The 144,179-nt window shown below is 41.1% G+C and overlaps 2 protein-coding genes and 2 pseudogenes across 2 annotated transcripts; 2 read left to right on the plus strand and 2 right to left on the minus strand.

Annotated features, from left to right (window-relative positions):
- Positions 1–2,830: 2,830 nt before the first annotated feature.
- On the minus strand, positions 2,831–5,957 carry LOC135273006 (acyl-protein thioesterase 1-like; annotated as a pseudogene).
- Positions 5,387–9,677, plus strand: LOC135273012 (melanoma inhibitory activity protein 2-like; annotated as a pseudogene).
- Positions 9,678–23,797: 14,120 nt separating this feature from the next.
- Positions 23,798–64,309, plus strand: LOC135273008 (two pore channel protein 2-like). Its single transcript, XM_064371814.1, has 19 exons — positions 23,798–23,951; positions 33,683–33,765; positions 34,884–34,998; positions 37,971–38,099; positions 40,324–40,440; positions 40,530–40,648; positions 40,849–40,950; positions 42,312–42,438; positions 44,199–44,400; positions 49,022–49,166; positions 50,116–50,301; positions 53,190–53,254; positions 53,716–53,803; positions 54,739–54,808; positions 57,146–57,365; positions 57,512–57,602; positions 59,844–59,957; positions 60,188–60,312; positions 62,313–64,309. The coding sequence occupies exons 1-19, from the start codon at positions 23,877–23,879 to the stop codon at positions 62,405–62,407; spliced, it is 2,268 nt and encodes a 755-aa protein (XP_064227884.1). The 5' UTR covers positions 23,798–23,876; the 3' UTR covers positions 62,408–64,309.
- Positions 64,310–66,583: 2,274 nt separating this feature from the next.
- LOC105708054 (mitotic checkpoint serine/threonine-protein kinase BUB1) lies at positions 66,584–107,820 on the minus strand. The gene is given in 26 exon segments (XM_064371813.1): positions 66,584–66,902; positions 68,477–68,583; positions 69,732–69,903; positions 70,002–70,159; positions 70,333–70,494; positions 70,804–70,919; positions 78,125–78,268; positions 79,430–79,668; positions 82,320–82,407; positions 84,601–84,775; positions 87,097–87,178; positions 88,093–88,144; positions 88,147–88,185; positions 88,956–89,066; positions 89,159–89,287; positions 90,516–90,574; positions 91,801–92,060; positions 96,685–96,836; positions 97,940–98,124; positions 98,216–98,268; positions 99,919–100,019; positions 100,975–101,018; positions 103,416–103,612; positions 104,804–104,942; positions 105,020–105,079; positions 107,729–107,820. Coding segments are annotated over 26 exon segments (3,246 nt in total). The 5' UTR covers positions 107,755–107,820; the 3' UTR covers positions 66,584–66,706.
- Positions 107,821–144,179: the final 36,359 nt, after the last annotated feature.

Raw genomic sequence — 144,179 nt, forward strand, 5'->3', positions numbered from 1 at the left:
ATCCTTTTGCCATTACGTAATGTCATTCCTCGCCTCTTTTGATCTTTGTTGCTTTAAAGTCTACTTTATCAGAGGCGAGAATTGCATCTCCTGCTTTTTGTTTATTAGTTTATTTTTACTCTCTGTTTGATTGGTAAATCTTCGTCCTTCTCTCTGAGTCTTTGTGTATTGTTGCATGTAAGATGGGCCCGGATGCAGCATACTGATGGGTTTTGGCTTTTTATCCAATTAAAATATATATAAGTTTAATACCAGCATTTGATGCTAGCTGGCTGTTTTGCCCATTAGTTGATGCAAATTTTTTATTGTGTTAAAGTTCTTTGCTTTTTGATATATTTTTGGAAAGGCTAATATTGGTTGTTCCTTTATATGTATAGTGCTTCTTTCAGAAGCTCTTGTAAAGCAGGCCTGGTGGTGGTGAAGTCTCTAAGTACTTGTTTGTTCGCAAAAGATTTAGTTTTTCCTTCGCTCATAAAGCTTAGTTTGGCTGGATAGGAAATTCTGGGCTGAAAGTTCTTTTCTTTAAGGATGTTAAATATTGGTCCCCACTCTTTTCTGGCTTGTAGGGTTTCTGCTGAGAGATCTGCTGTAAGTCTGATAGATTTCCCTTTATGGGTAACCCGACCTTTCTCTCTGGCTGCCCTTAGTATTTTCTCCTTCATTTCAACCCTAATAAATCTGGCGATTATGTGCCTTGGGGTTGGTCTTCTTGAAGAATATCTTTGTGGTGTTCTCTGTATTACCTGGAGTTGAATATTACCCTGCCTTGCCAGGTTGGGAAAATTTTCCTGAATGATATCCTGAAGAGTATTTTCCAACTTGGATTCATTCTCTTCATCACATTCAGGTACACCTATCAAATGTAAATTAGGTCTTTTCACATAGTCCCATATTTCCTGGAGACTTTGCTCATTCCTTTTCATCCTTTTTTCTGCATTCTTGTCTTCTCGTTTCATTTCACTGAGCTGGTCCTCGACTTCTGATATCCTTCCTTCTGCTTGATCAATTCAACTGTTTAAACTTGTGCATGCTTCGCGAAGTTCTCGTGTTGTGTTTTTCAGCTCCATCAATTCACTTATATTCTTCTCTAAATTGTCCATTCTCGTTAACATTTCGTCAAACCTTTTTTCAAGGTTCTTAGTTTCTTTGCATTGGGTTAGAACAAGTTCTTTTAATTCACAGAAGTTTCTTATCACCCACGTTTTGAAACCTGCTGCTGTTATTGGAACACACGTGTAATCTATTAAGCCTTGTTCCGTTACTGATGAGGAATTGCAATCCCCTGTAGAGGGAGAGGCATTCTGATTTTGAGTATTCTGTACCTTTTTACGCTGGTTTCTTCCCTTCATTATATATTTGTCCGTCTGTCGTCTTTATAATTACCGACTTTCTAACTGGGTCTCTGACGTCCAACTTGTTGATTCCCTGCGCCGAAATCTGAGCAATCCACTGAGCCGGCCAAAACAGCGGAGTTAAGATTGATGGTGCTTTTCTGCCCGGAATCTCCGGACTCTGCACCAAGAACTGGCGTGCTAAGGCACCAGCAAAACCGCCACGCCGGCCACAAGAGTCGCCCTGGCGACCCGTGGAGCTCCTCCACTGGGAATCTCCTGGTCCGTGAGCAACTAATATGCGTCTGAAAGTGTGGCGTCCTCTCGTTCTTTGCGCTTTCACTGGGAGGTACGTGCCCGAGCTGCTAATCATCAGCCATCTTGGATCTCTCTCCAAGTATAGTTCTAAAATAGTTTTTTCTATTTCTGTGAAGCAAGTCAATGGTACCTTGATGGGGATAGCATTGAATCTATAAATTACTTTGGGCATTATGCCCATTTTCACGATATTGATTCTTCCTATCTATGAGAATGAAATGTTTTTCCATTTGTTTGTGTCTTCTTTTATTTTCTTGAAGAGTGGTTTGTATTTCTCCATGAAGAGGTCCTTCATGTTGCTTGTAAGCTGTATTCTTAGGTATTTTATTCCCTTTGCAGCAGTTGTGAATGGGAGTTCATTTATGATTTGGCTCTCTGCTTGTCTATTATTGGTGTATAGAAATGCTTGTGATCTTTACACATTGATTTTGTATCCTGAAACTTTGCTGAAGTTGCTTATCAGTTTAAAAAGTTTTTGGGCTGAGAAAATGGGGTTTACCATATATAGAATCATGCCATCTGCAAACAGCGACAATTTGTCTTCTTCTCTTCCTATTTGAATACCCTTTATTCCTTTCTCTTGCCTGACTGCCCTGGCCAGAACTTCCAATACTATGTTGAATAAGAGTGGTGAGAGACAGCATCTTTGTCTTGTGCCAGTTTTCAAAGGGAACACTTCCAGCTTTTGCCCATTCAGTATAATATTGGCTATGGGTTTGTCATACATAATTCTTAATATTCTGAGACATGTTCCATCAACCCTAATTTATTGAGTTTTTAACCTGAAGGGATGTTGAATTTTATCAAAGGCCTATTCTATATCTATTGAGATAATCACGTGGTTTTTGTCATTGGTTCTGTTTATGTGATGGGTTATGTTTATTGATTTGCATATGTTGACCCAGCCTTGCATCCCAGGGATGAAGCCAACTTGCTTGCAGTGGATAAGCTTTTTAATGTGCTGCTGGATTCAGTTTGCTAGTATTTTATTGAGGATTTTCGCATCAATATTCATCAGGGATACTGGCCTGAAGTTTTCTTTTTTGTTGTGTCTCTGCCAGGTTTTGGTATCAGGATGATGCTGGCCTCATAAAATGAGTTAGGGAATAGTCCCTCCTTTTCAATTGTTTGGGATAGTTTCAGAAGAAATGGTACCAGCTCCTCTTTGTATGTCCGGTAAAATTTGGCTGTGAATCCGCCTGGTCCTAGGCTTTTTTTGGTTGGTAGGCTATTAATTACTGCCTGAACTTCAGAACTTGTTATTGGTCTATTTAGCGATTCAACTTCTTCCTGGATTAGTCTAGGGAGGATGTATGTTTCCAGGAATTTATTAATTTCTTCTAGATTTTCTAGTTTTTTTGTGTAGAGGTGTCTATAGTATTCTCTGATAGTAGTTTGTATTTCTGTGGGATCAATGGTGATATCTCCTTATTATTTTTTATTATGTCTATTTGATTCTTCTCTCTTTTATTCTTGATTAGTGTAGCTAGCAGTCTATCTATTTTGTTAATTTTATCAAAAAACAGCTCCCGGATTCATTGTTTTCTTGAAGGGGTTTTCATGGTCACTATATGGTGACATTTTAGCAATTTTAGAATAAATCCATAGACTCACAGCATGCATAAATCATTTATATCTTAATGGCTCATGTAATCATTTTATTTTATTTTATCTTTTTTAGAGATAGGGTCTTGCTCTGTTGCCCAGGTTGAAAGGCGGTGTCAATCATAGCTCACTATAGCCCTGGACTCCTGGGCGCAAGTGATTCTTCTGCCTCAGCCTCTTGGGTAGTCAAGACTACAGGCGTGCACCATCACACCCTAATAAATTTTTAACTTTTTGTAAAGACAAGGTCATACTGTGTTGCCCAGGCTGGTCTTAAACTCCTGACCTCAAGTGATCCTCTCACCTCTCAAAGCACTGGAATTACAGGCTTTAGCCACCATGCCTGGCCTTAACTGCACATTTAAACCTGAACAAACGTTCATTAAGCATATTAGTAATTTTTTTTTTTTTTTTTTTGAGATGGAGTCTCGCTCTGTCACCCAGGCTGGAGGGCAGTGGCGCAATCTCAGCTCACTGCAACCTCTGCCTTCCAGGTTCAAGCAATTCTCCTGCCTCAGCCTCCTGAGTAGTTGGGATTACAGGTGCGCACCACCACTCCCAGCTAATTTTTGTATTTTTTGGTAGAGATGGGTTTTCACCACGTTGGCCAGGAAGGTCTCGAACTCCTTACCTCAAGTGATCTGCCCGCCTTGGCCTCCCAAAGTACTGGGATTACAGGCTGTAAGCCACTACACCCAGCTGCATACTAATAATGTTCAAGTGATGTAATTAAAAAATTTGGTTGCAGTGTTTTATTATGCTGCACAATTACATTTGAGAAAAGGAGGCTAGCTTTTATTATTAATTATTAAAATTAGTGAAATAGCTTCATTTATTTTAATGCTGATATATTCTACCATATATTTGTGTATAGAAAATATAGAAACTTACAAGATCCTAATTGGTTAGTTCATGCCATTTGCATGTATTTGAAAAACATTTTAACATGCAAACATAAGCAGTTTCAAGACCTGGCTGGGGGAAAGGTTTATACTCTACTACAATGATGCTGGTGTATTTCTACAGAAGGCCTTTTTAGTGAAATCAGTCAACAGGAGGTAGGAGTTTATCAATGAATTGCTTGATAGCCATCATTTCCTGGTGACAAGCTGTGCATCATGCCTATGAAGGTTTTGAAGTTTACACTGGCTGGATTTACCAATGCTGTAAGATTTTCAACAGTAAGTAAATCAAACATGAGTGAAACTAAAGGGTCACAATCTCTACAGCAGTGGAGAATAGAAATATCTTTGTTTGTGCCACAATGGGACCCTGTAGAAATGGATCGCAAAGTGGAAGCCAGCAACTGAGTGCAGTGACATGGTGCCGGGTTCTGCTGTGTGGTAAGAGAAGTATATAAAGACAAGAGCTCCTCCTGGAGAAAATCCTCCTAAAACAGTTCTGTTAGAAGAAATGCTGTTCTTCACCTCTTGATTTATCAAAGCTTTTACATTTTTTACTGCCTGTTTAATTCCAGGTTCACCCTTCCATGAATCCAGCAAAAGCCGTAAAATATCAAACTAAGAGTCCACAGCCAGGCTCATATTTAATGTAGTAGGCATAACTGTTACATAACTGGAGCATGCAAGCAGATATGTTAATATGTGAACTTATACTTGTAAAGGTTTCTATCCATCCATGCTTTGTGTCTCCCAATCTATGAAGGCAAATCATCTTAATTTAAGACCCTCCCCACTGATGCCCATCCCTCTAATCTGGGACTGGGCAGCTGGAGGTCCAGAGGGTCCCATCGGCCACATTCTGTCCCCAAGTGCAGGGGGCCCTAAGAAAAGGAAGGCTGTGATGCCCACACCTTCCCCACACAGCACAGGCCCAGTCTACTGGACCATCCATAGCCTACCCCGGGCAGGGCAGAGCTTCAATTTTTCAATAGTAAGTATGATTTTAGGCCTGGGAATTTTACAGATGCAGTTTAACAAATACTGCATGTTCTCACTTGTAAGTGGGCGCTAAATGATGAGAACACATGGACACGTAGAAGAGAACAACACACACTGGGGCCTATTGGAGGGTGGAGGGTTGGAGTTGGGAGAGGATCAGGAAAAACAACTAATGGATACTAGGCTTAATACCTGGGTGATGAAATAATCTGTACAACAAATCCCCACGACATGCATTTACTTATGTAACAAGCCTGCACATCCTGCACATGTACCTTGGAACTTAAAAGTTTAAAAATAAATTAAAAACAAAATTTTTTAATGCAGATTAAGAAAGTTTTCTTTTATCCTTAGTTTTCTGAGAGTGTTTACCCTAAAAGGAGGTTACATTTGGTACATGCTTTTAGCATTTATTCAGATGATCATATGAATTTTCTCCTTTAGTCTATAGATATCATGAATTACACTGATTCAATTTCAAATGTTGAATCAAACTTAAATTCCTGGGATAAATTGCACTTTGTCATTATGCATTATGCTTTCTTTTATTGTTTCCTTTATTACTGTTATCTGTGGTCAATTTTATTGATTTCTGCTTTTTAAAAATTTATTTGAGACAGAGTCTTGCTCTGTTGCCCAGGCTGGAGTGATCTCGGCTCACTGCAACATCCTCCTCCTGGGTTCAAGCAATTCTCCTGCCTTAGCCTCCTGAGTAGCTGGGAATATAGGCGTGTACCAACATGCTCGGCTGATTTCTGCTTTTATCTTTGGTATTTTTTTCTTTCTACTTGCTTTAATTTGCTCTTTTTTTCCCCCTAGTTTCCTAAGGTGGAAGCTTAGATTATTAATTCAAGTACTTTCTGTTTTATAATATATTTAATGCTACACATTTCCCCTAATGACTAATTTAACTACATACTGCAAATTTTGATATCCTGTGTTTTTATTTTCATTCAATTAGTAATATTTTCCATTTTTCCTCGTAGATTTCTTTTCAAACCACAGGTCATTTATAACTATGTGATTTAACTTTCAAATATTTGGAAATTTTCCAGATTTTTTTGCTTTATGCATTTGAAACTATGTTGTTAGAATCATGCTAACTTAGAAGTTACATCTTCCTGGTTGATTAATTCTATCATTACAAAATATCCCTCTAGTTCTGGTGGTTCTTATTTTACACTATATTATTTCTTATATTAATGAAGCTAAAATGTCTGTCTTTTGGTTTTCATTTATACAGGATATTTTTCCATCCTTTTACTTTCAACCTCCTTATATTTATGATGTTTCTCTTGTAAGCAACAAATAATTGTAGTTGTCTGCTAATCCAGTCTGAAAACATAATTGAGATGTTTTGCCTATTTTTACTGTTAACTATTGATATATTTGGCTTTAAATCTATCATCTTACTGTTTGTTTTTCATTCATTCCATCTCTTCTATCTTCCTTTTGCTTCTTATTCTTTCATTTGAAATGAATATTTTTATTATTCTATTTACTCTATTAGCTTATTAATTATATGTTTATCTACTTTTAGTATTTTCTTTTTTTCAAGACAAGGTCTCACTTTGTCACCCAGGCTGGAGTGCAGTGGTGCAATCTCAGTTCACTGTAGCCTCGACCTCCCAGGTTCAAACAATCCTTCTGCCTCAACCTCCAAATAGCTGGGACTACAGGTGCACAGCACCATGCCCAGCTAGTTTTTTCATTTTTTGTAGAGATGGGATTTCACCATGTTCCCCAGGCTGGTCTCAAACTTTTGAGCTCAAGTGATCTGCCTACCTCAGCCTCCCAAAGTGCTAGGATTACAGGTATGAGTCACTGCTCCCAGCCAACTTTTACTATTTTTTTCTAAAGGCTATAACAATCACCTTTAACTTAAAGAATGGCATGTATAAATTCTTCGATCACCTTCCAGATAATGCAAGAACTTTGGAATACAAATATAAAAAAACTTAATCCCTCCCACCTTTTGTGCCTCCATTGTCCATTTAAATTATATAGGGGTGTGTGTGTGTATACACACACATATATGTATATACACAAAACTGTTTTTATATAAGTTTAATTCCACAAATCATTATCGATGTAACTTTACGCAGCCAATCTTCATCAAGATTTACCCTCAAATTTGCCTTTTCATGCCTCCTTCTATCTTTTCTTTGCTTCCAAGTAGAATCATTTTGCATCTGCCTAAAAATTCCATTCAGTATTTTCTTTGGTGCAAATATGTTGCTAAAAAACCTCTCAGCTATAATTTGTGTAAACATATCTTTATTTTGCTTTTACTTTTTAAGGATCATTTGCAAGGCACAGAATTCTAGAATGGCAGTTATTTTCTTTCAATATTCTTTTGGCTTCTCTAGTGCTTCTGCTGAGAAGTCAGCCAAAGTGTACTTTGGCTTCTTTCATAGTAATATGCCTTTTTGTTTTTCTTTTGGCTGCTATTAGGATTTTCTCCTTTACTTTGTCTGTCATTTTATGTGCTATACCTAGGTGAGTTTCTATTTGTATCGATCCATCTTGGGTTCATAGAGCCTCTCAAATCTGTGATTTGATGTGTTTTTATCAGGTTTGGAAAACTATTGGCTATTATATTTTTAAATATTGCTTTTGTCCCATTATTTTTCTCATCTACTTTTCAGGCCTCAATATGTTAGATACTTTTAGTGTTTTATACATACTTTTTGCTCATTTCAGACTTTTCTTTTTATCTCTTTATGTTTTAGTCTGGGCATTTCATTCTGGTCTATCTTCCTGTTCATTTATGCCTACTCCGTTGTGAAACCCATTCATTGACTTATTAAATTCATTTGTTTTATTTTAAAATTCTAGAATTTCCATATGTTTCATTTTTATGCTTTCTGGCCAGGGGTGGGTGGCAAGGACAGGGTGGCTCACAGGCTTGTGTGGGTTGGGCTTGGCCCTGTGCTGCCTCAGGATGTAAAGTGTAACAAGGGGGCCGGGATGGGCAGAGTGCACCTGTAGGTGCCTGCGTCCCCCAGCTCCCCCCGCAGCTGGCTCCACAGTGGTCCACGCCGGTTGCCAAGTTCGGGTTCCAGACCAAAGACTGCGTATTCTTCACTGCTTATTGTGGTCCAGACACTGCCAGGTTTACTGCACCCGCCAGAGCAGCCTTGGCCCTGTGGAGGAGCTGGGGACTGCCCCTCAGCCATACTTGCAGCTGTTCCTGGAGGAGCTACCCGGGGTTGTGGCAGCACTGCCAGATGGTATGAAACCAGATCCTAATCCTTATGATTTTCTAGGGGAATTGGTGATATCTGCAGCTATTGTTGGAGTTTTTGCTATTCTCTTTTTGTGGAGAAGTTTTAGATCGGTTAGGAGTCTTGTTTATATGAGAAGAGAGAAAAAACTTGCTGTAACACTTTCTGGGCTAATTGAAGAAAAATGTAAACTACTTGAAAAATTTTGCCTTGTTCAAAGAGAGTATGAAGGCTATGAAGTAGAGTCATCTTTAAAGGATGCCAGCTACGAGAAGGAGGCAATAGAAGCATAAAGTTTGGAGGAAGCTGTGAAAAGCTGACAGGTCTAATTCTAAACTTGAGGATAAAATACTCTGTCTAGTAAAAGAGTTAAAAGAAAAGAAATCTAAACATTCTGAACAAGATGAGTTGATGGCAGATATTTCAAAAAGGATACAGTCTCTAGAAGATGAGTCAAAATCCCTCAAATCACGAGTAGCTGAAGCCAAAATGAGTTTCAAGATATTTCAAATGAATGAAAAATGACTGAAGATAGCAACGAATAGCTTTGAATGAAAATTTGCATCTTCGGGAAAGCCAGAAACAGCTTTTGCAAGAAGCTGAAGTATGTAAAGAACAAGTGAGTGAATTTAATAAACAGAAAATAAACTTGAAGACTTCAAAGTACATGCAGAATAAATTATAAATGATAAAGAAAATTACATCAAGACTCTGAACACTTGCTAAAGATGAAAGATCGGGCTACTATGCTTGGAGAAAATATAATGGATGATAATAACTTGGAATTAGAAATGAACAATGAATCAGAAAATGGTGTTTACTTAAGTAATCCTCTAAAAGGAGTTTTGAAGAAACTCATTCATGCTGCCAAGTTAATTGCTTCTTTCAAAATCTTAAAAGGAGAAAGAAACCAAATTTAGATTCAGTTATCATAAATTGATAAAACAAAGGAAGAGCTTAGAGAACATATTACAAATCTTCAGACCGAACAAGCATCATTGCAGTCAGAAAACGCACATTTTGAAAATATGAATCAGAAGCTTCAACAGAAACTTAAAGCAATGACTGAATTATATCAAGAAAATGCAATGAAACTTTACAGGAAATTTTCAGTAGAGGAAAATTATCAGTTACAGAAAGAAGAGAAACTTTCTAAAGTAGACGAAAAGATCAGCCACGCCACTGAAGAGCTGGAGACATATAGAAAGTGAGCCAAAGATCTTGAAGAAGAATTGCCACTTTCATACAGCTTCAACACTGATCAACTCATGGTCAACCATGTTCCATTTGTATGCCTCCTCACACCTCATCATTTGTTGCATAACATCTCTAAAAAGATATGTTCATCTCTAAAAAGTAAAAATTCTTCATAAAATGTAACACCACCACCATTATCACATCTAAAAAAGGTAATAATCCTTTAGAATTATCAAATATCCAGTTAGTTCAATTTTCTCTGTCACATAATTTGTGTTTTTTTTTTTTACAATTTTTTTTTTTGTTCAAACTAATATCCAAATTGAAATTGGTCAGTATGTCTTTTAAATCTCTTGAGGCTGGCTCATGCTTGTAATCCAAGCCCTTTGGGAGGTTGAGGCAGGAGAATTACTTGAGGCCAGGAATTCAAGACCAGCCTGGGCAACACAGTGAAACCCCATCCCTACAAAAAATTAAAATATTATCCATGTGTGGTGGCACATGCCTGTAGTCCCATCTACTCTGGAGGCTGAGGCAGGAGGATGGCTTGAGCCTAGGAGTTTGAGGTTGCAGTGAGCTATGACTGCACTACTTCACTCCAGCCTAGGCAACAGAGTGAAACCCTGTCTCAAAACAATTTTCTTTATATTTCTTTAGATCTACAGATTTCTCTCCACTCCCCTCTGTTTTTTCATTTGTTGAAGAAAATAAATAGGTGGTTTGTCAGCTAGAGTTTTCCACAATCTGGATTTTATTAATTGCATACCTCTGGTATCATTTAGCATGTTCCTTGGTCCCCTGTATTCCTCAAAACTCATCATTAGAGTTGGCGACCTGGACAGATTCGATTTCTAATTTTTGGCAAAAGTGTGGCTTGGGTATTAGTGTGTTCTTGCATTGGAAGAAAAAGACATTTTTCTTTTTTGTGTGATGTTAGTAGTCATTGATGGTCATGGCCCATATCCACTAACTCATCAGGGACTGCATGGGGTTATATTTTAATTGTACATTTCTTTTTCATTTCTCAGCTGGAATACTTCAATAAAGAGGTTTCCATCATCCAAAGTTTGGTTACCCTGAATATAGTTTGATTGAGAAAAGCAGTATCCCACCTTTCAAGATGCTTGAATCTTCCCCTATGCTTACTAGTTTTCTAAACGAGTTGGTTTTCTAAGCATTCTCTAACTATATGTCTGTATCATTGGAAATGCACAGACTTTTAGCATATTTAATATGTTTCAATGTTTTGTCATTATTATCCTTATTGGTGTAGAAATGGTCTTATTTCTGGCCAGCAGAAGCTCTTTAAGTTGGACCCTGAGCCCTTCTGGCATGCTGCTAGCAGTTTCAGACAACATCCTTGGTTCCTGATATGACAAGACGTTTTAGGTTTATTTGTGTATTTCCTTCTCCAGACCTGGAGTCATCCATTTCTCCAAGGATTGCTGGTTCTTCTTGTAAAATAGGCTATTTAGGGACTATAATCTGAGCATTAAGGGTGATTTCTTTTCCTCATTCTTGCAAATATAACTTCAAAAAAAGTTTTTAGTATGTCCTTCGTTTTTTTAAATATAAGCAAATATGTTTATATATTCATATCCTCCCTTAGATGAATAGCAATATGCTATAAATACTTTCCTCTACCTTGCTTTTTAACTTAATATATCCTGGTCATCACTTCATAGCATCCAGAGACAGACTCCATTCCTTTTTACAGCTGAACAGTACCCCATTATGTGAAGGTACCACTTTTTCCCACCAGTCCTCTCTTAATGGTCATTTGGGTTATTTCTATCCTTTTCTACACAAACAGTAAGAGCAGTGAATTTTCTAGAAGAAAAGAAAGGTAAGTCCAAGTGTGTAGCAAGGGAATAAGCTTACACAAAGAATAGTCTACTCTTTGCCTTCAGCAATTGGGAGGTGATCCAGGGAGGCACCTGCAGTGCCCTGCCTTATAGGAGTATCTCTGTTTGTCTGGGGGATTTGGGCCACACAGTATTAGTTTTGACTTCCAGAGGAACTGAAACCTAAAGGTATTAGCCAGACCTCTGAGAGAGGCTGGAGATGAAAAGCCAGTCACATAGACAGTATGTGATCAAGCCCTAATACAAACTCTGGACATCAAAAGCTTGGATAAACTTCCTTGGTTGGCAATAACCTGTGCTTATTCCACAAGTCATGGCTGGGAGGAGGTCACACTGTCCAGGACTCCACAGGGAGTGTGGATGATAGAAACTCCACATTTAGACCCCTCCTGCGTTCTGTCTGATGCACTTCTTCTTCTCTTAGTGAATTTTAAGATGCATCCTTTCACTATAACGAACCATAAACATGAGGATAATAGCTTTCAATAAGTTTTGTGATTCTAGCAAATTATCAAACCTAAACATGGTTTTGGAAGCCCCCCAGATCTTCAGTTGGTGTCAAAAGAGAGGGCAGCCTTGTGGAGACTCTTCCCCAGACTTTGCAGTTTGGTTAACTTCTCTGAAAAAGAAACTTAAGTATTTTAAGATAATTGTTTTTTTTTTTCCAAAAGTACAGACTTTAGACAAGAAAAATTGCTCAAATGAAATAGAACTCTAAGCAGCTTGTTATATGAGAAAAACCACAGTAATGTTTTATTTTACTTAGTATTTTAGTTCTGGGCCTCAAATTTGTTTATAAAATTCTCAAATTGTAAGAATCAGCATTTTAGACTGTGAACTTTATTTTTGGAATCTCACATGGCTTCAAAGGATAGTTAGGTGACAGTTACAGCTGTGGCAACAGCCCTTCTGCTGTGCCCACAAGTGACCAACTCCCATCAGACGACAGGCAAGATGTAAAATGGATCTCCAGGCCTCCCACAGGGCACAGGGAAAGGAAGTAGCAAAGCTTGAGGAAATAGAGTTCTCTTGTAGCCTGAAGCCAGTTCAGCTTCATACATTCTCTTTCCTGTGGTTGATTGCAAGGTTTTGATGGAAACCATTCCACACCACTTCCAGAAAGTCTCACCCAACAAATAGTTTTTGAAAACCTTCCATTTTCTGGACACTATTTCAGATGTTTGGGAAATACCTGTGCACAGAATAAAGATCTCCACCCTTGTGGAGATTGTGTTCTATCAGGAGTACACAGATAGTAAAGAATAAATGGAAGATACGAAGAATCATATTGTGTGGCAGAAGGTGATAAGGGCAATGCAAGGAAGTAAAAGATCAAGGAGGAGGGGAGCAGGAGGGCAGGGGTGGGCTGAAGAGTTTAGTAGGATGGGGATCAGGGTCTGCCTCCCTGAAAAGGTGCAATCTAAGCAAACACTTGGGTGTCTGGGGAATGCATCATCCAGGCTAAGGGAATAGCTGGAGCAAAGGTCCTGGGGAATGTTTGAGGAGCATAAAGGAAGCCATTAAGGCTGGAGTGGAATGAGTGAGGGGAAGGGGAAGGAGATGGGGCAAAGACTGAGCAGGGCTCCTGAGTGCCCTGCCTTGTGAAGGCGTTTGAGAAGGTTTGCCCCCTATTTTCAACCACCACAGTTGATTTTGCCCCTACTTCTTGATTGCCACATTGCACTATTTTAAAAGGAATTCCACAAAATCCTGTGTAATCTAGGGGATAATTTGCAAATAAAATTGGGTGGAATTCTCAGGTTGAATATAGACTTTGTTCATTTTATCAGTTGAAACTACCTAGTAGCTACAGAGTAGAGTGGAGATACCTCTGTTCTAGTAGGTCTGGGTTTGCAATCCCAGTGCTGCCATTTTCAAGCTGTGTAACCGGGGTCAGGCTGATGCTCCTCTCTGAGCCTGCATTTCCTTAGCTCTAATGTGGGTGTTGTAATCAGTACTTGTTATGGGCTGAATTGTATAATTGTACCTGCTTAAAATTCATATGTAGAAGTCCTAACCCCCAGTATCACAAAAAGTGATAGGGTCTTTAAAGAGGTAATCCAAATAAAATGAGGTCCTTAGGGTAGGCCCTGATCCAATATGACTGTTCTTATTAGAAGAGGAAACTTGGACACAGATACACATAGAGAGAGCACCGTGTGAAGACACAGAGAGGAGATGGCCAGCTACCAGCCACCTCCTTACCATAAACCAGCCATCTCCTTACCTTATGGTAGGAGAGGCCTTACCATAAACCAACCCTGCCAGCATATTGATCTCAGAATTTTGGCTTCCAGAACTGTAAGGAAACACATTTCTATTGTTGAAGGCACCTGGCTGGGGGTACTTTGTTATGGCAGCCCAAGTAGACTAAATCAGCACCTCAAAGGGTTGTTATAGGATATGCTTAGTGGTAACTGGTTCCTAAAGGCCATGCTTTCTAAGGCTGACTCCTCACCCTGCAGGGGTGCATTCTCCCCACTGGTGGAGATGCAAACAGGAATAGGCATTATCAGGCTTTATTCCCAGAGTTTTAATTTTTTCCATTGCATTAAATATTTGTTCATGAAAATGATGAAATTGCTATTAGATTCTATCACCACATCTCTGTTGATTTTTACTAGCTACAAACATATAAAAGTAGTATAGGCACACAGTTAAAAATGAAAGCTTATAGACAAGTACAAAATGAGAAGAAAAAGTCCCTTTCCCTTCATGCCTCTACTTCCTGTCGCGTTTTCAAAGGTAAGCACTGATTACAGTTTACTTACGGATCTTTCCAGGAAAATAATTTATGCATTTCACAGAAAATATAAATATATGCACCCTCTAAAATTCTGCATAAATGGACCGGGAGTGGTAGCTTATGCCTGTAACCCAGCACTTTGGGAGGTTGAGGCAGGAGGACCACCTGAGGTCAGCAGTTTGAGGCCAGCCTGGCCAAAAGGGAGAAACCCTGTCTCTACTAAAAATACAGAAAAAAAAAAAATAGCCAGGTATGGTGGTGGGAGGCTGTAATCCCAGCTACTGTGGTGGCTGAGGCAGAAGAATCACTTGAACCCAGTGGGCAGAGTTTGCAGTGAGCCAAGATCGTGCCACTGGACTCCAGTCTGGGTGACAGAGCGAGACCCCATCTCAAAAAAGAAAAAAAAATCTGCATAAATCAAACTCTGCAGGGTACTACCTTCCCCCACTCATTTGATATTTTGCACATCTTTTCCTATTGGCTGTACAGATCACCTCATTCTCTCTCCTGGCCCATACAATATATCTCACGTAATTCTAAGTCTGAAGCTCAGTCTAAATTGTTTCAGGGATGCAGGTACCAAAAAGTAGTCTCTTAAAGAGGCCATCAGAGACCTAGCTGTATCTCCCTGCTCTGCCATCAACAGTGTCATCTTCACCCCAGGTGGCTGGAGTAGCTGTTAGGAATATGCGGTTTTTAAAAACTTACATTCGTAGAAAAAGGGGAGGGAAGAGAGAGAAGAAACCCTCTCCCCCTAAGCCCATGGCTTCTTTTTAGTCAGGCTGAGCCAAATAAAGTCATGTACTTCCCTTAGATAGATAACTGTTGCCAAGATTGCCAATCTTGTGTGGATTGGCCTGGACTAAGCAGGATCCTCTTCTACAGCGAGAGAGGGGATGAATGCCCGACCCAAGTCAGGGATCCTGGGTGGGAGGGGTGTGGATAGTAGGTCAGAAATCAGCCATGTCTACAGTGTAGGATGTAATCCCATCTGCACAGAGCTGCATACATGCGTGTTTAAGTGTGTGCAAGTAAAGAGAGCTACGGAGAAGGATGTTTACCAACATGTGCTAACAGTGATTACCTTTGATTAGTAGTTTCATCTCTTTACAATGAGCACATTTATATTTTTTAAAAAATAAAGCTATTTGCCATAAAACAGTCATTCCGTAAGTCACCACTTAGGATACACCTAGAATATTTGTCCTTTCTCAAGAGCACCAGAGAGTTGTATGGTAATCCACACAATAAACAATTATAATGGGTAATTGTTGAGATCAGGGGAAGATGGCAGATAGAAGACAGTGCTAATGTGTAGCTCCCACACGGATGGACAGAACAGCATGTGAAGACTCACACTGTGATCTTGTGCTCCAAGAACTACCACAGGAACCTACTGGGAAAACCAAAAGAATTCACAGATCCTTTGAAACAAGAGGCACACCACTGTAAATTCCGTGGAACAGTAGAAAAACTGTGAGTTCCCAAAGTGTGAGAAGGGGAAAACCTACCTCTGAACACACATCCCCACTGGAAATCTGAAAACCCAGATCATGGGAGAAGGATGTAACCTTAACTAGAGATGAAATGGGTTTAGGGAGTTGCAAGAAATATGAAAGTATGAGTAGTAGTGGGAAGTGCATTGAATGCACTCCCAGTCTCTAGCTTGAGCCCTGGGAAACCATCCCTGACTATATCTCACAGAGGCCCTCAGGGAAGGCAGCCAGTGGAACCGGGGAGGGATTGCAGGGCAAAAGAAGCTCCCAACTGAAACTGGTAGTGGTTTTGACTGGGCACAAACTGTCTTGAATGGAGCCTGGAGGATGAGTGGAGTCGGGAGGATGAGTGGGAGCTGCTGTGGATACAAGTGAGCAACTGCAGGAGTGCAGGAGCTGCTGCTGACAGAGTGGGCAGGCAGGGAGGGGTGAGGGCCTTAAGCCCTGCTTGCTTTCTCAGTAGGGTAGCTTATGGCCTGGGGCAAGGTCTGAGCAGGGGCACTGAGGGAGTGAGACTGGGCTCGCCAACTGCTTGGGAACTGGGTTTGTGGTCTCTCATTAATAGCTATCCACCACTTTGCTGGCAAACTATATAACACAGCAGAGGTGGCCAAGATCCACTCTAGAATATCATAACCCCATCGGCCTAAGAACTACTCCTTCATCCCCACAGTGGCTCCTGCAAGCCCTGTTCAAGGAGAGTCTGAGCCCAGACCCACCTAACCCTGCCCCAACTTGATGGTATTTCCCTAGCCACCCTGGTAGCCAAACACAAAACACAGAACTTTTTGGGAGCTTTATGGCCATGCCCATCACCTGAGAAACCAAAATACTTACCCTGGCCATCTTAGGGCAAGCTTAGAGCCCCCTACTACTACTGCAGCTGGTGCTTTCTTGAAAGTGCCACCTCATCGCTGGAGGCCAACTAACTCAAGCAATTATCGCAACTCATAACACAATAATGGTGATCTAAGGTAGGAGAAGACAACACCTAATTCTACTGCATGCAACATTCTGGCTAAACAGAGGTCCTGAAGATGTCCGCGTGACAACTTCACTGCTACCACAGCCAGCATTCAAGAAAGCCAGCACACTAAACCTATCTACAACCAAGGACTCTCAAAGAGTTACTTCACTTCTCTGCCACTTCTACCAGAGCAGGTGCTGGCATCCATGGTTTGGAGACCTGAAGACAGATCACATCACAGGACTCTTTGCAGACATTCCCCAGCACCAGTCCAGAGCCTGGTAGCCTCACTGGGTGGCTAGACCCAAAAGAGCAATAGCAATCACTACATCCAGCTCTCAGGAAGCCCAGGGGGAGAGCACCACATCAAGGTGTTACCTCATGGGACAAGAGAATCTGAACAGCAGGCCTTGACTTTCAGACCTCTCCACTGTGTTAGTCTATCCAATTGAGAAGGAAGAAAAGTAATTCTCGTAATATGACAAAACAGTGTTCTAGAATACCCTCAAAAGATCATACTGGCTCTCCAGCAATGGATCCAAACCAAGAAGAAATCTCTAAATTGCCAGATAAAGAATCCAGAAGGCCAATTATTAAGCTACTCAAAGAGACATTAGAGAAAGGTGAAAACCAACTTAAAGAAATTTAAAGAACATTACAGGATGTGAATGAAAATTTATCCAGAGAAATAGATATCATAAAGAAAAAACAATCACAATTTCTGGAAATGAAAGATACACCTAGAGAAACATGAAATGGGAAAGTTTCAACTATAGACTAGAACAAGTATAAAAAAGAACATCAGAGCTCAAAGACAAAGCTTTCAAATTAACTCAATCAGACAAAGACAAAGGAAAAATAATTTTGAAAAATGAACAAAGCCTCCAAGAAACTTGGGATTATATTAAACAGCCAAACCTAAAAACAAATGGTGTTCCTGAGGAAGAAGAGAACTCTAAAAGTTTTAAAAACTATTTGAGAGAATAATTGAGGAAAAATTCCCTGGCCTTGACAGAGATCTAGACATTCACACAATGGAATAAAACTGGAAACTAACACCAAAAGGCACCCCCCAAAACTATACAAATATATGGAAATTAAATAATTTGCCCTTGAATGATGTTTGGGTCAACAATGAAATCAAGATGGAAATTAAAAAATTCTTTCAGCTGAATAATGTTATTGAAACAACTTACCAAAATCCCTGGGATACAGCAAAAGTGGTGCTAAGAGGAAAGTTCATAGCATTAAATGCCTACATCAAGAAGTCTGAAAGAGTACAAATAGACGATCTAACATCAAACCTCAAGGAACTAGAGAGACAAGAACAAAGCAAATCCAAACTCAGCAGAAAAAAAGAAACAACAAAGATCAGAGCACAAGTAAATGAAATTAAAACAAAAAAATACAAAAATAAATGAAACAAAAAGTAGTTTCTTTAAAAAGATCAAACACAATTAATAGATCATTAGTGAGATTAACCAAGAAGAGAGAAAATCCAAATAAACTCAATTAGAAATGAAACCTATACCACAGAAATATAAAAGATCATTGAAGGCTACTATGAACACCTTTAGGCACATAAACTAGAAAATCTAAAGCAGCTGGATAAATTCCTGGAAATATACAACCCTCCCATATAAATCAGGAAAAAATAGAAACTCTGAAAAGACCAATAAGTACTAAGACTGAACAATAATTTTAAAAATTGCCAACAAAAAAAGGTCCAGGACCAGATGGATTAACAGCTGAATTCTATTAGACATTCAAAGAAGAATTGGTACCAATCTTACTGAAACTATTCCAAAAGATGGAAAAAGAGGGACTCCTCCATAAATCATTCTATGAAGCAAATATCACCCTAGTTCCACAACTGGGAAAGGACACAACAATAAAAGAAAACTACAGACCAAGATCCCTGATGAACATAGATGCAAAAATCCTGAACAAAATACTAGCTAACTGAATCTAAAAGGTAATACAACAGGATCAGATGGGTTTCATACCAGAAATGCAATGATGGTTTAATACTCACATGTCAATAAATGTGACATATCACATAAACAGCATTAAAAACAAAAACCATATAAGCATCTCAATCAATGCAGAAAAAGCGTTTGATAATGCAGCAAAATTGGTATACAAGGGACATAACCTCAAGGTAATAAAAGCCATCTCTGACAAACCCACAGCCAACATGATACTGAACAGGGAAAAGTTAAAAGCTTTCTCCCTGAGAACTGGAACAAGACAAAGATGCCCATTTTCACCATTTTTATTCAATGTAGTTCTGGAAGTTCTAGCCAGAGCAATCAGACAAGAGAAAGAAATAAAGGGCATCTAACTTAGTAAAGAGAAGTCAAACTGTTGCTATTCACTGGTGATATAATTATATGCCTAGAAAACCCTAAAGACTCGCCCAGACAGGGTGTGGTGGCTCACGCCTGTAATCGCAGCACTTTCAGAGGCCGAGGTGGGCGGATCACAAGGTCAGGAGTTCTAGACCAGCCTGGCCAACATGGTGAAATCCCATCTCTACTAACAATACAAAAATAAGCCGGGCATGGTGGTGCACACCTGTAGTCCCAGTTACTTGGAAGACTGAGGCAAGAGAATCGCTTGAAGCCAGGAGGCGGAGGTTGCAGTGAGCCGAGATCACACCACTGCACTCCAGCCTGGGTGACAGAGTGAGACTCCATCTCAAAAAAAGAAAAAAAAAGACTTACCCAAAAAGCTCATAGATCTGATAGATGAATTCAGTAAAGTTTTAGGATACAAAATCAATGTACACAAATCAGTAGCACTGCAGTACACCAACAACAAAGCTGAGAAACAAATCAAGAACTCAATCCCTTTTCCAACAGCTGCAAAAAATAAAATAAAATAAAATACGTTGAAATATACTGAACCAAGAAGGTGAAAGATCTCTTCAAGGAAAACTGCAAGACACTGCTGAAATAAATCACTGAGAATGCAAACAAATGGAAGCACATTCCATGCTCATAGATGGGTAGAATCAATACTGTGAAAATGATCATACTGCCAAGAGCAGTCTATGGATTCAATGCAATTCCCATCCAAATATCATCAGCATTTTTTATGGAGCGAGAAAAAGTAATCCTAAAATTTAAATGGAACAAAAAAAGACCCAGCATAGTCAAAGCAAGACTAAGCAAAAAGAACAAATCTGGAGGCATCACATTACTTCACTTTACACTATAAGGCTATAGTTACCAAAACAGTATGGTACTGGTATAAAAATAGGCAAGTAGACCAATGGAACAAAATAGAGAACCCAGAAATAAAACCAAGTACTTATAGTCCACTGATCTTTGACAAAGCAAACAAAAACATAAAGTGCGAAAAAGACACCCTATTCAACAAATGGTGCAGGGATAACTGGCAAGCCACATATAGAAGAGTAAACTGAATTCTCATCTCTCAACTTATACAAAAATCAACTCAAGATGGATCAAAGACTTGAATCTGGGCTGGGCATGGGGGCTCAGAACTATAGTCCCAGCACTTTTGGGGGCCAAGGTGGCCGGATCACTTGAGGTCAGGAGTTCAAGACCAGCCTGGCCAACATGGTGAAACCCTGTCTCTACTACAAATAGAAAAAATTAGCCAGGTGTGGTGGTGGGTGCCTGTAATCCTAGCTACTGAGGAGGCTGAGGCACGAGAACCTAGCAGGTGAAAGTTGCAGTGAGAGAAGACTGTGCTACTGCACTGTAGCCTGGGTGACAAAGCAAGATTCCGTTGAAAGAGAGAGAGAGAGAGAGAGATAGCGAGAGAGAGAGAGAGAGAGAGAAAGAAAGGAAGGAAGGAAGGAAGGAAGAAAAGAGGGAAGGAAGGAAGGAAAGAGGGAAGGCAGGCAGGCAGGCTTAAATCTAAAACCCCAAACTATAAAAATTCCAGAAGATAACATCAGTAAAACTCTCCTAGACATTGGTTTAGGCAAAGAGTTCATTACCTACCAAGAACCCAAAAGCAAATGCAACATAAACAAAAATAAATAGATGGGACCTAATTAAACGAAAAGGCTTCTGCACAGCAAAAGAAATAATCAGCAGAGTAAATAGACAACCCACAAAGTGGGAGAAAATATTCTTAAACTATACATCTGATAAAGGACTAATATCTAGAATCTACAAGGAACTCAAATCACCAAGAAAAAAAAAAAACATTAAAAGTGGCCAAAGGAAATGAATACACAATTCTCAAAAGAAGATATGCTAATGGCCAACAAACATATGAAAAAATGCTCATCATCACTCTCAGGAAAGTGCAAATTATAACCACAGTGAGATACCACCTACTCTTGCAAGAATGGCCATAATTTAAAAACAACAAAAAAAAATAGATGTTGGTATGGATGTGGTGGAAAGAAAACACTTTTACACTGCTGGTGGAAATATAAACTAGTACAACCACTATGGAAAACAATATGGAGATTTTTTAAAGAACTAAAAGTACAACTACCATTTGACCCAGCGATCCCACTACTGGGTATCTATCCAGAGAAAAGAAGTCGTTATACGAAAAAGATACTTGCGTACGCATGTTTATAGCAGCACAACTCACGATTGCAACAATAGGGAACCAACCTAAATGCCCATCAATCAACGAATGGATAAAGAAAATGTGGTATATATATATACACTATGGAATACTACTCAGCCATAAGAAGGAATGAAATAATGACATTCACAGCAACCTCATGGAGCTGGAAAACATTATTCTAAGTGAAGTAGCTCAGGAATGGAAAACCAAATATCATATATTCTCACTTCTAAGTGGAAGCTAAACTATGAGGACTCAAAGGCATAAGAATGATATAATGGACTTTGAGGACACTGGAGAAAGCGGGGAAGGGTGGTGAAGGATAAAAGACTACACATTGGGTACAATGTACACTGCTTGGGTAATGTGTGCACCAAAATCTCAGCTATCACCACTAAAGAAGCCATCCATGTAACAAAAACCACCAGTTCCCCCAAAACTATTGAATTTCCTCTTTTAACAAGGTAATTAGATGCCTTGTAGAAAAGGACCATTGATTACATGCTCGTAGAAATTTCGCTTTACCATTTCAGCCACCATATGCCTGCTGTGTGCCCAGAACTTGGGATTCAAAGACAAAGGTTTCCAGTTCCCTTCCTCCAACAGGTGCTTGTGGCCTGGTGGGGAGCAGACAGTGTGTGCACATAGATGAACTGAAGCACCAAGCACCAAGCTCATTCAAGTTATTGGCATGAAGAGTGTGATGAGCAGGGAGAGGAAGCCATCCTTTGGCCTGGAGAAGTTGAAGAGGGCTCTCAGGGGATGTTAGAACTGAGTGGTAACAGTCAGAGGAGAGGGGTGCAAGTGTCACACCTGGCATGCCTGCCGAGGAACTGTGACCACACGCAGTTCTCATTGCAGGCCAGCCTCCAGTGAGAACACAATTCTGGTGTTGCAATGCAGGTCGGTGTCCTGTATTCGTTTTCTATGCTGCATAACACATTGCCGCTAATTTAGGGGCTTGAAACCACATCTGTTCATTATCTCACAGTTCATATGCCAGAAGTCCAGCAAGGTATGGCTGGATTCTCTGCTCCCTGTCTCACAAGGTGAGAATAAAGGTGTCAGCAAATTGTGTTCCTTTCTGGAAAGGCCTGAGGAAGAATTAACTTTCAAGCTCATTCGAGTGGTTGGCAGAACTTAGTTCCTTATAGTTCCCTTCATCTTCAAGGCAGCAGTGCCCCATCCAGGTACACTGAGTCTTTCATAAGCTTCAAATCTCTCCTCTCCCTTCTGCCTTCATCTTTAACTTTTAAGGGCTCATCCACTGGGTAATTTCATTGGGCCAACCCAGATAATCCAGTATAACCTCCATATTGTAAAGTCGACTCATTAGAAACCTGTCCACAAGGCTCTTTTGCCTTGTAAAGTAACGGATAGTCCCAGAAGTCAGGGTGTGAGTTCTCTTGGAGGACTGTAATTCTGCCTGCCAGTCTCCCACCTGGATTTTGCCAGAAATCAGTACCTAGCACCAAGTCTTTATTTAATTTTTATTTTTAGAGAAAGGTATTGCTCTGTTGCCCAGGCTGGATTGCAGTGGTGCAATCACAGCTCATTGCAGCTTCAACCTCCTAAGCTCAAGCCATCCTTCACCTCTGCTTAGAGTAGCCAACTATAGGTGTGCCACCATGCCTGATGATTTATTATTATTATTTAAGCGATCTGGTATCGCTATGTTGCCTAGGCTGGTCTCAAACTGCTGGGCTCAAGCGATCCTCCAGCCTTGGCCTCCCAAATTGCTCGGATTACAGGCACAAGCCACTGGCCTGGCCTAGAACCAAGTCTTGACGAACTACCCAGAGGGACATCACACCTCCTGCCAGGTGACAGAGACAGTCACAGCTCCTCCAGGCCTCTCCCTTCTCTGGCAAGAGTCGGTGAAGTTGGTTGGCACAGGAGCCCAGGACTACCTCCTCTGCTTGCCAGGGCTTAACTGACAGTTGGCCCGCAAGTACTTATCATTATTATTGTTTTAACTTCATGATCAACGTTTTAAAAAATCAGGAGGGATCCCATTAAAACTGATTTCCGCTTTCTCTTGAAAATTCAGCAGCTCTGGCAACCCTGAGTTTCAGGTCGGGCTGGAACTTGGAGCGCCCCATGGGAAGAGGGGCGGGCCCGCGCCACCTCTCAGGAGGTTTCTGCCCCAAAGGGCCCCACTAGGAGCCCGCACTGTGCTCTCCTGGGGCTTCCCCTAGGACCGGGAGGAAACTAAAAGTTACTGCCGCGGCTCCTACATTACCTGATTTAATTCTCCAAACTTGGGAGGAAGGCATTCTTCTATTCTCCTGATCAGAAAGCTAAGAACTCTCCCATTGCCAGGCTACACAGTTGGTGCCATTTGCCGAGGTGACCTCTAACTCACGTGGCCGCCAGTCCAAGCTCTTCCCCGCGCGGCCCCTAGCGCGTCCCGCTCCCCCCAGCCCGCGGGATCCGCTTTCCCTGCCCTGGGTCCAGCGCGCCGCAGGGGAAGGGGCCGGAGTCGAGGAGCCCGCCCCGCCGTCGCCCGTCCTCCGCCCTCAGGCCCACCCGCCGCGGTCACGTGAAGGATCGAGCGCCGCGCGCCCAGGCCGGGCCTCCCGCCGGCCCGAGGAGGGCAGAGTCAGCCGCGGCTGCCGCCCCGACGTCCGCACATCCCCTCTCGCTGCGCAGCTGCCGCGATGCCCTGGGCTGGTCGAGCCGCAAGGGTGAGCCGCCTGCGCCCGCAGCCCCCCGAGGATCTTCCGACCCGAGAGGTAAGGAGGACTTTCAGGCTGCTCCCGGAGGGCGCTCCGACGGCAGCGCCTCCCGCCCCGCTATTGCCCTCCTGGCGCCAGGCGCCTCCGGGGCTCCCAGGGAGAAAGCGAACCCGCTAGAAGCCACATTCGGCTGCAGGGAATGAGGGCCCGTGGGCACAAGAGGGACTAGGAACCCCTCTGCTTTGGGTCTTCCTCGGTCCCCTGCGCCCCGGGAGCGGCGGCACTGGGCTGCTAATCCGGAAGGCGCACGGCCGCTGGAGCGCAGCTCGCACATTGGAGTCAGTTGGGGAGCTGTCAAGGCCAAGCGGCTAGACGGGCCACCCACTCTCCGTTGCTGAGCTGGGATCCGCGCCGGGGCTCCAGGTTGGGGGCCTTTTTCACTCAGTGAAGCGCGCACCCTTGTCTCAGAGACCAGTGCGCGCCCCGACGTAGCTCCAAAGCAACAGGAAAACAACCAAAGGTCCTGCTGCAGGGAAACGCCCGGAAAGAAGTCTGCAGGATGTGGGCCGCGGGAGTGCTGATGCAGCCCCGGCTCTTCCGATGCCTGCGGGACACAGCAGATGGTCTGCGCAGCTGCCCAGCTGCTCAGGGACAGTTTCGCTGAGACAGCCTGAGCTTCTTTGAGAGTTGGAGCTTCCAAGGGACCCTCGTTGAGTTCTTGCACTGGACAAGAACTAAGACAGTGGAGAGAAAGGCGAGAACTTCAATGGCAGGAGCCCCTGCTCTGATTCAGAAAATCTGAGTCCTGAATTACACTATGATGGGCCGGCAAAAGTCATGAAGACCGTGGGTGACAACGTCGGTCAGGCCCTGGCACAGTGACTGGCACACAGTCATGACAGCCAATCTTTAGACCCCTCAGGGTCCATGCTGTATCTCCTTTGCATTGTGCAAGTGTGTGGAAGGTGGAGAGTGTTTTGGTTCATTCTTCCTCTCAGTCTTGAACTGGCCCCCTTCGACTCTGGGCTGTGGCATTATCACCACTGCCGCTCCCCACTGGGCTCTTGAAGCCTGATGGAGAGGGTCCACAGGGCAGGCTTGTGTGTGGGGTTGAAAAGCTCTGCCAGGCAGGCGAGGTGGCTCAAGCCTGTAATCCTAGCTACTCCACAGACTGAGGAGGGAAGATTGCTTGAGGCAGGAGGTTGAGGTTGCAGTGAGCTATGATTGTGCCACTGTACTCCAGCCTGGGCAACAGAGCAAGACCTCACCTAAAAAAAAACAAAACTCTGGTGCATTGGCCTCCCTCTTTGGCTTGCTGGTCTCCCAAAGGGGCTTGACCACATCCAACAGATGCATTCTACCATGTCTTCTAAATCTCAAGGGAGCAGGTAAAGGAGAAGGAAGGGGAAGTTCCTTTGTCCATAGCTTTGGCCTTGCTCTTGCCATCTAAGATAATAGCATTGATTGTGTCATGAAATCAGAGATAGCGTCTAGATCTTCTTCCCTCCCCAGGTTCTGACCTTGGGCACTCCGTGGCCAGTATAACTGGGCTAACGTTATTTAAGAATTAGTTTGGATTCATGTAACTAGAACCTGCCTAGTCACCTGAAATGCATTAACACCCTCTCCTTCCAAGTAGTTTTTTTAGGACTCTTCTGATTGGAGTTTCCTTTTTTGGCTACTAAGATGGCAATCTACTTCTTTGGGGGAATTCACCAGCACTTTCAACTTTGAAATGAAATAACCCAGTGCTAGTGATTCTCAATTTTGCCATTGGTTAGCATTAGCTAGGGAGCTTTTAGGATTGTAACCAGTTCAGGCTCTACCCCTGAGACTCTGATGTAATTGATGTGGACATGTCCTGGGCAATAGTAACTTTCAGGCTACTTAGTGATTCAAAAGTACCACCATGGCTGAGAGTCTGTGTCTTATGCCGTTTCTTTGTGACAGTTGTATATGGTGGCCTCTTGATACTTTATGTGCTTCTTTTTTTTTTTTTGAGACAGAGTCTCACTCTGTCAGCAGGCACCAGGCTGGAGTGCAGTGGCGTGATCTCAGCTCACTGCAACCTCTGCCTCCCAGGTTCAAGCAATTCTCCTGCCTCAGCCTCCTGAGTAGCTGGGACTACAGGCGCACACCACCACGCCCAGCTAATTTTTGTTTTTTTTTAGTAGAAACGGGGTTTCACCATGTTGGCCAGGATGGTCTCTATCTCTTGACCTCGTGATCTGCCTGCCTCGGCTTCCCAAAGTGCTGGGATTACAGGCGTGAGACACCGCACCCAGCCTTTTTGAATGTTCTTATTCTTAAATCTGTTCATGCAGATCTTGCATTACCCCGTTTTGGGGTCTTAGTCCCTTGGTGCTCCTTCTTAGCAATTTGCAGAGCTGTTGCTTGCAGTAACCAGGAGGGTTTGAGAAAGTGTTCTACTCAGGTGGTCCAAGGAGCAACATAAAGCCAGTGAGCTAGCTAGGAATGATTCAGTGAGGGAGAGGAGTGGGGCTTCCGATGACCTGGATGGCATGTCCCCTCCCCCAAGAATACCAGAGCTACCCACCTCCAGTTGACCGTGGCTATCATGATTGCAAAAATGGCCAAAAAGTCTTCCCATCCCTGAATACATACTCTCTTTGCAATGTGCCTTTGCAACTTCTTATATCAAGAGGTGGGATCTGTTTCTCCAGGCCTTTAATCTGGGCTTGGCCATGAGACATGCTTTGGCCAATGGGATATTAGCAGTTGGGCTACAGGCAGCGGTGTGAAAAGCACTCGAACATTGGTGCTTGCTCTCCTGATGTCCGTGGGAAACTTTGACCACCACCTGTGGAAGAGCCCTGGTAGCCTGCTGCAGGATGCACATGGCCAAGACATGTGAGCAAGACTATTCTAGACCATCCAGCCCCTGATGACCACAGATACCAGCTAAGTTGGCCCAGACCAGGACTGCCCAGCTGACCCACAGAATTAGGGAAAATAATAAGTGTTTATTCAAGTGACCAAGAATCAGGGTGGGTAGCAAGAACTTGTTGAAATACAGTGTAGCATAGCCAAATGTTATAATCTTTTAAAGAGAAGCCAGAAGTTCAAATTTTTGTGTAAGCTCCAGTTTTTAAAAAATTTGAATGAGTAGCCAGCATTTAAAAACACTCTCTGGGCCAAACAAAACACAACTTTAGGCTGCATTTGGCCTATCCATTGTTGGTTTGCTACTTTCTTTATAGAGGGACATAAGGTTTTTATCCCAACACCTCACTGCCACTTACTCTCTCACCCTTCTCCCACAGCTGCTGTGCCCTGTCCTATCCCTGGCAGCTGTTTCTTTGTATAAAATGTCCACAATGTACGTCAAGACCCCAGCTCCTCCAGGCAGTCTTTCTGTGTGGAAATAGAAGCTGCTGGGATTGCCAGTCCTCATGGAAAAAGTGAAATTTGAAACAGGTTTCCAATGAAGGAAACTGGGAAAGCTACTCCTGGTTTTAAGTGAGCATGAGATCAGGCATGGAGGTGAGTCCATAGAGGGACAATGGACAAGTCCACCAATTTTGGCTAGAGAAGAGTGTTCCTATAGGAAAAGTGAGGGAGATTAAATTGGAGAGGAGAGGAGAGGAGAGGAGACATTTAGAAGCCCCTAAATGCTAAGCCAAGGGTTTTGCACTTGATTGGACAGAGAAATCACTTGATGCTTTGGAATGGGGGTGTCTCATGGGGAAAGCAGCACTACTTTATTGTATCAGTGTGCAGGAAGAGCTTGTAGGAGGCTGGGGGTACTGAGGGAGACAGAAGGTACAGTAGCCTTACTTATCCATGGTTTTTGGTTTTGCCTTCTGTGGTTCCAGTTCCTCTAGGTCAACTTCAGTCCAAAAATATCCAATAAAAATTTCCAGAAATAAACAATTCATAAGTTTTTAATTGTCCACTGTTCTGAGTAGCATGGTAAAGTCTCCAGATGTCTCGCTCTGTTCCGCCTGGGATGTGAATCATCACTTTGTCCCACATTTCCATGCTGTAGACACTACCTGCCTGCTAGTCACTTAGTAGCCATTGGGTTATCAGATCAAAAAGACATAGTATATACAGGGTTTGGTTACCATGCTCAGTTTCAGGAACCAACTGGGCGTCTTGGGACGTATTCTTCTCAGATAACGGGGGGACTAGTGTGTAGTGTTTTTAGTAAGGAAAGGAACATTGGAATTGGAAAGAAAAATGGAGATGTGGAAGAATTTAACTTCAAATTTATGGGAACTTCTCTTTACCTTAAGTTATAGTTAATTATGTTAATTTTCTTACCTATATAAACAAGACATATTGGTTGATTTCAAAGCACTTCTATCAACAACTTTGCATTTTGCCTAGGTTCTCGTTGAATGACTTAAAGGTATTTGGGAGCTTACAGTGGTTTATTCTGACTGCAGTTAATACTGAAGAAGGCATTTGCTGGGTACATAGAGAAGGAGCTTTCTTGCTCTCTCCACTGAGAGCCTCTGGAATCTATCTTTCCCTCCTTACTGCGTTCTTTTCACCCTTTAAGGGATTACAAGTGATTCGTCTTCCCCAGAGTTGTAGGGTGGGGTTGGGAGAGAAAACACAAAATTCTTAACAACATTTTTAAGTCTTGAGAGGAGGAAAAGAAATATCACAGCTCTGAGAAGAAGAGAAAGAAAAAAATCAAGAGAAGGCAATTATTGTCATGGTGCAATTCAAACAGAAAACAGGCAGGTGCAGTGGTTGTTACCTGTGATCTCAACACTTTGGAAGGCCAAAGTGGACAGATTGCTTGAGCCCAGGAAATTGAGACCAGCCTGGGCAATGTGGCAAAACCTGTCTCTACAAAAAAATACAGTAATTAGCTGGGCATGGTGGCACACACTCTGTAGCCCCAGGTACTCAGGAAGCTGAGGCAGGAGGATCACTTGAGTTTGGGAAGTTGAGGCTGCCAGCGAGCCATGATCACACCACTGCACTTTAGCCTGGGCAACAGAGCAAGGTCCTGCCTCAAAAATAAATAAATAAATAAATAAATAAAAAATAAGAAAGAAAGAAAAGAATAAAGAAAAATGGAAAAAATACAAGAAATAGCAGGAAAATGGCCATATTTACATCAGTGGTTTTCAGTCTGGACTGCACATTCAAATCACTTGTGAACTTTAAAAGATTAATCCTGGGTTCCACCTCCCAGAGGTTCTGATGCAATCTGAGTCTGCATGTGACTTGGACTTTGATAGGGTCTTTAAAAGCTGTTAAGGTGATTGTCATAAGCTGTGGGAATTAAGAATCACCACCCCTACAGTTACCAATGCCTCCCATAGTTGGGGTGCTGTTTTGAGGTTTGCAGCCACATTTTAGCTTCATCTGAAGAAACATCTGCTGTTTGGTCTTTGCTATTTTCATGGTAGATGTGGACAATGGTTCCCACGTAAACTTGAAAAGTATATGCAGTTTTGGAATGGGAGGTCTAACATAATCCACATTATTGGATTGGATAAAAACAGTTTGTTTTAAGGGAAAATACAAATGGCCTTAGTTCAAATAAACAAGCTGATTATAGTAAAGCCTGTCTTCTAAGAGTACCACTTTCCACGGAAAACAAACACAGGACACTTAGAAGTTGCACACAAATGGGAGGGAGGAGGAGAGGGAAGACAATTAGAACCAAAACATAAAGTAGATGAGATTTTAAAAGGCGATAGATGTCAGAAATATAATACTAGGTTAAAAATGGGAAAGCTTTGAAACGTTAGTGTAGAGGTGGAGTGGCTAATATGAAAGAATCAGCAGATTTTAAAACAGCAGTGATGAGTTCAGATGGCAGTTGGTGGGGGTGATGTGGTACTTGTCATTCAATGTCTGGGGTCTATCTCATGGAGATGACCCCCAGAGCCTGACTGGCTGAGGCATTGCTGGTGAGTGTTTTTTGCCATTCTCTACCTGGAAGGCATATGAAGGATGCATCTCAAATCCACGAGTGCTGAACTGCTTATGTTTGTGGACAAATTGCCTCACTGGGACTATAAAGATGTTCGCAGCATCATCTTTTTAAATTGGGGACAACAGTGGCCTTAAAAGATTTTGCCGTAAATATTTTTTAAAAAGCCTCAATATCGTCCGGGCACAGTGGCTCATGCCTGTAATCCCAGCACTTTGGCAGGTGGGCGGATCACGAGGTCAGGAGTTCAAGACCAGACTGGCCAACATGGTGAAACCCTGCCTCTACAAAAAAATACAAAAATCAACTGGGCATGGTGGCTCGTGCCTATAATCCCAGCTACTTGGGAGGCTGAGGTAGGAGAATTGCTTGAACTAGGACCCGGGAGGCGGAGGTTGCCGTGAGCCGAGATTGCACCACTGCACTCCAGCCTGGGCTACAGAGCAAGACTCTATCTAAAAAAAAAAACCTTCAATATCAGAATTCTCTGAGTATGATCTTTTTGAGGCTTAAGGGAATTTTCTTAACGCTGGTGTGTGTTCATTAAAAAAAAGCCAACTCTTGTTGATGTGAGGCATTTTCTACCAAAAATATGTTTCTAAGCATATCCTGGGAACTGTACTCTTTCTCAATGTTAAAGATGTTCAATGAAAAAAAATTGATATTAATAGTTTTCCTACTAGAATTTTTTTTTAAATATGTAAAAGAAAAATGTTTGGCTGGGTGCTGTGGCTCATGCCTGTAATCCTAGCACTTTGGGAGGCCAAGATGGGCAAATCACTTGAGGTTAGGAGTTCGAGACCAGACTAGCCAACAACCAAAAATACAAAAATTATCAGGGTGTGGTGGTGAGTGCCCATAATCCCAGTTACTTGGGTGGCTGAGGTAGGAGAATCGCTTGAATCCATGAGGTGGAGGTTGCAGTGGGCCAAGATTGTGCCACTGCACTCCAGCCTGGGCGACAAAGTGAAGCTTCATTTCAAAAAGAAAAAAAAAGAAATGAAAAATGTGTTATAAGTGTTAAACACATTTATATGGTACTTCTCAGATTTTAACAAGCTGCCTCTAAGAATTGCAATACCAGCTCTAAACATACCTGTTGCTCAAAAAGCAATTGACTCTTATAGCAGTTAATTCATCTATGAGATGATTGTTCCATATCAATTTTTTAATCCAACTATTTGTCTTTCTTTTTGAGCATTTTAACAGCTTTTTTAGACTATATTAGGTATACACTAAACTACATTTATTTGAAGTATGCAGCTTGATGAGTTTTAATATATAAATACCCTTGTGATAGTTAGGCCGTGATTAGAATCGTGAACATATTAATTGCCCACTAAATGTTTTCTTATGCCTATTTTTAATCTCTCTCTCTTAGTTATCTCTTTGTTTGTTTGTTTGTTTGAGATGGAGTCACTCTCTGTCACCCAGGCTGGAGTATAGTGGCACGATCTCGGCTCACTGCAACCTCCGCCCCCCATGTTCAAGCTATTCTCCTGCCTCAGCCTCCTGAGTAGCTGGATTAGAGGTGTACGCCACCATGCCCATGTAGTTTTTGTATTTTTAGTAGAGATAGGGTTGCACCATGTTGTCCAGGCTAGTCTCAAACTCCTGACCTCAAGTGATCGGCCCGCCTTGGCCTCCCAAACTGTTGGGATTACAGGCATGAGCCACCGTGCCCAGCCTGCTCCTGTCTTTCTCCCCCTGCCCACACATAACCACTGATCCGGTTTCTGTCAGTGTAGGTTAGTTTTATTTTCTAGAGTTTTATGCAGATGAAGTCATACAGTGAATACTCTTTTAGGGAGGTGGTTGGCTTCTTTCACTCCGCACAATTATTTTGAGATTCATCCATTTCGTTGCATCTATTAGTTGCTCATTCCTTTTTATTGCTGGATAGTATTCCATTGTAGAGATACCGTACATTCTGTTTATTCACTCACCTGTCCATGGACATTTTGGTGGCTTCTAGTTTTGGGCTGTTAAGCTGGATGAACATATGTATATATGTGCAGCTTTGGGATGAGGTGTCTGACATGAGCCACATACTTGCGTTGGATGTACTAGTCTTTATGTGGACATACGCTGTCTTTTCTTTTGGTAAACACTTAGGAGTAGCATGGCTGGGTCATACTTTTTAATATTTTAAGAAACTACCAAACTGTCTTCCAAAGTAAACATGCCATTTTCTGTTCCTACCAGCAATGTATGAGAGTTCCAGTTGCTCAACATCAAACTTGCAAATATAAAAGGAATTTTGTATTTTGTGTTTATATGTATATAAATGTATAACATAGTATAAATATGTAGTATATAATTTTGTGTTATGGATTTGTTTGTATGTATATGTATATATACAGTAGTGTATCACTTAACAACAGGGATAAGATCTGAGAAATAGACCATTAGGGGATTGCATCATTGTGCAAATATCATAGAATGTACTTACACCAACCTAGATGGCATTACTTACTAGACGCCTAGGCTGTAGCATATTTTTCTAGGCTACAAACCTGTACAGCATATTACTGTACTGAATACAGCAGATAACTGTAAAACAATGGTGTATTCACGTATCTCAACATAGAAAAGTTACAGTAAAAATACGGTATAAGAGGTAAAAAATGAATAGGGCACTTCCCATGAATGGAGCTTGCAGGACTGGAAGTTGCCCTGGGTGAGTCAGTGAGTGAGTGGTGAGAGCCTGTGAGGGCCTTGGACATTACTGTACACTACTGTAGATTTTAGAAACACAGCACAGTTAGACTATATTAAATTTGTACAAAATATTTTTCTTTCTTCAATAACAGATTAACCTTAGCTTACTATAAATTTTCTACTGTATAAACTTTTTGATTCTTTTGCAATAGCAGCTTAAAACACATTGCATAGCTAACAAAACATTTTCTTTCTTTATATCCTTATTCTATAGCTTTTAATATTTTTAAACTTAAAAAAATTTTAACTTTTTAAACTCTTTATTAAAAACTAAGACACAAACACATGCATTAGCCTAGGCCTACTCAGGGTCAGGAGCCTTTGTCTTCCATCTCCACATCTCATCCCACTGGAAGGTCTTCAGGGGCCGTAACACTCATGGAGCTGTCATCTCCTGGGATAACAATGTCTTCTTCTGGAATCTTCCTGAAGGACTTGCCTGAGGCTGTTTTACAGTTAACTTTTTTAATAAGTAGAAGGAGCGCACTCTAAAATAACCATAAAAAGTATACTAAATACATAAACCAGTAATATAATTATTTACTGTCATTATCAAATTTAATATATCACACATAATTGTATGTGCTAGAGTTTTATACCACTGCCATGCAGGTTTGTAGACACCAGCATCACCACAATCGTGTATTTTATTGTGCTATGATGTTATGACAACTATGAACTCATTAGATGGTAGGAATTTTTCAGCTCATTATAATCTTATGGGTCCCTTGTTTCGTATGTGGTTCACTGTTGACCAAAATGTTATGGGGCACATGACTGTATATGTATTTGAATATACATGTGTACTTAATCATATCTTAATATATGTATGTATGAATATACCATTTAGGTACAAGTATATGCTCTAGTCAATGTTTATTTTCATTTCCTCTGAGAGTCTGTATTTGAATTCAAGAAAGTGGAGAGTGTCTGGGCCCAGCCCCACTGCAGGATTCTCAGTGCTCAGGGAGACATTGGAGATGTGCAGGCAATGCTGTTCAGATGTTGACCACCTCTGGGAGAGTGGGTCTGGGGAGAGGCAAAGGGAAGCTTCTTTTATACTTGCTGCACACTTACAAAGGAAAAAGAAAAGTATCCTCTCCTGCTCTGACTTGGTCTCCCTTACTCTCTCTATGGGGAACAGGACCTTCTCCTGGCGGCTGCCTATGTTTTGGATGCCCAGTACAACAGAAATATTCCATTCGAAACATCACCTCAGGCCATCAGGTAACTGACATGTTACAACATCATGTAGAACCACCTATCCTTCAGCACTTGATACTCTTGAAGTTGAACCCAAACCAAAGGCATTGTTTACACAATTTTGAGAAGTATATAGGGCACAGCACATAGATTTGGACATAATCTAATACTTTCTTTTTGAGGCAGGGTCTTGCTTTGTTGCCTGGGCTAAAGTTTAGTGGTATGATCACAGCTCATTGCAGCTTGAACTACTGGGCGCAAGCGATCCTTCCACCACAGCCTGGGATTACATATGTGAGCCACCATACCTGGCTGAATACTTTTTTGAGTTGTAAGAGCATGGCCTGACACTTAGGGAAGCATTCAATAAACAGATTAAGATCAGATAGATGAGTAAGTGAGCAATACCCAGGATAGAAGCTAGGGTGCTCAAGGGAGGAACATGCCATTGTCTTTTCCTTTGATTGTCGTCCTCTTAGAGTTGACAAGTGAAAAGCCTTTTTCTTTTCCCTGTCCATTGTCTTCTGATGCAATCCATGTGTCTGCTGTTCTTATGGGAATTCAGCTTTTACTCTATCACCCCTATAGGTCTCAGCCTGTCTATCACTAGGGCTCAGCATCAGGGCCTCCCAAGGCAGCTGATGCCTTATCCCCATAGGTTGCCAAGCATGTTTGGGGTGCCATCCCCACTTAGGGAGAGACTAGCATGACCTCTTGCCAGATCTCTTCTGAGTCTATCATGTTAAGATGGGCTGATGTACATTTTAAAATCGGGTTAGGCCACCATGCCACATCAGAATAGTCCACTTTAACTGAGAGTTTAATCTGTGTCCATCACTGTTCAAGGTCCTCTGTGGGTATTCCCTTATTGCCATCACAACAACCCCATGGGGAAGGTATAATCTTAGCTGAGACTGTTAAGAAAATGTGCTTTGAGATATGATCATATTCCTGATTTTTCTGTGTTAGTGTTTGTAGTATGCGATCATTAAATACTGCCTCCTACTTTCTAGAATTTGAAGGAAATATGACTGAGAAATAACTTTCTTATTTTATCCACCATTAGTTCTTTAAAGAGATGTTTGGGTGCTGAGTAGCTCCTGTTCCTTGTTTATAACCACCTTTGTCTTTTTCCTCTGCAGACTTTACTATTTTTATAACCACTGGACAACACAGGTTGCCACGTATTTCTTCATTTGTGTAGACCTCGCTCTTGCCCTGTTTGAAGAGCCTGCGTTGTTTCCTCTGCCGTTCTTGGTAAGCATGCCACAGCAGATGGCTAGCCAGATTCGGTCATAGATGAGTTGGGCCTTGTGCCTCTTCCTTATTTTCTTCAAATTTCCACAAATATGAATTAGATGTTATTATCTTTCTGGGAGTTAGAGGAGTTCTGTCTACTCACCAAGCAGATGCTTCCTTCATAAGGCATTTTAAGTGCAATGGGACATTTTGGCCTTCTGTGCAAGCAGACACAAAATCAGAGATGGTTCAATGATATTTTCAAAGCCAATTTACTTACTGCTAAGCAGATGATGTTCTCATATAGTATAATATGCAATTTGTACATACCACATTTTCAACTTTTTTCATAGTCATATCATTAGAGTATTTATTGGTGCTTAGGAGCTGATCACATTTGATTTTGAGTAATGTATCAAATTCACCAGCCAATCCAGAGAGGTCTAAATAGTAGACCAATGCCTTGCCCATGTTGATTTCTGATTCGTCATTGCTCTCACCTCTGTCTTAATAGTTATCATCTGCTCCCTGCTTGCTATCTGCTGGGTGCTCTCAGTGCTTTCTCTGTATTCTCCTTAAGCCTTACAGGAACTCCATGAGATGTGCCTGCTGTTATCATACTCATTTAACAGACAAGGAAGCTGAGCCTCGAAAGGTTGTGTAACTTGTCCAAGGTCACTAGGCAACAAAGACAGAACTAGGCTTCAATCCTAAGCCTGTCTGATTTCAAAGCTTTTGCTTTTTAACAACCACACACAGACCCTTTTTTATTCTTCCTTGTTTCAGTTATCAGTTGCACGAACATATTTACAAACCACCCTAAAACTCAAACACTCGAACACTCAAAACAAGGGTCAGGAAGCCATAGACCGGGGGCCAAATTCAGCTGCTGCTTATTTTTGTACAGCCTATGAGCTAAGAATGTTGCTAAAAACGGAATGTTTGTGTCTTCCCAAAATTCGTATTTTGAAACCTAGCCCCCAGTGTGGAGGTATTTGGAGGTGATCATGGGGGTAGAGCCCATCTCATGAATGGTATTAGTCCCCTCATAGAAGATGCTTCAAGGAGCTCCCTTGCCCCTTCTGCCATATGAGAATGCCACAAAAAGATGGCTGTCTGTGAACCAGAAAGTGGGCCCTCGTCAGACACCAAATTTGCCAGTGCTTTGATCTTGGACTTCCCAGGATCCAGAACTGTGAGAAATAAATTTCTGTTGTTATAAGCCACCCAGCCTATGGTGTTCTGTTATAGCATCCTGATCAGACTAAGACAAATGGTTTTTACATTTTAAAATGACTCGGAAATAAAAGACACAGAAGAATAATATTTTGTGACACATGGAAATGATATGAAATTCAAATTTTGCTGTCTGCAAATAATGTTTTATTGGAACATAGCCACACTTATTCATTTATGTGTTGTCTCTGGCTGCTTTGGAGCTGCATCAACAGAGTTTAGTGGTTGTGACAGAGACTGTAAGACTTACAAAGCCTCACGTATTTACTTTAATGGAAAGAGTTCACTGACCCCTAGCTTTAGAGAACAACAGCTAGCTTTTATTATCTCCCATGACTCTGTGGGAGATTGGCTTGGGTGGTGGGGCTGGGGTGTAGATGTCTGGAAGCTCTTAGATCTCTGGAGCCTAGAACATCCAAGGTGGCTCTCTCACATGGCTGCCAGGCTCTGCTGGCTGTAGCTGTGGCCCCAGGTTCCCTGGCTCTCTTCTATGTGGCTGCTCCACATGGCTTAGGCTTCTCCCAGTGGGTGGCTGGGTCCAGGAAGAAGAATCCTACTGTGCTGCACCATCACACCTCTGCTTGCATCACACCTGCCGATGTCCTATTGTCCAATGCCAATCATGCCGAAACTCTGAGTCAACGTGGGAGGGCACTGCAAAGGGGGTGAAAACTGAAAGTATGGCTCACTGGGGCTGCCAAAGTGACAGCCACCAACTTTCCTGCAATAAAGATCCTCCAATTAATAATTCTCTGGATAGAAGCCGTTTATTCCAATAACTGTCAACACAAACACAAAGTCTGAAGAAGCAGAGCTGTGCATTCACAAACCCGGACAGAGTCCACTCCGGCCAAAGCAGGAGTCCCACGGAGTGGTCTTCTCAGCCATTTGCCTCTTTTCCTGAGTCCTCACTCACTGTCTGTTATTGGTCATGTATAACTTTGGGTTGTGTACCCTGCTGCTTTCAGGCCCAGAGCCAGCCCCTTCCTCCCTGTCTCTGGCTCTCACTCAAGACCTTTCCCTCTTTTTAGCTCAAGTTAAGTTGTCCTTTTCTCCACCACTTCCTATGTTCCACCCATTTCTCCCTATTGATGGGGGAACATGCCCTTGTTAGGGAGCTGTTGCTGAATCTCAACAGCCTCAGGCAAACCCTGCACTGCAGTCACCGGCTGCAAGGCTAGCAGGTGCAGGAGTCTGGAGTTGGCTCCCATAATCTACAGAGGGAGACCCATCAGGACTTCAGTCTTGACCTCAGTGGGCTCCATTCTCATCTCTAACCAGCCTCATATAGGCAGCAGGACTGCAGTGGCAGTGATGTTTACAGAAGGGCCCATTATTCCCACATCTTCGGGGAATTACCTTACTGTTAGAGAATTGGGACTTTTAGGTGTCTGGAATTTGAACATGGGGAATCTGAGAGCATAGACGATGCCTGCCTCTGACCTCTCCATTTTCTGGGGAAATATGTTCTTGGTCCTCAGCTTACTGGTGCAGCTTCTTCCAGGGATCCCTGCCAGTGTGGGTCATGGAAATTGCAACTCAGTGGCAGGTTTCCTTTTTGGAGAAAGAAACAATTCTAACTGACAGAAAATTTTGCTGCAATTTTCAGTAAAATTAAGGGACATGGCAAATTCTCAGAGGGTGCCAAGCAGGAAAGGTAGGGTAGTGGCCGGGGCTGGGGGTTGTACGAGATAACTAAAGCTGAGCCTCCCCATGGCAAGTTCTCCTGCTCAGCCTCTGTTTTCTCCTGGCAGGCCACCTCAATAGCAGAAATACTCTGCCTGACTGCATTCTTTGGGAGACTGATACATTTTGCAAAAATCACTCCTCAAATGATTTTCTGGAAGGATACAAAAAACATCTGCATCATGGTAACCATAGTGGTGAGTGTTCATTGTAGTACCTATAAGAGTTTATGACTAGAGGCAGGAGCCATGAAGAAAAAAGACTCAATAGATTTGCCTTTGATAAAGCAACACTTCCATTCAGTGAACACCATAAGCACAACTGCAAGCAAACCACTAACTGAAGAACAAATATGGCAAAATGTGGCAGTGCAGACATTTCAACATATCAAGAGCACTTCTAATTAAAGGGAAAAAAAGATATCCCAGTAGGTAATTTTGCTGAAGATAAGTGAAAGCAACTCATGAAGAAAACACACGTAAAATGACTGCTAGAAAAGATGTTTTACTTCACTAATTAAAAATCGTAGAATAAAACAATAAAATACCATGTGTTGGCCTATAAATCAATGTTAGCAAGATTGAAAACAAGCCTTTTTTTGGAATTTCAATTTTCATTTTAGATTCAGGTGGTACATGGACAGATTTGTTATACAGGTATATTTTGTGATGGTGAGATTAGGGTACGATTGATCCCATCACCCAGGTAGTGAGCATAGAACCCAGCAGGTAGTTTTTCAACCTTTTTCCTCCCTCTGCCCCCTCACCCCTCGAGGAGTCCCCAGTGTCTACTGTTGCCATTTTTGTGTTCATGAGTACCCAGTGTTTAGCTCCCACTTATAAGTGACAATATGCAGTATCTGGTTTTCTGTTCCATTATTAATTCACTTAGGATGATGGCCTCTGGCTGTATCCATATTACTGCAAAGGACATAATTTCATTCTTTTTAAATGACTACATAGTATTCCATGCTGTATATGTACCACATTTTCTTTGCCCAACCTACCCCTGATGAGCACCTAGGTTGATTCCATGTCTTTGCCATGAAACAAATGTTCTTACAGCCTACTGGAGAGAGGAATAAAGCTATATTTCTGGAAGGCTGTTTGGCAGTTCCTTTCAAAAGCCTTGAAGGTGAATATACTTGCACCCTTGACTTCCATTCCTTATCTGTAGGTAAGAAAGATGCATTCTGAGATTTAGCCAGAAAATTGGTGGTGACTGACTGCTTATATTGACAAATTGGAAACAACCTTATTTCCTAACAAAATACACAAGAAATATGTTGTAAGTAGAATGTGATATATTCATGCAGCCTCCTGGGCTCTCCTCTCACTCCTTTGCCCTGTCTGTTATTTGAAAGGCCCTGGGAATGAGACCTGCCTTTTTAGCCTGGCCTGCAAAGCCACCTTCCATGGGTCCTTGTCACTTTCTGCTGCTTCCCTCTGCCCCTACTCCCAGGATTCTCTGCTTCCCAAACATGCCAGCCTAGTATTTCCTCAACAGTCATTTTATTGTATTTTCTTGTCTAGCTCTTGACCTTCCTGATGTTTTTTTCTTTTTAAAGCTCTGCTGTGCTGTAGGTTACATCAAAGAGTGCCTCGTCCATGAAGCCCCTCACATATCGTAACCCTTGGTGATCCACCCGTCCCCACTCCCCTGGGACAGCCACACTGGTTCCCTCCAGTGCAGTGGTTGTGAACCAGCCTCATTTCTTGGCTGTCTCCCCACCTCATGCAGAGTGCCCTTTGAGGGGAAGGAGTTCACCAGATGCTCTGTCCTTACCACCAAAGGGGCTGAATTCACATTTTTGGATAATGGTAGATTGTTCTTTTTTACTTATATTTTTCTAAAATACACTAGGTTCTTCTTTTGACCGTCTTCACATTAATCTCTTGCCCATAAACCTGACGTTAATGAAGATTAATAAGGGGTTTCTATAGTCTAGATATCCTCATCTCTGTTACTAGGCTATACTTCCTTTCTTTCACATGTCAAATTGAAGAAAAGGTCAATAGGGTGTAATGGGGAAGGATCTCGTAGTGTGATTAATAACAAGGACTCAGCCCTCAGACTGCCTGGGTTCCAGTCCCAGCTCTGCCCTCGGCTAGCTGTGTGACCAGGAGCTATGTGCTTACCCTATTTGTGCCTCAAGCTCCTCCTCCTCCAGGAATAGTGCCCACCTAATCGGTGTGGTGAGTCTAAAATAAAACAATCTACAAGAGGTGCTTGTTATACTACATGGAACATGGTAAAATGTCAAACATCAGCTATTATTAATATCATATTACAAAAGTAGAACTATGCTGTCTATGAAACTTGCTTTTTCACATAACATTGTGCCTCTCCTGGGTCGGTACACATGCGTCCACTGTCCTTGGACAGTGTAGTACTGACATCTCTGTCCTGTGTCTCTCATAGCTGACCTTGATCGATCTGATTATCTATGGGTCACTGGAATCTATTAACGTCCGCAGCATCAGATGGTCAAGGGCTTTAAGACCAGTCTTCCTCATTAACTTCCCTGAAAGTTGTCAGGTAAGCATATGATTTAGGATACGTGACGGTTTGTTTTTGCAGAAAGTTAGCTGGTTTCTTGTAAATAAAATAACATTTTGTCTCCATAGATCCGAAGGGCTTTCCGAAGCCTCCGGAACACTCTGCCTGATATCCTCTACGTCTTCCTCTTGTTCATGTTCAGTGTGTTGATGTTCTCCCTGATGGCTTTGAGGCTTTTTGGGGATCGGTGAGCACACTTTTCTGGAAGTTTCTGCCTGGGAATTCTCCCATATTTAGGTTGAGTCTGTTGGTGGCACAATCTGTCACCAAACATAATCTTCCATGTTCAAACACTGCAGAGTGCTCTTGCAAGGGGAAAAGTGTATCAGAAACCACAGCTTAATTTATGTGTGTGGTTTTTACTTTGTGTTTTTGGTTCCTCTTTAGGGGTCTGAAAACAGCAGAGGGATCGCCTTACTTTGAAAACATTCTGGAGATAGCATTTGAGCTCTACGTGCTGGTCACTACAGCGAACAGCCCTGACATCATGTACGTGCATCCTCGATCCATGATCATGAGCATCTGTTTCCAAAACAGAATTCACATGATTCAAAGCTGCTGTCTCCTGACTCTAGCAGGGCTGAGAGAGAAGAAAGAGCGATTTTTCTGTTTAGTCCTATTCACTGTACATGTTTTGAAGAATATAAAATTTTACACCACTAATATCCTATCCTCTCTACTTAAAACTAAATTTAAATGAATTCTTTCAAAATAGGAAGGAACAGGAGACGTATCTTGAGATACAGTTCTTAATATTTGAGCCCATGTTCTGTTCTGGGATCCTCTTTAAGTCTTGAGTTTAAAGACTTGAGCCATCTTTGTAAAGGATTCATGGCTGGTTCTCCTAAGCATTGACGCAGTGTTTTGGCTACATCAAACAGGAAATAAATGTAAACATCAGTAATTGCTGCCTTCCTTGCAAAATGCTAATTCTCCACACATGTGAAAGTTACTTAGGAGAAGAACTTCATGGTTTTTTCTAATGTCTTCTTGTTACGGATTTACCTCATGCGTATGGGTAAAGTTATTAAGGGGTGCTGCATAGAGTAGCTAGCTCTCTAACTCTAGAGAGTGGGCAACTCTCTAGTGAGAGAGCCTCACTGCAAATGTCAGGCCACGTCTGCTCCCATAGCGACCTCAGAGAGGCAGAGTTTCTGTCGTCTTCTGATGCATAGTATCATCAGTTCAACTGTTCTTAGTTTTTCCTCATGCTTAGGCCTGGCCCTGGCCCCTCTTATGTTCTCTCGCATCTTTCCTCAGACCCCTGGCTGACAGCCTAGCCAGAACCTTGTCATGACCCCTCCTGTAGGAAATCCAGTTCCATTAAAGGTAGAGTGAGCACCTGTCACAACTTGCCCTGCCCCGATTATCACTGGGCATCTTTGCTGTATTGTCCCTGGGTGGTTAGAATATGATCTGGCCCCCAGCCAAGGCAGTTGGGTGTCCCACAGAGCCCTGACTTTGCACTGCACAGCCCTCTTCCCAGCCACACTTCTGATTCTCTTTTTAATTCCTAGCAAGTCACTGTCCTTTCTAGGCTACAATTTTCTCATTGTGAAAGGAGAAAACCAAATTGGGAGATCATTAAGGTCCTACCACTGTGAAAACTGGTGCCTCTGTAAGGTGCTAGGAATTTCAGAAAGGCAGGTGTGAAGCAAGCTGTTCAGCATTAGGGATGGTGATGGCTCTGCGGCCCCCATCGCACCCTATAGGGGAGAGAGAGTGTTAGAGGGGCTTTCTGGTTCCTCGTGCACATGGACTGTGTATGTGGGATCTTGCCTAAGGTCAGCCTTATATGCATTGTGGAACTAGGGTATGGAAAACCATGAAACACGATTCTTTTCTTCTAGGATGCCTGCCTATGACTTCAATTGGTGGTATTCTTTGTACTTTATAATCTACATTATCATCAATACCTACATTTTCATGTCTGTCTTTCTGGCCGTGGTGTACAACAATTACAGGAAGCACTTAAAGGTAACAGGCGTGAGCTGAGGGCTGGGGTGGGGTGTGTGGGGTGCGGGTGGGTGCAGTGACTGGGAGGCCAGTGAATGCATTTGTTAAATATTTGAGAGTGTCTTTGATCTGTTTACTTTGATGGACCCAAAAACCTGATGCCTTGCTTCCTTCTTCTGAGTGGGGCGGCTCTTCCATCTTCTTGATGGTTGTGACAGTGTGTCTCGGGAGATCCACAGGACAGAGGACCTGGCCTGGGCACTGGCCCCTTCATGGGGAATGTTGGGTGCTACTTTGCTCCTTGCTCTTAATGCATCAAATAGCTCATGGCTGCTAGATACAATCTGAGTGGGATTCGGGATGAGGATATTCTCTAAGCTTCCAGCTCCTTTCTCCCTTCAAACAGAAGAAACTTCTTAAAGCCACAGTTCCTGCCCTGGTTCCTGCCTGCTTAACTGATGTCTGGAAAATTCCTGGAAACATTGAGTGGGTGCTTGGGGTAGAAGGAGGTTTGATTTGCACCCAGGAATCCTCCCAGGACACCTCAGCCATCTCATCCACCCTCTGTCTACTGCCACTCACCAGCACAGACCTTTGGGTGTCTGTTTCCTTTACTGTAAAACTCATTGCAAAGAGAAGTCTTCCTTCTGAGGATGATTTTCCCTAAGGAAAGACAAACCTTAGGGCTTTTGGCCTTCTGGTTCTGTTTTGAATGTTTCCTTGCTAATGGAGTTTCCACTTGGGGTCAAGCAAGAAGTCAGGCAAACTTCAATGCAGTTCAAGAGAAGGGGATGGTGGGGCAAGTCTGAGATTGGGTCAGTCTGGCCTTTGAAGGTGTCTGGCTCTATCCAGGTCCCAAGGAGTCTCTGTGCAGAAGGAACCTCAGCTCCTCCTCACCCCAAAGCCAGGCCTCCTCTGACCTCTTCCTCTCTCTGGCAGGAGAGGCCATTCCAGAGAGTCTGGTGCGCCTCTTCTCTCCTTCACTGGGAACACAACTGTTACTATGCCCCTCCCAAACCCAAGGAACACCCCTTGGAAATTTTTTGCAACTTGCCTCAGTCAGCAAATATATTTTAGACATGCTGCATGCACCAGACACCATGCAAGGTCCTGAGGAACCACAATGATGGTGAGGACCCAGCCCTTCCCTTTAGGAATTTACAGTCTATCTATGTCAGCAGTGAAGCCATGATAGTGGGCAAGAGACTAACAGGGGCAGTGGAGATGGGCATGGTAGCTGGACAGCCCTGAGGAGGGCTGCAGAGCCTCCCCCCTTCCACAGGATTCCCCGTGGCCAGGCCAGATGGCAGCTCCAGGCAGGCTCTTCCGGCCCCAAACCACATCTGGCCTAGTTTCACTTCCCTGAATTTTCTCCTTTTCATCCTCTTTCTCGATGGACTGCATGGTGTATCTCTCTTTACCTTCTAGCTGGGTTTCTCTCTCTCTCCTCTCAACAGCACATCCGATTTCCTTCCTTTCTGGAATCTCCCCTCCTTCTGGGCAGGGTGGAGCTGGGAACTGGCTGCCTCCTGCCACTCTATTTCTCACTGTGCAGACTTTCCTTCCCGGGATCCCTCATTTCAGCTTGGTAAGATGAGTTCTGTCGATGCAGAGTGGGGTTAGCTAAATACTCCTGAAGCCGGGAGGTGTCATTTACCTTGGTATCAGCCCACCTATCAGTGACGTCTCTTCAGCTTTTTGAATACCTTAAGATATTGGAGTAAGAAAGTGATGCCCTCTTGAATCTTTCTCTTAAAAACACACAATTCTGTTTTTTTAAGAATGAAATTTGCAAACTGGCATACCTGAAACGTCACAAAATGATAGCAGCTTTCAACATTCTGAAAGTCAAGGTGGGCACTGAGTTTGTGGTCGAGGAGGCTCAGTGGAGGCGGCTGGCACAGGTGGTGGCACCAGACATGAGCAGCGCCCACCTGGAGCTTCTCCTGAGGATCTCTGACGAGGGACAGAAGGGGCATGTGGGTAAGAAGCCTTCGCCTCTGACTGTCCTCTTCCCTATGTGCTCTGAAACTGGGCTTCACAAAATGATGGGTAAAGCAATAGCATGTTTTAAAATGTATTTAGCTTAGCACATAAAAATATGCACCTGTGGCAAGAATGCCATGGAGTTAGCAACCTCAGGCTGTGCTCTGACTGCCCTGTCCTAGTGTACATGGCCACAAGCAGGTGTCAGCAGGCCATGCCATCCCAGAGCCCTTACCTGGTGACACGGTCCTTCCAGTTCTGCAGTTCTGCTTTAGGGAAGTATTCTGAAATATGGAAAAGAGATACATACATAGATGTTCAGTTTGCATTTTGCATTTGAAAGTGAAAAGTTGAAGATGGCGTACATGTTCATGGTTGATAGCCATTATTAAGATGCTTCGTATTGGTGGCGTGCTTGTCATGTGTGAGGCATTGTGACAGTTGTTCTCCATGCATTGTGCTTGTGTAATCTTCCCCCAAGCACACTGAAGTGTTTTTGTTATCTTCATTTGTCAATATGGAAACACACTCAAAGAGGTTCAATCATTTGTCCAAGGCCACACAGCTGCAAAGTGACAGAGGCCATCTGGCTCCAAGACTTGTGCTTTTTATCCTTGTGCTCGACTGCTCCAAATTGTGACGGTCATTTAATAGGAAAATTTGATAGCATTAAAAATGACCATGAAGATGAGGTAGCAATGCAGGAAAGGTGAGGTGTTAATATGCCCCAACTGCAGAGCACTCCCATTTCACCAGTTTTAAGAAAGTCGAGATCGGAACACACTCAAATGGAGTGGCGGGTTTGATAGGATGGCGAGATTATAAGCAACTGTTCACTTAAGGGAGACAAGGACTCTCAAACTAGTCCCACGGAGTTGTTGGCCTTATTACATCTCCATGCATGTGTGTGAAGATGGCAAAGGTTCTCTGGGACTTACTTGAATCTGGCGTTCAGAAGAAAAGAGACATGCACAGCAAGACACTATAACATGGGCGGTGCCAGCATCTTCCAGTAAGAGCTTTGGATCTAGGATGGAAGAAGGCCTTTTTAAAAAATATATTTTTAAATTATTTTAAAATATTGTTTGTGGATACATACTAGGTGTATATATTTACAGGGTACATAAGATGTTTTGATACAGGCATGCAACGTGAAATAAGTGCATCATGGAGGATGGGGTACCCATCCCCTCAAGCATTTATCCTTTGAGTTACAAACAATCCAATTACATTCTTTAAGTTATTTTAAAATATAAAATTAAGTTATTATTGACTACAGTCACTCTGTTGAGCTATCAAATAGTAGGTCTTAGTCATTCTCTCTATTCTCTTTGTACCCATGGAAGAAGGTCTTTGCAGGAGCCCAAGCAGCGTCTCCTCAGCCACATGGTTCAATGTTGCAGTGCAGAGTGTCTGCTCAGATGGTCAGCCTTCTCAGACCCTGAGCAGATTCCTTTGTGCCACCCGCTGCTAGGGACAGGCAGTGACTCCTGCTAGGGACAGCTGCCATGGAGTGTGTGATTGCTCTGCTGATGGCGGGGAAGGGAGAGGAAGGGTGCCTCATCAGACAACCCTGGAGCACAGCACTTTTCAAACTGTATGCTGAAGCTTTTCCATTTCCAATCTGTCATTGACAGAGACTTTAATAAAACACAATAAGTCAGTAACACATACAAGTCTCGGGTTTTCATGATTAGATCCAGCAGGCATGAAATTTTCCTGTCGATTGCTCTACAAGGTCCTAAATTTTAGTACTTATGTTACGGAGTCTGGGGAGCACTAGGATTGACCAGTACCATTTCAGCAGTGACCCTTTGAGGAGTGCTTGCTCTAGGACATCAGAGAAGGCAGGTGCCCCCTGAGACACACAACTCCCCATGACGATTACCATGACCTCCAGTTGCTAGTTCATGATTGGAGTCATCAAGGTAGCCGGGTCCTCAGCCCTTAGCCCTGCTTAGTTTTGTTACCTGAGTTGTGGTCCTATTTGTAAATTAAATGAGAACAAAATTCATCTAGTTTGAATAAAGGAATCTACCAGAGTCATAGATTTTATTGAAGCTCCATAAATGTGGTAAGAAAAAAGTTCAGTGAGACGATGGTTTAACCCATTTCTCTAGTACCTTACCTTCTAAAAAATAGCAGTGTCCATTTAAATATTATTACCAGGCAAACATGTTTTTAAGAAAGACAGGCTGGGTGTGGTGGCTCACGCCTGTAATCTTAGGACTTTGAGAGACCTAGGTAGGAGGATCACCTGAGCCCAGGAGATCGAGACCAGTCTGGGCAACATGGTCTATCTCTACAAAAAATACGAAACTGCTGGGCGTGGTGTCACGAACCTCTAATCTCAGCTACTCAGGAGGCTGTGATGGGGGAATCGATTGAGCCCAAGGGGTCAGCCTGGTGACAGAGGAAGATTCTATCTGAAAGAAAAAAGAAAAAAAAGAAAGAGAAAAACAGCCAGTCAGATTGGTTGGCTTTGGTAAATCCTAGATTATATTTCACAGAACATAGTGATTCCTGCTGTCTGGAATGCCCCAAGAGATTTCTTTGCTCAAGTAACACTTGCAAAGATCAGCCTTAGTAACAGAAAGCCAAACGGGAAAACAGAATTGTATACTTCACAATGGTCTCAACACTGTGCAGACATTTGTGAACATTCCCACTTTTCCCCTTGATCAGCAGTTGCAAGGACTTGTAGTCACCAAAGTACCGATAGTTCACCAACCCTGAAATTCTGATAGTACTGAAAGTGTTAAATCTAGTGTTAACTGAGAAATATAAAACTTACAAGTACAGAAAGAAAAGGACTGAATAGAACTATTAACAAAGAGAATATGAGGCAGATAATGTGGTATTTACAACAAGGGTTGGCAGATTATGGTCCACAGGCCCAATATGGTCTACTGCTCATTTTTAAATTGAGTTTTATTGGAATAGACCCATGCTTGTTCCTTTGCATATAGTCTCTGGCTGCTTTCATGTATAATGGCAGAGTTGAGCAGTTGTGACAGAGACTCTGTGGCCTGCGAAGCTTAAAACATTTACTCTCGGGCCCTTTATAGAAAGAGTTACAAAGCAAAGTTGCAGATGGGTACAAATTCTTTCTTAACACAAAATTACTATGGTTTTGAATTTCTTTCATCTTTCTTGCTCTACTGAATCTTCTGGATTAAAAGAGGTGACTCCAGTGACGTCGGTGGGTTCCCCCTTGTTGATTGAGGTTGTTTAGTGGTGAGGGTTTGGGCTGGATTCCTCGTCAGTGACCTCGCCAGTTCACCCTGAATCCTAGTTATGGTTGTCATCTCAGCATCTCCATAAGCTCTGATGGTGGAGCTTCAGGTAGCCCAGGTCCCTGGATCCAGGTTATGCACTTCATCTAATTCCCCGAGGCTACACTTCTCCCTGAATGGGCTTTAAATATCTTTGGTCGTTAAGTGTGTGGTTCAGAAGCCCTTGCAAGTAGCTCAGCCTAGGAAGTAGGTAAATACTCTAAAGATCTGGAAACTTGACAGATGCTAAGATACCTAAGGATGTTTTTCATCCAACTTGATGGATGCATGTGCTTTCATGTTCTTAGCACTATATGGCATTGAGGGAAACAGCAACATGAGTGTTTAATGTGTGCCATCTATGGAACGATGATTCTTTTTACTTCTGAAAACTGAGGTGGAGACCTGGGTATCTGCCAGGCATGCTCCAATTTCTAGGTTTTTAAAACTCTTGCCCCAGTCTTTCACTGTGCTCTCGGCTACACCTGATTTGCACTTGCAATTTATTTCAGCAACTTCCTTCAGAGGTTCCAAAGCATTCAACTTAGTTTTCGAAGAAGCAGAAACACTCTGCACATACTGATTTCATCCACTGAAGTACTATTTAAGCTGTACATAATTACCAGAAGTTCATGCATAAACAGCTGGGAAGCAGCCCAGTGACCCTACTAGTGAGAGAGAGGTACATGGGGTAGTCGAGCATAGCCTTTTGGCCCCGGGCATTCAGCAGGTGTGGTGAGAGCATCAGTTCATCAGTCGGCTGGGTCTAAGTCAGTCAAGAAAGCAACCATTGTGCTTTGGCCTGGGGTGGTGAGTGAGCTCACCTTGGAAGCTATGGGTTTCAGTGAATCCCTGAGAAGAGGGCAGGGAGGGAGGGTGTGCAGAATAGAAGGGAGGGGCTCAAATTCAAGGGATCGCACATACTTTGGAAACTACATGGAGAGAAAGGGAAAGTGGAGTTGAGGGCTAGAATGGTAGGTCAGGGCAGACACTGAAAGCAGTGATGGTCCATGGGAAGAGAAATGCAGAGTGGAAGGCAGGGTGTGAGGTGTGGCTTCTGCAAATGAGCACAGTCACTTTCGGCTACTTGGGATTGGCAGAGGGGTCTGAGGAAGGGCAGGCAGGAGGACCGGGGGATTGCAGACTGGCAGTGCCGCTCACTGGCTCTGCCTCTCTCCATGTCTCTGCCTCTTGCCGGCTCCTTGGCCTTGAGCCTTCACCCTTTAGGGCTTCAGATCTTTACCTGTGAAATGTGGATCCAAGAGTCTGTGCTGACTTGGCTCTACCCTTTGGACCTTCATGTTACAGAGGCCATGGATATTGGGGTCATTTTTCCATTACAGACAAAACGAACTTTCTACGACTGGCTGACCTCCTCAACATTCAGGTGGTCACCATCAACATCAAGAGACATCCGCTGGAAGCCTGGGTGCCGCGAGTGTACCAGTCATCTGCAAGCCTCTTGGTCCAGAATATGGTTCGGCACAGGCAAGTGAGATGGGGGCAGTTTTCTCTCAAGCTGCTTTAAAAACAGAGGAATCTGCTATGCCAATTCTACAGAATGTACTTTCTTTGAATTTAATGTTTCACAAAAGTGTGTGGTTCAGAAGCCCTTGCATATAGCTCAGCCTAGGAAGTAGGTGAATACTCCTTTTAGCTGACCATATCTTCTCTTTGTCAAAGCCCTACATGGAGAGGCTCTCTTCTGTCAATCCCACTGTTGAACTCCAACATTGATCTATCAATGTGCTTCACATGGTGGAGGTTGGCTTGTCCATGTGCAGCCTGAAGTGTTTGGCTCTGGAGTAGAGGCATCACAGAAAACACTGGGCTAGTCCCTCCTCAGTCTTCCCAGAGGCACGCCCAGCTTACCCAGCATTCCCTGAGCCACTGCTCTGCTGGCCTTGGAGGTGAAAAGCTGAGTTGAGCCCAGCTGTCATACGTTTTTCACCCATTTTCCCTCTGAACTTGGTGAGGAAGATGAACATGCCAGTCTCCCGGAAGGCCTGTGTATGTTAAGGATAAAGAGGTTTTCAGAAGCTTTCTTAGTTAAGGATGTTAAGTTTCCAGGGGCGAGTAGTAGGGGTGTGACGATCCTGCACTGAACCCTAAACCTCCTCCCTGTTGCCTGATTCTGCCTAAGCTTTCATCGGATCCAGATGCTCTGTTCCCAAAAGGATACCTTGGAAAACCATGGCTTTATTGTCTCACCTCACTCTGTCTTCATTTTCTTCTTGGAGAGAAGGCCTGCATCAGGGGCAGCAGGAGGCGGGTGCATGTGAGGGCCCAGCCCCACTGGAAACTTCCATAGATGAGGAGTGTGTGTGGTGCCAGGAAACAGAATAGCCCCCATGAACAGCCTCATGTTCCTCTCACTGAAATGCGGCATGACGTGATCTCTCTCTTCTTGTTCTTTTGTTTTTTTTTCTCATGCCAGGATTTTTGTCTGGGTTTTTGATGTCATCATTCTAATAAATGCCATATTCATTGCTCTGGATGAGAAAAACCCCCTCATTTCCTATGCAGAATGGCTTTTCCTGTCTCTCTACATCATTGAGATCCTCCTGAAGCTGTACACATATGAGCCCAGAGCCTATTTTGAAAGGAAGCAGTTCTGGAACTGGTGAGATTGTGTTCTGGGGAGGGGAGAGGTGGCGTGGGGGTGAAAGGGAATTTCCTGCCACATTTTTGGAAATATGGCTGCCCTTCGCCAAGCTCCATCTGCCCAGTTTGGAGGCATCTTATAAGATCCTGAACCTCTGGTTCAGTAAAAACTGTTATTCGTGAGGTCAGTTTTAACTGGCTTTAGCTAAAATTAGAATCATAGATCATGGCATCTTGAATTTGGAAAGGATCTTTTAAAAAAAGGAAAGTTAGGGAAAATATGCACATACACACCATGGAATACTATGCAGCCATAAAAAACTATGAGTTCGTGTCCTTTGTAGGGACATGGATGAACCTGGAAACCATCATTCTCAGCAAACTGACACAAGAACAGAAAACCAAACGCCACATGTTCTCACTCATAGGTGGGTGTTGAACAATGAGAACACATAGACACAGGGAGGGAAGCATCACACACTGAGGTCTGTGGGGGAGAACTAGGGGAAGGACAGCAGAGGGTGTGGTATTGCAGAGGGGTAACATGGAGAGAAATGCCAGATATAGGTGATAGGGAGGAAGGCAGCAAAGCACATTGCCACGCATGTACTTATGCAACAATCCTGCATGTTCTTCACATGTACCCCAGAACCTAAAAAGCAATAAAATAAAATTAAAAAAAGAAAAAAGCAAAACGTCCTCTTCTACTCTTTCACAGTATTTATGACACCAAATGTGTGCATTTTCTTCCTCACACACACCAATTGCCCAACTCTATGGACACCAAGTGTGTCCTACAAGTTAATCCAATTCCGACACTACCTATCTGGAGTTGCTGTCAGATCCCATAGGTTGAGGCTCAGGCCCACAGGCCACCTGCACTTCAGAGGCCAGGCACAAGCCAGCACTTCTGACTGAACAGCTGTAAATCCGAGGTTCCCATTGTCTTCTTCTTGGGTTTGATAATTTGCTAAACAGCTCACAAAATTCAGGAACACAGTTTGCTTACTGGATTTCTGGTTTATTGCAAAAGGATACAACTCAGGCATAGCTAATAGAAGAGATTACAGGGGCAAGGTATGGGGGAGGGATGCGGATCTTCCATGCCCTCTCCCTGCACACCACCTTCTCAGCACCTCCACGTGTTCACCAACCCAGAAGTTCTCCCAACACCATCCTTGGGGGTTTTTATAGAGGTTTCATAATGTATGCATGATTGATTCTATCTCTGGCCATTGACAATCACCTCAACCTTCAGTTCCTCCCCTTCCATAAAGATTGGGAGTTGGGGAAGGGATGGAGCTGAAAGTCCTAACTGTCTAATCACATGGTAGTTCCCCTGGCAACAAACCCCACCCCTAAGGGCTTTCCAAAGGTACTTCATTAATCTAAACTCAGGTGGAGCTGAAAGGTGCTTGTTATGAATTACAAGATTCTCCTTTCACCTTTATGACTTTTTTATGTCTTTTGAGAAAGGGTCTTACTGGGTCACCCAGGCTGGAGTGTAGTGGTGTGATCTCAGCTCACTGCAGCCTCGACCTCCCAGGCTCGAGCACTCCTCCCACCTTGGCCTCCCGAGTAGCTGGAACCACAGGCACATGCCACCATGCCTGGCTAATTTTTCTATTTTTTGTAGAGACAGGTTTCACCGTGTTGCCCAGGGTGGTCTTGAACTCTTCAACTCAAGTGATCCTCCCACCTCATCCTCCTAAAGTGCTGGGATTACAGGCATGAGCCACTGCACCCAGCCTACTTTTTTTTAAAATTTCAACTTTTATTTTAGATACTGGGGTACATGTGCAGGTTTGTTACATGGGTATAGTGCACTCAGGTAGTGAGCATGGTACCCAATAGGTAGTTTTTCAACCCACACCCTGCTCCGTGGTTGTCCATGGAGTCTGTTGCTCCCATGTTTATGTCCATGTGTGCTCAATGTTTAGCTCCCACTTGTAAGTAAGAACATGCAGTATTTAGCTATCTATTCCTGTATTAGTTCACTCAGGATTATGGCCTCCAGCTCCATCCATGTTGCTGCAAAGGACATGATTTCATCCTTCTTTATGACTGCATAAAAGTTGATGGTATACTCTTATGACTTGGAAAATTACAAGGATTTTCAAGCTCTGACCAGGAATTAAGTATACTGGTGAAGACTAAATATATATTTCTTATTATTACAATCTTGGAACATCACGCCCAACAAGGCAGTTCCTTCCATTGCTCCCTTGGCCCACTTACAATGAGCACTGTTAGTAAGCTCTTCTCTGGGTGGGGGATGTATTTCCCTGTGGGCTATTTCTTTCCCAGACTGCCTACCCCCAGTCTGGAACCATCTTGCACATGCTGCAAATTGCCTGACTGTGTGTCAGGCCCTGTGGGACACAGAGACACAAATGCAGGCCTGACACTACTCTAAGGGCCAGGAAACTATTATGGTGTGCATATGGCCAAAGGGGAATGGGTTAATATTGTCTAATATTTTGTTGTCCTTTGGCACAGTTGTTAGACAGAAGAGTAACAAGGTGATGAATTTCCTTTTCAATTAAAAAGTTACAATGTGTTTGGTAAAATTAATGCCAAGAAAGATTGTACTGTGTATTCTGAAAATGTGTCAAAGTATTCTCACAGATTAGACTATTTTGGAAGACGATTACTATGATATGAATTAGCTGATTTCCACAGATGCCCATGGGTGGTTCTGGAGCAGTCAAGGGATGCTTGTTAGGTTCCTCAAACAGTGTTTCTTGCTTCATATCCACCATCCTAAAAATGATGGAAATCAGTTTCATGGCTGAATCATTGCATTGCATACGATACCGGATTGGAGGTTTTCTCAGAATTCATCATGTCCTAAACCTGACAGGCCTTTCTCTTGATTCATAACCAACTTTGCTTTTGCACTGTTAGGTTTGACACATTGATCATCATTGCTGCCCTGGTGGCCACTGTGGCCAACGCCACCATTCAGTCAGGTCAGTGCCACCGGCTGTCAGCTTCACTACCTCCTGGGATGGGAATCCTGCATTCAATCTATTGAACATTTCATCAGTCTGTTGAACACCCACTGTGTACTGTTAAGATGTCTGGAGAGAGGAAAAGGGGACATAGGATAATTATTTAAAATGTTGCATGTTCTTTGGACAATGGTGGCTTCCTTTGTGTTTAGCTGTATTTTAGAGATTTTGTTTGTAAGCATCCATCACACCAAATGCTCACATGGTCATCTCTTTAAAGCCGGCCCCTGGCTTTGATGACAGAAGTAGTTAGGGTGTCCAGGCGGCACTTCCTTCTTCATTGCTCACAGCCATTGTCTATCCTTGAAGTGAAGCTGCATCTTCCCTGGCACCCACAGAGCCACAGACCTCGCTGCATAAAAGGAACAAGCCAAGGCTCTGAGAAAATGGAATGTTAAACAATTGTGTTCCTTTTCCAGCCAGAGAATATAACAGTCAGCAGATACTGGATATTGTCTTGATATTGAGAATACTCCGGCTCCTCAGGGTCATTGTCAGCATTCAGAGGTAAAGTGGAAGTGGTGAGCAATGGCTGCACTTGAGGGGGTCCCACATTGGGCCTGGTGGAAAGCACTCTAGTCTGCTTACTATAAATGTGCCCAATTATGAATCCAGGATGTAACTTGTTGGGGTTCTCTGGGGTGCGTGGTTGTGGGGAGGGAAGCCAATGAAGATGGATAAGGAGCACCTGAGGGCAGGGATTGTGACGGTCACTGTCATCCTTGTGACTGGCCTGAACTGTGCCTGCCTGCACAGTGACTAAATAAGAGTTATCATGATGCAGCTAGTGCTAACTCAAGCGTGCTAACCGTTGTCTTATTGAATCCTACCTACGACCCCTGATATCTCTAGTTTTATTATCCTAGTTTACAGGTGATGTCACAAGCTCAGAGAGGTTAAGCAACTCTCCCCGTAATACACAGCTAGAAAGAGGCAGATCAGGATGCAAACCCAGGAGTCTGACCCCAAAGCCCAGGTAAACCCTGCCCTCGGTGTTCAATAGGCCACAGTTCTTCCAGGGAGTGCTAGGGAGATGGCTGCCTCCAAGGACAGGCATACTCCTCCAGAAGGTGTTCAACTGTCAACATAAACCTCCGGGACAGCCTTAAAACAGGCTGGATCTGGATGGAGGAAAAGGTGAGGGAGGAAAACAGATGAGGCTAAATCCTTTTCCTGCCTCAACACTGTGTCTTCCTGGTGAGTTTCTCTGGGACTACTTTTCTTGCTTTGGTCCAGCCTGCCTTGCTTTGCTTCAGGAGAAGCTGCCAATTAGCTTGGTGGGTGGACCAATGCTGACACGGCTACAAAGGCAAATTCCTGATGACATCTAAAGACCAGATTCAGGCCTGGGGAAAGGTGTGGAGGGGAACACGCCGGTGGGGTGTGAGTTTTACCTCCCACCTTCCCTTTTGCCTTGTGTTGGTGACTTTGTTTTGCCCTAGATTCCGGGTTATAGTGACCACGCTAATCAACATCGGGCCCGCGATGCTGACGTTTGGTGGACTTGTCTTTGTAAGTACCTGCTCTCGTTGCTATCCGACGTGACAAAAGTGGTAAGATGTTTATTCGTGGCAACTCTCAGTAAGCCTTATTTTAAGGGAGAGGAAGAAAGGGAAAATAAGTAAATGCAATGTATTGTTTCCAGTAGCCATTCTTAAGCAATGTGAAGTTTCTAGAAACGTTGGGCGTATGCCAGTTAGGTACACCGCCTGCTGCAGTGAACACCAACAACCCAGTGGGCTGACCCACTCGTAGTTTCTTTCTCAACCACAGTCCAGGTGGGTATTCCTGGCTAGCAGGTAAGCATGTAGGTTCTTAAGGATGTAGGTTTGAGAGCCAGCTTCCTTTCAGGGAGTGCCAGTGAGAGTCTTCCTCGCCCCGGTGTGGAGAGGGCCCACCTGCTCCTCGAGGTCCCCAGTGGTGACAATGAGGCACTAAAAGGCTTCCACAGGGACCAGGGGCCTCCCGCTCTGGGGCGGTTCCATGTGGATGCGGCGGAGGCTGCAACAGGGCACTTATTGTTCTTTTTATTGATAATGGTAAAAAAAAATTCCTTTGGCATAGAAGAATGAAAAGTCGATTGTAAATTACCCATGCCCACCCCCAACATGACTCTTTCCCAGAGGCAACCATTATTAGGTGTTTCTTATTACCCTTCCTGAATATTTCAGTATATATGAGTCTATTCCATGCATGCCTGTAGGTATCCAGTTTATCCTTAGTCAAGTGGGATAATGCATTTGAAATATTGTTGTATGACTTTCTTCTACTGAATACTTTCGTCCTGTGTTCTGGGAGGCGAGTGCCTGCAGGTAAGCTCTGCCATGATTAAATGTGTTCCACTGAGGGAAGAATGTGTCTGCCCAGCCCCACTGCTGATAGGCTACTGAAGGGTCTCACCTTCTTGCCATCACAAATGACGTAGTAAGGACTATCCTAGTGCATGCATCTTTGTGGGCTTATACGAGTATATCTGTTGGATACATTCCCAGAAGTGGAACTGCTAGCCAAAGGTTAAATGGGTTCAAAATTTAGGTCTATAATGGCAACCTGCCTTCCAAAAGACAAGCTCTCATTTGCATTCCAGCCACAGTATACCACAGCATCTGTTTCTTTGCACCCCTCACCACTGGGGGTTATTAAACGTTTCCGTTTTTTTTTTCCAGTCTGATCGGTGATGAAGCAGCATCGTATCATTTTTTACTGCATTTGTTTAGTTATTCATGAGGCTGAGCATCTTTTCCATGTTCTTTTTGCCATTTATGCTTATTTTTCAGTAAACAGCCTGCTCTCATCCTTGTTCTGTTCTTCTGTTTAATTTTCAATACAATATGCCTTAGGCCTATTAAGGAAATAGGCCCTTGGTAGGCTGTAAGAGCAATTACTTTTCCTTTTTCCTTGTCTGCCACCTTTTTTTACTTTTTGACATAAAGGCTTTTTGCTTTGGTTTGGTTTTTGGGTATATAAAAGTTTAGATTTATCATATATATCCTACTTGTCAATCTTTATAGTTTCTAGGTTTTAAATCATGCTCAATAAGGTCTTTTTCTTTGTTTTTTTTTTTTTTTTTATGAGACTGAGTCTTGCTCTGTCGCCCAGGCTGCAGTGAAACGGCGTGATCTCCACTCACCACAACCACCGCCTCCTGGATTCAAGCGATTCTCCTGCCTCAGCCTCGAGACTAGCTGGGATTACAGGCGTGCACCACCACGCCTGGCTAAGTTTTTGTATTTTTAGTAGAGACAGGGTTTCAGCATGTTGGCCAGGCTGGTCTCTCCTGACTTCATGATCTGCCTGCCTTGGCCTCCCAAAGTGCTGGGATTACAGGCGTGAGCCACTGGGCCTGGCCTGGTCTTTTTCTACTCAATTTTTTTTTATAATACATGTATGGGGTTTTTGGTGTGTTTACATCTAACTCTTTGGTTACTTATTTTGAAATTTATTTTAGTATAGAGAACAAAGTAAAGATTGACCTTTATTACTTTTTTTTTCCTAGAGGACTATTACTTTTTGAATGTTTGACCCACTAACTTGCTAGGAGCTTCATTTTTGACTTTGTAAATGAACCCTGGGGAGGTCAAGGTGTGGCCCAGCTGGCCATGTCCTCTGTCCCTCTGCAAATGGCTCAGGCTTCCTAGCAGACTGGCCGAGTAGCCAACCCCTGCCCACCCCCTTCCGGCTGCTTGGAACTCCTGACTGGGGAGGGTGACCCTCCCTGGGAATACACCAGCAGTGCCCTTTCTGCCAGCCCCTGGAGCATGACTGGCTGGGCCTGCAGTTCTTCCCATTGCTTCTGCCCGCTCCTCTGCAGCCTTGAGGGCCTGCTGGTGACCCGGTGTCTCCCCCCAGGTGGTCTACTATGTCTTTGCCATCGTCGGGATGGAAGTGTTCCATGGCAAAGTTCGGTTCTTTGATCCGAATTTCACTGCTCCTGACGCCCTGGTGTGTGGGAACCCAGCCTTACGGGGCTCTGCATTTGCCCGAGGCAGATACTGCAAGAACAACTTCAATGACTTGGCCTCTGCGTTCACTGTGCTGATGGAGCTCACAGTGGTTAACCAGTGGCACGATATCCTTTCTGAGAAGGTGGAGATCCGTGGGGCAGTCTGCATCCTGCGGTGAGGTGGGTTACCGCAGAAGAGGATTACCTCTTGGCCTCTTGGAGCTCAGGGGACCCGCGGAGTTTCTCAAAGCTCTGGTTCCTTAACTTTCTACTCCTTGCAAACGGCTTTGCCCTGGTGACTCACCAGGCTGCAAAGCTATACTTCATCTTGTTCCACATAGTGGTCGTCATCCTCATTGTTAAGTGAGTTTCCTCCAGCCACATTGGGAATTTCGCATCTCCTTTTTCAGCACGGCTAAGGGACCATCCTCTTCTCCTGTCCCACCCTGGTTAGGTTGGGTGGGCTGCATCTTCCCAATGGGTGCTAAGCTGTTGGAGGAAAGGGTCTTCCTTTTGTTCATCTCTGTGTTCCTCACGGTGTCACCAGCGTGTCGCACATCTGCATGGAACAGACATCTCAGAGCCTCCCAAGTAGTGTGGGCCAGAAGGAAACTGAGGCCTGGCTAGTCTACCTACCCTTCCCCACTAAGATCGATTCATCTCTGGAACATGCCCCCTGAGTTGCCGTCCAGCCTCCACTGAAATCCAGCCAACCACTGGGACTCTGGAGAGCCAAAGGAGTCAGTTCCCTTGTCATCCTGCTCTGGTACTTAGCACACCCACAGGTAGAGGGAAAATATGCCCCGCAGTGAGTTCCAGTAGAAGGGACCCCAGGCGAGTTTTAGTGGAAGGGAAATACGTCCCCAGGTGAATTCTAGAGGAAGGGATATTTGCCCCCTGGTAAATTCTAGAAGGGAAATGTGTCGCCTGCTGAATTCTAGAAGGGATCCCTGGTTAACTCTAGTGGAAGGGAAACGTGTCCCCTGGTGAATTCTTGTTGTTGTTTTGTTTTTTTTGAGATAGGGTCTCACTCTGTTGCCCAGGCTGGAGTGCATTGGCATGTTCTCTGCTCACTGCAACCTCCCCTACCTGGGTTCAAGCAATTCTCCTGCCTCAGCCTCCCAAGTAGCTGGGATTACAGGTGCTCACCACCACACCTGGCTAATTTTTGTATTTTTGGTAGAAACAGGCTGGTCTGGAACTCCTGACCTCAGGTGATCTGCCTGCCTCGGCCTCCCAAAGTGCTGGGATTACAGGCATGAGCCACCACGCTTGGCCTCCCCTGGTGAATTCTAGTGGAAGGGAAATGTGCCCCCAGGTAGATTTTACTCATTGGTCCCAGTTCTGTCCTTACCCATTTTCCGTGGGAAACTCGGTAAGCATTTGAAAGCTGCTATGACATGTTCCCTTTCAAAAGGGCTCTGCTTTCTGTTATAATCTGTGACTCCAGAGGCCTGCATTTGAGTACCTGTGATCATTGTGATTCTTTTGCATGGGTGTTTTCTGGTCATCAGGATCCCCTCAAAGCTGGCTGGAGTTCTTAAAAAGGCTGTTTGGAATTTTTCTTTTCTTTTTAAATTTGTTTTTATAGAGATGAGGTGTCGCTATGTTGCCCGGGCTAGTCTCAAACTCCTGGGCTTAAGCAAGCATCCCCACTCTGCCTCCCAAAGTGCTGGAATTAGAGGTGTGAGCCATTGCACCTGGCCAGATATTTTTGACTGCCCTCCAAAAAACCTGTGAGTGCTGCGACAGCCCTGGGCTACGTCATCATTACTGTCAAGTCAGGAATGTGAAGGCTCTGAGATTTACTGGCAAGCTAAAAGGTTCATTTGCCATGCACTTTCTAACAGAAAACACCAGATCTTGGGTCAGAGACAAAGCTGGTCTGTAATTCATGGCAGGAGGAGCAGCCCAAGCAGCACTCTGTATCAGTTTCCTGGACCCTAATTCCACAGGCCAGTGCGGTGAGGACCAGATGGAGTGGCTGGGGTGCAGCAGGGGACTCCAGACTTAGGAAACTGATCTCATGTAGGGCTGCTGGTGACCTGCCCATCCTCCTTGCTGAGGCGAGAGAAAGAGGAGGAGAAGGAGCAAGAGAGAGAGAAACTGACTTTATCTTTACTTCTCCTGGGAGAGAAAGTATGATCTTTATCTTTGCTGCCTTGGACTGTCCGTGGGGAGGGAGCCCTCTCTCTGCATTACTCTCCTGAAACATCTCCATAGGGACACATTTCTAAACTGGCTCTAGAGGTCTTTGGGCAGAGGATCCAGTATCCACAGACACCTGAGACATTCATGGAGAATTGTCTCCCAACAATTATTTGGCCTAACATTTCCCTTCAAATAAAAGGTATTTTCCTCCTGATATTTATTGTTTAAATAGGATGTAAAGGAAGAACGAGCCTCTGGATGAATGCAAGTTGTGTCTAGTCCTTGGGAGATGCTTTGTTGCTTGTCATTTCTCCCTCCTGCCATGCATTTTATCTGCTGCAGTAGGCTGCCCTTGTACTTGGGCTCAAGTGCTCTTTGGAACCAGGATTCCTTGTCACCTAGACCATGGCTGTTCAACCTAACCCCCTCTTACCTCTTCCTCCTCCTCCTCAGTATTTTCATAGCATTTGTCTTGGAGGCATTCTTTGTGGCATATTCATTAGAAAAAAGTGAAGTGGAAACTGCTATTGAGAAGAAGATTCAAGAGCTTGGAGTGGGAATCCGAGAGTAAGTAGCACGTCTCCTTGGGTGACCCTCAGACTTAGAGGTGGGCCGCACTCAAAGACCTGCCATGTTTAACCTCCGGTGCCTGGTGGCACCAGCCTGGTCCCATGGGCCTCTCTAGATGAGTGCCCTGGGTGTACCTGGACACAGACCACCAGGCCATGCCTGGGAGACACGTGAGGAACTTGGCTGAGGGACCTGACCACATTTCTGTTGCCTCTTCCTCCTTGAAGGGAAGAACTTCAAGATGGGAAGCTCACTGATCACGTGGACACCAAGGACCGTGGCCTTCATGGGGATGACGGAGACAACAAAACGAAAGCCTTGAAAGGACTGTACTGCAGAATTGCATCAAAAAGTAAGTTTCAATCTGATGCAAAAATACAATTGATCTTCCCCCAATCTGTCCTCACAGCAGCCAGTGTGGTGTTTCTACAATGCAGATCTGACCCTCAGTGGCTTCCTAATCTTCAAGGATAAAGATGAGGCCCCTCGCCATGGTCATCCCCGCACCTGGCTTCTCTCAGTATCCCAGCCTCTCTCCCTTCCCACCAGCCCGCCACACATGCTGCTCCTCAGCCCTGCGGGCCTTTCAGCCCCTCAGCTCCCCTGCTCCATCCTGCCCCCAGGGCCTCTGCAGCTGCCTCTTTCTCCTCGAGTTCACTCTTACCTCACTTTGAGGAGTTGAGGTCCCTCATCCTTCAGGCCTCTGCTCAGGCAGCCCTTCCTCAAGGAAGCCCCCTGGTGTTTCCGAGAAAGTCAGGTGCTCTGTGGTCCCCAGCTCTTCTTCCCTCCTCTCTGCACATGCCAGCAGGTCACACATTGCTGAGTGACTGTTTTGATCACCATCTGTCTTCCTTGTAGACTCCACATGGGTAGAAAGCCCCATGTGGGTGGGGTCATGTCTTTTGATTCTTCATGGTATCTTCCAGGGCCTAACCACGGCCCTGGGACAGAGAGGCCTTTAACAACCGTTCATTTACTTGCTTCATTAATTCTCAATGAATAAAATTGGTTGAGTAAACCAAAGCCAGTCTGCATCTCAGTTTGGGTCTAGAAGGCAAATGTACCCCCGATGGGTTCCAGTGGGAGGGAAATTCCCTTCCTGGTGGGTTCCGGTGGGAGGGAAATTCCCTTCCTGGTGGGTTCCGGTGGGAGGGAAATTCCCTTCCTGGTGGGTTCCGGTGGGAGGGAAATGTGCCCCCAGGTAAATTTTACTCATTGGTCCCAGTTCTATCCTGAACTTTTTTTCATGAGAAAACTCAGTAAGCATTTAAAAGCTGCTATGAAGTCTTACCTCTCAAAATGGGTCTCATTCCAGTAGAATATGTGACTCCAGCACCCTGGCTCCTCATGTGGCTTGCATTTGAGTATCTGTGATGACTGTGATTCTCTTGCGTGGATGTTTTCTGGTCATCAGGACTCCTCTGAGAGCTGGGGCTGGGGTTCTTAAAAAGGCTGTCAGGAGTTTTTCTTTTCTTTTTAAGATTTTTTGTAGAGGCTGGTCTGAGTGCAGTGGCGTTTACAACTAATTGATCACAACCAGCTACAGATTTCTTTGTTCCTTCTCCACTCCCACTGCTTCACTTGACTAGCCTTTAAAAAATAAAAATAAAAAAATAAAAAGATTTTTTGTAGAGATGAGGTCTCGCTATGTTGCCCAGGCTATTCTCAAACTTCCTGGGCTAAAGTGATCCTCCCACCTCTCCCTCCCAAACTGCTGGAAAGAATTACAGGTGTGAGCCGAGGTACCCTACAATAAGCCCAGCCTGAGGATTACAGCCCAGACTGCAGGAGTGGTGTGAGCGTGCAGCCCCTAAGGGTGGCTGTTTGCCCCCAGCCTTCTAGAAGCACATTCTCCTTTGTGTTCAGTGCCTCCAGTGGTGGGGGAGCTCTGTGGTGGTCAGCACTGGGATGGATGGGTGATTTTTTGCTTTCAAGAAGTATTTGGTTACTGTGTGCAGAGCCTTGTCTTTGACTCAGGGCCATCCTTCAGGAAAGCCTTGACTTGCAAGGCTCAGTGCTCCCCAGGACCCCAGCGCATCTGGATTCTATGTGCCTTTTTTTGGTGACAGTTTTGCTTTTGTTGTCCAGGCTGGAGGCATGATCTCAGCTCACTGCAACCTCCACCTTCTGGGTCACGCAATTCTCCTGTGTCAGCGTCCCAAGTAGCTGGGATTACAGGCACCCACCACCATGCTCAGCTACTTTTTGTGTTTTTAGTAGCAATGGAGTTTCACCATGTTGGCCAGGCTGGTCTGGCATCACGTGATCCACCCGCTCGACCTCCCAAAATGCTGGGATTACAGGTGTGAGCCACCGCACCCTGCCCACATGCCTCTTTCTCCTTCCTCCTAGAATACAGGACCGTGGATGCCTTGCTGCAGCGGATGTTCGAGTCTGAAATTGCTCCTGAGGATGAAGGCCCTTCCTCTGAACTTCTCACCCAGTGACATATGTCCTAAGAATCCCAATTTTGAAAACAGTGCATGATCTTGGTCTCAGAAGGGTCCACAACTAGAAACCGAGATAAGCTGTCACCTCTTTGCAGGTACTATCTGGAGGTGATGTTTGTGGCCCAGGCTCCCTTCTGTGTTCTGATGAGCTTGTGAATAGGCCTCGCCTGGCCTGCCCTGAGTCGTCAGCTGAATGGTGTGGAAAGGCTGCACAGGTGGGCCCCCCACTGAGGGTTGTTCTTATGTTTGATTATGGCCATAAGGCAAGAAAAGTTGTTGAAGAGATTGTAAAGAGCACTTGTTGTACACATATATGTACACATGTCGTCTTTTCAGTGAGTCTATAAAACCTTTTCACTTATTTTTATATGGTATTTTGCTATGCTATTAAACTAATCCTGTGCTACATTGTTACATAAATGAATACGAATATTTAAATATGGTAAAGGAATATGTTATAGTACAGTAGCTTTTAAAGGCAGTGCTTATTCAAAATGAAGAAAAATATGAATGTGGAAATATAATTGTCACAGCTGCTTCTCTATTTTGGGAACAGGGGTGTGCTCTCAAAGCTTCTTTAACAGAATTACAATGATGACAAGATTTTGAAACACTTGCTTTCTGAGGTCACTTTCCCCACTGGAAATCCCCTAGGACAGCAAATGCATCTTCTCGGAACTTAAAAGGGATTTATTTTATTTTTACAACTTTTTATTGTGGTTAAGTAAACACAGCGTAACCCTTCCCGTCTTAAGCATGTCTAAGTGCTAAGTACACTCACATTGTTGTACAGCCACCATCCATCTCAGGACTCTTCATCTAGCAAAACTGAAACCCTATCCCCATGAAACAACTCCCATCTTCCCTTCCCCAAAGCTCCTGGCACCCATCTTTCTATTTTCCATCTCTAAGGGTTTGGCTATACCAGGTCGCCAAGGCATCTTGAGCACATAGGATTCTCTGCAGAGCAGGCAATGTGCCCCTCATTCTCCTGTGCCTTGTCATGGGCCCCCACATCAGGCAGGGGAATCAGTGGGAGTGTGTCCCCATGACCTGAGGTTTCAATGCAGTGAGACCTGAGATGTGTGGCATGTTGCATGTCATGTGTGAAGGTGACAACTGAAGCTAGCATGGAAAGGACATTTTTTTCTTTGGTTCTGAGAGTGGCCTCTAGGCTGTGTCCTGCAGGAGCAAAGCCAAGGACTTTGGGGCATGGATTCTGCGGCCAGACTCTCGTTTCACACCTGGCTCTCCACCAGCCATACCTCTCTGTGGCCCATTTCCTTATCTGCAAATGCCAGACAAATAGTACCTCCTCTCAGGACTGCGGGTGTCGGGTTGGTGGCGGGGCCTGGAACAAGAGGGCAGGGCCGATGCTGACTCAGTGCTGGCTTCGGTCAGTGCTGTGGCAGAGTGTGCTCTGACGAGTTTGTTTTCCTGCCTTAAAACCACGCCTGGCATTTGCAGTGTTGCTCTAGACTCCCACTGTCACCAGGATTTGGGAGCTGGGGTCTCGCTGACCCAGCCCATGTCGTGTGTGGAGTCCTGGCACCCTTGTGACTGTTCTTTTATTTCTTTGTATGTATTATATCTATTACTATGTAAAGTATTATACTAAATGCATCGAGTTACAATGTAATCTTTTCGAATGTTAGATATGGCTGGCATTTCTGTTTTAATTAGCCAATAATGCATAGACATTTAAAGAATTCAACCCAGAACCTGAGTAAGAAGCTGAAAGTTGCTCCTTATTCCTCCTCCTCATGCGCCCCCTACTCAGTCGCACACACCTTTTCCAGGGGTGCCTGCTGAGTGTGCTGTTTATCCTTCTGGAATGGAATCTGACCACAGTCATGTGTATCAGATGTATTAATATATAATTGCATTTCTAAATCCTAAGTATGACATATTTCTTATGTATCGTCCCACCACCTGCTGTTTTCATCATCACTTTATTTCATGTTGGTTCATACACATGCACACCATGCTGAGAATTCCGTCCCATCAACGTCTCATGATTTCTTTAAGAATTCACCCATTCGTGGACCTACACGCTGTTCCCTGTGTTCACCATTAAAGAGTAAGGGAGTAAACCTTGCTACATAAATACTCTTGCTGCCTGAGCCCTTGGGGAGAGCCAGGAGTTGGCCTTGCTGGAGCTTTTTCTCTAGAAACCTCTGTTCTCCTCCTGGTGGCAGCGCGAAGGCCACCAGGGGGCGCCACCGCCCTGGTCATCCCGACTCGACAGGAAGGGCAGGGGGGAAACGCAGAGGAGTGGTGGCGGGGCTTGCCGCCTCTCCAGAATTTTCTGATGCCTTTCAGTGAACTCGTCACCTCACATTTTGGCACACGGACTCCCAGCGGGGCCCTCCGTTTGGTAGGGGCCAGGGACAATAAGGTTGTGTCTGCCCCGTGGGCTGTGAGCAAGTCTTGCCTTTGGAACAGTCCCCGCCTCTGCCTCCACTCCTCCCGGCCTGGAAACAGCAACGAGGAGAAAGTAGTACCTCGTGGAAGACTCCCGTGAGGACCGCGGATTGGTGCTAACAGGAATCGCCGCTAATGGGGATCGCCCAGCCCGACTGCCGTGGGAGAAAAGTCACTGCTGCCTTCTCCCAGCCCCGTGCGGGTGCGTGGTGTCACAGCAGCTTAGGCTGAGATAGCCTAACCAGTCCTAAAGTGGGTTTTTCTGAAACATCCGGAATGGAGCCGACGGGACACATGGCTGGACTTGTATGAGGGAAAGGAAGTCCAAGGACCTCGTGGCTCCTAGGATCAGTGGCAGAGAAAGATGTGGAGTGACAGCTTTTCAGGTGTGCCAAACATCCAGCTGTCTAGGAGCTCTGATTTCAATTGGGAATGGCAATTTAAAACACAAAAAGCCAAAAGCCGTTTAAAACTAGAAATCAGAGCACAAAGCAAAATTTAAAAAACTTCACAGCAACAGAAATCTTACTAGTGAAAAGACAGATGACAAATTGGGACAAATACTTTTGCCTCATATACAAAGGACTTCTACAAATTAACAAGAAAAAAACAATCTAAATGAAAAATGGACAAAGGATAAGACTTCACAGGAAAAGAAAACACATATAGCTTTTACAAAGTATATTTGGCCTAATTCATGAGAGAAATGCAAATTAAGACTGTAAAGAGATACTATTTTCTCATCAATCAGACTGGCAAAAGTCAAAGAGCCTGATCTGTCCTGATCAGTGTGAGGAACAAAGACACTTAGAGATATCTGACACAACTCCCATGGGAGGCTATTTGCAGATATTAATAACGAAAGTTTGAACGCACTCACCTTTGACCTAGTAATTTCACTTCTAGGCATTTATATGACAGATATACCAAATAAATTTATATGACAGATATACCAAATAACCAACTAATACATGACTGTTAAAAAGTATGAGGTCATTCCGTATGTAGTTATATTCTCTGTTGCCACACATTAAGTGAAAAAAAAAAGCGGAATTATGCCAGTTGCTTCAAAAATACAGTATATAAAAATATTCATTGCATCATTTTTGGAAAGAGTCACAAAAAATGGAGTGTGATTGCCTTTGGAATGGGGAACCTGATAGCTGATAAGGGTAGGAGGAAGCAGTTCACTCTTCTCCTGAATCGTGCATAACCTGGGATTTGTTTTCATTGTAATGCTAAGGGAACAAAAGAGAGGGATGAGGCCCTTCCAGCTCTGAAAGTCAATAAATGCCAAGTTGTCTTCTATAATTCTAGAGATGATTAATTAATGATCTATACAGCTTATTAGAGAGACTTTTTACGACCTGAGATTTTCCTTTGGTACTTTTAAAAAATAAACAGGCTTAGGATTTGTATTTCATAGAGAACAATGAATAACAGGTACAATAAAGGACAGGCAGGCTTTATTCAGAAAAACTTGAAGTCCCTTGGAAATATTAGGGAAATGTGTGTATGTGTGTGTGTGTCTTACACAGACACAAAACTTCAAATTTGGAAAAGAGCTGTCTTGGCCCTTTTGTAGCTTAAACAGGTCAGTGTTCAAAAAGTAATTTCTAGAGAATGTTCACATCTGAATTATTCTCGCAAATGCTTGCATCCCAGAAGTAGCCAAATCAGCCTGCTACACAGGGACCTTGTGGGGTTGTGTATTTTGCTGAAATATTTATAACAACTAAGTCACATGGATATATTCTATGGGATTTATTTTTAACAAACATGTACATAAACAATAAATGGAAAAAATCAAGGTTCAAAGTGAGCAGATTCATATTTACAGTGTGTTTTTTAAGGATTGTCTATATCCAAATTTTATTTCCGTGAACGCTTACATTCCAAGAGCAGTACAATTAGCCTATTACGTAGGGCCCTAATCTTGTTAGTATAGTGTTGCTGAAATATTTTCTTCAGCTTTTGCCTTAACACATCCAAAGATGGAAGATGATGACAATCTGGAATATTCAACATGATGTGAAAAAATTCATTCCACATATCCAAATGAGGAAGCCTGAAAGAGACAAAGCATAAATAATGGATAAAATGTAGCCTTCAACACGCAGGATAACCCCACTTCTGCATCTGACTTCCACAGGCTTGGACAGTTTAATGTAACAACTCTCCCCTAAATGGAACACAATGCAGCAAAAATGGAAACATTGAATCTATTACATACGAGAGAGATTAAAGACTCAATTAAATGTTTTATACATCTTATTCCAAAAAATAATTAAGATACGTAATCTTTTAGTAATACTGCAAGTCAAAAAATGTTCTTGCTCTCTCTTAGAAAAAAAAGCCAAACTATCTGCTTCTGGCTAGCTGTACATACCTTGCTGCCAGAATTGGATAATCTGGCCAAATGCTTCTGTCAAGGCTAACTGCATATGCAGCAGGACCAGGTAGACTGGCTGGGCTGCCCAGGAGATAGCTCAGAGTTAAGAGTTCCAACTACTATTAATTGTTTAAGTTAACTAAAAACTCCAAAACATGGAGATAAGAGGTGGGAGAGAAAGTAGAATGAAACGGAATTGTGCTCCAGACAGGAAATGCCATCAGGCCTGCTGAGGGTTAACTTCCGGCTCTTCTTCACACTGATAGTCAGAGATGAAACTATCTGGTTCTTCAATTTTGAGCCAGAGATGGAATAGAGTATTTGCTAAACATGAGGGCTCATTATCCAAAATAAAGAATAGTTGTTATAAGCTTTCCTCTAGGGCCTGAACCTAACTTTATTTATATACAGCATATGACATTTCATAAAATTATTGCTAACTATTTTTCTTTTTTTGAGGGGGCTGGGGAGATGAGGTTTACAGGAACCCCATCTTACATTTTCTCAAGAAGGTATAAACATATATAAAAGTCCATTAGGCTGAAAACTTACGATAAGTGTACTTTTCTGCATGTTTTTATGCCTCAAAAAAGAAAGTACAAGTGATATAATGAATATCCAGGCACCAAATACTCAGCTTAAACAAAACGGCTTATTCCAACAGTTTGTTCACACATTGTGTTAGGAGAGCCATCCAGGTTGACGGGAAGAGCTCTTGACTAATCATGAATTTTCACTGTGATTTACAGACAAAAAAACAATATTTGAGAAACTCAAATCACACAGAGCTGGGACCTAAAACCCTGTCCTGTGAATGAGAGCTACCCATCACATTACTTTATAATTTATGAAGCACTTTCACATACACTATTTCCTTTGCTTCTTACAAATATCTGAGAAAAGTAGGATCAGTATTTCCGAAGACCAAAAAAAGAAAAGTGAAAACCTGACGGCTGGTGATATTAGGTGATTCCTCTATAAGGAGTAAAAACTTTGCATGTGTACAGGATGTCAACCATTTGGCCAGAAGCTTTCAGGGAGGGCATCAGCTGCCCCAATGGGGAGACAGAAGTGGTAAAGCTATGCAGCTTGCTCCCTGTGCCCAGTGCCCAGGACTGTCCTGACAGCATACTACCCAAGGCACAGGATTTCCAGGCAGTGGCAGAGATCCTTTTTTTTTTTCCCAGATGGAACCCAACATTCTACTGTAGTTATTATCTTTTCACTATAGCACCAATGTTAATACTCACCTTCTAAAAAGACCTTCAGGCTTCCACACTCCTCCTTCATTTTTCACTTTCATGTAAGTGCCGAAGAGCATGCAATATACTGTTGCAGCAACCCCAAAGTAATCGATCTATAAAGCAGATAGAGGTACATATGACTTACATAGTAATTTACACATGAACTATATTAAGATGTCTAACTTAAGCAGCAAGTTAAATATTCACAGGATTTTACTTTTAAAACATTTTGGAAGCCATTTGTTCAACCACTCCACTAACATGTCCTACTGAACGTCTAGGCTTTGCTGGAGGCTTCCACAGACAGCAGACTACCCTCTACCTCCTGAGGTAGTTTTGGAAAACTCTGCCCTCCTGAGCTACCATGTCCTTCATTCTGTCACACAGGGGGCAAACACAACACTCTAAGCCCTCTTCCCCATGGACAGCCTAGAAGTCCTCTCAGCTCACTCCCCTGGGACTCTGGTTGTAGTTCTCGGACTCACCCCCATGCCCTCTTACTGTGTGGTATGTTCATAACTGAAAAGAACACTCCAGCCCCACCCACATCCACAGGACAGAAGAAATGAGACCCCCCCACCAATCTTGGCCCCCTTTACCATGGGTTCCTGAAAAGACATAGTTCTCACCAGAGAACTTGGTAGTTGGCTTTTATTTACCAGGTTCAAAACTTTTTATTTATCCCAAGTAGCATTCTCCTTCCTGGTCATCTAATATTCTATGTAGTTGGTTGAAAATTCTGCAATCTTCCTTTAGAATAATAATGATTCATTTCTGGATCTGGCTAGTTGGAAATCTGGCTGTACCATCTATTACAGTCAAATCCACCATCCTGCCTGAGAGCATCCCAGGTGTATCCAACACGTGTTCAACTCTGCCTGAAGTGGGCATGCTGGGTCTCCCTGTTATCCCTGATTTAGGAAACCAAGCTGGCCTGATTTGATCTCAATAAACCAAGCTGTCTCTTTGCTGCATGACTTCCTTTCTGAAGGGTTCACAAATCATTAAATGTTCTTCCCTATGATCAAACTCACAGAATACATCAGTTTCCCTTTCCTGATAACAGGATCTATAATGGACTAATAAGAAAGTATTCTTCGGGAATAGAATTCTATCCCGTCACCTTTGTCTTAGCCTCATCTCTCCTTCAACTGCTCCTCAAGAGACCACCTCAAACTACCTAGATCCCCAAATTCATTTTGAAAATCTGATAAGCACAACACAGAAAAATATTTCCAAATCCCTCACTTTAGTTCTATACCTGGTAGTTCCATGGTTTGTTGCTGAGCATCTCAACACACTGAAAACCAGATGTGTTACATTTTGCTGTGAATGTAGTTCCTTTTGGAAACAGTTTCATATCTATACTCTGACCCAGGTCAATCAGTGCCAAGCCAGCACATGAATCATCTTCATCATCCTGTTCCAAAAATCTACATTAAACACAAACAAAGCCAGGCTGCATGAGCACATACGATGAAAGGCTGCTATGGAAATAGGAAGAGAACCCTGTTAAAAGCATAACACTTGCCCGTTTCCAAGTATGAAATTGTCTGGCTTAATGTCTCCATGAATGATTTCACAGTCATGCACTTGCTCAATCATGTAAAGCATTCTCATAGCAAAAGAGATGACGAGACCTTGAGGCATCACTTTTTCAGGGGTATTTTTATAGAGGTTAATGGCATTCTAGGAATAATGGAAAGTGGAATCCTGAGTTAGTTGTACAGGATTAATAAAATTTCAAGTTGAGAGCTTTGCCCCTCCCACCATTTCACAAAAGCCCCAACCACAAAAGTGCAAGGTACAAGCCAAACAATGCATTGCAAATTTATGTGCTCATCATGAAAATGAATACTTACTAATAATGTTCCATAGCTGTAGAGCTCTCCTACTAATACACTGCCATTCTGGAATAAGTGGGCAGAATAGAACTTGATAAACATGTGTTGCATAGTTGGCTTTAGTCTCTCCATCAGCTGAGTCCCAATGTAGAATTCCCAGGGGTTAGCAGGCTTCTGGACCTGCAAATCAGGTATGTGAAATTCATATCCATTCTCATATTCTGAAAAGTAATAGCAATAAAACAACCTCTATCCCAATAAAGATGTGGTGTTCACAGTGATGACAAGCTATGAACTGTTGCTGCAATGTGGGGCTTGCTGCAAGACAATTTTAGTGGGAAAAAAATTCTGAATCTTTTGTAGTTTTTGTCTTTTAATTGCCAACTACAGACATAAATGAAACCACTATCTTAAAGGAAGAAAAATGATTGGCAAACTCAAGTTCTAAAATTCATTTCTATACCACAAAAAACAACTCAGGTCATTTACCTTTAAAACAAATTTCTGTTTATTTTTAGCATCATTCACCTCTCCCTGGGTAGCTTCGTACACCTGGGCAAAGGCTCCTTCTCCAAGAAGGTGATGGACATAGATCAGCTTAGAACCTTAGAAGATAAATAAAAATGTTAATGTATGTAAGCCTTTTAAATAGTTTTCAATTTACAGAGAAGTTACAGAGATAGAGTTTTCTGTATATTTTGCATCCACTGTCTGCAATTGTAAACTCTTACATAACCATGGTACATTTGCCACAAATAAAGAACTGATCAACCAAAGTATTATGCTTCTATTAACTAAACTCTACATTTTACTCACATTTCACTAGTTTTTGCCTATGTTCTAGGATACGTCATGTTTAGTCATCATGTACACTTAGCCTCTTCTGGGCTGTGACAGTTTCTCAGAAGATCCTTGTTTTTGATGACCCTGACAGTTCCAAAAAGTACTGGTTGGGTTTGTTGTAGAATGGCCCTCAAATTGGGTTTGTTTGATATTTTTCTTGTGGTTACTTTGAGTTATCGGATTTTGGGGGAAAGCCCACAGAGGTGAAGTTGTAGTAGTTTTTTGTTTGTTCTTTAGAGACAGAGTCTTGCTGTTGCCCAGGCTGGGTTGCGATGGCAAGGTAATAGCTCACCGCAGCTTCGACCCCCTGGCCCAAGTGATCCTCCCACCTCAGGCTCCCAAGAAGCCAGGACCACAGGCAAGCACCACCATGTCCAGCTAATTCTTAAATTTTTTGTAGAGATGGGGTCTCACCATGTTTCCCAGGCTCATCTCAAACTCCTGGCTTCAAGTGATCCACCTGCCTTGTCCTCCCAAAGTGTTGGGATTACAGGAGTGAGCCAATACACCTGGACTGTAGTAGTAGATTTTTAAATTAAATTTTAAAAAAGAATTCACATGTTCAAAATCAGATGTAAAGAAGTAGATTTCTGGTTCCTGGCCCAGCATATAAGGAGCTGGAGTCATCACTCCATCCTCATAGTAAGCTGAATGACTAAAAATCAACAATGCTTCTGAGATCTGTTAGAGAACTGAGGTGAAAGGACAATCTGCTACCCCAAAATTGGGGAGGAAGACAAGTGGGGACAGAGAATCACAGCTTGCCAAAGTAGAAGCCCAGGAACAGAAACCACTGCTGGAGCCAGTACTAGGGGAGTTAAATGGAAAGAATTGCACATCGCAGACCTTATTTAAGAAGTCCCTAGGAAACCCAAAGACAACAAGCAAAACAAAAATAAGGACACAAAGGGCAATTTTAGCCTCTGATACAGTAACAGCAAACAGTAAGTATAGCCTAACCCGTAGGCAAGTTAAGCAAGCTCACACTAAAGGTCTATTTAACCTCAGTTCTTTTTAGCTTATACATTAGGTCTGGCTCTTAACAAAAAATTACAAGGCATAGTAAAAGACAAAACTCACAGCCTGAAGAACCAGAGTAAGCATCAGAAACAGACACACATATGGCAGAAATTTTAGAATTATCAGACTAGAATGTTGTTGTTTGTGTTTTGAGAGATAGGTTCTTACTCTGTCACCAAGGCTAGAGTGTAGTAGCATAATTATAGCTCACTACACCCTCAAACTCCTGGGCTCAAGTGATCTTCCTGCCTCAGCCTCCCAAGTAGCTAGGACTATAGGTGCACACCATTAATTTTTTGCAGAGACAGAGTTTCGCTATGTTACCCAGGCTAGTCTTGAACTCCTGGCCTCAAGCAATTGTCCTCCCTCATCATCCCAAAGTGCTGAAATTATAGGAATGAGCTACCATGCCCTGCCCACCCTAGAATTTCTTTTAAAATTCTAATGGGCATTCTAAGGGCTCTAATGAAAAAAGTAGACAGTGTGCAAGAAGAAATGGGTAATGTAGGCAGAGATATGGAAACTGAGAAACAAGCAAAAGGAAGTGCTAGAAATAAAAACCCATTGTAATAGAAATAAAGAATGCCTTTGATTGACTCACCAATAGACTATACCGGGCAAGAAAAAGAATCAGTGAGCTTGAAGATACGACAATTGAAACTTCCAAAACTGAAATGCAAACCGAAAAAAAAAAGAAACAAATAGAGTATTTATGGAGTGTGGGACAACTACAAAATGTATAACAGATACAGAATGGGAATACCAGAAGGAAGAAGGGAGAAAGAAACAGACAAAAATATTTGAGGCCAGTTGCAGTGGCTCACACCTGTAATCCCAGCACTTTGGGAGGCCGTGGTGGGCGGATTACTTGAGGTCAGGAGTTTGAGACCATCCTGGCCAACAAGGCGAAACTCCATCTCTACTAAAAATACAAAAATTAGCCAGGTGTGGTGGCAGGCGCTTGTAATCCCAGCTATTTGGGAGGCTGAGGCAGGAGAACTGCTTGAACCCGGGAGGCAGAGGTTGTAGTGAGCCAAGATCATGTCACTGCACTCCAGCCTGGACAATAAGAGTGGAACTCCATCTCAAAAAAAACAAAAAAACAAAACAAAACAAAAAAAACCTGAAGTAATAACAGTTGAGAATTTTCCAGAATTAATGATAGACGCCAAACCACATATCCAGGAAGCTCAGAGAGCACCAAGCAGAATAAATACTGAAGAATCAACACCTAGGTATGTTACATTGAAACTGCAGAAAAAGACACAGAGAAAATATTGAAAAAAGCAGGATAAATAAAACCATCTTACCTATAGAGGAGCAAAGATAAGAATTACACAGGACATCTCAGAAACCATGCAAGCAAGAGTGGAGTGAAATATCTAAAGTACTTGGATATTTAGAATATACCAATCTACAATTCTGTATCCAGTAAAATTATCCTTCAAATGTGAAGAATAAAAACTTTCTTACACAAACAAAAAAAATTAGTTGTGATGTATATTGCAAACACTAGGGTAACCACTTAAGAACATTAAAAAAGAAGTATAATTAATACGCTAAGAGAGAAGACGAAATGGAATCATGAAATAACTCGAAATCACAGAAGGCAGAAAGAAAATAGAAGACAAAAAAGAAACAAAGAAACATTGAAAAAGAAGTATAAACATTAAAACAAAAAAGAAAAAAATTTAAAAAGAAGTATAATTAATATGCTAGGAGAAAAGACAAAATGGAATCATGAAATAACTCGAAATCATAAAAGGCAGAAAAAGAATAGAAGACAAAAAAGAAAGAACAAGGACAAGGAATAGAAAACAGTATATAGTGACAATCCAATTATATCCAAAGTCACTTTAAACATCAATGGTCTAAATATACCAATGAAAACAAAGACATACTTTAAATACCAAGAGAGAGAAATTAAAAGTAAAGGGATAAGGCCTGGCACGGTGGCTCACACCTATAATCCCAGCGCTTTGGGAGGCTGAGGCAGGTGGATCACCTGAGATGAGGAGTTTGAGACCCGCCTGACCAATACAGTGAAACCCTGTGTCTACTAAAAATACAAAAATTAGCTAGGCATGGTGGTGGATACCTGTAGTCCCAGCTACTCGGGAGGCTGAGACAGGAGAATCATTTGAATCCGGGAGGCAGAGGTTGCAGTGAGCCAAGATCACGCCACCGCACTCCACCCTGGGTGACAGAGAGAGACTCCATCTCAGAAAAAAAAAAAAAAGTAAAGTGATAGAAAAAGATATACCATGCAAACAATAATAAATGAAAATGTAATAGCTGTATTTATTTCTGACAGAGCAGACTTCAGAGCAAGACAATTATCAGCAATAGAAAAGGGCATTACATATATATATATATGTATATTTTTAAGACAAAAGTCTTGCTATGTTGCCTGGCTAGTCTGAACTCCTGGGATCAAGTGATCCTCCATCCTCAGCCTCAGTCTCAGCCTCCCAAGTAGCTGGGACTATAGACATGTGTCACCATGCCTGGTTAATTTTTTTAAAAAATTATTGTAGAGACGAGGCCTCACTGCATTGCCCAGACTTGCCTCAAAACTCCTGGCCTCAGCTGATCCTACTGCCCTGGCCTCCCAAAGTGCTGAATTACAGTTGTGAGTCACTGTGGCTGGCCAGCATTATATAATGTTAAAGGAATCAATTCTCCAAGAAGACATAACATGTATAAGCCTAACAAGAAAGTGTCAAAATATGAGTCAAAAGTTACCGAAAACTACCAGAACTGCAAGGAGAAAAAGATGAATTCACTATTATAGTTGGAGACTTACATAAGTAATGGACAGATAAGCTGGATGTGGTGGCTCACACATGTAATCCCAGCACTTTGGGAGGCCAAGACAGAAAGATTGATTGAGGTCAGGAGTTCAATACCTGGGCAACATAGCAAGAACCCCATCGCCACCAAAAAAAGAAAAAAAAATTAGCTGCATGTTGTGGTACGTGACTGTAGTCCTAACTACTCAGGAAGCTGGGGCCAGACAACTGCTTGAGTCCAGGAGTTTGAGGCTGCAGTGAGCCAGGATTGTGCCACTGCACTCGTCTGGATGACAGGGTGATGCCCTGTTTCAAAAATAAATAAATAAATAAAAAGAAAGAAAGAAATGGACAGATAAGGCAGGCAGAAAATCATCAGTGAAAACATGGTTGAACTGAATAGTAGCATCAATCAATTAGATCTAATTGACATTTATGGAATACTTGATGTAATAACAGTAGAATACACATTATTCTCAAGCTCACATGGAATACTAACCAAGATAGACAATATTCTGGGCCATAAAACAAATTTAACCAAATTTAAAAGAACAGAAAACATATACAGTATGAAAGGTAGTTGTAAAGTTCACCAAATACTTGGAGATTAAACATACTTCTGAATACCACATTGGTCAAAGTCTCAATAGAAATTTAAAAATATTTTGAACCAAATGAAAATGCAAATATAATTTACTAAAATTTGTGGGATATAGAAGAAAATTTGTAGTACTAAATACATATATTAGAAAATAATATCTAAAATCAATAATTTAAGATTCTACCTTAAGAAACTAGAAGAGCAAATTAAATCTAAAGTAAACAGAATAAAAGAAATAATAAACATTACAGTAGAAATCAACAGTGGAATGCCATATCCACAAATGAGAATTTAGATGAAATGAACATCTAAATGTTCATTTGAAAGATACAATCTACCAAAGCTCACAAAGGAGAAATAGATAATCTGAATAGTCCTATATCTGTTAAAGAAATGGAATCGGGAGTTGATAACCTTGCAAAACGGCAAGCACTAGGCTCAGATGGGTTCACTAGCAAATTCTATCAAATATTTAAGGAAGAAAATTATTACCAATTCTCTACAATCTCTTCCAGATGAAAGAAGCAGAGGGAATACTTCTGATCTCATTCTAAGAGGCTAGCCATTTCCCTGACACCAAGACAAAGTAAAGATATTACAAGAAAATAATACTACAGACAAGTATCTCTCATGAACATAGATACAAAGATCTTCAATAAAATATTACTAAATCCAATCCAACAATGTATAAAGAGAATTATATACAACAACAACCAAGGGCAATTTATCCCAGGTATACAAGGCTAGTTCAACATTTGAAAATCAATTAATGAAATCCATCACATCAATGAAGAAGGATCATATGATCAAATCAATAAATGGAGAAAATATTGAAAGGAGCAAGATAAAATCCAATAACCATTTATAATTTAAAAAAAAAAAAAAAACCTCTCAGCAAACCAGAAATAGAGAAATACTTTTTTAACTTGACAAAGAACATGTGCAAAAAATCCACACTAAAAATCATACTTATTAGTAACAAACTATGTAGATGCTTTCCCTCTAAGATCAGGAACAAGGCAACGATAAGAAACCAACTAACCAATTAAAAAATAGACAAAAGATCTAGAGAGACATCTCACGAAGAAGATATACTGATGGCAAATAAGCATAATATTCAATGCCTTATGTCTTCAGAGAATTTAAACTTAAAAAAGATTGAGATACCACTATTCACCTACTAGAGTGGCTAAAACCTAAAATACTTACAACCACCTAATAAGGGCAAGACTGGGGACAGGAGCTCTCATTCACTGTTGGTAGGAAGGCTAAATGGTACAGCTACTTTGAAAGTTTCTTACAAAAGTAAACATACTCTCATCATATAACCCTACAATTACACTCCTTGGTATTTACCCAAATTATGAGTTGAAAACTTACATCCACACAAAAACTTGCACACAGATGTTTACAGCAACTTTATTTATAATTGACAAAACTTGGAAGTAATCAAGATCTCCTTCATTAGATGAGTGGAAAGGTTAAACTGTGTGGTACATTCATGCAATAAACATTATTCAGTGATTTTTTTTAAAAAAAGCTATCAAATCACGACACAACATGGAGAAACCTTAAGTGCATATTACTAAGTAAAAGATGCCAATTGAAAAGGCTGCATACTATATGACTCCAACTATATGACATTATGGAAAAGGCAAAACTAGAGAGACAGTAAAACAATCAGTAGTTTCCAGGGGTTGGGGGACAAGGAGGAAGGGATGAATAGGTGAGGTACAGGGGATTTTTAGGGTGAGGAAACTAGTCTGTATGATACTGTAATGATGGATACATGTCATTGTAATACATTCATCAAACCCCACAGAATATACAACCCAAAGAGTGAACCCTAATGTAAACTAGCACTTCAGTTAATGATGCCTCAATATTGGCTTAATTTTAACAAATGTACCACACTCACGCAAGATGCTAATAACATGGAAATCTGTGTGTGTATGTATGGGGAGGTAGGAATATGTACTTTATGCTGAATTTTTCTGTAAGCTTAAAACAGCTCTTAAAAATGAAGTCTATTCATTAAAAAAACTTAAAAGGGAATATTGTGAAATCTTGCTCCCATTGTTTCCCACTCCCACCTACAGCTAACCATTTTAATAGTGTCATATAATACATACGACTCTGCCCTTTTCATTTAACAGTACGGTATGTTTTGGAGCTCATTCTCTATCAGCACAGAGTGAGCTTTCTTGTTCCGTTGCTAATGTTACTATATTATTTTACTATAGAAGTGTATAACGATATCTATACGAAATCCTTAAAAGTAGATAGCTGGGTTTAAAAGTACATGCATTTTTCATTTTAATACGTATTTGCAAATTGCCCTCTGAGTTAGATGAGTTATAGTACCAACAGCAATCACAATCCTACAATCATAGCCTAACAAAATGTTCCGTTTAGTACTATAGATACAACTCGCTATTGGAGGTGGGTGGCGGGGGCGGGGGGCAAATAGGAGAATCTCTCTCACACACAAGTTACCATCAACTTCTCATAGAGAAACAAGAATTTAAAGTTATATTATCCAAATAATTCTTACCCAATTGAAATTCAGTCTTGGGCTTGATGGCTGGAAGTTTACATTGCCATACAAAAACATTTGGATAGGAACTCACTGGTTTAGAAAGCCCAGATAAAAGTTTGAAAATCAGCTTATCATCCCATGGGTTCTCAACAAAGAAGTCTTAAAGGAATGAGAACAAAAACAAAAAAGGAACATGAATTGAGTACTCAGGAACTTTACCAAATAAATTATAGACAAAGTGAATGGAGATATTTACTAAATAAGCTTTCAAAGCCTTATACTTCTAAGGGCATTGATTCAAAATAAAAAAACAATTTTTAAAAGTCAAAATTGGTAGATCTGCACAGTTGATTATTTGCCACTTTAGTTACAAATTTGGATCAATATTCAATTGTGACAAAGGAAATCAACTCCAAGTGCATCTGCTCCACTCAAATGGAACAGCTACATTCCATCTTAAACATAATTAGGGATACACGTCTTAAGATGTGGACATTAATTACTTCCAATTTGCTCAGATAGACATAAATTCTTTAATTGCTTTCCACTTATATCCATAAAACTTATATTACCTATGTGCAATTTGCATATATGAGATATACTTTGGGTCCACAAAAGGGAAATAATTTCTAAAAGTAAGAAAAAGGTTTCTCTCCAACCTGGAATGTTACAAAAAATTATATTGGTGGCGGTTATCAAATACGAATCCAACATGGTTAACACTCAGTGCTAAGCACTTGCAGGATACTGTTCTCAGTAGTTTATTAATTTACTTGGTGCTTACAATAGGCCTCTAAAGGTAGGTACTAGCGTCAGCTCCACACTACATCAAAGAGGGGTAGGGAAAATTAAAATGATCTTGGTCAACACCATGTGACTACTTAGGTGAGGGAGCTAAGACAGAACGTAGTCAGTCCATCTCCAGAGTCTGTGCCCTTAACCACTATGCCAGACTGTTTATGTATAACAGAGGGGTGGGGGGAGAATGTTGTCTCTTTAACTTTGAGCCTCAGTTTACTTTTCTATAAAATAGGGGATATAATAATATTAGATTAAATGCCTGGCACACAGTAGGCTGTCAAATTCTAATTCCCTCTTCCAACAGTATTTTGATACCTTCTAAAATTAAAATAGATTGATTTGCACTTCAAATATGCTAGCTATACTTCATTGTGATGCATTACGCAAGTTTTGTCTGAACCCAATGACATCTGTTCTATTCAATGACATTCAAGTCCCACTGTGGGTTTCTTTCATGGGACAGCTTTTCCCATGCTACTTTCCTGATTCAAGGGCATAACAAAGAGTGAGTGTTCGTACTTGGAGCATCAACCTTCTCAAGTGAACTCGTCTGCATCTGTTCCACTTGGAGCCCAGCAGTAGCATCTGGTGGATCTCCTGCAATGACAGCGTCAGTGTCTGTGAGTCTGCAAGCCTCAAGGCCTCGCTCTGCCTCACAGGTAAGTATCCCACCTGCAGCAGGCTGGCTCAGACGGAGTAAGGATGCTGAACACACATCAGAGGAGAAGGCCTGTTCTGGGCTTTTCTCTTGAATTGGACTGGACGTGTGAAAGGAATAAAAAAAACAAAACATCACATGATTAGAAGTCTGTTGGATTCAGTCACATAAAAGTTCCTTCTCATTCTAGAAATGACATTTCAGAATAGCTTCACAGACTAAAAGTTGATTAAAGCATTTTTAGACAAACAAATCTATGAAAATATACAGCTAGTACAATATGAACAGAAATAAGAAAATCAACATATAGTTATACTAGATGAACAGCTGAGGCAATACATGGGGTACTCTTTAGTAGGAAATGTCAGGAGTGGGTTTATTTCTTCAAGCTGCATCTATGCAACACTACTATAATCAAGATTGAATATATAACTTTATTCCAAAAATGGCTCCTTTTATAACATTGAAACAAACAGAAAATGTCAATCACAATACAACACTCCAGAACATTTCCAGATATACAGTCATGTGCTGCATAACAATTCAGACAATGAAAAACAGCATATGCAATGGTGGCCCCATAGGATCATAATGGAGCTGAAACCCTCTGGTCTCCTAACGATGTCTGACATTCCTGACCCAGGTCTGTAGGCCTCGGCTAATGTGTATGTTTGTGTGGTTGTTTTTAACAAAAAAGCTTAAAAAGTGGAAAAAAAAATTTTTTTTAAGCTTATAGAATGATATAAAGAAAAAATATTTTTGTATAGCTGTACAATGTGTTTTTTAAGCTAAGTATTATTACACAGTCAAAAGGATAAATTTTTTTAAGTTTATAAAGTAAAAAATTCACAGTAAGCTAAGGCTAATTTATTATTGAAGAAAGAAAAATACTTTTTAAATAAATTTAGTGTAGTCTAACTATACTGTTCCTAAAGTCTACAGTAGTGTACAATAATGTCCTAGGCCCTCACATTCACTCACTACTCACTCACTGACTCATCCAGAGCAACTTTAGTCCTGGCAAGCTCCATTTATGGGGAGTGCCCTATACAGAATACCATTTTTTATCTTTTACACTGTATTTTTACTGTATCTCCATGTTTAGATACACAAACACTTACACCATTCTGTTGCCATTGCCTATAATATTCAATACAGTAACATGTCATACATGTTTGTAGCCTATGAGCCACAGGTTATACCATATAGCCTAGGTCTGTAGTAAACTAATCAAACCATCTCAGTTTGTATAAATACACTCTGATGTTCACACAACACTGAAATTGCCTAAGGACGCATTTCTCAGAATGTATCCCAGTTGTTAAGCAACTGCATGACTATAAATCGAAGTATATGTATACATATACATATAGATACACACACAACTACACAGCTAATCCTTATTATTCATGGATTTCAAATTTGTGAATTCACCTGTATGCTAAAATTTATTTGTAAGCTTAAAATCAATACTCATAGTGACTTTTCAGTCATTTGCAGATATGCAGAGCGATGAAAAATTGAGCCACCCAACATACATGTTCTTAGCTAAGGTTGAACAAGGTGACACTCAGCCTTCCTGTTCCAGCTTTCATGCTATAAACAAGTATCCTTTTCAAGGTGTAATTAGTGCCACATTTTTTGTATCTTTGTGCTTTTTCTTGATGACTTTGGTATTTAAAATGATCCCAAAGAATAGTGCTGAAGCGCTCTCTAATGTTCCTAAGCAGTAGAAATCTGTAAAAATGTGTGTATTAGATAAACTTTATTTAGATGTGAGTCAGTGTTGCTGGACATGAATTCAATGTTAATGAATCAACAATATATAATATATAAGGTGTTTTTCAACAAAATGTTGTTATGAGAGGCTTGAAGGATGCTGTCTGTACTCCCCCTTAAGAATATTCAGTATTCACTAATTCAGTGTTCGTGGTGACTCTATAGAACAGAATTACAGTGAATAATGAGAATTGACTGTGCATTTATCTCCACACACACCCCCAAATCAGTATCTACCTATACATACTGAAGTATGTATTTTTATACAAATAAATTTATAAATTTATACATGCAATTTCATACACTGCTATTTTCACTTGTCACATTTTTCCTGTTGTAAACTTTTTTCAACTATACTTTTTTGGTAATAATTTTAGGTGTAAAGAAATGTTGCAAAGATAATAGAGAATTCCTATATTTGCCTCACTCAATTTCTGCTAATGCTATCATTTTCTATTACAATGGTACCTTTGTCAAAACTAATAGACCAACATCTTTTCTATTACTTATTAACTAAACTGTAGACGTCATTTGGATTTCACCACTCTTTTCACTAAGGAATTTCTGCTTCAGGATCCAGTCCCAGGTACTAGGTTGCATTTAGTTGTCATGTCTCCTTACTTCTCTGTCATCTGTGACAGTTTCTTAGTCTTTCATAGTTTCTCAAGACCTTGACAATTTTGAGGAGTACTGGCCAGGTGTTCTGGAGAATGTCCTTCAATTTGGGTTTCTCTGATGTTTTTTCATAAAGAACTGGCCTGATATATCAAGTGTTTAGATTCGCTGTTGTATGTATATTCATAGAGACTACCTTCTGATTTAAAGCTACTACTCCATAAAATCTTTATTGGCCTTTAAGGCTAAAATTAGTATTCTATTACTGCCTAAAAGGCAAAGCTAGAATGGAAATGGTAAGCAAAGTTAGAATGGAAGATGAATAAAATGACAGAACCATATAAACCCACACAATACCTGAATTTTCTATCCCTTGAAGGCACCACCATGTTTTCTTCACAAGAATCCAAAGTCACATGGGTGCACTGTTTTGCTGCCACATTTTCTGAAAGTTTCAAAAATTAGAGATAGATATGTTAGATGCACATGTGTGCACAACACACACCATTTGATATGGTTACAAAGTCTAGGATTTATTTTGACAATGACTTGCATTATGATTTCAAAATAGTGTTCCATGGTAAAATGTATATTAAGATTCAAAAACTAGGAAGAAAAAAAATTACTTAAAAATCTACTAGTGGCCAGGCACAGTGGCTCTTGCCTATAACTCCAGTGCTTTGGGAAGCCGAGGTGGGAGAATCACTTGAGGCCAGTAGTTCAAGGCAAGGCCGAGAAACACAGTGAGACCCTATCTCTAAAAAAATTTTTTTAAATTAACTGGATGTGGTGGCAGGATCCTGTAGCCCTAGGTACTTCAGAAGCTGAGGTGGGAGGATCACTTGAGCCCAGGAGTTTGAGGGTGAACTGCAGTCAGCCTAGGCAACATAGCACCACCCTAACTCTTAAAAACAAACGAATAAAATCTACTACTAATGTTGTGAGCATTTCAACTCTACATCTAATCCCTAACAATTCTTCAAGAAAAAAAGGGTCCAGAGAGTAGCAAGTTCATTGTAGGCAGGATGACCGGACCACAGGAGGTTACTGGTATGGATTTCAGGGCTATACCCAGCTTCAGGAGAACCTGAAGACAAGCACATGGAGAGTAAAAGGCTACAATGCTTCTGGAGGCAGAGATTTTGTGTCTTTCACTTTAACATGTTTTGGTCAATTAGTTGATTGACTAAATTAGCATTTAATTTATTGAAACAATTTTGTGTTTAAATCAGAAAGCAACCTGGCAATATTTATTACTCTCTATAATTAAAAAAAATTATCTATAGATAGATAGATAAACTAGGTAGGGTAAAAATGCAGAATAAACCTCTACCAAATGATGCTAATACTGCACACAACCAATATGTTGGATTACATTTTATGACATATTCCTTCACTGAACAGGTGTTACTACTTTTTAGCACTAGAGCATTAGTTTCTGTTTATAAAGCCAAAGTGGCAAACACTCTAAGAATAGCCAATATCGACCTTTTGGAAGACTCTTTGGACTCATTAAACTAGCTTTCCCGGACGAAAAAGGCTTTAAACATCTTTTTTTTAAGTGGCAAACTTACGATGGTGCTTGGCAATAGTCCAAGTTTCAAGTGAACTCTCCTTTAAGATTCAGAAAAATGTATTATATTGGATTAGCACTCTAAGAAATCCTTGGTCAAAAATGTTTAGGTCTATAGGCTCAGAACCCACATTAAAATATGCTTCCATTCAGTGAAGTGAAATTCTTTGGCAGCACTTCTATTGTTGCTTTGGTAAACAATTGGTATATTTTAAAAGTGTGATCAATAGTACAGTTAGTATACAGTCAGCCCTCTGCATCCACAGATTCCATATCCACAGGTTCTGCAGGGTCAGCTACGGAACTTGGGCATCCACATGGACTTTGGTATCTGCAGGGGTTCCTGGAACCAATCCTCTGTGGATATCGAGAGATCTGTCTAGTTTGTAGTTGGTACTTAATAGCTAGCAATTATCTGTGCTCCATGACAATGTCATGTATTAGGATTCAATTCAGATATATGATGAACTTTTAAATATATAGGGTGATAAATTTGAAACAGGCTAGAAATAAGGACTACTTGTGAGTTTTATCATTACTTTCTTAAAGTCAGAGCACTAAAAGTAAGAAAAATAAGACTTTCTGAGTATTGTACTTGGCTATATGTCTAAGAAAGTTGACATATATATGTATGTAGACACACAACTAGGTCTAAAATTGGCTATTACTCTTATTAAATTGGAAAATATAAATGTTCATTATTTTTAGCATTCAAATAATTTAATCTGTCTGTAGTGGCTGTTTTGTTTGCTGTGAAACAAAATAAACATACTCTATACAAATGGGTCGGACCTTACAGGCTTTTAAATGCTTCTTAGATTTTCTCCATTCTACCTATAATCTAAGCTATTATATTTTAAAAATACATAGACTTCAGGAAGACACTATGCCAAAGGAAAAAAACTTATGAGCAAAAATACAATGAACAGATTTTGTTTCTTCTCCATGATTTTCAAAGTTCCCATGCAGAATTTTCATGAAGAAAACTGTAAGAATCAAACTTCATGAAGAAAACTGAAAGAATCAAAGTTGGCAGAAGACAAACACTAAAACTGTAACACACACCTTTATCTTCTAAAATAAGCACTGACTCCACTGGAAGTTTATGGAATGGTGTAGATGCAAGTTGTGCAGCAGATGTGAAGTCTCCTGGGCTCTTTGGACTGGGTGCTAGGGTTTTGTTGCAGCGAATACCCCATACGGTTGAATCATCCAAAAACTCTTCAGCATGAGGAACTTCCTACAACAGAAGATGAAATGAAAAAAAGCAGCAATCTCCCTCTTTTGTCCATGAAACCTTACTCATGAACACTTTAAGATCCAAAGAAATGAGAAATTAAAGACAAAACAGATGTCAACCCTTGGCTAACACAGTCCACAATATCACGGTTCAGTTCTTTTTCCGAGAACTGAAAAATTAGTGGAGCTGCATTGCAGCAAGAGCCACATTTTTGTTTTCGAAGTACATATATATACGTACTTTGAAAACAAAAATGTGTATGTAGACACACATTTATATATAAATATATACTTTGAAAAAGTCAAGATTTAAAGAGTTACAAAGATAGCACAGAATTTCCACATACCCTCCTCACTAAGCTTCCTCTAATATCAACTTCTTTTTTTTTTTTCTATAAGAAAAAATGCATTGCATGACCTTTAAAATATCCTTTCATACCAAAATTTGAACATGAGCTTCTATTTTGGAAATTGTTTTCTTTTTTTTTTCTTTTTTCGAAGAAAGAAAGAAAGAAAAAAAGAATGAAGAGGAAGAAAAAGGAAAAGAGAGAGAGAGAGAGAATGGGAGTATTGCTTTCTTGCCCAGGCTAGAATGCAGTTTAGTAATGGGTATTGAAAACCTCTTTTATACCAATAATTATACTTAATGATGTAGACAGGAAGGAATAAGGGAAGAAAATAACAAACAAGCAGCCAACCAATATTTCATTTAAACCTATGAAATGCTATGCAATTACTGAGGAGTGATTTACTTCCAATTATGTAGTCACTTATGGAATAGGTGTGAGGTGGTAATGTATGTTTTGTGTATTTGAAGTGGAGAGTTCTATAAATGTTTAAGTTTACTTGTTCTGGGTCTGAGTTCAAGTCCTGGATGTCCTTGTTAATTTTCTGTCTCGTTGATCTATAGAATCGTTAGCTCTTCTTGTTACATTGATCCTTTTGCCATTATGTAATGTCCTTCTTTGCCTCTTTTGATCTTTGTTGCTTTAAAGTCTACTTTATCAGAGGCGAGAATTGCATCTCCTGCTTTTTATTTATTTGTTTATTTTTACTGTTTCGTTGGTAAATCTTCCTCCTTCTCTTTGTTTTGAGTCTTTGTGTATTGTTGCATGTGAGATGGGTCTGGATGCAGCATACCGATGGGTTTTGGCTTTTTATCCAATTAGAATATATATAAGTTTAATACTGCCATTTGATGCTAGCTGTCTGTTTTACCCATTAGTTGGTGTAAATTTTTCATTGTGTTAATGCTCTTTGCTTTTTGATATATTTTTGGAAAGGCTGATATTGGTTGTTCCTTTATATGTATAGTGCTTCTTTCAGAAGCTCTTGTAAAGCAGGCCTGGTGGTGGTAAAGTCTCTAAGTACTTGTTTGTTCGCAAAAGATTTAATTTTTCCTTTGCTTGTAAAGCTTAGTTTGGCTGGATATGAAATTCTGGGTTGAAAGTTCTTTTCTTTAAGGATGTTAAATATTGGTACCCACTCTTTTCTTATAGAACCATAGCACATTTGTAAAAATGAAACAATACTATTAACTATGCACTATTTGAAGTTCACCTTTTTTCCCACTAATGTGCCTCTTCTGTTCAGGAATCCAGTCCAGGATCTCATGTCACCTTTAGTTGTCAAGTGTTCTTAGCCTCCTTGAGTCTGTCATTGTCTGTTAGTCTTTCCTAGCCTTTCTTATATTGACACTTTTGAACACTAGTCAGAAACTGCGTAGAATGCCCCTACAGTTTGGGCTTCTTTGACATTTTCTCATGATTAGACTGGGGTTATAGATTTTTGGGAAGGATATCAGGGGTGAAGTGTTCTTCACATTACATCTTATGAGGGGCTATCTGCTGTCAACACGACTTACTTCTGGTTAACCCAATCACTTGGTTAGACAGAATCTGCCATGTTTCCCCACTGTAATCTATTTTTCCCTTTCCTTTTCCCTACCCTTTTTGTCTGAAGCAAGTCACATAATCTAGCTACGATGGTGCTTGGCAATAGTCCAAGTTTCAACTGAACTCTCCTACACTCAAAAGGAGATGCACCAAACTGGAGGAAAAAATTCAAAGAATTTGTGGATAAATGTTAAACCACCACAGTAATTAATATTAATAAATAATTTTGGTAGAACACTTAGAAAATATGCATTTCTTCTTCAGTTATTAAATAGTGTCCTAAAAGAAACATATTCTTTATACAGTATCATGTTTTTCAGCATAGTTTCATATATACAATATCCTCTGACTGGCATAATCACTTGGTAGAATAATAAAGCAGAAGGGGTTGTAGGACCCATTTCATAGATGAAACAGGTTTGCTTACATTTGGTTTTGAAGGAAATCTGCTGACAGAGCGTTCTCCAAAGGTCCTGGTTCCTGTGGATTTATTTTTAGGCTGTGGTAATCTAAGGAAAGATTTGCTAAATTATAAATAGTAAAATATGCTAAAAAAAAAAAATGCATGCAATCACTTTACCACTAGAAAAGTTCTCTATCCTATTTAATGAGTTAATATTTACATAAATATTCCTTACTTTTATAGCAGTTCTAGAAAAACTGAGTGTGATCAAAATGACTTATAAAAGTAGACCTACCTTAAGTGAGGGTGGAAAATACAGAAATTTTTGTCACACTGAGTTATAGCTTTTAGAAGCCAAAAATGAATTATGGCCATGGCCAGTGGAAAGTAATGAATGCCAACATATTTTTTAAATTTTCAGTGCCTTTGTAGCTATGGAATTCCTCTCTGTGAGCTAGCCATGCCCTTTCTCCTTTCTACCTCAATATGAATTTCTTAAATACCATAAAACCTTTAGTTCACACTGACACCTCTTTCCATGGTTCAAACTATTAACAATAAAAATTTCTGGAGCTACCTCACTCTGCTCTCAGATGAAAGCTCTCCAGTATAATATTCCTCAGCCTTAAAACACATTCTCTGTAGCAATACCCAATATAAGCCACTTCCTTTTCTACTTTATCAGTGCTGCAAATATAAACAGAGCATGTATGGATACCTGTAGTGGTGAATTCATTCACACCTAATATAATTTCAAATCCACAGAATCCTCAGTTCTCTGCTAATTCACAACCAGACTGTTTTCCTTTTTCAACACAAGCTTTGGCTATGGGAAGCCTGCTCTCTTGGAACTCCTGCAGCACTGTAGATCTGGAGAACTTTGGCAACACCCTCCTCGTTATGTGGTCAAAAGGCTCATTTGACGATGTGAGTGGCAGTCCATATTCTCTCACCACCCCACCACCTCTAGACCCAGAGAAAATTCTGCAGTATCGCAATAACTACATGGTATTTTTTTACCTGTAATTTTCTTTGTTTCCATCTTCAAACACATGAAAAGCAGATGACAAATAATCTTATTGACTCCCCAAGCCCCAGATGACCTTACATTTTCTGGAATAGAATAAAAAATAGCATCTAATTATTGTACTAGTAAAAAACATCCTTTATGTTAAACTTCAACTACAAATAAGGAAAAGGAGTAACAGCTGACAGAAAAGAACTAATAACAGCTTTTCAAATACTAGGCAATAAGATAAGTCACTATAGTGAGATGAAATGACTTAACTATGGTAACAGGGTCTTGTACTCAAGTTCCAGGTCAGGAGTCCCTGCCACATATCAGTAAGGTGTTAATCATTCTCCTAAATCATTGCTATTGTCATCTGACTCACTCAATAAAAGCTTTCAGGGTTTTGTTTTCCACTTCCTTTCCAAAAGAATTAATCTCTTAGCTTTACATTTCAATTCCTCCTGAGTCTAATTGGCTCCTACTTATCTTTATCATGATCTCTGGCTTCTGGCATGAATCCCCTGACTCTAGACAAATGTGGGCTAGCTGCCAGCCTCCTCCAACACTCTGCCTCAGTCATTCCTCTACCAGTGAAGACTCAAGTCACATCTTGAGTACTCGGCCCTTCTTACTCATGAGGGTTTTGTCCTTCTTTAGCACTATTACTTCTTTTTTTTTTTTTAAACAGCAAATCTATCATACACATTGAGTACCTTTTCAGGAACTGTCTTATTTTCATGTCAGGCATTCCCTACCCTTATGTGACAAGCTAATCAAGGGCAGGGCTACCTCTTATATAATGCTTGGCATTTCCTGTGATAACCACCTGTAATACTACGCATTTAATAGCTTTTAAATAAATAGTTATTACTTTGAAACTGGGCTTCGAATGCATCTTCATTTTGATCTAGAGATTGCCATTCATCTTTGTCATCAGAAATATCAGGAAGTGTAGGAGCTTGAAACATATTCATTATGAAACCTTAAGGAACAAAAGAAAAACTGTAAACAGGTTGCAAAAGAGCTTTCATTAGCTTGTTAACAGGTGCTACACACTCAGATAAAATACTTTACCTAATGCTTCTTTTGTGTGCACGGTGGGTGATGGCTGCACTTTGGATGGTGTTGCCTGAACCATTCCCAGTGATGTGTTTGGAGTTGTGTGGAAAGAACTTGTGCTGGCAACCTTATGTGTTTCACACCCTAGCAAAGAAATGGAGACAAAATGTGGTATCAGTAGGCAAATCAGAATAATTTAAAAGGCACACAATTTAAGTAAATTATAATTAAACCAGTTTGTCATTGTTAGTAATTATCACTAAGGACTTCCAGTATTATAGTGCTTTTATATATTTCATTTTTATCTTTATAATAGTCCTATGAGGTAAATAAGGTGAAAATTATCCTTTTACAGAAAAGGAAAGGAAGGCTCAAAGAGACTGAGTGTTTGGTCTGGATTGTACCAGATTAGCAACTTTGTCATAAATTATACCCTTAGTGCCACTGTATCCCAAGTTCATAGTCATAATGTAAATCTTAAGATTGGCTTCCCATCTCACTCCACTGCAGTCAAACATAGAATACAAGGCCCTGCACAGCCTGGGTCCTGTTTGATCAGGCCTCACCTTCCTCCTCTCCCTGCTTACCTCCTCACATTGGTCTCCTGGCTGTGCTTAGAATATATCAGAGATTTTCCTGCTTGAGGGCTTAGTATTTAATATTCCCTCTGCCTGAAAAGGTTGCCCAAGCTAGTGGCATGGTAGCTTTACCCTTCAGCCCTTTACCCAAATATCACCTTTTCTGAAATTTCAACCCCACAACTCCAATAGGACACTTCTTTCCCATTCTCTGTGGGTGGAGATGTTTTGTTCATGACTTCATCCCTATGTATAACAGTGCCTGGCACCTACAGAGCAGACTCAGTAAGTCTTGGTTCAGTTAATGAGTCTCCAGCTGTTTCAAACAGCCCTTCTCCTCACTAAACTGTTCATGGAAAAGATGTCCCAGTCACATAGGGAGTAAGTGAATGCCCAATATGTGTGTCTTATTATTTATAAAACTTATCTCCTATGCAAATACCTCTAACAAAGTAGTACCAAATAATAGTGTAACACACCTAATTAAACTTTTGATCACCTTTCCTAACATACTAAAGAAGACTCTGTTGTGGATTAATTTCCTGAGAAATATAGTAGAAATGTATTCACAAATTATGTTTCCAAAGAATTCTAAACTAATAAGATGTGACTAACAAGTGGATTTCTACATTTATCTGAAATGGCTCAGGAATAAATAACTCAGTCTAAAAACAGGAAATCTAATACTCAGGTTCATTAAGGCCTGAAGCTTCATAAACCACAGCCACAAAACACACCTCTGAGTGAGCTAGAGGAATCTGGTCAGAAACATATTTATTATAATTAAACATTACCTTCTTTTATCTCTGTTCCACTCTGTGGCTTAAATTCATGAGTACTCTTATTCACACATCTGGAAGAGAAAACTCTTGAGACATGCTAAAGAATAAAATGCTTGATCTATTAGAATTTTTAACTAACTCTCAAGAAATAATAGTAAAAAGAAAAAAAAATTAGTCAATAATTACAAGCCTATTAAAATACAGATGGAACTACTTAGGGTCTACTGTGTAAGTAAATAAAATGTTTTCTTTCTTTCATTTGAGTTCCATTTCAGGAAAAAAATTCTTACAGAAAAGATCAGGTACTAAACATTTGTGTAACACAGTGATTATAGGGATAAGAACCATCTCTATATGTGGTAGAGTCCTATGACTATTCAAATGATCCCATTCATTACAGAGGTTAAAGAATTGAGCCCGACTCCAGGCAGCTAACCAGAGTCAGGACATGGAGAAGCACTGGTGTGCCTCAGCTGTGCAGGGCACCTTTGCTGTGATGAGCCAGCAGCCGCGGTGCAATGTCCTCCAGCCTTTAAAAGTTAACAATTATCAAGAAAGAAAAAAATAATATGAAAGCCATTTATATCACAGTTTGTTTTAAGTGCACTTGGGGTAGTGCATCTAATACGTCTATTTAACATTGCTAGAGTTCCCTTCATGAACCCTGTTTAAGGTATAAAGTAAAACATGCAAAGCATTTTTAATTTTAAAATCCCTAAAAAATGACTTAAAAGAGGGCTGAAATGACTGGAGGTAAAAATGCAAACAAAATAAGTGATGTGACATTATAATTTCCGAAATCTAGGAAAAAAAATCCCTCAAAATTAGGGTAAAAAATTCCAGTGCAGAGTACATTTTGAGAGACAGAATCACGGGTATCAATCCCAAACTGTTCCCTACAGGAAGACAGAAGGAATATGAGAACACATATCAAGTAATTGTCTAGATAGTTATGATCCTTGCAGGTATTAAGTCAAAGTCAGTGAGCAAAGGCAATTTTAGCTCAACAGCTGTATATTCTTCAGTTAAAGTGACTACTGACTTTCAGGGTATTGAAAATTTTTAATTCACAAAAGTGTAAAGTAAAATAAATGCTCTAAAAGAAGCATGGAATAAGTAACCCTAAAGGATTGGGAGCAATGTTTTGCCACTTGCTTTTTCAACAACATACTTATCTAAATATAAAAGGCAGATGTCATTCATCTTTTACATACTGCTCCTGATAATGAAGGTCATGTAAAGAAGGTGACAGGTACCATTCACATCACTATCATTTCTAGGACTACCTTCAGCTTACCCAGCATCTGTTCTGGCCACTGCAAACATGGAGTCTGTCACTGCCTGGGCTTTCAAAGGAACAGGAGGAGGGATGCTCTGGCTAGTAGCTGGGGACACCAAAGCTGCAGAAATAGCATTTGCCAAAGGAGGAACAACAGGGGGTGCCTCTCTTGGGTTCTTTTCCATGTTCACTGGTGTCGGGTGATAGATGACTGGAAGACATGGAGCTCTCAGTTCCTGCTGGGAGCCTACACTTGGTCCTATACATGCTGGATTAACCTTTCATGTTAAACAAATAAACAACAAAAACAAAACCATGAAGTCCAGAATACTACTAATCAGGCATTACAACTTTTCAAAGCATGGCATCTATCTTTGATAGATTCCTTTTTATTTTTTTGTCTTTTTTTTTTTGAGATAGAGTCTTGCACTGTCACCTGGGATGGAGTGCAATGGTGTGACCTCGGCTCACTGTAACTTCCACCTCCTGAGTTTACATGATTCTCCTGCCTCAGCCTCCTGAGTAGCTGGGATTACAGGCCCACATCACCACACTCTGCTAATTTTTTGTATTTTTAGTTGAGACAGGGTTTCACTATGTTGACCATACTGGTCTTAAACTCCTAACGTCATGATCTGCCCACCTCAGCCTTGAAAAGTGCTGGGATTATAGGCGTGAGCCACCATGCCTGGCCAATTCCTTTTTCCTTGAAGTTTCCCTATACTTCTTCTTCAAGCATTCTGAAATGTATAGTCAACAACAAAAAGATTACTCTACAAATGGGTAGTTTGTAGCTTCTGAACCACAGACACCAGTGGCAGCTCATAATTTCTAATCACTGAAATAACCAGGGTCTGTAGTTGTATCAGTATTTAAGTATTATCTTATTTATCTTTACTTAATTTTGGGAAAAGTTCAACAAATCAGTGTTAGCAAAAGCTCATAATAGTGTTCCTTCCATTAAAATACCCTTATTTAATATATGAGCTAGGGCTTGAAAAAGGGAAAACATAAATAAAAGACTCTTTGTAGCCATTTTCACTTTGAAGAATAGGAAACACTAATATAAATTGCAATAATAACTGCCACAAAAGCCTGTCTCACATCAGGAAGGATAATAAGCTCTAAATTTAAAATCTTTGCTTCACTACTCACCTCTATTTAAGATTGTAATTGTATGCTTTAATATTACAAAGTTAGATGAGTTAATTCCTCACCATATAAAAGTATTCTTATAAACTGTTAAGAAAAACACCAGCCAGGCACGGGTGGCTCATGCCTGTAATTGGTCCCAGAACTTTGGGAGACTGAGGCTGGTGGTTTGTATGAGCTCAGGAGTTTGAGACCAGGCTAGGCAACATGGCAAAACTCTGTCTCTACAAAAAATTAGCTGGGCATGGAGGGATGTGCCTGCAGTCCCAGCTACTCAGGAGGCTGAGGTGGGAGGATCACTTGAGCCTGGGAGGAGGAGATTGCAGTGAGCAGAGATTGCACTACTGCACTCCAGCCTAGAGGACAGAGTAAGATCCTGTCTCCAAAAACAAACAAACACATACCACCAAATATCTAGGGCAAGAATAGTTATTTTACAGACAAATGGAAAAAAATATAAAAAGTTCATCTTCATTTGTCATCAAAAATAACCTACACTATTTTCTCACCTACCAAATTAGTAAAGATTTAAAAAATCATAATATTAAATTCTAAAGAAATATTCTGAACAATGCCAGAGATTTTCTCCACCAGATATCAAAACATATAAGAAAGTTGTAGTAAATACACCTATGAAATGATCAAGAAGAGACCTAGTGACTAAAATACCTATACTAAAGGTATCTTGTATATATCAAAATTCAGTACATGGTAAAGATATTTTAAATCAACAGGGAAATGCTGAGCAGGTCAATAAATGATTTAGGGACAATAAGCAATCCACTTGGAAAATATATCCTGATGCTATCCATACAGAGAAGTAAGTTTGAAAAAGGGAGGTTTCTAGTTAAAGACAGTGGTTTCATATACTCCAAAACTCTTACCAAAATGACAGTGAAGGAATTCTAACACTTAACATAGCTGTTGAAAAACACTAGGAGTGGTGTGTCCCTAATTGCTAGATAATTTCAGAAATCTACAATGCTAGCTACACCTCAAAATGGAAGTGAAGGTGGAGCTGAAGACAAGAACACTGTAAGTCTATTTGAAAAGCAGATGCTAAGACCCATTCTTGTAGGTCCATGCAGGGTGTGATTCCTCATGCTTGGCCTGGCAGCAAACTGGAAGTTTCCTTTCTGGAGAAATAATCAAAAGGACTCTAGACTAGGTTGAGGATGGTGGTGATAGACACCACACGAGAAACAAAAGGATCTGGTCAACCTACTCATTGAACACTTGGACCTCTGAATCCTTTCCTTGACTTTGCAAATGCTAGCATGCCAGGTTTATACTCCATGCTCTGGGGAATCTATCTGCCCAAGAAAACAGACCTTCCTATGAAGCTGACCAGTTAACAAGCCTCACTCACACACCTATGGCCTCCAATCAGCCTTCTTGGGCCTGCTCTTAGATGAGTATGCAGCAGAGATCAGACATCTCATGGTAAACTTTCAATATGAAGCACAAAGGTCAAAGCAAATGACACATATGAACAGGAAATCAAGGATTCTGAGACAATTTTTAAAAAATTAATTTCTTCACATTAAGAGGTAAGATATTACATTCATAAAATAAGAATAGGCACCTGTGAAAATGAGCATACATAATAAAAAAAGCAACATAATCCTAAAATGACATCAGAAATAAAAGAATTTAATAAGATGGCCATAAAAATTAAGGCAACTTCAAAGAAAATTAGGGGTAGAAAAGGACAAAGATAGAAAATGGTGAAATTTAAGAAAATTAAATGACCAGTCCAGGATAGCCTAACAGAGAGTATGAGTGAAAAATATCCACCCCTAAAAATATATATCAGGAAAATTGCCCAGAATTGCAAAACTAGAACATTTAAGTACTAAGTATAATGGTTGAAAAGATAAACACCAAACACATCATTATGTCACAACACAGGGGAGGAAGATGATCCTTCACCCCTCCAGAGAAAAACAAAGGTCTCATTAAAGAACCAAGAATCAGGACTCCGGGCTTTTCCACACCAATTGTGCAAGCTAAAAAACAATGAGGGAGTGCCTCTAAAAACTCTGAGGGAATGTGATTTCCTTCCTAGAACATTGTGCCTAACCAAATCATCAACCAAGTGTGAGGGTAGAATAAAGATGCTTTTAGACATGCAAGAGACCTCAAAAACTAACCCCTCAAACATGCTGCTTTTTTTTTTTTTTTTTTTTTAAAGCTACTGGAGAATATGTGCCTTCAAAATGAGGACGTTAAGGAGAAATGAAGACATGGGAACCAGGGATATACCATAGGAAAGGAGCCAGGGAGAACAATTTCTTAACAATTTCTTGCAACTATCCAGAGAAAATATAAATTATCCAAGAAAAGAAATCCAAATAAATTAAAAAAATGAAATGACTCAATAGAAAAATGGACAAAGCTATAAAGTCAGTTTGAAGAAAAAAAAACACTCACTAAGTGTATCCAAAAAAGATCCAAATCCACCTATAATTAAAGAAACTACATCAGGTGCTTGAAAAGATTTAGCAAAATGTGTACAAGAAACAAGTACTTTTACACAGTATTAATGGAAGTGGACAATCCTAAGTTTATAGAGGGCAGTCTGACAATTTTTTAGGTATATAAACTTTAAAGACAGCATGACTTGTAACAGTTTTTACATGATACGTTTCCTTTTATAAGGTATGACAGAAGACTATGCTGTAAGTAGAATCAGTTAGATACCTATGCAATAGTGGTGAAAGATCTATCAGATGTGTTAGGTAGAAAAAGCAGAAAATAAGTCTTATTTATATTGAATGTTCTATTGCATTCATGTGTGTGTTCATACACAGTAAGTCTGGAAAAATACAAACTATAGCAGTTAGCAATAAAGGAGAACATTCAGACCAGGTATGGTGGCTCACACCTGTAATCATAACACTTTGGGAGGCTGAGGCAAGAGGAACGCTTGAGCCCAGGAGTTTGGCACCAGGCTGGGCAACATGGCGAGACCCCATCTCTACAAAAATAAAAATAAAAAATTAGGTGGGTGTGGTGGCACATGCCTGTGGTCACAGCTAAGGAAGATACAATGAACAGTTATCACACCACTGCACTGTAGCCTGGGTGACAGAGCAAGACCCTGTCTAACATATATACATACATATATATATATTTATACACACATCTTTCATGTGATATTTTTAAAAACCATCATATAGTCGCATATTTTTATACTTTCCAAATATGTAACAAAATTAAGTATTTTATCTTCATAGTATCCTATGTCATAGACAGACATATACTATGATGCAGATTAAGCAACTATTATACAGCTTAAATTAGTTTATTTCCAATCTCCTTCATTCATTACTAATTTTAAGAAAATATATGTGGCTCTAACACACTCACCACTTCTCTCCTTTTCCAACATGAAGTAATGGCAAACAAAAAATATATCTAGATGATAAATTATTGAGAGTACTATACTCCAATTTTAATTACACAATAGTCGTTGTACAAAAAACAAAAAAGGTCTATATATACTAATACATGAATAAATAGATATGTATACATACAAACATGTAAAACATACTACCATTCTGTTCTGTAACTTTCTTGTCTCACTCTACATTTTGAACTTCTGTGTCAAATCATTTTAGAATTTCAGAAAGGTACCAGCTAAATTAACATCAGAATTAACTCTAAAACCAGCACATAGAAAGGAACAAATCAACACTGCAATTCCTGCTGCTGGGCATGGGACGTGTCATGAAGAGCACAATATACCTCAGACCTTTCCTGAGAAGTGGGCCGCTCCTCATGGGATGTCTCTACCACTTGATGCAACTTCTTATGAAGTTCATCCATTTTCTGTTTTAATAGCTGTTCTTCAAAAGCATTTGCTTCTTTCCTTCTCATATAATGTCTATCTTCATTTACTTTACGAAAGAAAAAATGGATTGCATGCAAAACTTAAATTCAAGTCATCATAGGAATACATGCAAAATGAGGAAAGGGTTATATTTTAGGGGCCCGATTTTTTTGTTAGTCTTTCTTGTATTTGGTTTTAGAAGTGAAACTTGTATTACCTTTTAATTTTTACCTGCCCTTAGCTTGGTTACTATATATTCAGGGCATGTAAATTACTAAAAAAAAAAAAAAAAAAAAAAATCTACATGTTGATCAAAAGTAATACTTAACAACAGCACAGTATAATAGCAAAGATTTTTTTTAACCATCATATACATGATTGTTCTTGTAAACAATCATGATTGTGCAAATCATTTTAAAATAAGTTTTTATTTTTAAAAGACAAAAATCTCTAGAAACTAAGTAGAAGTGAAGTACACTAAATGATCAGGGCTTCAAGCATGCTGTGGTTAGTCCCGCTTCCAACAACTGGTTAACAGATACCAGACAAATCAGAGTCTGGCTTAAGACTTTTTGGTCATGGCATGTGAAAGAAAAATGGATCTATGCCCAGCAAAAAAATGGGTCCTCTGTGTTAACTGACTTGTCTTCTCTGTTGTCAATTGAATATGAAAAGTAATGAACAAAAAAGAAAGGCCCAGAATGGCTATAGCCCAAATAACTTAGATGATATAAAAGTCCCAAATGGAATAAAGGTTCAAATAACTGACCTAGAGATTTAGAATTACAATATACAGATAATATTGAAAAAATTTTAAATATTTATTTCACTAAAGCTAAAATGACACTGGTATGGATATCTAATTTGCACTCTTTCAACTATGAGTTTGCTGCCAAGACATCAATTTAGTCCTTGGACTAACTTGGCTGCTACACTAGTTGGTTAACCAATTTCTCATTTAGAAAAAAAAGTGCAGCTTGCGGCCAGCACAATATTCTCCAGGCAAATGCAAAATGGGTTAATAATGACTTCTGGGCTTCTGATAGGATGAGATGAAGACTTTTTTTACAGAGTCTTTCAACATAGTCAATTATTCTATAAAAAATTACTCAGAGATGAGGATTATTTTAAGTGACATAAGAATAACTGAAAATACAAGATTGCAAGTACCCCATTGCTCGTGCTTTCTCCGTTGATTGTATTTCTGGGTTCTCAATTCTTCAAAGGAAAATTCTGATTCCCCACGGATAAGCTTCTCCTTGCAATACATAACAACCTGTTGAACATCAGCTTTGGATGCCAAAGATGAGTGCACAGAATATTCTGATTTAGAAATCATGATCACTCTTTGTTCCCTACAATGGGGGAAAATACATTATTTACAACAATGTATTGAAGAACATTTGAAGGAAACTCATAATAGATTAATGCACTGATTATACTTGCATATTTGACTCTTTATCACAAGCTGAAGATATCACTCCTGAAACCTCTGAACCCTAAAAACAGAAAACAAACATGAGCATTCACCTATCTGAGAAGAAAGCGTCACCTAAATTACTTCACAAAACAATATGAAAATGCTTGAGGGGAAGAGGACCCTTAATCTCAAGTAGATTTATATATATATATATATATATATATATATATATATATATATCTTATTATTTTATATTATACTCACATATGTATATGAATATATGAATACATCATATTCATATATTTTAAAATTATGATTAATATCAAAAGATTCAGTTTGTATCATTAACCTTGCAATAACTATTGCAATTTAATCTAATCCAGGAAAGAGTTTTACTTTTGATAAAGTCCTACCCAGCAGTAGAGAAGAACCCTAGCTGATTTCCCTTCAATTTATAGTCTAGGAGTTAGGCTATGGAGTCTAAACATTATGGGATGGATATTCCTAACTGCTGTGTTCAACATTTTTTTAATTAAAATTTTCCTCAGGTACTACTCTGCCCTCAAGAGTTCCCAAATTCATTCACTAAACAAATATTTACCAGACACCTCCATGTTACACTCTGAGCTAGGTCTAGAAAATATGACTGTAATCAAGACCCATTTCTACTGTCTAGAGCTTAGACAGAGCAATATGAGGTCAGGAGGCTGGCAAGCATGTGTAGGATGTAAAATGTAAACTGGGACAAGTTGCACTACTTGTCAGTTAGGAATGCATATTCTGCTTCTAAGAATGTGTTACATTAATAAAATCTGTACATATACCCTAAGAACAGAGGCATTGCCATTGGCTTTTGCTTCAAGGAGGTCCCTGATGAACTTTGAAAGAAAGTTGTACTACAGAGGGTAACATGGGAAACATAGCTGGGAAACGTGAGGCTAAGGGAAGGAGAGACTTGAGCATTTTCCCATGTTGATAAGCCATGGAGGCAGAAGTGATCTCCATAGAGCAAAACTCTTGATGAGGATAAGGACAACTGCAGATAGATGGCAACCTTTTCTCACAGGGAAGGATGCGGTTACATTTATTGGTTGGTGGCAGAAAACTGACAGATATCACTTGATGGTATCTGCTGAAATAGTATTTTTTAAGTTTGAGAGAGAAGTTAGAGGTAGCCAGGTCTCAAGTTTGAAGAAACTGAAAAGAAGTTTACAATCACTATAATTTGGTGCTAAAGAATGAACCTGGAAACATAAGAGATACACAAAACATAAAGAGTGAATTGGACACTGGAAGCACGTCCCAGTGCCTAGGAGTATGAGAGGCCTAGTTCAGGTAACAGGCATCAACCTTTGAGGCTCTGAGTTTTGAAAGCCAGCTTCAGGAGCCCCCAGGTGGGTATAATCCCAGGTAGAGATTTCCAGAGCCTATGCAGAGGCCAGCAGAGCAGAGGAGGAAAGGATATTGGGAGGGGAGAAGCTGCTGGGGGAGTAAAGACAGGAGGCTGTATGGTGGGGGGCCTCTGGGTTAGATAACAAATTATATTTGAGGTGAGCTGTGGGAGAGAACGGCCCAGGAAGTTGCCCCAGGAACAGGTAGCTGACATGGAGGTTAGAGTCATGAACGAAAGATCAAAGAAATGAGATGTCAAACTGGATATACAAGGCAGCCAGGTTGGCCATTCAATACCATTCCCAGTTTCCATACAACCTACAAATGTCATTATTACCTGATTCTTAGAAATACAGGCCATACTATTTCCTGGATTTGATTTTGATGTTACCATTTGGTTTGAAAACTGAACATTATGCAGAGGTTCTGAGGTTCTAGCTATGAGGGAAAAGAGGATAAAATAAGGAGAAATTAAGGGTAAAACCATAATAAATAAAATTATCACACCTAATACATTCCCCTCATCCTTCCAATAAGAATCATAAATCAACTCATTCCTACTGTCTCAGAAATTTCAACTACAACATTTTAAAAATAAATATTATACAATTTTCTGATCAATTCAAAATGCCAGGAAGTACCCAAAAGAAATTTAAAACTTAACTAATGATTTTAAACAGGATAGGGTAGGCTTATTGCTGAAATGTGATATTTAGTTCTGAGAAAAAGAATGGCTATGTTTCTTTAAAAGTTGCACTAAACACATTTGATTCCATTCAAAATAGATGGAGTCCAGATTAACTATTTGGTCAATTTTGAATTAAAAAAAAAAATCCTAGAAATACAGTAAAATCATCAGGCTTTTCTTGCAGGGTTGCTCTTTTAAAATGCTAAGACAAAGCCCTTTCTCTCTGGGGCTATTTAGTAGGCATTATGATGATCAGAGTGCTTTATTATCTGAGAGTACAATTTGGGTTTCATTAAAAATTGGATGGGGTGTGTGTGTGTGTGTGTGTGTGTGTGTGTAGACAGTCTCTCGCTCTGTCACCCAGGCTGGAGTGGAGTGGTGTGATCTTGGCTCACTGCAACCTTTGCCTCCCAGGCTCAAGCAATTCTCCTGCTTTAGCTTCCCAAGTAGCCAGGACTACAGGCACATGCCATCACACCCAGCTAAATTTTGTATTTTAGTAGAGGTGGCATTTCACCATGTTGACTAGGCTGGTCTCGAACTCCTGACCTCAGGTGATCCACCCGTCTGGACCTCCCAAAGTGCTGGGATTAAAGGGGTGCATCACCATGCCCAATTGGTTTTGTTTTTTAGAGAAAAGAAAATACTAGTACAAATCCAAGACTGAATGGACAACAATAGGCATTTTAGAAAGTCTGATTTTACCTTGAGCTGGCAAATGGGTTTCAGTGAGGCGTGTCTGAAATAACCTAAATGACAGTAGAAAAGGCATCAATATAGATTATAAACTTGCAGTTCAATACATAGCTGTTAAGAGCGAAAACTAAATACCACAGACAACTTATTACAAGCTAGTAAAGTCTGAGATCAAGACAGAAGATACAGTTGCATTTTAGAGTGGTTTCAAAATAAAAAAAAAAATGCTAGAAATATCTTTATATCCAATATACTACCCGTTATTACAAAAATTCCTCCCTTTGCCTAGTTTATGTTAGTATTTCTTAAAGTCATATAACAAATGCACCGTCTTTCTCCATGTATCATGTCTGCAAATGTTCTAACCCAGGGTGTCTAAACTCCTACTTTAGGTACTTAATACATTTGGAACAGAATGAATATATTCAGAAGAAAGAAGTGAAAGTACAAAAGTACTTAGACTACTGCTTCAAAAGGCAGACATACAAAATGCTGTGAGAAGCATTTCATGGTGTATTTCATTTTCAACTCTATCTGTCAAGTAATGTGCAATTCCCACACCTGACATTTTTGAGCGATGCAATCCAAACTGCACCCTATAAAGCAACCAAGCGGTAAACCTTGTTGGCTCTTAAGTCAAACAAACCAATGGTTAAGAAGCCATTTTATGTGATGAGAAAAGACAGAAAATTATGTGATATTAAATTACTATTGTTAGTTTTCTTAGGTACGATTATGGAATAAGGCTCTGTAAGAAGTAAGATTTTAGAGATGTTTACAATAGGGTTTCGGGTAAAATATTTTGCTGTTATGGATCTGCTTTAAAATTCTTCAGCACTGAGAAATACAAAATGTTAAATATTAAAAGTTGGTGATAGATAAATGAAAGTTTATTATACTAATTTTTCTCTTTTATGGGTGTTTGAAAAATCTCATAATGACATCTTTAAAAAGCATGAATACTGTAGAAAAATTGAACAGATGAGTATATTAAAGGCTGGCAAGGGGTTCAGTAGATAATGGGTCTCAAATTCTACTGATGAGAGGGGAAGGGTAAATTAAATAATTGGTATAACCTTCAGGTAGGTAGTTTGGTTACATGCACCACAAGCTTAAAAACTCTTCATATACCCTTTGGCTCAAGAGTTTCAATTCTGAGAATCTATGAGAAGTAACTAAGTAAAAATAGGAAATACATTAAAAAATATTTTTATGATGAAGGAAAAAGACCTTGACACAAAGCTGCACATGTATAGAAAGCATGCATGCAATCCTGTAACAAGGAGAGAAAAAAGCACCAAGGAAAATGCCAAAAGGTTTTCTTTCATTTCTTGTATTTTCACAATTCCCTAAGTGAGATATGCTTAATCATAGAAAAAGTTTTAAATGGGTGAACAATGTTATTCATTAAGATATTCATCACAGGCCAGACGCAGTGGCTCACGTCTGTAATCCCAGCACTTTGGAAGGCTGAGGCAGGAAGATCACTTGCAGTCAGGAGTTGGAGATCAGCCTGGCCAACATGGCAAAACCTCTTCTGTACTAAAAACAAAAATTAGCCAGGAATGGTGGTACATGCTTGAAGTCCCAGCTACTCAGGATACTGAAGCAGGAGAGTCTCTTGAGCCCGGAGCGGGAGGTTGCAGTGAGCTGAGATTACACCACTGCACTCCAGCCTGGGCAACAGAGTAAGACTCTGTCTTTAAAAAAAAAAGGTAGGCCAGGCACAGTGGCTCACGCCTGTAATCCCAGCACTTTGAGAGACTGAGGGGGTGGATCACGAGGTCAAGAGATCAAGACCATCCTGGCCAACGTGGTGAAACCCCATCTCTACTGACAATAGAAAAATTAGCTAGGTGTGGTGGCATGCGCCTGTAGTCCCAGCTACTCAAGAGGCTGAGGCAGGAGAATCCCTTGAACCCAGGAGGCAGAGGTAAGTTGAGATTGCAGCACTGCACTCCAGCCTGGACACCAGTGGGAGACTTCGTCTCAAGAAAAAAAGAAAAAAGAAAAAAAAGTATCCATCATGGCGCTTTTTATAAAAATCAAAATGTAAACAACTTAAATGTCCAATTGGAGAGAGGTTGGATTATGACACAACACTGTGACAGATTTCACAACCACTTTAGAAGTAGTTTAAAAGTTCATAATTTCTTAAGTATAAATTTGTTTGTATGTGTAACCAAACATACAATATGATTTACTGTTAAAATATACAAATACAAAGATTCCCACACAGGCACAGGAAAAGATACTAGAAGGAAATGTGTCAGTTATTATTAACGGCAGTATTTCTGAGCAGTTTCTTTTTCTTTATACTACCCTGTATTATCCACATTTTCCAAAACTAGAAGGATTTTCCTGTATAAATTGCTAATGATACAATTTTTAAGAGCAAACATTACATTTCAAAGTCGGAAGCATCACAGGGAGTTTTAACTGGTAGCTACCTGTACTGTTGTTGCAGGAGCTCTCTAGGTTCAGCCTGGTTTTGAATTCCTCTCCGGAGGACAGCACTGGCATGCTGCAGCTCTCCTTGGGCTTCCAGATGCCCCGCCCAGGCTATGTACAGAAGGGATGACAGGGTTCCAATCCCATGGTTGTACAGAAACTCAAAAAACTGATGGAGGTCACTGTTGTACTCAGCCTACGGGAACCCAAAACAAAAAGACATAAGAATAATGGAACTGCTAGTCTACGTCTGGTGAGAAGTTAGCCAGCTAAGCTAGGAGCCTCTAGGTAACTTCAGATGAGGGCAAAACCAAGGCAGGATTAGAGGGTTGGACTTTTCAGCCACACCCCTGAACTTCCAGGGAGGGAAGAGGGACTGAAGTTTAAGCTGATCACCAATGGCCAATGATTTAATCAATCATGTCTGTGTAAGGCACCACCATAAAAACCCAAAAGGACAGAGCTTAGACAAGCTTTTGGAGAGCTAAACACAGGGAGATTCCTGGAGGGTGTCACACCTGGAGAGGGCAAGGAAGCTCTACACACCTTCCCAAATACCTTGCCCTAAACGTCTCTTCATCTGGTGTTCATTGGTATTCTTAGTAATATACTTTATAACAGTAACCGTAAGTGTTTCCCTGCGTTCTGTGAGCCACTCTAGCAAACTGATGGAACCCAAGCCCAAAGAGAGGGTTGTGGGAACTCTGCTTTATAGCCAGTCAATCAGAAGCAAAGGTAAAACAATGTGTGCCTTGCAACTGGCATTGGAAGTGGGAGGCAGTCCTGTGGATCAGAGCCCTTAACTTGGTTCAGGTAGTGCTGGAATTGAATTGGAGACACAACTACAGAGCTGACTGATTGACTGCTGGTAGAGAGAAGTCTGCACTTAACTTTTTTGGGGGTAGGTTGGGGAGGACAGAGTCTCACTCTGTTGCCCAGGCTGGAGTGCAGTGGCAAAATCTCAGTTCACCACAGCCCCCACCTCCCAGTCTCAAGCAAGTCTCCTGCCTCAGCCTCCTGAGTAGCTGGGATTACAGGTGCCTGCCAACATGCCAGGCTAATTTTTGTATTTTTAGTAGAGACAGGTTTTCACCATATTGGCCAGGCTGGACCTGAACTCTTGAACTCAAGTGATCCACCTGCCTTGGCCTCCCAAAGTGCTAAGATTACAGGTGTGAGCCACCGTGCCCAGCCCTCACATACTTTTTAATGACTAGCGGCATAGAAGTCCATTGAATCAGAGAATAAACAGTTTTTCCTCTCTATTATCTTCAGAACTGGAAACAAAGAATTAAAATAAAAGTCTAAAATGATCTTACAATGTAAGTTTAAAAAGCAGAAGTACAACATGATTATAGATTTGATGATACATCTTAAGTATACTTACAAATTTTAAACAATAATTGATGAATCTTGGGTCATTGTGGTATTTCTTCTTATCTAAAAATTCCTTCATTAAATGTTCTAGTAAAGTTGCCAAGTATTCTTTATTCTCAGGAAAATTCTCTTCTACCCACTGTATGTAGCTAAAAAAATATGGGTAATGTTAATTTTCCATAGGACAGCATATAGCTTGTTTAAAAAAAAGTAACTAAATGCTGACCTTTCCCATTCACCAAGAGGGTCGTTGCCCTTGTAGCTCTGCATATGGGCTTCAAACATCCTAGAACAGAGAAAAGTATGCACATGGGATGTTAGGGATCATTCCTACAAGCAAAAAATATACTTGATTTTATATATACCGTTTATATACATTAAAATGAAAATCTTAAGTATCAATCCAAATAGTATTTAATAAGAAGCATTCGCTCAGAAGTAGTCAGAAAACTCAGAAGCAGCCAGTGTTTTTCCAGAAGTCCCAGCTCTATCCCCAGGGGTCTCCTTCTCCTCTCATGGAACCCCAGTGTCACTACCACCATGAGGGCCAGTATCCACAAGTTTGCTGCTCCTTCTAACAGGAGGATCTAAGCATGGCACTGACTCAGACGTCTCTCTGCCCTTCCAGTGGGATCTAGGCAAGGCAGTGACTCAGATCCCTGCCTTTGCTTCCCAGGAGCATGGCTGACACGTGGCTGGAACAAGAGTCAAAGAGGGCTTGTAAATGGGTGTGAGGCAGCCCAGAGTACCACAAAGTAGAGTTTCCAGACACAGTTTGTTTTCATGGCTTCAAAGTAACAAAGTTCCTGAGGAAGAGCAGATGACAGCAGTGCTCAGAAATCAGCCACAGAACTCCCAGAGAACTCTACTTCCCCCATTTCCACATACTCAGCCACAGCTTAAAAAAAAAAAAAAAAATCAGCCAGGTAAAGCAAAATTCCCCTTGGGAATTCAGATGCTAGAGGGGCTAAACAAACAAAAAGAAACATGCAAAGTAATGTCAGGTTACATTAAGTACTTAGAAGAACAAACTAAATAAAACATAACAGGAGAAAGGATGAGAATGTGATAAGAGTTACTATTTTTAGAAGTGGCCAGGGAAGTCCTGCCTCTCCTGAGGCGGTAACGTGATCAGTGCCAGACAGCCATGTAGCTATCTGGGTGCGAAATGGTCAAGGCTGAGAGAACTTCAGGAACAGAAAGAAAGCCAGTGTGGTTTAAGTGTCATCAGCAGGAAAAAGTGGGGGTGACAAGATCTAATTTTCATTTTTATGTCCCCCTGTGTGAAGAAGGGAACAGAAGGTAGGAAGGGAAGTGGGAAACCAGTCAGGAAGACTCCCAGGTTTTTTATCTGAGACACTGTATATATATATATATTTTTTTTTAATGATGTAAAAAGCAATATGTATTTTTATTTTCTTTAGAGATGGAATCTTGCTCTGTTGTCCATGCTAGAGTACATTGGTACAATCATGGTTCACTGTAACCTCAAACTCCTGTGTTCAAATGATCCTTCTGCCTCAGCCTCCTGAGTAGCTGAGACTTACAGGCACATGCCACCATGTCTGGCTAATTTTTTATTTTATTTTTTGCAGAGATGCGGTATCACTATTGGTCTTGAACTCCTGGCCTCAAGTGACTTTCTTGCCTTGGTCTCCTGAAGTGTTGATATTACAGGCATGAGCCACCATGCCCTGCCTAAAAAGCAATATTTACTTCTTTTTTAGGTAAATATAAAGAAAAATAAAAAGAAACTAAAACAAACGGTTACACATGACAGAGTAGGAGGGTACGCAGGTACAGGAGTTCTCAGTGAATATTGTTCTAACTCTTCTTTTAGTCATATAACTATTGCTTATTTTTGAAACTAAAAAAAAATAATTACTTCTGAATTCTGAATGTTTCTCATGCTTCATAGAGAAGAGGGACAAATCCATATTTCAGAATTTTTCTTCCAAAATATGTCTAGTAGGCCGGCCCAAGGTAAACATTTCATATTCTAACACCAACCACATTTCTCTAGTAAAATGACCTAAATACACTGTAATACTAAAACAACCAGTTCACTAAAGCAAATTAATCTTTAGTAAGTCAAAATAGGACCAGGAATACCTGCTTTCCCTTTAAAAATGGGGGTGGGAAACTTCTGAAAGAAAATAATTTGCTGGCTAGGTTGAAGGCTACAGAAAAAGTCTTAGAGCAAATATATTTTTGTTTTGACAGTATTTAACAACCTCGGTCTTCTAATCCCAATGAACTAATAAAATGGACCAGTTTTACATCCTGCCACCTATGACTTAATTGTTTTAAATAGTTTTAAGTTACAGTCTTAGTAAACCATCTAAGTCAAAAAACAAAGGCGTGGGAACTTTTAAAAGTTAACGATGTTAGCAGGCTGGCACACATCACTCAATAATAAGCAAAGCAATTTTATTCTTTTCCATTTTTTTTCTTAAAGTACCCTGTATTCAAAGACTTTTAAAAAATAGCGGTGGGATTATGGGTATGAGAGCAACTTTAAATTCGTTCCCTACTGTAGTCTAATTGTTAAATACGTGACTTTGAAATTTTATCTTAAGGTTCGGGGTTTTTGTTAGGTTAAACAGCTATCAGGAGCGGGGGTTCCTTACAAATAATAAATCAGAGCTCTGGGGGCCTAACGAATTATCCAAATCCCCTCAAACGGCCACTGTGGTGCAGCTGGGCGGACGAGCACCGTGCCTCAGCGGAGCCCACTGTGCCGAGCCCTCCCCGGCTCTCAAGCGGTCCACGGCCTTGCTGGACACACTCCAGACCCAGGAAGGGGGCGGAGGGAGCAAAAGAAGGCAGGTCTAGAGCGGGCTGGGCCAGAACCCCAGGCGCTCCAAACCCCTGAGCTTCCCCACACCAGGCGCCCAGCCCCTGGGCTTCCCCATCCCACCAGATGGGCACTTACTGAAGGACATTTTCCGGGGTGTCCATGGCCAGAAGATGCTAGCCGGCGGCTGCCAAACTCGCACCACAAGCCAGTAACCGCCGCCAATTCGAATCTCCCGCGCAGCCGCAGTCGGCTCGCCGAACGCTTCAGGGAGCCTGTCATTGGTCACGGCTGCAGAAGGAGCTGGCCAATCGCCGGGGCCGTTGTCCGCAGATCAAGTCCCGCCTCCCTCCTTTGCTCCAGTAGCTTCTCCCACTTCTGGTAGCTGTCGGTTAAACCGAAGCCTGGCTGCAGGAGAGGGAGCGCTGGATGTTTAGGATGCGGCGCGGCGAGGGGGAGGTGGCTTGGCTTGGGCGTAGGGAATTTTTTTTTTGTTTTAGCTATCCAGATTGTAACTGGTTTACATAATTACACGATTAAGCCATGGTTGTAGGAAAGGCTTTGCAGTAGAAAAATGATTTAACTGGAGGTCTTGAACCAAAGAACCTTGCCTCAGCCCTTGGGTCCTGAGAGTCGCGTTTCTTCCCCGCCTTCACTTAAATATGTAAACCAGAATCGTTATGTCTGGTTCATGGAACGGAGAAAAAAATCCTGTGTGCAGGGGGTGGGCAGTGGGTGGGATGGTCGAGACTGTCGTGTCTTAAGCAGCAGTGCCCGGGAAAGACGGGGAGGCAGGTGGGGAGAAAAAACGGGACCTGCTCCCGGGAACGTCTCTCGCTTTCCGGCAGTTTTCTATTTAGCGGTCTCGCTGTGAGAGAAGACCCTAGATGCTAAAACCAATACAGTCTTAGCCTTAGTCTTACAGACTCAAGTGCCGTGGCAAAGAGGGAGGGACTACGGTCTGTGGAAAAAAAAAAAAAAACCTGAGGAGTTTTTGGCTTAGCGACTTCTGTGAGGGCACGTGGTGAGGGGGCGTTCTAGGGTCGACTACGTAATTATACCAGGCAAGGAAAGTGATGGGTTGGTGCCCTTGGAGTAGACCCCTGGGCTTGATTTAACTGATCTGAGAGGCTGGGCGTGTGCCCTGAGCCACACAGGGGCCCTGTCAGACAGCTTCATGCGAAAGGTGGGGCTCAAGGGACTGGACTTTCCCTACAGCCAGCTGTAATTAACATCAAAGTAGAAGAGTTTGGGTAGATTATAGAATACTAGCTTTCAACATCTTTTGGGGGACTAGGCACTCTGGGAGACCAAGTTCTTAGAACCCATAAAATAAAAAATAGACACCTCTTTGTAGAGGAGTCCAGATGTCTAAAGAGGAAATATGTAATATGCTGATAATTCCTAAGAGTGAGTTGGAAAACGGTTTGCTTAGTCTTCTCTGCCTCTTGGTCTTTAATAACTTCCTACTCCACCTCTCAAGAGTGTTTCAAGGGTCACTCGACAATGCAAAATAAAGACCTATTCATGCTAGAAAGAGGTTGTGTGGATGTTTCTGCTTCCTTGGCCTCTTGAGTTAAATACTTTAAAAAGTAAGGCGGGGCGTGGTGGCTCATGCCTGTAATCCCAGCACTTTGGGAGGCCGAGGCAGGCAGATCACCTGAGGTTAGGCATTCGAGACCAGCCTGGTCACCACGGTGAAACCCCGTCTCCACTAAAAATACAAAAATTAGCTGGGTGCTGTCTCCACTAAAAATACAAAAATTAGCCAGGTGTGGTGGTGCACACCTATAATCCCAGCTACTCTGGAGGCTGAGGAAGGAAAATCACTTGAACCCAGGAGGTGGAGGTTGCAGTGAGCTGAGATCGCGCTACTACACTCCAGCAACAAGAGGGGAATTCCGCCTAGCAAAAAAGAGAAGAAAAAAAAATTGGCTTCTGGAAATCCCAGTGCTCCAGAGTTTTCTTCCAGTGTGTAGGTGGCTTTGAATCTGCATGAGTCTCTAATTTGTGGGGTTTATTACTCAGAGGGGTCTCACTCTGAGGTCTTTAGATAAATGCTAGGTTCTGCTAACCATCACAGGAACTAGGACATTTTTGGTCCCGTCAACTCGAGTTTTCATCTACTTCTGATAGTGGCTCAGTCAGTAATCAATCAGGAAATGTTGATTGAGAAGCCCTCATGAGCTAGGTGCTAACTACAACCTTGTCTAACTCAAACAGAATCTGTGCTGAAGAAATTAGTGATTTAGACTGGGAAATGAGAACACAGAAATAAAGAATTGTTTAAAGGTGGCATATATGTATGTTAAGAGACAAATGAGTTCAGACTGTATATGGTAGGCTAGCAGTTCCCAACCTATTTGACACCAGGGACAGGTTTCATGGAAGACAGTTTTTCATGGGGATGAGGGTATTGTAGGGGTGGGCAGTGGGTGGGATGGTTTTAGGATAAAAGCATTCCATCTCAGATCATCAGGCATTAGATTCTCATAAGGAGCTCGTAACCCAGATCCCTTGCATGCCACAGTTCACAATAGGGTTTGCATTCCTGTGAGAAGCTAATGCCCTGCTTACTTGACGGGAGGCTGAGCTCATACAGTAACTCACCAGTCACCTTCTGCTGTGTGGTCCAGTTCCTAACAGGCCATGAACAGGTACCAGCCCATGGTCTGGGGGTTGGGGACCCCTGTGCTAGGGGTATTCAGAGGAGGAAAAGGTAATGAGGACCTGTTGGTGAGACAAAGCTTCATAGGAAACGTGGGGCTTGAATTGGGCCTTGAAGGGAGTGGGGATGGATATGGGTGGGGCAGAGCCAGGGGGGAGGTCATTGCATGTGTAAATCAAGATTTTAGAAGGAGATCACTCTTGAAGATTTATGAGTGTTAAAGATTCTTTTTTGAAAGACTAGTTTGCTATTTTGATGTTAAATCTTGAATGCTAGACTAAGAAAGAAGTGTGTATTTAATAACTTTAATAATGGTTTTTTTTTTTAAAGCAAATAAGCATGTGATCATAAGGACCTCATGATAGTTACACTTGGTTCTACCCTGTTTTCTAAAAGCCATAGAGATTGTCTACCCTCCTTCACTTTTGTTACTAGGGGTTCCTGTCCCACCAGACTTGTTTATGGGTGAGATATCATTGATGCTTTTTTTACACTGCCCTTAAAAAAGCACACTAAGCCCTTGTCAAACCCCATTGCCAGTCACTGCAGGTATATCCAAGAGTAATAGAAATAAAATATTACCATTGTTGGCAGTGATTAGAAAGTGACATTTTCCTAGGAATAATTTTGTGGCTTATTCAATGGCTTCCCTTTATCCTCACTTATGGCAGTTTCCTTCTGCCATTATTCTTAGAGGAAGAATTAAAATGATCTGCCTACAAATGTGTTCATCTTAATATCCATGTTAGGATAATTAACCTAAAAATCTAAAGAGCCTAAATCCTGAATGTGGCAGTGTTGAGGATTTATTGGAGACAGGGAGAGAGATGGGCAGAAAAGGCAGAGAACAGTACTTCACAGACTTCAAACTAGTGTTGCAGGCAGAGAGAATGAAAGTGGGAATCAGATCACATGGAAGGGTTCTCAGATTCTCAGAACACAATGATGTCTTTACTATATAGGAAAAAGAAAAGAATCCAAGATAATTTGAAGGCCTAGGAGAATTAACAGAAGTAGGCCATTGGTGCTGGGAAGACTGCTGTTTTAGACATGTTGAGTTGGAGGGGTTACCAGGTCTTTGTCTTCTTCATGAGACTAGACACTGCAGAAGAACAGACAGATATGGTTCACAGGCTTCAAAAGCTTATTGAAAGAAGTTTCACATGCCACTTCTTAAGCCTAGAATGATTTTTTTTTCCCTAAGAGCTTCACATTATCTCTACATGCCAGGGAAAAATGAAGAACCTCTGAACACTTTTATACTTTGATAAAGAAAATCTGTAAACCTTAAAGAAATACATACTGGCAATTTACGTAAATCAATTTAAGCCGAAAATACCAAAGGGCTGACAAATGTGTTGCTCATTTTTAAAAAATTCACCAATTGGAAGCTCATGCCACTGATAGTACTCCAATTTCTCTGTTCTTACTCGTGCCTTGTTTAATCTTCTTCCTCTGCCGTTTGTCTCAGGCCTGAGTTAAGAGTGTAGCAATTGTCATAGAATATCTGAAAGTCTATTAAATGATAATTCTTGCTTCATTAATGTGTCTTTTTTTATTTTTGGCATTACTATTGTCTTAGTGTTTCTGTTACCTTATCTCCTCAAACCCACCCAGAGCGTGAAAGGAGAGGTGTGCTTTGGTCTGGGTCAGAGCAGCAGATCTAGCTATCTCTAAATATATGCCTTTCTTTCATCTGATGCAGAAATGTGCAGCTATAAGTCTCTCTTCCTTTCCAACTCCAATTCTCTTATAATTTTAATATTAAATATCCATCTATCTAAAAATGACTCCAATAAATTTCTCTAAATTATTATGAAGGCCAATCGATAAAGTATCTTCATTTGTATATGGGTTTTCAGTGACTTGTTATTCCAACATCATAATTCCAAACTTATTGGAGAAGGAAAATCAGGCCCCATCAGTGTACCTAAGCTCCAATCTTGATTTTCCCAAGAAGCAGTAAATGGTCAAATGACCTAAACTCTCAATCTGGGTATCAGCTTCTTGATCTATGAAATGAAGGAAAACTGTCCCTTTGTCTTCATAATGTTCCTTTGTCTTCCACTGTCCAATAACCTCATAAGATTTTCTACTTAATTCCTAACCCTAACATATCTTGGATTGCCTCATAATATAAAAGTTAGTGCTGTGTTTCAAAAAGAAAAATAATTTTCTTTAGGTTCTGCAGATTTGATCTAAGCAAATAATCACAAATACTTGTATATCTTCTTTTCCCTGAGAAATTTCGAGACATTCAGAGTAGTAGTACTAGACGTGTGGCTAGTTCATAGTGTCCTGAAACATTATATATTGGAGATTTATAATTAGAATAGTTTCAGTAAACAAAGGAGTGATTTAGGAGACTATATTAAGAATAAAGTTGATATGCAGAAAAGGAGATAAATAGCTCAATCTTAGATATTTTTTCATCTGTGTGCGTATTGTGAGTTTGGATGATACCTATGGTACCAAAGCCCTGAGTCTAACCTGTATCACTGCAGACTGGGAGGAAAGATGGAGGTGGAGATAGGGGAATAGGATTCCAACTCCCTCAAGAAGCCTCCCCAGAAAACTTTGATAGAATGTTCAGTTCAGCACATCATCCTGTTATTTATATAAAGGGCTCAAGTGATCCCTAAATGTTAATTCCATTTTTAGGTGTGGTAATTGTATTAGTCCATTCTTGCACTGCTATAAAGAAATATGAGAGACTGGTAATTTATAAAGAAAAGATGTAATTGGCTCATGGTTCTGCAGGCTGTATAGGAAGCAGAGTGGCTTCTGCTTCGGGTGGGGGGGCCTTAGGAAACTTACAATCATGGTGGAAAGTGAAGAGACAGCAGGCATGTCTGGAGCAGGAGGAAGAGAATGAGAGAGGGGAGGTGCTACACACTTTTAAACAACCAAATCTCATGAGAACTGTATCATGAGAACAGCACCAAGGGGATGATGCTAAACCATTCACAAAGGATCCATCCCCATGATCCAATCACCTCCTACCAGGTCCCACCTCATTGGGGATTACAATTTGACATGAGATTTGGGTGAGAACACAGATCCAAACCATATCAGTAATAGAGACTAGAGGCCATATTTCTTTCCCTTTCCTATTGGAGGCAATTTGATTGTTCATAAGCTTAGTCTTGAATCCTGAGCACAAATATATGGCTACTTGTATTTCCTCCAGACTGGCCCACCTTAACTTTGTGCACTTCTTCAGACTTACTCCCTCCTGTCACCTACAGAGTTCCTTAGCTTCTGTTCTTGAACTTTGAATCCTTTCATTGCTATGTAAGTTGTGCTGACTTAGATTCTGGGGCAGATGGTCCTCTTAATACTTAGGAAACCGGATCCAGCAAACTTTAGTCTTGGAACTGAAAGCATACATGGAACATGTCACTTTCCTTCTTTACGGGCATTATTCTAAATTTGTAGTCTCAATCCCTTCCAATTAGGCTCCTAAAATGCTAGTTGAGTGGGATGATCTCTATGGTCAATGCCAGAGACCAACAGCTTTCTCAAGCCTTCTCTACCTTCAGGCATTGAGGACAAAGATTGTTTTCCTTTCTTCTTCACAGCTGCTATCACCTTTTTGATCTCTTGTGACTTAACTCACAAAGTAGGATGGATGAGAATAGTCTCTTCAGATTCCACCATTTTTTCTTTGGACTCCTGAAAAACAGAGGCTTTTGTTTATTTTGAAAGTTTGCCAAAATGGATGTATTAAAAAGTTTTGTAGTGTTCAAGAGATGTTGCTTAATCTATATTTTGTGCTTTTTCCTTTATATGTTTTCCAAGGTCTTTTCTATCTCTTCTTCTGACTAACGGCAAATCTCACTTCGTCATTTGTTTCCTCCATAAAAGAATTGTTCTGAGCTCACTTTCAGTAGAGAGATGGCCTGTCAGGATGGACAACTATTAGATTGCATAACTGGCCTTAGAACCAAAAGACTCTTAGACCAGAAATATATATTTTTTTCTTATTTGGGATTTTATTTTACAAATGCTTACAATAGTTAAATCACATTTAGTTCTAAGCATAACAAATCACTTTTATTGAGAAAGAAGGGAGCAGTTCTGGCTTCTCTGGAAAAATCATCATTCAAATCATATGTCAGGGAAGTGTTGCGCTCTTAGGAAAAAGAGCCACCTGTCACTAGGCCCTGGCCAGATTTATCTTAAAGATGGTGGTTTGGGCATGTAGGCAATGACAGCTGACCACATTGCTCTTGAGAGGTGGTGACTGGCCAATTTTTTTCTTGATTCTGATAGAATGTGTTCTGTTTCCACCCCACCGGGGTGTACTACAATTCACTTCTGATACTAACTGCCCATAGTAAGCATCAGACTGTGCATATTTAAGAGCATAGTCCCCAATAAAGCTATTCTTACTTCAGATGCCAGCTGCAAGTTCCAGGGTTCTCAGGCCACCTGCATTTCTAACCAACTGGCCACTAAGTTGGGAGTTTCCATGAATCCCTCAGGTTCACTAATTCACTAGAATGGCTCACATAGCTCAGGAATGCTCTATGCTTATGATTATAATAATTTTATTGTAAAGAATATACATAAGATGAGGTGTAGGAGGGTCCTAGACATGGAATTTAGATGCTCCTTCCCTGGGAAATTAGGTATGTCACTCTGCTGGCACATCAATGTGTTCACCAACCACAAAGCTCCATTGAGCTTCAGTGTTCAGAGTTTTTATTGAGGTCTCATTACATAAGCATGATTGAATAAATACTTGACTACTTGATTGAAATCAATCTTCAGCATCTTGGAGGTCTGGAGAACTGGCTGATATCTTAGGGCTCAAAGCCTCAATCAACACTATTATCAGGTGCTTGGTCTTTCTACTGACCACCTTCCATCCTAAAGCTATGTAGGGGCCCCACCATGGTAATACAGGAGTTATTAAGAAATAATTTTTAGGCAGGTAGAAAGGGTGAAGGTTCCCCAGTGGAAATTTCTTTTAATAATAGCAACTCCCAAAACACTTCTTTTCTAATAGAAAAGCAGCTTGGAAGGCCAGGCCGGCAAGTATTGATATGCAAATGCAAGAAATTAGAAACTAGATCCACCCAGACAGCATGGTGGCTCACACCTATAATCCCAGCCCTTTGGGAGGCTGAGGCAGGTGGATCACGAGGTCAGGAGTTCAAGACCAGCCTGGCCAACATGGTGAAATCCTGTCTCTACTAAAAAAATACAAAAATTAGCTGGGCATGGTGACACGTGCCTGTAATCCCAGCTACTCAGGAGGCTGAGGCAAGAGAATTGTTTGAACCAGGGCCCAGGAGGCAGAGGTTGCAGCAAGCCAAGATTGCACCACTGCACTACAGTCTGGTCTACAGACTGAGACTCCATCTCAAAGAAAGAAAGAAAGAAAAGAAAGAAACTAGGTTCATACAATATGGCAATTCTTCCTGTCTTCTCTTTGTCACCACATGTGCCAGGCGTCATGGCTGCTTGCAGATAACACCACCTGTGCAGGACATCATGGACCCGCATTTGCATATTAAAAGGTTAGGGTAGGAGGGCCAGTTTTTTTGTGGTCTGCATAAATGACACACCCGGTCAAACCAATCCCCTGTGCCCTATGCAAATAAGATACCACCTCCTCCAGCCTCCCAATATAACTGATGACTTTTCTGCCGCACACAGGGTTTTTCTCTCTGTTAGGAGCACCCCTCCCTCTGTCTCTGTAAGGAGGAGCTTTTTTCCTTCTTTCTTGCCTATTAAACTTCCCGCTCCTTGAAACTTCACGACTTCACGACTATCCAAGTGGTTCATCAAATCGCTGGTAGACAAAGAACTTTGGTGTTTCTGCAGTCATCACAGCCAAATCAATGGGGTCACCTCATTAGCATAACAAAGACATTTCTATCAGTCACAAATTTCAAGAGATTTTGAAGCACTGAACTAGGAACCCAGGAAAATGATCAGCATATTTTTTTATTATTATACCACAGACATGATCTGCATCACAGAGGTGATGTGCATCTTTGAACATAAGCTTAAAATTTCACGAGCTTTAACAGCATACCCCACTAATTTTTAAATTATTTAAAAAATATTTTTAAATTTTAATTTATTTGTAGAGATGGGGTCTCTCTATATTGCCCAGGCTGTCCTTGAACTCCTCCTGGGCTTGAACTTCTGGGCTCAAGCAATCCACCTACTTTGGCCTCCCAAAATGCTGGAATTATAGACATGAGGCACCACACCTGGCCCCTCACAGATGTTTATATAGCTGGGCACTAATATAATTCTTGTGTGTGTATCAGAGTAAAATAACGTTCTTTAGCTTGTCTCTTTGGAAACAAAGTAATGACAAAGAAAACTGAAGTAAGATTGTAAGTTACCTGAAGACTAGTTTATCAGATGCTTAGTTTGGGCATTCATATGGTTAATTATTGTATCTACTACACTGATGTGCTTCATGTTTAACTGCTGATTCCAGGGAATGACAAAAGCTTCTAGCCACAGGTAACTAGAGGCAACGTTGTAATAGCCTTGTTTCATTTCAATTCCACTCTTTTGTGTCTTTCTGTCTATAATTTCCCTGCCAGAGAGTTGTCTTATCCAGAAGTAATGTTAACAGACTTACATGACTTTATAATGACTGCTCAGCCACAGTCAGCATTTATGTAAGTTGCATTTCTATTATATAGGGCTTTCTGCCTTGCCTGCAGCTGTTACAATTACTGTTGCTGCTAGTACTCTTAAATTTTCATCTTGCATTCTTTAATATTTGCAATCCCCTTGCTTTTGCATATTAATGCATGACATTACGCTTTTGAATATGAGATTGTCTTTGTGTTTATTGCTCTTTGCAATTCATGTGCTGCATGGTCTGCACAGGGCTGTTTCCCTGGGATACTTGGTTCACTGGGCAGTGTTTCTCTGTTTCTGCTTCTCTTTTGGATAGGCCTTAGGGCTTCTGGTTTTCTGACTTCTTGGGCTTCTGTTTTTGAACCTATTGCCCCTTTTGACTTCTTGATGAATAATGAATTTGAACCATTAACTTCCCTTAGCCAGTTTATCTTTCTCATCATCTCTGACCTTTGGACCTCAGTGTCCACCTGGACTTTGCAACCAGCATTGTGGGAGTGACTTTTTATTTGGTTCACATACTTGGAGGTCAAAAGAAACAGTGGAGATTGATTTCTATATTCACATTATATATTTTCCATAGTAGTCACTTAAAAGCTTCAAGCTAGACTTGCATCCTAGCTGCTTCTGCCATTGTCAGCATTTTCTTATTCTTAGTCTCTTCTATATCCTTGACTATATACTATGTTTATTGAACATATGTTATGCCTGTCTAGACCCAGTTGGCTTGATAAGGATTTTGATGACATTGAAAATTTGAAATCAATTCAAATCCCAAGAAATCTATTTTCCTTCTTTTTTCCCACACGATAGCCTCCTTCATTTTTCTAAAATTCAAGGCACATCTTCATCAGTATCCCTCATCCTGGGCATTAACTAGCATGTCATGATACAGTAATTGGTACATACTTGGAAGAACAGCTGTAACATTTCAGGGAGGCTAATAAATCTGTCCAGATATTTTGAGTTGCAGTGAACAAAAAACCCAACTCAAGCTAGTTTAAACAATAAAGTGAATTTAATGGCTCATTTAACTGAAAAGTCCAGGGGTAGGTGGGTTTCAGGTACAGTTTATTTGGAACTCTAGCTCCCTTGTCTGCAGTACCCTTAACTCTGCTATTTCTCTTTATTCACTTTGCCCTTATGCCGACTTTCTTCATGGTAGCAAAACAGTTACAGCAGTTCTTGATCTCGTCTGTTTGCACCACAGCCTCAAATGCCCTGTGTCACTCTGAACTCGTTAAGTCTCTTGCCTTCCTCTGAAGGCTTCTCAGAATCATATGGGCATATGACCTAAGGAAATCAGAGGCTTTGGGAAATAAAATGGGGAGCACGCCCTGGGGGGACAACCAGCAAGGTAGCCATGCAGTCACAGTTCTCAGTCACTTTGAAAAGAAAACTTAAAAACCACTGAAAATAAATGAATCACTCTAGCTGACTGCAAACTGCTGACCCTCAACTGCTTCAGTCACTAACTGAAGTGAAACAACTCAACTGCTTCAGTCACTAACTGAAGTGAAACAGCTTCCTCATATAGTCAAGATGCTATATGACCTCATATATGGAACAATGACACTGATTTCATTCACATCTCTAGAAGGTCTGCTTACCCATGGACCCCTATTTTGAGATAGATATTGGGGGCAAAATCTCCAGGGACTATACCCATCTGCAGCTTAACAAAAAGCTACTTCAGTAGGTCTGAAGTTGTCAGTGGCAGCAGCTCCCCACAATACCTGTGTGATGCTATGAAGCAGTAGTCAGGAAATGCAAGAAACATTACAGCCAGCCTCTGAAGATCACACCATCTGACAAGTCCCCACCTGGGGTGGGATATGTGTCTGCTGATGATAGGTGATAATGGCTTTGTGGCAGTCAAGGTGAGTCATTTACCAGTCCTGCTGTTGTATGGCAAAGATAGACTAGCTTAGGGGCCCTGCATCCCACAGAGGAAAATTCTCTGTTCAAGGGGCAGAGAATCTTTTCATGGTCACCATGGACTCAGCTCCAGGACAGATGAGGCTAGAGAATTGGTGTCAATTGTATTGAATAGACAGCAGAACCAGCCCAAAGAAAATTAAGCAGAGAATATACTTTCAAAAGGATGACAATTCAAATGTGCGTCAGAACACACCAGATCTAAGGAGAGTTCATGAGGAAGGAGGCATAGCCACAGTGTATGGCTGTGTGACCTGATTCAAGGTATTTAACCTACCCAAACTTTTATATTCTTATATGAAACACTGAAGGTAAAGATGGTCTACTCAGAATTGTTTTAAGGACTGATTAAGGCAATTCTTGGAAAACACATAGCAAAGATTCTGGAGTATAACACGTGCTTAATAGATGTTATTATTAGAGCCTTCATATAAAGAGAAGGGTAATATTAGAGTGTTTCAGTTAAGACTGTTTATTTCTCAGCCACTCCAAAGAGAAATTTTGGATGGGGGAAGAAACTGTACAGGAACTCCCAAGGTTTTATGAGAGTCGGATGAAGAAGATCAGGGAGAGGATCATTAGAGAAAGTGACTAAGAAATGAAACACCCTGGGGATGCAGACTAGGCATCTGACTGGGGCTGGGAGCAGAGCAGCTCCAGGGAGGAGACAAGCCATAGCACATGTGTTATGAGGCAAAGTATCAGTCACCTGTTGCTGTGAAATTTGCCAAAATTGGCAGCTTTAAAGACAATAAACATCTTTTATCTCCCACAGTTTCTATGCATCAGAAATTCAGAGGCAGTTTGGCTAAGTGATTTTAGCCTGGAGTCTCTCATGAGATGGTGATAAAGACATTAGATGGTGCTGCAGTTATCTGAAGGTTTGACTGGGGCTGGAGGATCAGCTTCTACAGTGCCTTATGCAGGTGGCTGGCAAACTAATCCTGGCTGTTGACTGGAAGCCTTAGCTCCTTACCACCCGGACCTCTCCCTAGGACTGCTTCAGTGTCTTCACCATGTGGCAGATGGCATCCCCCAAAGTGAGCAATACCAAGACAACATAGCAGAAACCTGAATATCTTTTATAATATAGCCTAAGTAATCACACAGTGTCATTTCTTCAGGATTCTGTCTGTGACACGGCCAGCCATGACTTAGTGTGGAGGGGACTACACACAGGCAGGATTATCAGGAGGGATTAGCGGGCCCCAGCTTGGAAGCTGGTTACCAACACACAGAGGTCTAAGAAGGGAAGAGCGAGAGTCCACAGGAGCACAGTGTTTCCGGGGTAGGAAAAGAAGAAACACAGACCTTCCCCAGCTCCTGCCTGGCCTCCTAGGGAGAAGGGGGAAGATGGCGGCAACAAATTGCACATGGTAGGTACAGGACTTTGACTTTGTCCTTGTGGTCCAGTGGACGCAGAGGCAGAAGCCCTGTGATGGACCCTGTCCAGACCAGCAGGGGGAAGAGGGAAAATGGTCTCAGCAGTGCTGCTCCTAAAGAACAGAGAGAGGTGACTTCCCCCGGAAGGGAGGCATCTGGCCTAAGGTATTAGGGGCAGCATTGTGACAGGAAGGCATCTGGCCTAAGGTATTAGGGGCGGCATTGTGACAGGAAGGCAGAGACCAAGCCTACCTAAAGTGTGATGTTGTGCTCCTCTGGCCTAAGGTGTGCAGCGTCTCCAGGGACACTGCTCAACTCCCTTAATATGAGGGCAGATGCACCAGGTTCAAGCTGCAGAGTCCCGGAAAGGGCCAGACTTCAGAATGGACCCAAGATTATTGGCTTCCCACTGTCATCACTGCCCAGATTCCACTCAGACAATCTCAAGAGATACCTTTAGAGTTCGGGCGCTTCCTTGTCTTCCCACTTATTTAGAGATTTCTACCTAGAGGGTCAGAAATTGGCAGAAAGCCCAGCTGCAAGAAGGGGAAATAGGAATTTTGCTATTTTCTGATAATGGACAACTGGAGTTAGTTGTCTGTTGCCTGGAAAATTCATCTGCTAAATCTATACATATATATGACTTCATTTTTCAGTTTTCTTAATTTCAAAGGATGTTTGTTTGAGTTATATTTGTACACTCTTCCCCTAAGACACACAGAATGGTAACCCCTTGCAGGGAAAAAGTCAGTGCATCAAATCTGTTTTGCTTAATTCTAGTTTATCTCTGAGTATATATGGAGCCAGGCTCTAAGAACTAAACCTTGGAATGTTCACAAATGATGTCATTCTGTGCCCAGCACATTGGGGCAGGATGTACTAAACCATTAGCATCATTTAAAGCAAATATGAACCTTTATGATATATACCTGGTGCCTGGTTTGAGGCTCACAGCACAAGTGCTTGCATAGCAGGTTTAAACTAGAAGTGTGCCTGAGTGATCAGCTCTAAGAACTTTAAATTCCGAGACTCAAGCAAGCTTCTCTGGGTAAAGATATTTTGCATATGTCTCTGCTGTTCAAAGGTGGAAAGAAAAATGTGTCCATGTAACCCATGCAGAAGGATGAAAGCCTGTTCCTGAGTGTTTTAGGCATCACCTGCATGTGTATTTTTTTTTTCTGTTCTGGCACTGTATCTTTTGGAATAAACCTTAGCAGTGTGTATAATTCAATGCTGAGTTATGTAAGTTCTTCTGGTGAATAACTGAACCAGTTAGTAGTCATAGACCCCCAGAACCTACCTAATTTTAAAAGTAAAATTTTCAATTACTTGGAGTGAAGCTCAATCCTAGATACTATGAAGAGTAACCTCAAATATCTTGTTACAGCTTTGCTGCTTTTAGAGTAAATAATCACAGAAACTTTTAACTTCCGGAGCCTATTGCTTTCCCTCTCCACTTCTATACATCTTAATGACAATCACACATATATGCTGATAGTAATCCCTGGTTATTTTGAAGACATAAAAGTGGTAAGGAACCCAATTTCACCTCTTCCCACAGTAACAAAATAAAGGAGGGAGCCAAGATATATAGGAGCAAAATTTTCATGCACTATCAAGAATAAATTGAGGCTGAATGTGATGGCTCATGTCTGTAATCCCAGAACTTTGAGAGGCTGAGTCAGGCAGGCCACTTGAGGTCTGGAGTTCAAGACCAGTTTGGCCAACATGGTAAAACCCTGTCTCCACCAAAAAATAGAAAAATTAGCCAAGCATGGTGGCACATGCACCTTGTAGTACCAGCTACACGCCCAGCTGAGGTGGGAGGATCGCTTGAACCCAGGAAGCATTGGCTTGAGTGAGCCAAGATTGTGCCACTGCACTTTGTCAAGACCCTGGCTCAAAAAAAATTTTTTTTAAGAAAAAATTGTTATTAATTTCGGCTAGATTGTTATAAATTATGTTAGTTGTAATCCCCAGGACAAACACTAAGAAAATAACTAAAAATACATGGTAAAAGAAATGAGAAGGGAATCAAAATGGTACTGTAAAAAAATATCTTTCTGTGGCTGAGTGTGGTGGCTCACACCTGTAATCCCAGCACTTTGGGAGGCCAAGGCCGGCAGATCACAAAGTCAGGATTTCAAGACCAACCTGACGGGTAAAACCCCATCTCTAGCAAAAATGCAAAAATTAGCTGAGCATGGTGGCAGGCACCTATAATCCTGCTACTCAGGAAGCTGAGCCAGGAGAATTGCCTGAACCTGGGAGGCAAAGGTTGCAGTGAGCTGAGATTGCACCACTGCACTCTGGCCTGGGCAACAAAGCAAGACTCTGACTCAAAAAAAAAAAAAAAAAAAAAAGAAAGAGAGAAAGAAAAAGAAAGAAAGAAAGAAAAAATTATCTTTCTGTGCGCATTGACAGACAACAGGAAAAAAAGAAATAAAATACATTTCTAAACAAGAAAAGGGAATAACAGAGGAATTGAGGAACAAAAAATATGTAAGACATTTAGAAAACAAAAATAAAATACAGAAGTAATTATCAGTAATTGCATTGAATAAAAATAGATTAAGCTCTTCATTAAAAAGCAGATATTGACAGAATGAGTGAACATTTTCCAATTACACACTAGTGACAAGACGCTCATTTTGGTTTTAAGTCACAAACAGGTTGAAAATGAGAATACGGCAAAAGATATTCCATGAAAATAGTAACCCAAAGAGAGCTGGAGTGGCCACTAACATCAGACAAAGTAGACTTTAAGACAAAAGTTGTTACAAGAGGCAAAGAGGGCATATATAATGATAAAAAGGTCAATTTAACAAGATATATAACAATTATAAACATATACACTCAATAACAGAGTCTCAAAATATATGAAGCAAAAACTAATAGAATTGAAGCGAGAAACAGACAGTTAAATTTAAAAAGTTGAAAAATCCAACAATGTCCTTTCAATAACCGATAGAACAACTAAACATGGTCAGTCATGGTGGATCATCCCTGTAATCCCAGCACTTTGGAAGCCCGAGGTGGGTGGGTCACTTAAGGTCAGGAGTTTGAGACCAGCCTGGACAACATGGTGAAACCCCATCTCTACTAAAAATACAGAAATTAGCCGGGTGTGGTGGTGGGTGCCTGAAATTCCAGCTACTCGAGAGGCTGAGTTAGGAGAATCACTTGAACTGTGGAGGCAGAGGTTGCACCACTGCACTCCAGCCTGGGTGACAGAATGAGACCCAGTCTAAAAAAAAAAAAATACTGAACAACTAAACAAAAGATAAACAAGGAAACAAGACTTGAATAATACTTTAAACCAATTAAATCTAACAGACATATATACAGCATTTCACCAAACAGCAAAACATACATTATTTTCAAGTGCGAATGGAACAACTTCTAGGATGACCATAGGTTAATCCACAAAAGAAGCCTTAGTAAATGTGAAACAAATGAAAGCATACAAAGTATGTTCTTTGGCACAGTAGAATAAACTTAGAAATCAATAACAAGGAAATTTAGAAATATGTGGAAATGAAATGGCACACTCTTAAATAATTAATGGATCAAAAAGAAATAACAAGAGAAATGAGAGAGAAATTTTCTCAAAAATACTTCAAGAAAAACACAACATACCCAAACCTATGAGATGCAGCAAAGGCAGTAGGCAGAGAGAAATGTATGGCTGTAAGTGCTCACATTGAAAACAAAAAATATTCAAAAGAACTGAACTTCAACCTTAAGGAAATAGAAAAAGGAAAGCAATTAAACCCAAAGAACAGAAGGGAAAAAAATAATAAAGATTAGAGCAGAGATAAATTAAATAGAAGACAGAAAAATGATAGAATCAATGAAAACCAAATGTTTATTCTTGGAAAAATTGATAAATAGGCAAATTTGGCTAGCAAAACATGGTGGCTCACATCTGCATTCTCAGAGCTTTGGGAGGCTGAGGTGGGAGAATTGCTTGAGGCCAGGAGTTTGACATCAGACTAGGCAACATGATGAGACCCCATTCCTACTTTAAAAAATGAAGACAAACTGTTAGCTAGATTGATTAAAAGAAGAGAGAATGAGAGAGAGAGGCAAAAAAATCAAGAATTAAAGTGGAGACTTTACTACCATCCTAACAGAAATCGAAAGGATTACAAAAGAGTGCTATGAACAATTGTATGCCAATAAAATAGATAACATAGATGAAATTGACTTACATATTAGCGTATAGTTGGGCAATCATCTAACACAAAGCCTATTTTATAATAAAGTGTTGACTATCTCATGCAATTTACTGAATGCTATACTGAAGTCAAAAACAGAATGTTTGTTTTGATTACTGTAGCCTTGTAGTAGAGTTTGAAGTCAGGTTTTGTGATGCCTCCAGCTTTGTTCTTTTTGCTTAGGATCGTCTTAGTTATGTGGGCTCTTTTTTGGTTCCATATGAAGTTTAAGGTCGTTTTTTCCAGTTCTGTGAAGAAGGTCAATTGTAGCTTGATGGGGATAGCGTTGAATATATAAGTTACTTTGGGCAGTATGGCCATTTTCATGATATTGATTCTTCCTAACTATGAGCATGGAATGTTTTTCCATCTGTTTGTGTCCTCTCTTATTTCCTCGAGCAGTGGTTTGTAGCTCTCCTTGAAGAGGTCCTTTACATCCTTTGTTAGTTGTATTCCTAGGTATCTTATTCTCTTTGTAGCAATTGTGAATGGGAGTTTGCTCATGATTTGGCTGTTTGTCTGTTATTGATATATAGGAATGCTTGTGATTTTTGCACATTGATTTTGTATCCCAAGACTTTGCTGAAGTTGCTTATCAGCTTAAGGAGATTTTGGGCTGATACAATGGGGTCTTCTAAATATACAATTATGTCATCTGCAAATAGAGGCAATTTGACTTCCTCTTTTCCTAATTGAATACCCTTTATTTCATTTTCCTTGCCTGATTACTCTGACCAGAAGTACCAATACTATATTGAATAGGAGTGGTAAGAGAGGGCACTCTTGTCTAGTGCCAGTTTTTTAGGGGAATGCTTCCAGTTTTTGCCCATTTAGTATGCTATTGGCTGTGGGTTTGCCATAAATAGCCTTTATTATTTTGAGAGACATTCATGGTACCGGTACCAAAACAGAGATATACACCAATGGAACAGAACAGAGGCCTCAGAAGCAATGCCACACATCTATAGCCATCAGATCTTTGACAAACCAGACATAAACAAGCAACGGGAAAGGGGTTCCCTATTTAATAAGTGGTACTGGGAAAACTGGCTAGCCATATGCAGAAAGCTGAAACTGGACCCCTTGCTTACACTTTATACAAAAACTAAGTCCAGATGGATTAAAGATTTAAACATAAGACCTAACACCATAAAAAGTCTAGAAGAAAACCTAGGCAATACCATTCAGGACATAGGCATAGGCAAGGACTTCATGACTAAGACATCAAAAGCAATGGCAACACAAGCCAAAATAGACAAATGGGATCTGATTAAACTTAAGAGCTTCTGCACAACAAAAGAAACAATCATTAGAGTGAACCAGCAACTAACAAAATGGGAAAATTTTCTGCAATCTACCCAACTGACAATGGGCTAATATCCAGAATCTACAAAGAACTAAAACAAATTTACCAGAAAAAAACAAACAACCCCATCAAAAAGTGGGCAAAGACACTTTTAAAAGTGATATGAACAGACACTTTTACAAAGAGCACATTTATGCAGTCAACAAACATATGAAAAATGCTCATCATCACTGGTCATTAGAGAAATGCAAATCAAAACCATATTGAGTTACCATTTCACGCTAGTTACAATGGCGATCGTTAAAAAGTCTGGAGACAACAGATACTGGAGAGGATGTGGTGAAATAAGAACACTTTTACACTGTTGGTGGGAGTGTAAATTAGTTCAACCATTGTGGAAGACAGTGTGGCAATTCCTCAAGGATCTAGAAATGGAAATACCATTTGACCTAGCAATCCCATTACTGGGTATATAACCAAAGGATTGTAAATTTTTCTATTATAAAGACATATGCACATGTATGTTCATTGTGGCACTGTTTACAATACAAAGATTTGGAACCAACCCAAATGCCCATCAATGATAGACTGGATAAAGAAAATGAGGCACAAATACACCATGGAATACTATGCAGCCATAAAAAGGATGTGTTCATGTTCTTTGCAGGGACATGGATAAATCTGGAAACCATCATTCTCAGCAAACTGGCACAAGAACAGAAAACCAAACACCACATATTCTCACTCATAAGTGGGTGTTGAACAATGAGAACACATGGACACAGGGAGGGAAACATCACACACTGTGTCCTACTGGGGAGTGGGAGGCTGGGGGAACAGCAGGGAGTGAGAGGATTGGTGAAGGATAACATTAGGAGAAATACCTAATGTAGGTGACAGGGGGATGGATGAAGCAAACCACCATGGCATGTGTATACCTATGTAACAATCCTGCACAATCTGCACATGTACCCCAGAACTTAAAGTATAATAAAAAAATGTATGGGACATTTGAGATATGATTAATACTGAATGAATATTGCTTTACATCATTATTAAGCCAAAAAAATCATCCAGCCATCTTAAGTCAGGGACTGTATATTTAAACCCCAAAATGCCAAAATGCATATATAAATTCTGTGATAAATTTTCTGAATAATGAACATGTGTTCCATGAGGAATAAGTCATTTTTAAGCACTTTATGCATATTTCAATTGTTCATTCAACATCAAGAATAGTAGAAAATCAATGGGAACAACAGTGACTTTATTTTAAATGCTAATCTTGCTATGTAACTTCTGACTAATTCTGAGTCCAGGAATGCCTTCAAAATGTCTAGTTTATGTATTACTCTTTATTAGTAGCATCTATTCACTGTAAGGTTCCTCTAAAACAACCCTTGATGCTGCTGCAGAAATCATAGGCTATGATGCCCATAACCACCTACACATTTCTTCTAGAACACATATGCTTTCCCCAAGGTAAAGCTCTGGGTCTAGGGGATTGCAGTGCATAGGTCTACCTGCCTTGTGGCTGCCCAAGACCACACTTCTGCCTATAAGTTTCCCAAATACCTCACCCCAAACTGACAAACTGAATTTGTCTGCCTCCTTCTTTAGTTTCTAGGCTCCTTCAGGATTTGCATATATGGACCTTTTGCAGAACAAAAATGTGTATAAACTAGTAAAGCAAAGCTAAAGACTAAACGGAGATGTATGATTTGTAGGACAAAAGAAAGTGATAAAGCAACAAAAATTTTATTAAGAGAAATTTAGACAAAGAAGATAAAATAATTAAGTAATTAAGGTGGAGGTTGGAATGGCTTTCCACACCGAATGTCATCAGTAGTCTTGCTGTTTAAATGATGGTATGAACATACTACTGAAGTGTTTTCCAAAACTGTAAGCAAACTTTCAAGTGCTAGGACAAAATCTACTGCAAAAATAATTTTTAAAAAGTAGTAGCTCAATTTATAAACACATGTATTATCAAAGATCTAAGTGCCTCACCTCTTTACAGCATAGCCAAAAACACAGTACTCATAATATAGACAACATGTTCCCCTTTTCTAATGAAAAAGGCTGTTTGTAAGTTTATTACCAGAAAAATCCTTGCAAATAAGAGTTTGAAAACAATAGCAAAAAAATTACTGCTTTTGATAGAGATAATAAAATGAAAATTTGGTGGATCTTTGTGTAAGTGTGCAAACAATGTTTACTCAAAGTTAAAACAAAGCATGGATTAGGCAACAGAGGGTCTTGTGTGTCCTGCTCATGTTCTGTGTAATGCTGCTTACAAAGCTGTCAAAGTCTTCCTATTAGTATTAAAGTTGTCATAAAATTGTTCTCTTCTGTATTTATGCTATCCAAACTGAGTAATTAAAGAATTTTTGTGGTTTTGTTGGCATTCAGTATTCAACTCTTTTGCATTAGAAAAGCTATTGGTTCTTTTTTTAAAATGTAGTTTAGAGAGTCCTTTATTTGAAGCATTGAAATCATACTTTAATTCTAAAGAATGGGACTCCCAAATCCTTGGTATTTTAAATAATTGAAGTGAAACCTTTCATAGTTTCAATATCTCTTTAGCAATAGGATTGTGCAAACTAAAGGATTATGCAAATTAAAAAGCAAACCATGTTACTGCAGCACTCAGTTGAAGGAACTTCAGTACATTAAAAAAAGAAGTGTTGAAAATGTTAACTCTTTAAGTATCAAGTCTGTTTTTAAATGGAACATTACTTAGGAAAAGAAATCATGACTTAAAAGTGACACTTACCATGACTATACTTTGAAATGGATTTTATACCTTAAAGAACTTGATTTGTTTTACATCAATGTTACTAAGTACTCTTCCAGCATGGCAGCCAGTGAACGAATCATGTGTAGTGTTGAAGACGGGAATAAAAATTGAGAACAAAGCTCATTTTAAAAAGCTGTTGATTCAGAGATATGATGTAATGCAATGGAATGGAAAAGTCAGAGACCCCAACCTACTCCAAACTGGCTAAGACAGATTTCAATTCCTGGCTCCCCAACTTAGTCTTTGACCTGAGGCAGGGCACTGAACACTGGGCTGTTTCTCCACATGCAAAGTGGGCACTGAAGGACTATGTTAATTTCTCTTCCAGGGTCCACAAGGGATGTGGTTTCAAATGCAAGAACTTCCCGGCACCATACCTCTATCCACCCTCCCATCCAGGAGCCTAGAGTTCTTTGTCTTACTTTCCTGTGCATGAGAATGTAGACTTCCCAGGCGAGCTTCCTTTGTTTAGAAAGCCCAAGAAAAGGGCAGCCAATCCAATATGAAAGTCAAAGATCAATCACTCCAGCAGAAGTTTGAAAGAACTCCTCTCATGAGACAAGAACTTGAATGGGGTGGGAGTAACTCCCAGATTAAAAGTTCCCCTGTCCCTTACCTTTGTGGACTCCATCTCTGGATCCCCTTCCATGACAGCATGGAAGTTCCCTCTCTCACTCTCTCCCTACTTCTCTCTCTCTCTTTCTCTCTTTCTGCCTAATAAATCACTTTTATGCAAAACTCTTTGGGTCCAATATTTACTTAAATGAGCCCACTGCACCTCCAGGGCCTCCTCCTCCATTCCTGGAGCAGAGGGCCCAAGAACCTGGAACACCTGGTTACAGGCACATCCTCCTAATCAGTTAATGGTCAACAGTGTCCCCAAGGATAGTGATGGCTTACATGGAAACCCTCACTCCTGGAGATTCCAGGCCATTCTCAAGTCTACAGCCACAGCAAGAAGGAGCCTGAAATTCTGATTCTGTGACATAAGCCCCACCAATTATTCATGCAAGTTTTTATTTGGCTGTATACACAATTTAAATCATTAAAATTTGTACAGTATTTACAAATAAAATAGTCATCTGAAACTGGAGAAAAAATGGTGGAGTGGGGGTGGATGTTGAATGCTGCTGAGGACAAACTGCCTCTACTCATTCCCAAAAGTGAACCTTCTACCAGGACCCAGGAGCCCATTTGTCATGCTGCAGAGATTGGGCATCCCTAGTTCCCACTTTGTGCTGCTCTCCTGACCTATTAACCATGCTAAAAGTTTTTCCTCACTTACTCCTCACTCCCCAATCCCCCTCACACACACTCCCACCTCATTTTTCACTTCCAGACAATCCAGAAAAGGTAGCTTGTTCTATTTAAGAACTTCCCAAATTGGTGTTCTTAAGTTGGTGGGAGAAGAGGAATTGGTGATGGGGAGGACAGCACTGCAATGAGCGAGAGGAAGGCATTCACTGGAAAGAAGTCATTCCCTGAGCAAAACATTTGTATAACTTAAAGGTGCATAGATTTTAACCAAGGAGCTCCTCAGGGGACTCTCCAAGATGGGAAACTAATGGGCTCTGCTTGGTTAATTTGACTACATATCCCCAGTAAAATCCCCTAGAGAAGTTCTTGCTTCTCTAGTTCTTTTAATTGTGATGTTAGGGTGTTGATTTTAGATCTTTCCCGCTTTCTGATGTTGGCATTTAGTGCTATAAATTTCCCTCTAAACACTGCTTTCACTGTGTCCCAGAGATTCTGGTACATTTTGTCTTTGTTCTCATTGGTTTCAAAGAACTTATTTCTGTCTTAATTTCGTTATTTACCAAGTAGTCATTCAGGAGCAGATTATTCAGTTTCTATGTAGTTGTGTGGTTTTAAGTGAGTTTCTTAATCCTGAGTTCTAATTTGGTTCCACTGTGGTCTGAGAGACTGTTTGTTATAGCTTCCATTCTTTCACATTTGCTGAGGAGTGTTTTTCTCCCAATTATGTGGTCAGTTTTAGAATAAGGGCTATGTGGTACTGAGAAGAATGTATATTCTGTCGAATTGGGGTGGAGATTCATGTAGATGTCTATTAGGTCTGTTTGGTCCAGAACTGAGTTTAAGCCCTGAATGTCCTTGTTAATTTTCTGTCGCATTCATCTGTCTAATATTGACAGTAGGGTGTTAAAGTCTCCCACTGTTATTGTGTGGGAGTCTAAGTTTCTTTGTAGGTCTCTAAAAACTTGTTTTATGAATCTTGGTGCTCCTGCATTGGGTGCATATATATTTAGGATAGTTAGTTCTTCTTGTTGCATTGATCCCTTTACCATTATGTAATACCCTTCTTTGTCTTTTCTTGTTTTTAAATCTTTGTTGGTTTAAAGTCTGTTTTATCAGAGACTAGGATTGCAACTCCTGCTTTTTTTTCTTTTTCTTTTTCTTTTTTTTTTAATTTTGCTTGGTAAATATTTCTCCATTCCTTTATTTTGAGCCTATGTGTGTCTTTGCACATGAAATGGGTCTCCTGAATACAGCACATTGATGGTTTTCCTCATCTTCGTGGATTTATCTACCTTTGATCTTTGAAGCTGATGCCCTTTGGATGGGGTTTCTTCATGGGCATCCTTTTTGTTGATGTTGATGTTATTGCTTTCCATTTCTTAGTTTTTCTTCTAACAGGCCCCTCTTCTACAGCTCTGCTGGAATTTGCTGGAGGCCTACTCCAGACCCTGTTTGCCTGGGTATCACCAGTGGAGGCTGCAGAACAGCAAAGATTGCTGCCTGCTCCTTCCTTTGTAAGCTTCATCCCTGAGCAGCACCTGCTGGGATGTGTCTCCCAGTCAGAAGGCACAGATGTTAGGGACTCACTTGGGGAGGCAGTTTGTCCTTTAGCAGAGCTTGAGCGCTGTGCTGGGAGATCTGCTGCTCTCTTCAGAGCTGGTAGACAGGAACGTTTAAGTTCACTGAAGCTGCAACCACAGCCTCCCCTTCCCCCAGGTGCTCTGTCCCAGGGTGATGGGAGTTTTATCAATAAGCCCTGATTGGGGCTGCTGCCTTTCTTTCAGAGATGCCCTGCCCAGAGAGGAGATATCCAGAGAGGCAGTCTTGCTACAGTGGCTTTGCCACACTGTGGTGGATTCCATACTGTCTGAACTTCCCAGCAGCTTTGTTTACACTGTGAGGGGAAAACCACCTACTCAATCTTCAGTAATGGTGGATGCCCTTCCTCCACCAAGCTCAAGTGTCTCAGGTCAACTTCAGACTGCTGTACTGGCAGCAAGAATTTCAAGCCAGTAGAATTTTAAGTTTACTGGGTTCCATGTGGTAGGACCCACTTGGCTCCCTGGCTTCAGCCACTTTTCCAGGGGTGTGAACGGTTCTGTCCCACTGGGCTTCCAGGCACCATTGGAGCACAAATAAAACTCCTGCAGCTAGTTTTGTGTCTGCCCAAACAGCCACCCAGTTTTGTGCTTGGAACCCAGGGCCCTGGTAGTATAGGCACCTGAGGGAATCTCCTGGTCTGTGGGTTACAAAAACCATGGGAAAAGCATAGTATTTGGGCTGGATAGCACTGTCCCTCAGGGCACAGTCCCTCATGGCTTCTCTTGGCTAGGAGAGAAAGTCCCCTGGCCTCTTGCACTTTTTGGGTGCTGCAACACCCCATGCTGCTTCTGCTTGCCCTCCGTGGGCTCCACCACCACTATCTAACCAGTCCCAGTGAGGTGAACTAGGTACCTCAGTTGAAGTACAGAAATCACCCACCTTCTGCATTGGTCTCCCTGGGAGCTGCAGATCAGAGTTGTTCCTATTTGGCCATCTTGCCAGATCCCCTTTATTTTTATTTCTGTTTATTTTTCTCTTGCCCACTCTCATCTCCTTTATCTGGCATTCCATTTTCCATGAAAACAAGATACCTCCTCCACACTATTCTAGTAAAAATATCTCAGTGTCTCATCTGCCCTTAACACATCGTCTTTTCAATATAGCATAGGAAAGAGAATCACTCTTTCTCTTTCTGGTCTCCTCTACTCAAAGGCCCGTGAATTCTACTGTCTTCCTTGAAACTAAGCAGAGCTGGGGTTAGGGAGAGACACAGTGCTGAAGTGCTACTGGCATTGTTTAAAGCCCTGGGGTCTAGCTGAGTGGCAGGCCAGCTAATCCCTTGGAAAGTCTGGCTATATGAGTCAATAAATGTTCCATTTTTACTTTAAGGGAAAAAGTTGCAGAGGGAGAATGAAAGGAAAGGGGCCCTTTATAACAATACAACCCATCACTATGTAGTGACTACAATCCTCTAAAGAAGTCCTGCCTTAGGAGGATCAGTCTAGGGACTTTTGCCACTCATCAATCCTGAGGGAGTTCACTGCATGACAGCTCTCTCCAGTAGGGGCAGGTTTGGGGGTGCTGACTAGGACCACAGTGGGGGCCTAACAGCATGATGAAGCAGGAAAGCAAAGTTGGGCTCTAGTATCAAATTCACATCTTAAAAAGGAATCTCACTTCTGGGGCTAATGTCAGAAGCTCAGACTAAAAGGCAATACATATTTGTCCAGAGTTGACAGCAATCTCCAAGCAAGTCATCAGAAATGTGGAAGCAGGAAAGTGAAGTTGAAGATGATGAAGGATTAGGATGCTCCCCTACTCATAAATGCATCAAGACTACAAAGGCAGAATCCAAGGGAGGGTACTTGGAAAGAATGGTGGCCACAAGCTCCGCTTCCAGGGACCACAGCCCTGGGTTAGGAATTAGAACAGGATTCTGGCTCCATAAAGGTAAGCATCTAAGAGCAAGAAAGGGTTCCACGCTTTGGAGAAAACCTGGGAATGAGAAAGGATGCAATATAGAAACAGCAAATGGAGACCAAAGCAGGAGTCCAGTTCTGAATCTGGCACCATTAGGAGAAGAATGACTTAACTCCAAGTATAATGCAAGTGAGGTCCAGTTCAGATGAACAATGAGGGTGATTCACTCCAAGAGCAGAGGCACTTGAGAAACTGCATGCCAGGACCACTCAAGTCAGGTTTAAAATATGAGTTTGTCCATGTCAGCCTTGCCCCTTTTAGCTGGCTTAACACACTCCCTAGCTGGCCAGCATACCACTGAGCTGCCAGCCCCACTCTGTCAGTGACATCACTCAGCAAAGCCTTCTCGACTTGCTCCCAAATGTGCTTGTGTCAGTTCAGTTCCCACCCCATTGCTGCTTCATGGTTCCATCCTCTGTTCTGAACAATTCAAGGTTTGGCCTTTACTCCATAAAGTCTAGGCCCCTTGTCAGCTTTCTTGACTTGGATCTTCTTTTCCAGTTCTCTCTGCACCAAGTGTTTCCTGTGGTGACTAAACACAGATGTGGGAGGTATAATAATTAAAGAAGAAAGAAACATGAAGCGTGGCTTGACAGTTAGCAAGGACAGGTTTATTTTAGAAAACAAACATGAGAGGGGCTTTTGGCCAAGTTAGGTTAGAGCCCCACTTTCTTACAGACTAATAGTTTTTAAGGATTCAGGGTGGGAGAGTTTACTAGAGGCTTGGACTGTTTTTTGTCTCTTTGATGTGCTTATTTGAAAGGGAGAGTTGTGTATTTGCTTTCATACATCTTTCTGCAGCTATGGACATATCCCCTGAGTCTACTTTTAGCTTCCCTATCTTAGTGCACCTGAAGGAATAGGAATGTGTTTATTAAGGCCCACTGTTTTACTGGATCCCATTGTATGAGGGTGAAGTATGGCAGTTACCCAAGAGACTTTCCCCTCTCCTCTGTGCCTGAGCTGTTTTATCTGTGCTTTACTGTCTGATTTTTCTGGCTGCTTATAGTTAGAAGTGATTTCCTTGAAATGCATGAGGCTAGAAAGGGAGCTGGAACTTAAAGTGGTGATGTTTGTCAAAGATGATGTTCTCCTGCTCTGTTGAGGGGATCAATGGGCCCAGACGTAGCAGGGGGTGTTGGAAGGGAGAGGATGGGATGTAGCAGGGTCTTAAGAGTCCCTTCCAATACCCAGACATTCTCCTGGCTTAGGGATTCCTGGGTACAGTTGGGAAGGGGAAATATTAAAGGAAGTAAGGTTTTTAAATTTGTCATCGGGATAAAACTAGGGAAATACTCTCTCCTGACTGATCTTTCTTGATTATATAGGCTGACCTATAAATTTGTATACAGTTAAACACAAAGGATACACAGGGAGTGGTGTAATTCAAATAAGGAATTTGAGGGGGGCAGGGATAAATCCTCGATTTTTCCTAAGGAAGTGGTGCTAACTTAGTAGTGAGTCTGAAGGAATAGTTTAGGTAGGATTATTTTGTGTGTTCCCTGCTGCCAAGGTGCCACCTGGATGTCTTCTCTTTTGCTTGGAGATCTTTATTACTGAGTTCTTCTCCACCCCACTCCCACTTTTCCTCTTCCTTCTGCTTTTAATTTTGCATTTGCTCAAAAGTTTAATAATGATTAAAATGTTTACTCTGACCTCTTCGTTGTACTTCCTCCTTTACCCATCTCTGCCCTCTCCCAAGCAAACCAACCAAAAAAATAATAATCATCATCATCTTTCTTATCTTTCTCCTAATCTCATGAAACATGAATTTTTGATCTTTGTTTTACAGTGTTGAGAGTATATTTTCACTTACACCTCTTGCTTTTCATATGTAATTGCACATAGGAGAAGTGCTTCCAAGTCATTGTTATAGACCAGACTCAATTTTTTAATGTGTGGAAAATATTCTGGTGTAAGAATGTTTCACAAATTCTCTGCTGCCTGCTTATTTGAGCACATACTTTGTTTCCTGCATGGAGTCACTGCCCAGGGACTGCTAGCAGAACACTCTTTGCACACCCCTCACCTGCCATTGAGCTTCATTCCTTGGATTCTGTCCCTGAGAGAGGGCTGGCTGGGTTTGTTTTTGTTTGGTTTTGTAGATAGAAATTGACATTACTTTCCAAAACAGGTGTAGCAATTGTCAATCCCAGCAGCAATATTTGGGAGTATAATTTTTTTCCCAGATGGGACCATGCCCCTAGTTTTGCAGCACTCGGGTTGATGGGGCCTGATAAAAATGAGTTACACAAAAATGACTCATTCATTAGGATTTCACAGAAAACCCTAAAGGGCATCCAGAATGCTGTTTAAACCAACACATTCAAGCATTACTTTGGGAATAAGACATTAAGCACATTCTTGACCTCTTCTATTTGTAGGTGGGAGGATCACATTCATTCCACTCTCATAAGCAGCTGAATAAACTTGCTATAGCTCTGATGGGCTGAATTTTGTCCCTCCTCTCAAATTAATGTATATTGAAGTCCTTTACTCTTAAACAACTTTTATCATAGCTATTGCTTTTGTTTGTTTGTTTGTTTGTTTTTAGACACAAGGTCTCACTCTGTGAGGGAAGAGTAGGGAAAGAGAGCAAGGGAACAAGATGCTCATAACCTCAACTGCTTCAGTCACTAACTGAAGTGAAACAGCTTCCTCATATAGTCAAGATGATGAAAATATGCTAAACTTACAGAATTATTGCAAGAAAGAAATTGAGGGAACATTTTGTTAACTGTAAAATATTAATACACAACAAGTAACTTATTATATTATAAAATTAATTTGTAGAACCTTGCATTAGAGAGCTTGTTACAGGCATATATATACTCATGGTTTTGCATGTCATCTGGGCTCAGTGGCTCACACCTATAATTCCAGCATTTTAAGAGGCAGAGGTGGGAGGATCACTTGAGCTTAATTTTCAGCTTAAGCCTGAAAATTCAAGACCAGCTTGGGCAACAGAGGGAGACCCTGTCTCTACCAAAAAAAAAAAAAAAAAAAAAGGCACATGTCTGTAGTCCTAGTTATTCAGGAGGCTGAGGTTGGAGGATTGATTGAGGCTGGGAGATTGAGGCTGCAGTAAGCTGTGATTGCACCATTGCACTACAACCTAGGCAATACAGTGCGATCCCATCTCAAAAAAGAAAAAGAAATGTGTGCATGCCAAAGACATTTGTAAGGCTCAGGAAGAAGTTTTGAAATAGAAACTCGCCCAACCATATGCCCAGTTAAAAGTCCCCAAGATCCCAAACTCTACACCATGTGATTAGCACATATTCAAAAGCTTTTGGCCCACACTGGAAAATTATATAAGAAATAAAAGCATCTTTCTCACTCCTTTAGCCGTGTCTGAAAATAATTATTTTTTAAAAATGAAACCTTTTTTTCTGAATTTGGAAATAATATAAACTTTATGGCTTCAACTCCTACTATAACTTCCCCACAAAACAAAACAAAACAAATATATGGCCTTAATTTGCTTATGTAATGAAAGTAGAGAAAAAAGTGATCATTCTCTCACTGGTCTGAAGCTGATATCAGGGGGCTGTTCATCCTGCCAAAAAAAATTGCAGTGCAAAACCAGCCCCACACAGAATTGAACAGATAATCCAATGGACACTCCTAAATTCAAGGAGCCCAGGCCTCCACGGGCCCCTCCCCTAACTGTACTACTTAAGCCCCCACGAAGCATTCCTGGCCACCATTCAACCAGAAAAGACCAAAATACCTCTTCTCCCCATGTCTAAATCCATATCAGACATTCCCAATCAAAGGCATAAATCCTCTTCCCAGCATCATTTGTTTCCTGTGTTCCATACAGCAAGCACATTTCTCTGAATCCTCATAACTTGGCTATGAGGAAATATGTGCTGTTTCCAATCCATTCAGGCAACCCAGAGACTCTCCTTGCCTTACTCTAATGGGTTGATTGGATGACAATATTGTCAGGCTACATGGCTCTCTCTAATGAAAGCAGAATGGCAGCCCTGAGATACCCTTTCTTTTACTCCATCTGTCCTCACCAGTGTCCCATGGCATGTGTTTTGCAGGATCAGCTGTGGCATGATGTGCTTCCATGGGATGGAATGAGCAGGACTGGGGCCTAGGGAACAGAAGGAACCTGGCATCAGAATGGTCAGCTCTAGCTTGCTTCTTTTAGCCCAGTTTCAACACCCTTTCACTTGGCACAAAGATTTGAGCATTTGCAGGTAGGTTTGAAGTTACCAAATTACACATGTGACAGTGTGAGGGCCTTCCCTCCCCCATCACTTCTCTGCCTTGCACCTGGGAGGAAGAGGGTCTTTCAATAAAACAAGCAGAGTGACCTCCTTTGAGGTGTAGTCAGTGGAGAAAGCAGTGCTGCCACGTAGATACCCCACTCTACGGATTTGGAAAGAACCAGGCATGCTTTTGCAGAAGACTGAGAACAGTGGGGTGCAGGTAACGAGTAGATGGAACCCAGAGGGAGAGGGCAACAAGCATCCACCCATCCAAAGCAGACTGGAAGACTCACTGTTTGGCAGGAGCAGGGAAGGCCCACTGGACCCAATCCTCTCAGCTCCACATCTTCCTGAGCAGCTTTGTTTTCTTCTTGGCAATGCACCTTGTTACTCTGTGGGTAGGTTGGCAGGCTTCCCATGCCCATGTCCAAATAGATCCCAAAGTGTCTCAAAGGTCATCTTTCCCTCCCCCTGCCCCACCAAGTCCCTAGGAGCACAGCACTCAATTGTCTGTCTAGAAATGTGAGTCATATTCAGTTACTAACCTGTTGTTACCCATGAGATCACAGCCAGTGATGCTGTTGGGAGGATAAAACCTTGACATTTCACCGATGCCACATATCTAGGCAGGCCCACAGCCAACAGTTCTCTGGCAGTGCCTGAGCATAGGGTGAATGCTCACAAGCCCACCAGCAATCTACCAGCACACCTAATTCCCACCCTCGTATCCACTTGCCAAGAACCTGACCTTTTGTTCTTGGCTCATCTGATGAAGAATGGTATCTCCAGTTTGGGTTGAAATCTACATTTCTCTTACTGTGAGTGTGGTTTAACACATTTTCAGAAATACTTGTATATTTCAATTTATACTTTCATTGTTAACATTGAAACTGCTTAGTTTTATTGTATTTATTTTTGTGAATTCTATTTATGTTACATAAGATACTGCTTCCCAATTCTGGTAGTAATAACAAGTTTCTTTCAAAAATAAATTTTTTACTTAAGTAAGTTTATTTAAGTAAAACAAGTGAGTTGATTTAAACATAGATAGCAAATTTCCATTGGAAAATATGTATTGGGTACTTACCATGTTCTAGAGAGTGTCCTAGAACCTGGAGTATAGCCAGAACCTTGGGATCCAGCACACACAGAAGAATCCCTGCTTTCATAGACCTTAAGTTCTAGTGGGGAAGAAAGCCAGATACTGAAGGGATAAATATGTAAATGGCAGGAGAAGCAGAGGTTGAAATCAGGAGACTGAGTTCTTTTTTTAAAATCTGGTTGTCAATCTGTCCTGTAATGCCAGTAATGTATAAGAGATCAGGAAGTGAGGAGTCAGGCCCAGCACAACTGATGTGCTGCTTAGTATACATTGGCATTGATGGTATCATCCAAGAGATGTGACTTCACGAAAACATTTCATTCTCATGTTAATTTCCTCTCCTTTTCCTCTGTGACCTGTCAGACAAACCAGAGTTAGTGTCAAGATGAGGGGAAATCTTCCTTCAAATGATGAACCTGAATCCCGCTAAATGGTCTGTTGAGAGGCCTGGTTTGTGGAAGGTATACAGAATCACACAAGTGTTTGTGTACTGGCTCCAGAGCTTGACTGCTTTCTTTATTCCAGGCTCCTGCTTCTTGCATCCTAGTTCTCTGACTTCAGGAAATTAATCTCTCTGAGCCTCAACAGACTCTACCGAAATTGAAGATAATAATTGTCCGTCTGTGAGGATTCAACTAGAACATTCATGGAAAGCAGTCGCTACAGAGTCTGGAAACATTATAAATTTAGCTAAGCAAATGTTAGTATTAACCATTATTGCCTATAATGAATTTCCTTCTTAGAATTTATGTCTGAACCTAAAATGAACTTGGAACAGGTGAAACACTCCTCAAAAATAAAAGTGTCTGTTGGCTATTTTCTAAGTCACTTGTTTCAGAATACAAAAGAAAAAACAAGAAAAGTGATGGACTGGGTCGAATAATGCCCTCCCCAAATCCACATCCTTCCTGGAACCTTAGAATGTGAACTTAATTGCAGATATAATTAGTTAGGATAAGGTCACACTGGAGTAGGATGGATCCCTAATACATTGTGATGTATATCCTTTTAAGAAGAGAAGAGACACAGAGACAGAGACACGCAAGGTAAAGGCTGGATTTGTGCTGCACAAGCCAAGGAATGCCAAGAATTGCAGCAACCACCAGAGGCTGGGTAAGAAGCATGGAACAGATTCTCTTTCTGAGATCCTTCCCAAGAAGGAACCTGCAAATACCTTGATTTGGACTTCTGGTATCTAGAACTATGAAATATATTTTACATGTCTGTTGTCCTGAGCTGCCTAGTTCAAGGTACCTTGCAATATAGCAGGCTGACATGGTTTGGGTCTGTGTCCCCACCCAAATCTCATGTAGAATTGTAATCCCCAATGTTGGCAGTGTAATCCCCAATGTTGGGAGGTGATTGGATCATGGGCATGGTCCTTCATGAATGATTTTAGCATCATCCCCTTGGCACTGTTCTCCTGATAGTGAGTGAGTTCTTGTAAGATCTTGTTTAAAAGTGTGTGGGACCTTCTCCTTTTCCCTTTTCCTCTTTCTCTGGCCATGTGAAGCTCCTCATTCCCCCTTTTGCCTTCCACCATGATTGAAAGTTTCCTGAGGCCGCCCCAGAAATGAAGCAAGATGTCAGCATCATGCTTCCTGCACAGCCTGTGGAACTGTGAACCAATTAAGCCCCTTTTCTTTATAAATTACCCAGTTCAGGTATTTCTTTATAGCAATGTGAAAAGGGACTAATACATAGCCCTAAGAAACTAATACAAGTGATAATCCATGTATTTTTAAAATAACATTTCCTTCTTTTTAAAGTTATATGGTATCCTGGAAAAAACATAGGCTGGAGAGTCAAAGGGACCTAACTTTTAAAGATTTAAAAGGTAAAGATTTTGCCTTAACTTCTTTGTTTCTCTCATACTAAAATCTTGGATTTTAATGCCATTTATTGAATTATTTATTTGCTTTATATTAAAACATACATAAAAAGTTTCAAAATAACAACATTACTACTACTAGTAAGACTAGTGAATACCTTATAAAATTTCTCTGCAGTTCGTCATTAGGCTATATTCCTAGTGAGCTATACAGTCAAAGCAATGAATTTTAAAGTGAATTGAAATAACTTTTCTCTTGTAGTTATGCCAGCAACCTGAAATAGGGGTGAGTAAATTTGTTTCAGTTTGTTTTTCATCTTTAGTGACTGCATTTTTTTCTGTTAGGTTTAAATATTTAAGGTTATGTAAAACACTTACCAAATTCCAAAGTCAAAAATTTAAAAATAAGATCTATTTGGGGAGGGGTACCTTCCATCCCTATCCCCTCCCCAGTTCTCTCAGTAACAATTTTAATTAGCTTCTGGTTTATCTGGTTTATTTTTTAAAAATTAGGTAAATGTATATACACACAACTACATGCATACATATATTCTTCCTCTCTCTCACACAAAAGGTAGGACATTTTACACACTGTTTCTTCACTTGCTTTTTTTTTTATTGTACTTTAAGATCTGGGGTACATGTGCAGATCTTGCAGGATTGTTGCATAGGTACAGACATGCCATGGTGGTTTGCTGTCTTCATCCCCCGTCACCTACATCAGGCATTTCTCCCAGTGTTATCCCTCCCCAACCTCCCCACCCCCCGCTGTCCCTCCCCTAGTCCCCCCACCCCCCAAGAGACCCCAGTGTGTGATGTTCCCCTCCCTGTACCCATGTGTTCTCATTGTTCGACACCCACCTATGAATGAGAACATGCAGTGTTTGGTTTTCTGTTCTTGTGCTAGTTTGCTGAGATTGATGGTTTCCAGATTCATCCATGTACCTACAAAGGACATGAAGTCATCATTTTTTATGGCTACATAGTATTCCATGGTGTACACATGACACAATTTCTTTGTCCAGTCTATCATTGATGGGCATTTGGATTGGTTCCAGGTCTTTGCTATTGTAAACAGTGCAGCAATGAACATACGTATGCATGTGTCTTTATAATAAAAGGATTTATAATCCTTTGGGTATATACCCAGTAATAGGATTGCTGGGTCAAATGGTATTTCTATTTTTAGATCCTTGAGGAATCACCACACTGTCTTCCACGATGGTTTAACTAATTTACACTCCCACCAACAGTGTAAAAGTGTTCCTATTTCTCCACATCCTCTCCAGCATCTGTTGTCTCCAGATTTTTTAATGATCACCATTCTAACTGGTGTGAGATGGTGTCTCAATGTGGTTTTGATTTGCATTTCTCTAATGACCAGTGATGATGAGCATTTTTTCATATATTTGTTTGCCTCATAAATGTCTTATTTTGAAAACTATCTGTTCATACTGTTTGCCCACTTTTGAATGGGTTTGTTTGTTTTTTCCTTGTAAATCTGCTTTAGTTCTTTGTCGATTCTAGATATTAGCCCTTTGTCAGATGGGTAGATTGCAAAAATTTTTTCCCATTCTGTTAGTTGCTGGTTCACTCTAATGATTGTTTGTTTTGCTGTGCAGAAGCTCCTAAGTTTAATTAGATCCCATTTGTCTATTTTGGCTTTTGTTGCCATTGTTTTTGGCATTTTAGTCATGAAGTCCTTGCCTCTGCCTATGTCCTGAATGGTATTGCGTAGGTTTTCTTCTAGGGTTTTTATGGTATTAGGTCTTATGTTTAAATCTTTACTCCAACTGGAGTTAATTTTAGTTTAAGGTGTAAGGAAGGGGTCCAGTTTCAGCTTTCTACACATGGCTAGCCAGTTTTCCCAACAAAATTAATTAAACAGGGAATCCTTTCCCCATTGCTTGCTTTTGTCAGGTTTGTCAAAGATCAGATGGTTATAGATGTGTGGTGTTGCTGCCAAGGCCTCTGTTCTGTTCCACTGGTCTATATTTCTGTTTTGGTACCAGTACCATGCTGTTTTGATTACTGTAGCCTTGTAGTATAGTTTGAAGTCAGGTAGCATGATGCCTCCCGCTTTGTTCTTTTTGCTTAGGATTGTCTTGGTGATGCAGGCCCTCTTTTGTTTCCATATGAAGTTTAAAGTGTTTTTTTCCCAGTTCTGTGAAGAAGATAATTGGTAGCTTGATGGGGATAGCATTCAATCTATAAATTACTTTGGGCAGTATGGCCATTTTGATGATATTGATTCTTCCTAACCATGAGCATGGAATGTTTTTCCATCTGTTTGTGTCCTCTCTTATTTCCTTGAGTGGTACATTGTAGTTCTCCTTGAAGAGGTCCTTTACATTCTTTGTTAGTTGTATTCCTAGGTATTTTATTCTCTTTGTAGCAATTGTGAATGGAGTTTGCTCATGATTTGGCTCTATGTTTGTCTGTTATTGGTATATAGGAATACTTGTGATTTCTGCACATTGATTTTGTATCCCAAGACTTTGCTGAAGTTGCTTATCAGCTCAAGAAGATTTTGGACTGAGACGATGGAGTCTTCTAAATATATAATCATGTCATCTGCAAATAGAGACAATTTGACTTCCTCTTTTCCTAATTGAATATCTTTTATTTTTTTTGCTTGCCTGGTTGCTCTGGCTAGAACTTTCAATACCAAATTGAATAGGAGTGGTGAGAGAGGGCATCCTTGTCTTGTGCCACTTTCAAAGGAAATGCTTCTAGTTTTTGCCTGTTCAGTATAATATTGGCTGTGAGTTTGTTGTAAATAGCTTTTATTTTTTGAGGTACATTCCATCAATACCTAGTTTATTGAGGGTTTTTAGCATAAAGGGCTGTTGAATTTTGTTGAAGGCCTTCTCTGCATCTATTGAGATAATCATGTGGTTTTTGTGTTTGGTTCTGTTTATGTGGTGGATTATGTTTATAGATTTGTGTATGTATGTTGACCCAGCCTTGCATCCCTGGGATGAAGCCTACTTGATCATAATGGATACACTTTTTGATGTGCTGTTGTATTTGGTTTGCCAGTATTTTATTAAGATTTTTGCATCAATGTTCATCATGGATATTGGCCTGAAGTTTTCTTTTTTAGTTGTGTTTTTGCCAGGTTTTGGTATCAGGATGATGTTGGTCTCATAAAATGAGTTAGGGAGGATTCCCTCTTTTTGTATTGTTTGGAATAGTATCAGAAGGAACGGTACTAACTCCTCTTTGTACATCTGGTCAAATTCGGCTATGAACCCATCTGGACCTGGACTTTTTTTGGTGGGTAGACTATTAATTGCTGCTTCAACTTCAGACCTTATTATTGGTCTATTCAGGGATTCAACTTCTTCCTGGTTTAGTCTTGGGAGGATGCAAGTGTCCAGGAATTTATTCACTTATTCCAGATTTACTGATTTATGTGCATAGAGTTGTCTGTAGTAATCTCCGATGGTAGTTTGTATTTCTGTGGAATTGGTGATGATAATCATCAAAGACCAGAACACCTCTTCTCCTCCAAGGGATCGCAACTCCTCACCAGAAGGGAACAAAACAGGATGGAGAATGAGTTTGACAAATTGACAGAAGCAGGCTTCAGAAGGTGGGCAATAACAAACTTCTCTGAGCTAAAGGAACATGTTCTAACCCAATGCAAAGAAACAAAATCCTTGACAAAAGGTTAGACAAAATGCTAACTAGAATAACCAGCTTAGAGAAGAAC

Source organism: Aotus nancymaae, unplaced genomic scaffold (assembly GCF_030222135.1).
Source record: "Aotus nancymaae isolate 86718 unplaced genomic scaffold, 86718_ANA_hifiasm-v0.15.2.pri h1tg000188l, whole genome shotgun sequence".
Classification (NCBI taxonomy): domain Eukaryota; kingdom Metazoa; phylum Chordata; class Mammalia; order Primates; family Aotidae; genus Aotus; species Aotus nancymaae.

Excerpts from the sequence above, each read along its gene's own strand:
- LOC135273008 (XM_064371814.1), top strand. The coding sequence starts at position 23,877 with ATGCCCTGGGCTGGTCGAGCCGCAAGGGTGAGCCGCCTGCGCCCGCAG. Across the intron at positions 49,167-50,115 it reads CAGAATATGGTTCGGCACAG|GATTTTTGTCTGGGTTTTTG; the intron begins GCAAGTGAGATG and ends TTCTCATGCCAG. Across the intron at positions 59,958-60,187 it reads CTTGGAGTGGGAATCCGAGA|GGAAGAACTTCAAGATGGGA; the intron begins GTAAGTAGCACG and ends TCCTCCTTGAAG.